Source organism: Calypte anna, chromosome 2 (genome assembly GCF_003957555.1).
Source record: "Calypte anna isolate BGI_N300 chromosome 2, bCalAnn1_v1.p, whole genome shotgun sequence".
Lineage (NCBI taxonomy): Eukaryota > Metazoa > Chordata > Aves > Apodiformes > Trochilidae > Calypte > Calypte anna.
Genome location: NC_044245.1, coordinates 131,239,452 through 131,357,888, shown reverse-complemented (window position 1 = coordinate 131,357,888; position 118,437 = coordinate 131,239,452). Strand labels below are relative to the sequence as shown.

Below are 118,437 nucleotides of genomic sequence, written 5' to 3'. Positions count from 1 at the left end.
CAACACAGGAGGTTCCTGGACGGCACTTTACCACTGACTGGAAAAGGATCCAACAAGAAAAGGTGCTGTGATGGACCTTGTTTTTACCACCAAAGATAGGCTTCTGGACAACCTGAAGCTTAAGGCCAGGGCCTTGGCTGCACTGAGCACAAAATGGTGGAATCTAGGAAACCTGGGGCAACAAGGAGGGTGCTCAGCAGGCTCACTATCCTGGACTTCAGGAGAGCAGACTTTGCCCTCTTCAGGGATCTACTTGTTAGGGTACCATGGGATAAAACCTTGGATGGGAGAGGAGCCCAAGAAAGTGTCAGTGTTCAGTGATCACCTCCTCCACACCCAGCACAAACATGTCTCAGCAAAGAAGAAGGCAGACTAGAATGCCAGGAGAGCTGCATGCATGAACAAGGAACTCCTGCACATATTTAAGTGTAAAATGGAAGTCTACAGCAGGTGGAAGAAAGGACAGACAGCTTGGGATGAATACAAAGAGGATGTCTGAGCCACCAGGGGTCCAAATAGGAAAGCTGAAGCCCAGATAGAATTAAGTCTGGCCTGACACATTAAAGGTAAGAAGGAAAGCTTCTGCAGTTAGTGATTAAAAAAAAAAAAAAAAAAAAAAAAAAAGACTAGGAAAAATGTGGGCCCTCTCCAGAAGGAAACAGGAGACCTGATCACACAGGCTACGGAGAAGGCTGATACTCAATAACTTTTTTGCATCAGTCTTCACTGGCAAGGGTTCTGATCACACCACCCAAAATACAGAAGGCAAAAATAGGGACTGAGAGAAGGAAGATCTGCCCACTGTAGGAGAATAGCTGATTCAAGACAACCTAAGGAAACTGTAAGTGCAAAAGTCCGTGGGACCTGATAAGACTCATCCACAGCTCCTGAGAGAACTGGCAGATGAAGTTGCAAAGCTGCTTTCCATCATATTTGAAAAGTCCTGGCAGTCTGGTGAAGTTCCCACTGAGGGGAAACATCACCCCCATTTTCAAAAAAGGAAAAAGGAGAGACCCAGGGAACTACAGGCCAGTCAGAATCACTTCTGTGCCCAGCAAGATCATGGAGCAGATCCTCCTGAAGGCCACCTGTGGAGGGGGCAACTAACATGACTTCACCAAGGGCAAATCATGCCTGACAAATCTGGGGGCCTTTTATGATGGGGGCCACCATATCAGTGGACAAGGGGAGAATAACTAAAATTATCTGCCTGGAGTTATGCAAAGTGTTCAACACTGCCCTATACAGCATCTTAGTCTCTACACTGAAAAGATATGCATTCAGAGGATGTACACTTCGTGGATAAGAAATTGGCTGGATGGTGCCACTCAAAGAGTTGTGGTCAATGGCTCAGTGTCCAAATGGAGATCAGTGACAAAAGGCATTCCTCAAGGGTCAGTCCTGGTAAGAGTACTATTTATTATCTTTGTCAGCAACACGGACAGTGGGATTGAGTGCCCCCTCATCAAGTTTACCAACAAGTTTTGTGGTGTGGTTGACACTGGAGGGTAGGGAGGCCATCCAGAGGGACTTCGACAGGCTTGAGGAGTGGGCTCATGCCAACCTCATGAAGTTCCACAAGGCCAAGTGCAAAGTCCTGCATCTGAGTCAGGGTAATCCCAAGAACAGTTATGGGTGGGACAGAGAACAGACTGAGAACAGCCTTGGTGAGAAGGACTTGGGGGTGCTGGTTGATGAGAAACTCAACATGAGCCTGCAATGTGTGCCTGCAGCCCAGAAAGACATATCCTGGGCTGCATGAAAAGAAGCATAGCCAGTAGATGAAGGGAGGTGATTCTCTCACTCTACTCCACCCTCATGAAACCCCACCTGTAGTACTGTGTCCAGTTCTGGTGCGCTGTGTCCAGTTCTGGAGCCCCCAACACAAGAAAGACATGGAGGTCTTGAAGCAGGTCCAGAGGGAGGCCACAAAGATGATCAGAGAGCTGGAGCACCTCTCCTTCACAGACAGATTGAGAGTTGGGGCTATTCAGTCTGGAGAGGAGAAGGCTCTGAGGAGACCTTATTGCAGCCTTCCAGTATCTGAAGGGACCTACAAGAAATCTGGTGATGGACTTCTTAGAATGTCAGTAGTGATAGGACTGGGGGGATGGATTCAAACTAGAGGAGGGGAGATTTAGATTGGAAGTTAGGAAGAAGTTCTTCACCATGAGGGTGGTGAGACACTGGAACAGGTTGTCCAGAGAGGAGCTGGAAGCCCCAACCCTGCAAAGATTTCAGGCCAGACTGGACAGGGCTGTGAGCAACCTGATCTAGTGGGAGATGTCCCTGCCCATGGCAGGGGTGTTGGAACTAGATGAAGCTTAAAGGTCCCTTCCAACCCTGAAAATTCTATGATTCTATGATTTTACCATGTCTGCCACCATAAATGCCCTCTTGGAATGACTACCCTACGAGTTTTGATGAAGTCCAAAATTCATTATGATGCTTCTACAATGGACAGAGCTCAGTCAAAATCTCTGTCTAGGGTAGTTCACATACAAGACTCTAAAATTCTTTAGCACAAGGTACTAAACTCACAATGGTATTAGGGTTTTGAAGAAAACTACTATCCACTATCCACATTTAAATAGTGTTCTTTGAGCCAGATCCCTGGTTTTATTCCTTTTATCCCTGGGGGAAAAAACCAAACCTCCTCTGATTAAACTTTAGTTTCAAATCACTATTACACACCCAATTACATATTAAGTTTATTCCCCTGTTTTACAACAATGTCATCATCCAGTTACCTGCTCCACTATGCTTTAACTTCTGATAATGAACATTTTCTGTTCAAGATACTGTACTGCAGCCACTGGACAGCCATAACTGACAGGATTATGTAAAAACAGTGGCTTATCATGAGTGCTCTAACATTTTCTGATATTAAACACTCACTTGAGAATGATGCAACTGCAAATACAGCCAGTGGTTTTGTTTGCCAAGGTTATATTTTGCCTTAAGTGATGCAGAAGAACACAGGCTCCATTCCTGAAATAGATGGGTCTATAAATATGATACCTTTAGATATCCAGCTAAACCAATGAATATTTTGCCTTATGAATTAAATGCTAGATTACCCCACTTGTGAAAAAACAAAAACAAAACACCACACCACAAAAAATGCAGACATTTTAAATATTTCATCTTATACACTTACGGCATAAAGAAATATTGATTTTTCCCAATCATCTTTACTCAAAACAAGTGAAAAAACAGTTGACATTCTCCTTCCTTTTCCATCTGTGCCTTGCAGTTCCCCTGACTCTTGCCATACCAAACATCACCCCTTTGGCCAATTAGCAAAACCTTGTTATGTTCTGGTAATAATCCTTCCCCTCTGGCTCTCTTATCCTCTAAGCATTTGTGGTATCAGGTTACCCTCCCCCTAGCATATCCCAGATACTATGCACACCATGCTTTGTAGGCTTTTGAAAATTAATAAAGCAACCACAGGTCTTCCAGAGCTTAATCCTAATTTCTGGAGGGATTCGGGGTAATGTTCCACCACATAATACTATATGTTAGAAATAAGAAAGATGTATTTCATTTTTCTGGTAAGCAAAAAATAAGTGATATAGCAAAGCCAACGATGACCACAGAAAAAGGAAGAATTTCTAAGGTGCCATTTAGGAAGATGCAGGGATGTGAAAAGAACATAGACAGACGAGAAAGAAAACCATGCTCTGGAAAATCTGTAATCTGCCAATCCAACCAATTTTACAAACATGAAGATGTTATTTTGCCCTCTGATACTCTACAATTTCTAACCTAGGTTTCAAAGTGCAGAAAGAGCAAGCTGCTGTTCTTGTAGAACAGAGTAAAAGCAAAGAGAAATGAATAAAGATGGAATGCTGCTGCCTAGCTACCCAGGGATACCTGCCCCAAATGGTAAAAGCAGGAGCACTCAGACTGATATTCCACAGCTGAAGACATTTGGCTCTGTTGTGAACCAGTGGACTTGCCTCATGCAGGTGTTTGATGCAATGGCCTCTGTTAACAGATATAAAATACCCTATATCCCTTGCTGCCTCCTGCCATTCACTTATACCTTATGACATGACAGCTTTTATGTGGTGTTTTATAAAATAGCAGTATTTTTCAGGTTGCCAAAATAAATTACCTTATTCTACAATAAGGCTTTTTTAAGAAAAAGAGTCACATCTTCAAATTAAGGCACTCTGCTTGAACACAAGTTGGAGGCTTGATGTCAGTCTTGTAATAAATGCCCGAGGGTAGCATGTCTACTAAATCTATATTAAATCTGTGGTTTTCTATCATACCGTGGTTTTCAATCACATTTTTACAATGACAGTCAAAATACCATCTCCATCCATTTATCTTCTTAATAATCAGCAATGCTCCTTTGTCTGCTTAAAGATCTTTGGCTTTGCCCACACAAGCCCTAAAAGTAGAAAACATGATGCAACATGTCATAAACTCCTGATCATATCCATCTACCCACTGAGAACACATCCTTTGCATCTGCTGAAACGGCTCCAGACTTGGACAAAATGAAATCACTAAATAGGCTAACATTTGTTAATACAAGAAAACCTTGAAAATTCAAGATTTTCTACTTTATATACTAAGATCTCACAGATCCCAGATCAAACTTTCAAGGCCCTGAAAAACAGCAGCTCTGCCTAAAGTCAGTGTAACAGTTATTACTCATCACCTTTATAAAACAGACTTAAAGACTTATTTTCAAAGAGCATGATATTTATCTCTGAGAAAGTGTGCAATTTTTTCACTTAATATAGCAAGGGATGACACTTTCTGCAGTTTTCAGTTGGCAGCATTTGAACTATGGTCTTAGATTTTGTCTCGTTCTTCACATACTTTCTGAAGCCCCAGAAGTCCTAGGGGGGCACACCACAGTCTTTTCTTCCTAATTTAAAAGTTCCTGTTCTTCAAATGCCTTTCCATCTTTGTCTAGCATAACACTGAACTCTTCAAGTTTCCCACAAACTGTTACCTGCAGAAATTTCTTTGTCCTCAGTTACAGAGCCTCACTCATGTCCCTTCAAATGCTTCCAGACTTCTGAAATGCCAAGTTGCAGAGAAGAACTTCCAGAAGGTGTTATAAAACACTTGTCATTAATTTTGCTCATCTTAAACCTAATCACCTATGTGTGTGATTCTGTCCAACACTCAAAAGTTAACTAGACACCTTTGGTATCACAATGTTAATTATAAAATGAAACAAAGTTTTAAATATAAATGTCTGAAATAATAGGAGAAACATCCCTTGACAGTATCTTTTTATCTCCACCAAATACAAAATGAGCACAGATACTCAAAGCTGTTCACCATACCTGTATTGTAGTCATCTACAGTTCAGCAAGATGAATTCTATTTCCACAGCCATATTCTTAGTCCAATAACGAGGATCCAAAGGCAATGCCAAAGGTATTTTCATGTAAGAGTGTGTTAGGTTATCTGTTTTAAACCTAAGCAAATTAAACACAAAGCCATGGCAAGGATCCAAAGAACAGTTACTGGAAACTGAGCACTGATGGTTCCAAAACCATCAGAGCAGAATAATTTAGAGCATTGCTCCTAGTGCAACACCCACTAAAATACGTGCAGGAAAAACTCCCCAGAAAGCCATGCAAACTAAAGGGGTGTAAGACCTCTTATATGATGAGAACTCTGGGACAGAGCAAATATTTATTATGGGATTTTTTTAAGGGGATTGCAGCAATGTGCAAAACTTACTACAAGATGTTTAAGGGAAACACCGAACATCTGGTAAGGGAGGAACTGAAGTACACTGGGGAGAACCAAGTGTGGGAAAACCAAACACAAAGAGGATAAAGAGGGCCAGTCACATGTAGACAGGTTCCACTTCAGTGCACGAGTCCTGCACATCACTGCAGTCCATCTGGCATTATTATTGCACCCTATTTTAAACAGGTCTTGTATGCATATAGGTGTCAATGCTGGCAAACCCAAAGTGGGACTAGCCCATGAGTGGGACAACAGGAGAAATGAAAAACCATTGGAGTGGGACCATATGTCTGAGGGACCTGAGAGTCTAGGGAGCAGCAAAGAGGAGAGACAGGGGCTGGATGCCAGTTGCTGCAGCCATTGTCTCACAGCAGTGTCCAGAGGCCCGTAGTGCAGGTGTATGCACACCCCACAGGTGAGCTTCAATCCTGGCCAGATGGAGAGAAGAGGATGGAGCTGTAATAGCTGAGTGCAGCCTGTGTTTACACAGGTGCCAGTACAGGTACTGCTTTCTCCCCATGTTGATTTGTGCTGGCCGTGTATTTGTGTTGTGGGTAGGTGCACACAACACTGCTGTTTTGTGTTGTTATGACCTTGCAGATACAGAATCACAGCAACCTTGGATCCTTCAAACAGGAAGGGGAAAAATAGTCTAGCTCCCAAAGGCCAAGAGATTCTTCTACCATAAACAAACTGAATCCCCATATGGACAGCAGTGAAAAAAACTTAAACCTCCTGCAGATTTTTTTTCAGTTGATTTAAAACTTTTATCTGTTTCCATAGACACCTTTGCTGTATATGGAAAACTTTGGAAAACAGTCTTCTTCCTGGAATGCCAAGAGGGTACATGTTGTCTTGATTACTAGTCCAACATCTATGTACAAGACCACATCCACTGAATTTGGAAAAAGGAATACATATGCAAATACACAAGCCTGACTACCCTCCTCTAGCTTTAAAACTCTTGTTTTGAGTATGCTGTTACAATCTCTCTAGTATTGTTCTTAGCCAACTCTGATCCTTGGAGTTGCTCCACTTGGGTCCTTGTCTGAAAGCCATAGAGCAAAAGTCTGTGAGCAGAGATCCTTTGGACATGGTGCTTGCAGCAGAGCTCCACACATCAATACCACAGCTGGTGATCAAACTAATTCAGAGCTGAAAGCTCTCTAGATACATTTGGAGTTCTGCAGCAAAGCTAAAAAATTCCAAGTACCAGGACTTGTTCACACCATGCTTATCATGAGGTTATCATGACTCAACAAATCAACAACCAACCACAGTAACTCAAGCTAAACTGAGTTATTATCAAGGCTGAAAATTTTTCATCACATTCCAGAAGATGAGTCTGGTTTTGCAAACTTTGTCACACACCATACTTTGGACTGCATATTTTCCCTCAATTTTCTCACTGTTTCAGGAGAAAATACACTACTTGTCACAGAGCACACTGTACTTGTACAACAGGCACACAGCCAGCATCAGTCTATTCCCTGATCTGTTCCACTGCTTCTCATCATCCTGTTTATAGCTCTTCAGATATGCTCCCCTTCCTCCATTACCCAGTAAGGTATCCAGACAATAGAAGATACATTATGGCCTCTTATCAAACAGCCATAATTTTCCCATGATGATCCAGGAATTTTGCCTAAATAGTGCTGGAAGAGACAATCAAAAGAATAAAAACTAGAAATACAAATGGATGTACGGGTCAGTAGGCACATTAAACAGAATGCTTTGTGTAGACAAGTTCTCAAGGTGCTCAATTTCCAGATTAAAAAAAAGTTCAACTATAGTTTATTCTGAGTTGATGAAATTTTGTGCATAAAATCAGGGAAGGAGAGGCATAGTTACAGACTGCATAGTAGTGCAAAGGCTTAAAAACAAAATTCTTTAGTATGAAAGATGTTAAGCAACACTTCTTTATGTCATAAATATCATATTTCTGCAAGAAAACCCTTCAGCCTAGAAGGCCAAGCTGAATTCCAGCACAGCTTTCTAATCACCTCAGTATCTTCAGAAAAAAGTCTATCCCACTGGAAGAGAAGCAGACAAATAGTAAAAAACAGTTGGGCTACAGGTACCTTGTGAAATGTGAAGCTTTTAATTATTTTTTATATATATATATATATATAAAAACTTAAAATAGAAACCCTACAGGAAGTGTCATCTAAAGAAGTCTGCATTTTATACAATTTATGCTTTGATCCAGATTTTTAAAGTTTTAAATAAGCTGAGAAAAGGTACTTACTCAACTATGCCATTATCAATATTAGCCATTTTGAAAGTCTGAAGCTTTGTAAATTCATGTAAAAATAGTTAAGAAGACAGAACAAACCTAGAAATAAGTTTACAGATGTCCAAGAACCCTGTTGAATTCTTCTGAATAAAAATACTATATCTTACTGTAGTAAGTATAATGCATAAATTGTCAGTCAGAATCATCAAGAATTAATTCACTGCCTTAAGGTCACTTGTTTAGTTTATTAGATTTGTTAAAAAAAAATTAATTCAGCAATAAGTGATTTTTTAACTGTGTGGAACAAACGTTTTTGGTCTCTGGCAAATGTAAACTGAGTTCAGTCTTCTTCTTTTGCAGTAATGGTACCACAGAACAGGAGTGTAACTAGATATCCTCCACCAAGTACCAAGTTATCTGATTACATCAAAAGAGCCAAACTCCAAGGCAATACACAGCACTGGGCCAGTGGCATCAAACACACAAATGTCAATAAAGGATTACAACCAGACGAAGTGGATGATGACTTGAGAAATCAGAGCATGTGTATACTTGGAAGAAAAGCCACATTTCTGGAACCTTCCACTTTCTTACCAATGTCCATCAAATGTCATACAGTGAATTCATTCTAGTGACATTTTCTTTTATTGTGATATTTTGTACATGTAAAAACAATTATTTTACTACTGCCACAATATGCTTCTTCCTCTCTGAAACAAATGGCACAGATCCTGGTTTGCTGTGCTTACGACGATTCAGCTCCCTGAAAAAAAAAGGAAAAAAAAGTAAGAATTGCTCTGCTTTTATTAATCAAAAGCTATGTACTCCTCGCTTAAGAATCAGGATTTTCCCTTTGAGAAGCAACTTGAGAATTAACTACTTTTTTAAAAGTTTCAAATTCAGCCTTTTCTTGGGAGCTAAACTTGTTTGCTTTTCCTGACAACAAGATTTGCTGCTCAGGTTTGCAGAGTCTTTCAGCAGAGATAGCAAAGTATGCCACCTGCTCCTAGAAATACCAATATGGCAATGGTCCAGGTGACTGAAAAAAACCTCATCCTGGAGTCTGGCATTAAAAAGAAAGAAAGCCCTTACAACAAAACCAAAAATCACCCTCTACATACACAAAAAAGGCCATTCTGTTTCCACTGCAAGTTGCGCCATGTCATGCTTAACAAAGCATCGTGACTCCTTCCAACATAGGATTTGCTCCCTTTTCTTCAGTGAACTGGGAAGCAGCCAGTCCTCACTGACACTGGCACTTGTCTGCATTTACCTTATAATCAAAAGTTAATCAATCCAGTAGTTCACGTTCACTTATTCAGATGTTAAAAGCAGCTCATCCTTGTTCCTCCCACACACTGTAGCTCTAACACTCCCATACATTGCTGCAGCAGCATTGCAGTGATGTATTTTATTAATATGAAGAGAAAAGAGAGCCAGAAGAGAAAGACATACTTCCTTCGACGAGCTTCTCTCATGATGCGTTGCTCCTTGATCTGACAGAATATACTCTTGGGCAAGTGACGGTGCTGAGCGATGCGTCTGATCTTGGGGTGATACTGGAACTTCTCCTTCAGCTTCTGATTGTAATTCATAGCTGCCTTCTCTCGTGGTGCAAGCTATGGAAAAAACACACAAATGTGTTACACAAGAATAGGTATTTAACTGTCTCTTGTAAAATGTCTCTTTTAGCATTTAGTTAATATGGCTTCCTTCCAGCAAATGACTGTGACCACAGAAACTTTAGCATTAGGGTAAGTAAATATTCAAAACATACAATTTCAACAATACCCCAATGCTCAAACAAGACAAGATCACAGGTTTTAAAATGAAATAACTAAATTTATTCCCTGAAAATTATCTTAATGTGATGTAGAGAGAGAGAATAGAAATAGTTGAGAGTAAAACCTCTTTGATCAGAGTCTGTCTGCTTTCCCAACTCTGATGATGATGAACTTGGGCTGCCAAACAAAGATCTGCGGCCATTTTAATCACCAGCCAGTGAAAGTACAAGTGTTCTGCCTTTTCTTTCTGAACAGCTTTATAGACAGGTCTTTAGGTGGCCTAATCTTACAGTGCCTTGATCCACTAGGAAGCAGAATATACAGATGAGGTTTCAAGCATGAGCTTGACTACATGACACACTGGGAGTTCCAAATTTTATCAGGCACCTGAAAGTGTCTCAGAATCACAAACATGAAATACAAGAGAACTAGTATTACCACGTAATACTTGAATTTTATCCATGTTCACATTATGTCTGAGCCACCATTGACAACACTGAAAGTGAGAAATGCCTTTTCCTGACAGCTAACCTACACAGCATTTATTTTTCAGCTAGGCATGTTTCCTTTGGTCCTAATGCCTCATTATCAAAAGAGAAAAAAATAATTATCTGTGTGCTGTGTTTAAAGCATGCACTGCATGCACAATATCAGTTTCTAGGTATTTTGGATGTGCTCAGATCTGAGAATTTCAACTGCATTTCAATCTAGTTCAAATAAACAAACGAAAAAATCTGTTAATATTGAATATTAACAGAAAATAATCTACCTCTTCCTTCCTGCCCTACCTGCAAAATACACTCTATAATACTTCAGACACCTAAAAACTCCTCATATTCTCAAACAAGCACTGGCACAAGTCTTTTGCTCTCCCGTATTTGTTTAATGCACTATTACCTGTACCTAAAGTACTAAAACAAATACAATAATTTAGCAGTTATGTATTCAGCTTTGCAACTGATTTAGTTTCAGCAATTTCTTACTTTCAAGGAAAAAACAGAATCTGAGTTTCAGAGCACCAATAACAACCAAAAAACCTAGTAGCAAAACCAACTTTATTTGGAAATTCTACTTAAATTATTATGAAAAATGCTTTTTTTCCCCTTTGAAATCAGCAACTGGCTTTCTCTGATCTCAAGGTCACTTTCAGAAGTGACCACTTCTAGAATATTTCATAAATTCAGAAAAAAAAATTACCATACTCAGATAATTTTGGTCTAAATAGCTGAAAGCATGTATTAATATAGCAAAGGAATTTGGAACAATAAAGAAACCAGGTACCAAATGCAGAGTTACTCATCACTCAGATAATTCTTAATTCTTATTCCGATATCGAAGACCAGTAACAGTCTCAACCTTTGTTTCTCCACACCCTCTGATTTGTAAAACCGAGTTTTTCCACTTACACTTACTATGATCTCTCAAAACTCCACACGAGTACATTTTACTATATTAACCCACTAAAACTAAGCACCCCTTCCCCCCTACCTTATGGAAATGCTTTCTAGTGAGCCAGCCTGAATAGCTGGTTCATTCTCAATAAATCCCAGGTGCTCCCACACTGCAGAAAACTGACAATATAATCCAAATTAACGAGTTCTAATTTTAATTAAATGCAATGATTTTTCTTTAATTTAAGACCAAATAGATGCTGATTTACTACTTTATGATTCTCCAGACAAAAGGTGAATCCGTATACTAAAGAGACATCCAGGATACCTTATTAAAAAAATTAATATAGATTAAGCAATGGTTATGTTTGAGTCTGATTACATTTTTAGGTATAATGTGGTACATAGAAAGCCATATACCTCATGACTTTCTATCCAACTAGTGAATGCCAACACTGCATATAGTGAGCTATGCTAAGTGCTCCCCTCATCTGCATGATGGGAATATTTTGCAGTAATGACAAGTTCCTGTCCATTTATGAAACTAGTGGAGAGCTACAAAAGCATGGCTGCAGTAACACACTTAGTTCCAATCTCTCCTTAAGTCATTTTACAAAGGTCAATGTAAACAGCTGAAGAGAAGAGCATTACTTCCTACTCTGCTCTGAGCTGGAGAAGATGCTGTAAACACAACACAATTTAGCAGGATTAGAGATTTTATTTATAGGGACTACAACAATCTCCAATACAAGAAATTAGGATTTATATGACATGATGAAGAAGATATGCTCCAAGATTATGTATGACCCTTTTTTCATACATTGAAAAACTGAATGTGAAACTTCCTTCTTATATGAGAGAAAGGCAATTTATATGGCAGATATACTTTGTGTCATTACTGCAGCAGTACTTCAGGGCAAATACCTGGCATGAAAAAAGGGGATAAAACTCTAAAAACACAACTAAGTTATCAGCAATCAGAAAATGGGTCTTCAAGTAAATTGCCTATGCCTCTTTCCTCCTTCCACATGATAGAGGCTGGTTACTTTTCCATCTAAGCAAAAGGAAAGTAAGCATTTTTCCAGAGCCCTGGCTGAAGACCTAAAATCAACTTTAACAAAATCTCCTTATAAAAAGGACTGTATTTGTACTGTGCAGTATTTAAAACTCCCCACTATTAGACTCCATAATTCAGTAGGAGAATATGAAGTGGCTGTTTATCTATCCTGCCCAGGCTGCCCTTCTACTTTAGGGCAGACAGAGCACAGATGCAATGTATTCTTAGAATACAAGCAAATCCCCCCAGTTTTCTACACCAAAGTTTGTCTTTATTTTTTCCATTCTGCTGAAAACACTTTCCTAAATCTATTTCTAAAAAGTTTACTGCTCATTGTTTCCTTGGATCTAAAACTTATGGCTTCTTCACATCTAAATGGATGACAAAAAAGAAAAACAGTGGCTATGTTTAGGAGCATAAAGGGATGAAACCACATGCACACTGAATCAGAAACACAAAACCACTATGAAAAGAATGTCATGTCACACAATACTTAGCACTGTTATCAGCTTTATCTCACAAATTGAAACAGTATACTAGAGGCAAACTGAAAAGATGTACAATTATTTAGTTTTGATAAGCTCCTGCTAATGCACGTTGTTATCAAAACCAGACTTGTAATAGCACTTCCATCTTTTTCAGTCCTGACTCAAAAGCTGATTTCTGCATCTCCCGAGAAAGCAGCAAACTTATGCTCCCTTACTGTTACACTCCTCACACTAGTTTTACACTTGCTAAAATAGAAACAATTTCCAAGCAGAAAATTTTCATTTTCTATTGTCCAGCACCCTGTCCTAATTAATTACTCACTCTGAAAATGTAAGAGTCAAATTTTGCAGCTGCTATTTACAGAAGTAATGTTACTTAGCATTTATACTCTAAGAACTGCAGGTATAAATTTCTTCTAATGTTAACAGATCAAAGAGCAATACAGGTGTCTGACATTTTATTGATGGTTCGTTGCTTTCACTACAACTCAAAAAAACCCATTTTATCACCTTCTTTGTACTAATTACATTATTTCTATATTATTAACTGGAACCTACCCTATTGCTACTGCTTTTCCAGCCTTTTCACTCAGACAAGGTTCTACTTTACTCTTTTCCTTTTTGATATGTCACATTTTATGTACAGTATTTGAGCAGTCTGGAGTATCTTAAGATTCTTGTTTAATTGGGTCTTTTGCTTCTGGACACACAAAGCTATATGTTTACAGCTTTAAAAATAAAATCAGTAAATTCCTACTTAATAATATTTACTATTTAATAAACTTCTATTAAAAAACCTAAACTCTGCGAATTACCTTAAAGCAACTTCTGCAGTAGCTCCAACAGGGTTTTGTTACCCCTGTGTAAAACCCATGTAGACTTAATAGTCATTGGAATGTAGACACAGCATGCCTCTGGATCCTCTAGAGGCTTTTATTCTTACTTTAATGTTTCACTGATTTTGAATAATAACTGTGATGACAAATACATTAAAAACTAAGAGAAACATGCATGTCAGAGCTGATGGCTGCTAAGGTAGCAATGGTTCAGAAAGCAACAACTTTTTAACAGGATAGATGTTCATCAGTCACAACATAAGTGCTACATATCCACTGTAACTACTGTGGAGTCCTAAAAACAAATAAGTCCAAGTACTCAATGAAAAAAAATGGTCCATTACTATTTTTCTTTCTCTTTCAGGATGCTAGTTTCTATTTATCCCCAACCCCAAAATATCCATCTCAAAATACAATGTAGTACAAGATGTTTGCATTACATCAGAAATACAGTGACCTCTGGATGAGTCATTCAATCAAACCTTCTCAGCAAAGAAAAATAGCAGACCAAGCAACTAAGCATTTAAGACATTTTAACACTTCTGACAGAATTACTGTATGTTCAGCTTTGAATATTCAAACAGTTCAAAAAATAGCCACAGACTGTGGAAGAAGTGGACATTTATAAAATGAGCAAGCATATGTCTATTAAGATAAGAACACAAATCCTCTAAAAGGGAAGGAGCAGGTACTAAAGAAAAGCAGCAAGAACTGATAAATAGCCATTGACAGTTGCAATGTTAAAAACCACAGGAATTACCAGGTTTAACTGAGTAAGGATTGGCACAGTTGCCTGAATCCAAGCAACATTTTCAAGTTATACCCAAGAACATCATCAGCCAGACAGATTCCACTCAAACTCTATTAGCAAGTATTACTATCTAAACACCTGAATGATAAAATTTCATAGTGCTTCTAAAAATTTTATAACTACAGAAGCTTCAGTCAGTTACTAATTTAATATCCAAATTTGTCTTGCTAAATTCAAGGCTTCAGCAGAATCATGCTTGAACACATTTCCACATAAGATGTGGAAAGAAGAGAAGACATGAGAGCAGTTTCTCTATATAATTCATTGTCCCTCATAAGTCCTTGCATTTCTAAGAAATTCTGATTCCTTAAGATGTCTTTTGATGTTGCAAGGTGCCTGATGTTTTTTAAGACACAATAACAAGTTTTGTATTCTAAACAATGGGATGACTGAATTCTGATAGTTCAAAAAAACCCAGCACACAAACAAGAAAACAAAAAAAAAAGCTCCATTCCACTTGACCTGTGTGTTACTAGACATCCTTTGACTTAGTTCTCTTGGGAGGTGATAGCCAAAAAGCATTCTCAGAAATGCTTACAAATCCTTACACAGACACATGCTATAAAAGGTGCATTTGTGTGATCCCATAACAACAGAACTGATTTGTACATGCAGTCTCCAAGGGGCACATCAAGCAGCAACTATGTACTTACAAACTGGAAAAAACTGACTGGCTATTTTATGTAGGATTCACTGTTGGGTGAGAGAACACAAGTCTATTGATGTGCAGACCACATCTAGTACATCTAGTACTCAAAAGTCATAACCATCAGTGCCTTTTTTAGGTCACTTTTCACTGGTGCAAGTACTACAGAAAACAACAAAATTCCATTTACCACTCTACATTTTGAATACTTAAACAACAGCCAAGCTGTCCTTTAGCATTTCTGTGATGGGTTTGTAGTTGGGTTTGCCTATTCCCAGAGTTAAGTAACCCATTACTTCCCAAGAGCCACAAGGATGATCAGAGCACCTCCCGTATCAGGAAAAACTGAGAAAACTGGGTTTGTTCAGCCTGGAGAAGAGAAAGCTTAGTGAAGATCTTATTACCATGTTCCAGTACTCTGAGGGGGAGCCACAAAGAAGATGGAGACACCTTATTTACAGGGAGTCACAGGGACAACACAAAGAACAATGGGCACAAGTTACTCCTGGCAAGAATCCATTTGAACACAAGTGGACAGTTTTTCACTATGAGGGCAGTCAGACATTGGAATAGTCTCTCACGGGAAGTGGTGGAACTGTTGTAAGTCTCAGCTTGACAGGGTGCTGAGACTAAATGATCTAAATAATATTATTACACAGACTGGACCAGGTGATCCTTGAGATCCCTTCGTACCTGACATTTATGATTCTATGATAACCTTACTTTTTCATAAGTGAAGGAGCCAATGCCATCTAGTAGACAGAGTGAATTTTCTGTTCACATCTGAAAATATTAGGAATCATTCTGTATGAAAATGGTATTTTTAACATTCTTTGTACCCACTTGTCCCTTACAAAAAGGGTACAGAATAGAGCTGCACATTGAAAACTGCCAGACAATTCTGCTGCAGAACACCATCCTAGAGGAAGACAGCATGCTCCTTTAATATTGAGGTCCTGGAGCAGGTCCAAAGGAGGGCAACCAGGCTGGTGAAGGGACTCGAGCACAGACCCTATGAGGAGAGGCTGAGAGAGCTGAGGTTGTTCAGCCTAAAGAGGAGGCAGCTCAGGGGAGACCTCATCGCTCTCTACAACTCCCTGAAAGGAGGTTGTAGCCAGGTGGGGGTTGGGCTCTTTTGCCAAACGACTTTCAACAAGACAAGAGGGCACAGTCTTAAGTTGTGCCAGGGGAAGTTTAGGTTAGATATTAGAAAGAATTTCTTTATGGAGAGAGTGATCCAGCATTGGAATGGGCTGCCCACTGAAGTGGTGGATTCTCCGTCCCTGGAGATATTTAAAAAGAGACTGGATGTGGCACTCTGTGCCATGGTCTAGCAACCGCAACGGTGGTTCAAGGGTTGGACTCGATGATCTCTGAGGTCCCTTCCAACCCAGCCAATTCTATGATTCTATGATTTACTAAGACCATAAAGAACATTTAATCTAATACTGTAAAACCAGGTGAAAACAGCATCACATGATCATAAGTGTACAACATCAGGAAAACAGGTAATATTTCTGCCCAATACAGCACTAAGCAAATTCAACATAAAAGTTAAATAAAAAAGTAAAGCCTATAATGGACATTGCATATTCCTTAGAATAAGCAAGCATGAGACTGATATTTAAATGTAAATTTCTGACTGAAGCACTACAAAGGAAAATAGCAAGAAACGAAAAGGGAAAATAAAAAAGATTCATATAACAGTTTGGGTTGGAAGAGACCTTTAGAGGTCATCTAGTTGCAAACCCCCTGCAGTAAGCAGGGACATCTTAACTAGGTCGGGTTGCTCACTTGAAGAAGCACAAGCAGCCCTAGAAATATCTGTGCAATAGACCCATCCCTTCAATAGTAAAATATTCTTCCCTGATAGTTTCCCTTTCCTCCCCACTCAATCTTTCACAAGTTCAAGTAGAAATACCCTCCAAAACATTATTTGACAGCTATGCTGATAGGCTCAGAAAAAGCAATGTAGGCACCTCCAAGATACCCTAACAATGTGATATTACATTAAAAGGATTACTCCCAGCAGACAAAGTGTCACATTAATTCTCCAAAGTGATTTAATACTTTAATACAACTGTGCAGAGTGGCAACCATAACAGAACATTTTAGCTTTGTCTACACACAAACATTTGAACAAGGGTAACTGCAAAGAATGTTATCTAGTTAGACACTTGTCAGTTCCTACTAGGAACAACTCACCCAAACTGACTGACACTGAATTAAATGGACTTCAGAAATCCACAATCATTTGCCAACTCTGTATCAGTGTTACATAGGTTAATTACCACATCACTTATGCACTGGTGCATAAATGTGTTTGTTCTACAACAGGTATGTTTACCACAGGATGAACTGTACATGAACCAGTTGCATGCCAATCAAAATTTTTAGAACTAATAAGTTATTCTACTGAAGATTTGGGTTATGTATAGCAAACCAGAATTTATTCACTGCAACCAGATGAATTCCCACCTGTAGAACCCAGGTAAAAAACTCGTAATCCAGTTTACTTAGATCTAATGATTGCTATTAACATTAAGCAAGACCCAAAAAATAGTCACCTTCCATAGAAACAACAGGGCATGTGATTTTACTATTAAGTTGCAGTAAAAGCAATGACCTATAATACACACGTCAGTTTTCAAATCAAATACAAATGTCAAACTACAATTTCATATTTTCTCTTTAGAAATAAGATTTCAGAAGCTGAATAGGCTAACCAGTTGTAATAACAACTAAAAACCAAAAACATCTTCTCTTGTGGTAACGAAAAATAAAATATAAAACTCTTACCACTCCCAGTTTTTCAGAAGCATTAGCTTTCCACAGACGAATGTTCATCTCATCAGAGCCACAAAGAATATATTTGCTATCTGAAGTCCATTTCACAGTGATGACGTGCTGCATTCGCTTTGTATGGTATACCTCCCTGAAAAAAGAAACATTTTAAAATGATTCATCATCACTTTTACCACCAATATTACCTTTCAAATAGCAGAAAGCATTCAGTTCAAGGCAAATTTTATTCACTTTTTTGGTTTTGGTTTTGTTTGTTGATGGTTTTTTAAATGTTTTTTTTAAACACTGCACTGATACTAAATCTGTATTTAGAGAGAGTCAAAAAATATACAAGGGTTCAACTGATAAAGGGCCACCTAGGATAAGATGTTTTTTAAATAAGTGTTTTCACATAAATTACAGTAAACAGATAAATAGTAATCTTTTTTGCAAAACTTGCCATGGGTATACACTATGATATCCATACAATTCCTGAAATAATTTTCATTAATATGCTGTTACACTGATCAAATATTACAGAACAGGTCTGAAGAAGAATGGTGCCAAAGGATGAGACAGTACCTCTAAGGACAAGAAAGAGAGTAGTAAATAAACACTTACAGCTGTTGACATATAACATGACATTGGACTGGTTACTCATTGAAATTTCCCTGCTTTCACCAAAAATAGACTTCCTTATTGCTGCCTAAAGTACTCCAAAGAAAAATTTTTAAACACTAAAAATTCAAAGAAAAGTCTCCAGTCCTGTAAACAATAACAAGAAATATCAGCTAGTAAGAAGGGATTCAGAACAGCTGTGTTCTGAATTGTGCTATTAAAGCATAAACTAAATTTAATTTCTGCCAGTCAGACTCCTGCTCAGTAAGTGCTGGCACCTGCTGAAAGATGTTTCTATGTGCTACATTTCAACCAGTCTTTCAGAGTTTCATTTAAGTATGTACCAAACAACCAGGACAATTTTGTTCATAAAGCTGTTTTTATTCCTGCTATAGAAACACAGGACTAAGTACACTTTTCTGATAATTTTAGTTATTTGTTAGCCTTCTAAAAGTGAAGAATAAGTAAGGCCTATTTATCATCCACCTGTACCTCACTCTGTTGGTGTGTCAGCCACATGCTGCAGCTAATAAGACTATTCTCTTTCTTCTGCCTAGTTATTTTTACAAGAAATCCAAGTAGTAACAGAAAGGAAATAAAGCCAGGAAATAAAAAACAGACTGAGGTTTAGCTGAAGAGGTTGTGAGAAGAACAAAACTAATCAAGATACCACACTAAATAACCAGCTCTTGTAATCCACACTTAAGTGACAGTCTACCAGAACAACCATGCGGAAGACTGGGCCTGAGCACCTTCAGAAAACACCAGTACTCACTTCAGCTTTTTACTCATGTGCTGTTTAATAACGTGTCTGCAGACACCCATTTTCAGTAGCATTCCCCTCTTTACTTTCATTTTACTATTTGGCTCAATAACAAAGCTTTTCTTCAGCCACCTTTGGAGAACTAAGTACTTTTCCTTTCCTTACTCTGAATTTTCAGCCTTTACCTCTCCTGTTGCTGTCATCAAAAGTTATTAGATACAATTCTCAAGGAAAGGAAAAACACAAAACATGGCAAAATAACCTGCATCTGTCATTTAAAGAACTCCCAGGCATCTGCTTCTGTTGACCAAGAATTTACTAAATCTAAACAAATTCATGTTAAATCTCATTTCTTATGGCTAACCAATTTCCTAATTTCAATTTTCATTTCAAATAAAAAGTAGAATGCAATGGAAGTCAGGAGTTTTTCAGATTGCAAGGAGATCAAAAAGTCAAAACTAGATTATCATCAGGATCCTTGTTTACAGATACTCCTGATTGCTCTCTCAGTTTTCCAAGTGGATTCAGATAATCCATTTGAAGACTTCTCTCCATTCCATGGGATTAACTTCAGCTACATCATTCTGAAAGTCAGGTGCCCCCATCAGTTTACAGGAGGCCAAGTTCTCAATTTGTAAGGCTCTTCCTCACCAGATTTATGACCACAACATGGAAGGTGAAAAGAGGGGAACAAAGAGAAAATTCCTTCCACAGGCCTTGGTAACAATCTGCTATAATATGGACTAAAATCTTTTATTATTGCATTATGGGATCTGCAAACTTCTCTCCTCAATGATATTTATAACTTTACATATCATTCCTTTTTTGAACATGACTGTTCCATAGAAAGGAAAACCTCAAGAAAACACAGGCTGCTTAGTAATACAAGAATTAAAAAAAAGCACAACAAGCAAAACCACAAAGGAATTGCATGTCCCAATTACACTTAAAATACTCTGCAAAATAGGATGAAAATTAAAACTATCTGTAGATTAGTTACAAAGGAAAATGTACACAACCCATCTCAATCTTTAATGCAGTACAGAAGCACACAAGAGTGACACTTAATAATGCATGCATAGCTACAATCAATCAATAATAAAAATACACTCCTTCCCAATCAATATTTCAACATTTCCACCCTGGAAGTCATCTAAAACATGACCTGGTAGCAACTTTGTGGTGCTAAGGAAGGCAACTAGAAGTAAAATAGGGTTAAGAAAAAAGATGAATTTACAACAGAAAGTAATGCAGGAAGGTTTATGAAGAACAAATGATACTAGACAGATCTGATAACTTGCTTCAATTTTTATCAAACTGAAAAAAAAAAAAAGTAATAATGGAGACACAATAGATCCAATCTGAACTTCAGCGAAGTACTTAATATACTGCTTTATGAAATCTTATATGAAAAACTAATTAAAAGTGAAATGCATTCAAAGCCCCATGAATTGCCCCATGAATCAAAACCTGGTTGACAAAATGTGAGTAGAAGGTAACAAGCATACTGAAATAAATTACAAAAGTGCCCCAAACTGATTCTTAGGAATTCACACAGCAATGCTTTTCATATTGCACCTTTGGCAATCATCTATATAGGATGAGGACAGTCTCTTATAAAAAGTATTAGTGTTGTAACTTCAGTCATGACAGATCCATTACAAAGTGACCTAAAACCATCAGACAGAGGGAAATGAGGCGGTATTCACCATGGTAAAATACAAATGAGTACATCCAAAACCAATAATCCACTGTAATTTTAATCCAAAACTGCATAAAGACTATCAGACATACTCCAGAATTACCTGTCTACATGATACGTCAATCTCAAGTTATGTAGAGACTAATATTTCAATATTCACAGAAAGCGAATGCCCCAATGAAGATGTTAATTCATTCATGAAGAATTTTGAGGACTCAGAAGTGAGGTCACTTGAATGTATGACAGAAAAAAAGGAGTAAAATCACTCACCTGCTGTGACCTTTGTCTACAGGAAATATGCGGACAGACTTATCAAAGCTGGCAGAGACAAATTCTTTTCCAGTAGGTGAATAATCCACATCAAGAACAGCAGACACGTGGTCCATGTGCACCATCATAGGTGAGTCAAGAAAGCGCATATCAAAAGTATACAAGCTTCAAAATAAATACAATAGTAGCTTAACATCTTAATAACTCCTAAGTAAATAGTACATTTTTGCTGGATTTCATTAATACACAGAACTTGCTTTAGGATAGATCCATATTGCAGAGGGTATCTATAAAATTGCACATAACACATGAAAAGGATTAAGTATTGTTAAGGGCTTGAAAAAAATGTATGAACCAGAGGCTCTAGTTATTACATCAGACCTAGGTTTCTTCCTCACTGTCAAAGAACAGATACTGCACTATTTCCTTCATCATTTATTCATGAGTCACTGACAGAACCTCTTATTCTTCCAACGACAACACTGTCCTTCACTCCATCTTCAGATCTCAGTATACAACCTGAACTTGGAGAAAGAATCCCTACAGCAAGTCTATCAACTCTACTACCTAGTTTTCCTTATGCCAGACAATATAGAGCCCAAGGAAAGCTTGATCCTTCAGTACATGGAGATACCAGTTCAACAGAGCACATTATCTATAGAAAAGCATTACATAAAAAATAAACACACAGCTTCTGGACCATAGCTAGTTTGCTTTTATGCACATCTCAGCTGAGGCCCAGCTGCACTCCCTTGAAGTCAAAAACCCCACTGATACAAAGCAAGGAATAAGAACCAACTAGATCATGAATTTGCCTAGTGCCAATAAGCAAAGGTGCTTTACAAACAAAGTATTAAATGAAACCTGCTAAAGATACACTATTTATTCTCTTTTTCAATAGCTCACTGGCACCTATAGCGTTTTCCAAGTTCCCCAAGAAAAAGGATGTCAATGTCATTTGTAACATCTACTCTATTAATTAGCTAACACCTGCATGAATGTTGTTGATATACGCATTTGCCATTGCACTTTAACACTGACTGCTTTGGTTCACAAGAGGACAGCTGCCCTGACAGTAACAGCCAACATTTTCAGTCTTGCTAGGGAGGGGAACAACACATATACAGAAACAGATGAGGTGACCTGGTAGTCTTTACCATACCATAATCAAAATATGTGAAAAGCAGTACATTAGATACAACACCCACTTTGAAGGTCTGGGACAGATTCCATTTCCTCAGAAAAATGCCTTAAGATAAGTGATAACATTCAAAGAAAACAGCAGCCTCCTGTCAGATCACTGACTTCCTGAGAGAAAGGATATGGAGCACATTTTGCAGTGGCTTAGTTTTGAAGTGACAGCTTTTTCAATATCAGATTAGCTGCTCACATGAATAATATTGTTCAAAAGTAAAAAAAATGCTCTTAGACACTGAAAGGATAAGAATTGCAATCTCTGTAACTGTTTCACAGTAGAAATTTTTTTTTGAAGGAACATTGCTATCAAAATATCTGGTCAGTACAAAATGTCACAACGTATCAAGTTTCACTAGAGGTGGAAAGAAAATAAGCACTTCTGTTGCCTCTGACCAATGGTGTTTATTTGCTGGGTCCCATTGCATGTTGCACTTGCACTGGTTCAGAGTTGTGGGGTTTAAAAAGTACACTGCTTTTTCCCTCTGGGCACTGAAATAGAAGACTTGCTAGTAGACTGCCTCTTTCTTTCTTTTTTTTTCCAGTGAGATTATGATTCTCTAGGCTGTTACTTCAGTGTTTCAAATTTAGAGTTTAAGTAGTTTTTTTTCAAAACCACACTGTAGCATGGTGATAAAACAAGATACAGGTTAGAAACACTATATGATCAGGATTATGAAAAAGCAAGGTCACACTTACTTGTAGTCTTCATTTGCTGCAGTAAAAACAAAAGCTTCCATGGGGTTCCAACACAGTGTATTTGTCCTCATGTTCAAGATAACCTGAAAGTTAATTACATATTGATGCCCTGTCATAGTCAGAAAAATACTTGTTATAGTTCAAAGCTTCTTATACTAATAAAGGTAAGCACTTTCTAGATACAGAATTATGACAAAGGAATAGTGACATGACAGAATGTTTCCTTAGCAGTGTTAAAGCTGCAACTCAAGACCTTTTGTACCACTTCATATGCTGACTGCTTTTTGCCAATTTTCCTCTTAAGTCATCTTAGAAGCAAATTGTTCTATGTGGTTATTTAACAGGTAAACAATGTAAACACATAGTGGTCAACATGTAAATCTGGTACATCTGAAAAATTTCACTTTTCCATCATATTTACAGGAAATTTTAGTTAGTAATCTATAAACATGCCTAATTAAAGGTTTATTTCAAAGGATACAGTCATTAATTGACGCTGTGAACCAGCATTTGTAAAGCAACATAAGACTTTTATGTTCTCCCATTTATTACTTTCCCTTTCATCTCTGAAATTGCAGTTCATGAATTCTTCAGGACAGTTGCCATTTCTTGTTGAAATCCCAAGCAATGTGTGCGGAAGTTCCCGTTTGTAATCTGCCCACCGCTCACTACATCAACAGTGAATCATTTGCTACCCATTCACCCGCTTGCTGCTAATACACAGATGGCTACAAAGATGCCAGTTTCACCAGAAGTGGGAGGCAGGCAGCATGTGGCAGCCTAGAAAGACACTTCTACTTTGCTACAAGTGGATTAGACAAGAGGTATTAAATAGATGAGATGCCCCCACCAGGGAGGACAGCTGTGGCAGGAACAGCTGGACCCCTCTGTGAGAAGGGGAAGCAGGGAGGATGTCTCATCTGACACCTGGTACAACACAACAGCTTCAGCTTCTGCAAGTCTTTAAAGAGCTTTTTACTATGGTATTTTAAAATTCCCATAGTTTGCCTGACACAAAGTAGACGTATAATTGCAGAGCAACTTACTAACAAACCTAAAGAGGGTTTTCCACAATGCTCCAGGTCAGCCATAATCATGCTTGAGAATCCTGAAATGTGGGTGTTCAGTGTTACAGTACTCCAAAATTATTTTTGTTCTCAGCTTTCTATACCAAACACCATAAATTTCCATACACAGAAGAGTTGTACAACTGTAACTTTTACAATAATGAACACAGTCTCAAAGCAAATTAATAACTATGACCTCTACTGAACACCCCCTCCTCAAAACAAGATTGTCATTTTATGTGTGTGCACATTCTCATGATTCTCATTCTCCTTTAAGTATTCATTTCCTATATGATATTAACTTGTTTACTATTAAATCTGTGTGCTAAATACTGCTCATTTTCAAAAAACAAATGCAGCAGGAACTTTTATATAATTTTATATGTTTAGCACATTCATGTACGTAAAATCCTGTTAGACTAAACTTATTTCACCAAGACTGAAACTATATCCTATCAGTTTGTAACTACAGATCTATAGCACTGGCTGTGCTCATTTTGACATTTGGGTCTCCATCTGGAATTGCTGACAATTTTTTATGTGCACTGTCTCAGTGGCCCAAATGCAGTTCAACTAAAACCTGTTTGGATACAGAAAGGGAAAGAAAATTGCTATGCCAACAACATTCCTATTTTATAATTAAGTTATGAACTACTGTAGTGTTCTTGTGTATATCAGACCAAGAATTTTTCATTGCAGAAAACACATAACATACCAGAAGGATATTGAGTTCACAAGTCAGAATGTTGTATTTCAAATAAATTCTTAAGATAGTTCTAGCACTCAAAACAACTGAGCCTGATCAAGATTAACACATAAGTATGAATTACTAGCTATTGGTTTAGATAAAAACATACATTTATCTCTTAAAGATAAATAAGAAATTTCATGTCATTGGTAAATTCCCCATACAAATATAATTCTAATTCCACCACAAAGGATTTCTGAATTTTTATATTGGGAGCATGGGGGAGGGGTTATCCCCATGCAAAAGAAGAGAACTTTTCAAAGGCAGAGCAAGACTCTCCAGTGGTAGAAAGGAAATGCCTTAACAGTTACCTTCTTTCCTCTTGGTAAGGAGAAGAAAAAAGAATAATTAAAAAAAATTAAAAAGTAAAAAAACACCAAACCACACAGACAGAATACAACACAGGAACATAAAGTAATTTCTGTCAGGTCAGGCACTTTATCAAGAATTAAACCAGAGTAGGCATGACAGCCCATTTGAATGCAGAAAAGATCCTTTCTACCTCTGCATGGTTTAAATCCCAACATTAATTCAAACTTACTTAAAAGACTCAAAATCAGATGATAAAAACTCAGTGAACCCACAGTTCAGAGCTTCCATTACTCTACAGTCATCAACAGGTACAGACTACTTACATATTTAGTATGATTATTAGTGCCATAAACTTCTATTAAAGAGAAAACTATTACCTTTTTTAATGGAGTTGATTTTCTCATGTCATAGAGTACAATATTTCTGTCAGAGGCACAGCTTCCCAAGAGGTATGTCTAAAATAAAAAACAGTGGGAATGGTTACTTCTAGAAACTTCCTTGAGTACAACCAACAGTTTACATTAGATACCCAAGCTATTTCACAAAGCTGGCAGTCAAATAGTTCCTTTTCAAGAAAATACATTAATGGTCCTCTCTGTGCAGATAATTATTCAGCACAAACATTCTATATAGCTTTTCCTATAAGATTCAGAATTATCTATGTCACGAATAATTCCTCATAAACAATTCCATCTACAAACACAGCCCACCCAAGAGGTGTATAGGGACTGTGCAAATCAAATGCAATTGTTTTGCCAAGGAGAGGGGGAGAAGTCTTGGTCACAGTAAGTACAGAACAAATGGGAGTTCCACTGCCATGTAACTGCTACTCTGTATGACTGAGGTATGGGATATGTATGGATGTGGGCAGGAGAGAGACCACCCTTCTTCTATTCCTCCTCTCCCCCACTAACAGAGACAAAACATAAAAGGATTAAAATTTATGGTAACATATTCCAAAGCAACGTAGTCATAAAAATATATGTATATACCCCTGTAAATATTATATTAAAACACATTAAAATCTAAATTTGGAAAAAGCCATTAAAGACAGTGCTAATAGCATTTAGATCATATACTTTTCAAGTAATATATTGATTTCCATTATACAAGAGAAACATTACCTCAATGGGATTAAATTTTACACTGCTTATGCTATCAAAACCCCACGTCAGAGAACACATGGGACTTGTTCTTTGCTCATCCCAAATGTCCACTTGATGGCCACAAGTGGCAAAAACAGCTTCCTTCCAGTGGTGATCAATTCCTGTATACACTGTCTTTAAAAGGAAAACAAAAAAAAGTTTACAAAATCAACTAATAAATAAATACACCAGGCTGTCAGTATGTTCTGTTGCACAAAATATCATTACAGGTCTGCCAAGTCACCACCACTAACAGAAACTAAATTTTAACAGATGTGCCCTTACACAATAGGTTGGCTTTCTGTGTCCCCAGTTCACATGCATGCAAGCATCTCTTATTAGTTTACAATGAAGTTAGCAATAGAAGTCCATTTACAAAGTCCTGGCTGACTTCAAAGCAAATGGGAATTTTAAGGGTACAACTGAAAATTTTCAATGGGCACCTGAACAGATTCCATTGAAATTCTTTTTAATTATTGTTCTAAGTATCTAAATACAAAAAGTATTTTATTCTTTGAATAAGCTTATAATAAATTGAATGTGCTGAAGTACATATTTTTTTATCTGCTTTTGTAAAGATACAAAATTAATTTTTTTATTAAATGGTTGAGATGTACTGGTATGAAAAGAAAGTTATTTAATGCAGAGTAAGAGTAAGCACTGACAACACATGTCTGAAGAGAAAGAGACTACAGAAATATCTGACCAGTTTGCAGGCAAGGGATTATTAGCACAGACAGAACTAAGTTGTCTCTGATAACATCTGAGATATTCCTTTCTGATTACATGTAAAATAAATAAAAACTTGACGATACTTTAGAAGTGCTGTTATCAAATTTGAAGCCACTGCATTACAACTCATGATAACATGTGATATCAAACTACTTCTCTCCTAAGAACTTGTTCAAACTTTATTTAAAAGAAGAGATGTGGGAAAATCAAAACTTAAGATTTACTACCTTTCCAAGAATTGTATGAATAGGCTCTTCTTCTTCTCCATATTCTGGACTCTGCATTTTCCATTGTTTCACAGTTTTGTCATCACCAACCTGAAAATATTGGAGAAATCCTGTACTGTTTTCTGTAAACACATTATGTTTATTTTACCAGATGTGCTTTGCAAGTAAGTACAGGTAGCCTTTCAAAAGAGAATCATCTATGTCGTAACACAGAAGTGCTCTTCTCTTGTCTATTCACTTTCATAACTCCAAGCTGAAGATTAGTTCTTGCCAAAATATTGTGCTGGAAACTGAGAAGGTACATGTACATCATCAGCCTGGAACAGAGTTTACATTCTTTATTGCAGCCCACATGGCAGGGTGTTCTGGATGTGAGGCTGAAACAGTGCTGAGGAGGCACTGGTGTTTTGGCAGCTGCTGAACAGTGCTTGCACAGTGTCAAGACATTTTCTGCCCCTCTGCTCTATCAGTCATCAGCCCTGCCACCCCCACCAGCAAGTGGACTTCGTGTGGGCAGGACACAGGCACAACAGATGACCTGAACAGGCTTAGGAGGTATGCCATACCACGTAACATCGTGCTCATAAAAATTGGAGTAATGGAAGAAAAAAGGAAAGGCAATGAGGATGGCTCCTCCGATACGACTGCTGTTCAGAGACTGTCTGGGAATGTGCCTGCTTGTGAAAGAAGGTGACTGATTTCCTGTCTTCCACTGTTTCACCACTGCCACCCTGCCTTCACCTATTCAGTTGTCTTTATCCTAATCCACAGAGCTTTTCCAGTTTCCAAAAGAGATACTTCCAGAGTCAAATAATAAAAAAGGTGAGCTGGAGTGATGACTATTTTTCTAGGATGCATTTTGTGATTCTTAATCAAATGGCACCTTGAACTGCAAATTATCTTCTGCAAGTCATTTTAATGAGCATGGGAGCAGTTAAAAGGCACTTTCCACCTCAGTTGCTCCAGGTCCCTGTTCCTAACTCCATGCTACTTCTTGCACTATGCCAGCACAAGATTTTGCATGGCTGTGCAGTCCCCTGGATATGTCCAGCTCAAAAGAAGCAAAACCTCAGGGCACTCCACTCTTCCAAACCAATTCTTAGACTTCTTTTAATACAAACAGGAAGACATACTATTTCCAGATGGTTTACATGCAACTGAATCAGTTGTGGTTGATATAAGTTAATAAAGCCTTAATATACCCTTAGAAAACATAATTAACTCAACCTGAACCATTGTTAATTAAGGTATGAAAATTGTTACTTTTTAAGTGTTTGCATGTCTTTATGAACTTTACCTATCTACTTTTTCATCAGTGATTTACCTACTTCTTTAATGAAAGCCAGTTACACAAGCACCCACTAGCAACTGTTTGGTATTTATCCTTTCCATGGCCTTGAAGCAATATCATCACACGAAAAAAAAATTTTCATCAGGAACAGTTTTCATGTTCACTGACACATTCATACAATATTTAAATCTTGTACACCAGAGGGTAAGTTGCTCAATGGCAAACAGATGGTGAACAGGCACTCTGTACTGCTACACTGTATTAAGGAGACACCTTATACTTACAGTAAAGAATGATGTACCACAGAAACGAGTGCACATGCCTCGAACAAAGCCTTCGTGGGCTTGTATGGTTCGAATGCACTGTCGCTTGGTCAAGTTCCAAATTTTAACCTGTTAAAAACAGAAAAAACTCTTTTTATTTAAACAACAAAACAAATTATTTTAAAGAGAAAATTCTGGGGGTTTTAAAGTTTTCGTGTACAAGAGATCACATGTTGTAACAAAATGGCATAGCTAGCTTGGACAATGTTAATGTTATAATGTTAAAAATAATTATTCCCTTCTCAAAAAAAAAAAAGTGTGCTGCTCTCTCCTTCTTACTGCTTTCCCACCCCCAAGCAGCACACTTACCATGTTTTTGCATTCTCTTACTTTTGAACTACAATTCCTGCTGAAAGAGATCAGCAGTGTTCCTTTTAGAAAAAAAACACCTCTCCAAAGAGAAAAAAGCACATGGAAATAGCCTTTGGAAAAGAACATTTCCAGTCCAGTTGTTGTATTATATTCTATACAGATGTACAACTCTCAGAGGTGTGAGTGACAAAGCATTTGGGCTTACTCAAAAAAAAAGTGGAGGTCAGTTTTTATATTTGTATGTATTGATAATACCTAGTGCTTTACTCACTCTACCAGTGGATAAAAAAATCTTGCCAATTTTCACGTAAGTTTATTCCTCTCCTCTTCAAAAAGGGTAATCTCCCTTACACTACACTTAAATGACACACATAGATCCTAGCAAAAGCAGAAAGCAATCAGCTACACTGAAGACATCTTTAAAACGTAGATACTATCAAATTAACAATGGGACAGAGAAAATAAAAAAGGCAATTTTTTTCTCCAACTGACTCCAATAAAAGTGCTCTTGCTTGCTACTTGTAATATTTAGATAAAATAATCTAACAAATACAGGCTTAGGATTTTTTAGGCAACATCTCATTTATTATTTTTAATAATAATTATTGTGGAATTATTATTCCACATAGTTTTTGTTGTGTGCCCCCCGGCCACTTGCCCAGAGATGCTCTTGATGCTCACTCCCTGGAAGTGTTTAGGGCCAGAACGGGTGGGGATTTGAGCAACCTGGTCTAGTGGGAGGTGTCCCTGCCCATGGCAGGGGAGTTGGAACTATATGATCTTTGAGCTCCCCTTCAGGCCAAACTGTTCTATGATTCTGTGATCTGACTTTAAGTAAACTCCTGAATCTGCAGCAGTTTAACTTCTTCAAGGTAAAGGGAAGCTGCCTGGGCAGCAAAAAGCAATCACTATGGACTGCAAACACATTCACTGCTTTGTCTGAAGGAACTGAAGGTAGCACCTGCTGCTCACAGCTGAACAGCTGAAAGCTGCTGCCTGAAGATTTTGAAACTATGTGCTCTGGGAGGTCATAACCTGCAGCCTGAGAAACACTGGCTTGAACCTGAGAAGTTGCACTTTCTAAAAGAAGGCAGGGTGTCAAAGCTAGCAAAGACACAAAAGATATAGGCAAGGAGCATTAAAAAAAAACCAAAACCAAACAAACAAAACAAGAGAAAAAGAAGAAAAGAAGGAAAAAAATTATCTTGTTTGCTGTGATTTGGAACTGCATTTTACCTCTCCATCACAAGCTCCAGACAGTACTGTAGACAAACTCTTAGGATGTTTGGCCATGCAATTAACTCCATCTCTGTGGCCATCAAGTGAGCCAAGAAAGGGTTTTGCAAACACACGTTCTAGCTTTGTTGCATTCAGAGCTCTTGTGTACTCTCGTGGAACCTCAAACGGGTGCAATATAGGGTCATAGTTCCTTGGAACTGCAATAGAAACAACAGACATTAGAAACTCATGGTGTGCAGTGCAGGTCAAGGTAAGGTGAACAAGGAATTCTTCCTGCCATAGGAGAATTCTTGCCATTCCTACTGTTTTGAAATTGGCCCCCAGCATCATTACCATTCTCATTTAAGAAGTTAATAGTCTGAGATAACTCAGAAATTATTATGTCCTTTACAAGGGTATAGTGCTAATGAAGATGTGAATTTACACAACTAAATGGAAATTACAGATATTGTGCAACTACTATGCAAAAACCCCAACCCAAATGAACAACCACAAGATTAAAAAAAATAAAAGCCACAATACTAACTTCCTAACACTAAGCTCTAGCACACAGAAAGGACACAGCTACAGGGATATGCACAAAGAAAGAAAATATTTTGCTCTCTTTATCTTGAGCCAGCTGCAATCCAGTCTCTGAAATGAGACTTTTTAGTTTGTTCCTCTGCTAGCACTGGCTCTAATTTGGTTTCCCAGGCCAAAGCATTTACACCTGACAAGCTTCAAGCAGGGGTCTCTCTGCATCCACCTGCACAGATACACCTTACACTAAAATGAGAAAGACAGCAGATACTGACAATGTGCTTCTGGCTTTTGTCTCTTCAAGGCTGTTTCGTGCAAAAAAATTGAAAAGCCAGGATGGTGACTGATAACAAACCATTCATAAAGAACCAATACTTAGTTCAGTCAGCTCATTTCCAAAGATTACTTGATGCATATCAACACCTTCAAGATCTCTAATGAAATTAAGTTGGATATCTCTCTAATATAACACAGAATTTGATTTAGCAACTTACACACAAATCACACTCATAAAATTAAGATGCATTAAGCTACAGTTCCAGTAGATAATTTCCATAATATCTTTCCACATTATGTTATTACATTTAAATAACTAGAGGACATTAGACAATGCCACTTCATGCAACATAGCCACCTACATCCAATTCAATCAAATAATGAAGAAAGTGCAAATTAAAAAACTACAGGTGTATCATCCTGCTCAAAACAGCTTGATTTAGTGCATCCATGACACTCTGAGTTTCAGGCCTGCTCTTTCTGATGAAGGGTGGCCATTTTACAAACCTTATTTTTAAACTAGGCAGAACCCAAACCTCATCACGTTACAGAGGTGAAACTGCACGCTGTGTATGGTCAGTTCTGTGGAGAACGAGCAGAACTGAACACACAAAGCCTTCACCTCGCCAACCAGGCGACACCAACCAGCTGCCACATCTAAAATTAATGTTTAAAACCTACGCGATTTTTGCCTGGTTTAATAAAGGATATACAAGAAGTGGGATGAGCTGTATCTGCAAAGAAAACGTGCTAAACGTACAAGATTACAATGAATAACCTAGTTAACACTAGGAGTACCAGAACAGGGGATAACCCCCGACCCCAACTCCGCACTCCATCTCTAACATTCTGGCAGCCCGACAGGTCTGGGCTCCTTCCGGGCCCCCAGACAGGACGGCCACCGCCCGCATATGGGGGACAGACCCCATGGGCCCCGGACCGGGCAGGACCGGGCAGGGCAGGGCGGCCCCGCGGCACCACACGGCGAGAGGAGCGGGCAGGGCCGCCCGGGCGCATGCGCACAGGGACGGTCACGGCCTCCTCTGCCGACCGCACGCTGCCGGGGGCCGTAAGGAAAAAGCACAGCCCGGCAGGGGCTCCTCACCCCTCGGCTGCCTGGGACCCTCCCCCGGGGCAGCTCCACAGCGGGGCAGTGCCGGCTGACACCCGGCCCGGGCCCTCCCCTCCCTGCCCTGGGCCCTCCCGGGCGGGCCGGGCCCCGCTCACCGCGCTGCAGGTCCAGCTTGGTCTCGCGGACGCAGTCGTCGGGGTTGTAGCTCAGCACCTTCACCCGCATCCCGCCCCGGCTCCGCGGCCACCGCCGCTTCCACACCACCGGCAGACGCGGCCCCGCCCTCCCCGCGCGCACGCGCCCCCACGTGACCGGATGCTCCGGGCCCGCCGTTCTCGCGCGACTCTGTTCGCCGCGGTGCCGGGACCGGGTCCGGCTGTCAGCGGGCGGCGGGCGGGAGCGGGAGGAAGGCGGAGGGAGGGAGGGGGGAGGGGAGGAGCGGGGAGGGCAGCGCCGCCTCGCCCCGCCCCCTGCCCGCGCGCTGCCGCCGTTGGCCGCCGGCGATGGGCGACCCGGGGTCCGCGTGCGCCGTGGAGGAGCCGGGGGCGCCGCCGCCCGCGCGGTCCCTGCTGCGGCACGTGCAGGTGGAGAGCCTGGCGGCGGGGCTGGGCGGCGGCCTCGTCTCCACCCTGGTGCTCCACCCGCTCGACCTCGTCAAGATCCGCTTCGCAGGTGAGGCCGCGCCCGCCGCACCCCCACCCGGGACGGCGAGGCTTCGGGCCCAGAGCCGCAAGGCGGGGGCTGCTCCCGCGGGGCCGGGGCGCCTGCTCGGGCGGTGGGTGCTCCGGGAGAGCTCCGGGCCCGGCGCCCCCCGGCTCACCGCTGTGGGCTGCAGGGGAGACCGAGCTTCGTCCTGAACGTGCGGCGGTCTGGCCGAGCTGGGTGCTCCCCAGCCAGGGAGCCGCCGGCTGTTTTACTGAGGGAAGGCAGGGCCGGATGGGCCCGCGCGGCTTCGCCCACGCCTGTCTGCGGCTGCCTGGTGGGGCAGCCCCACGGCTTGGAATAAGCAGGCCGTGGGCCGCAAGGGACGGTTTGGGGTTCTTTTCTCCCCCCTATCCCAAAGCTTGATCTGTCATTTCTAGGGACTGTACAATGTACCTCAGGCTGTTTCCAGGCGGATCAGGGAGCTGACCAGGCTTTTGCCTCTTTTTCAAGGCCACCGTGACCGTGGGGTGCAGTAAGCAGCATCTTCTGGTTTTAACAGGTGGATTGTCTCAAGGCGGTGTGCAGAGTTCACCTCCATGCCCAAGACTTTGAACACTCAAAGCATAACAGTGGTTTTGTTTTATAACAGTCTTAGTTGCTAACAGTAGGGGTATTGTTTTGCAGAGAGCTCGTAACTTGTTTGGTTTTCTGTAGGAAAATGTCCTTTCTTTGCTCTGCTGATTCTGCTGTTAATAAGAAAAACATATTGCCCTTTTATCATTTTTTCTTTTATGGAGTTTGAAATGTTTTGCTCCATCTTTGGATTGTATTTTTAAATGAAAACACAGGGGTGTTTAAGATCTCAGAACCAATTAGTGAACTCTCACTGAGAAGTTCTATAACATTAAAGCCTTACATTTCCAAGCAGACTTTTTTGCTTGGATTTAAACGCTTCACTTCATATCATAGTGTGGGCACGTCCTTTGCTTTATCATGAGCAGCGTGTCCAGCAGAAGTGCTCCTTTTTCTCTATTTTGCACTTATAAGACTACATCTGAGGTACTGTGCCTAGTTTGGGGTTCACCAGTGCAAGACAGAGATGGCCTTACTGGCATGATTCCAGTAGAGACCACCAGACTGGTGGAGGGGCGTGAACAGGTGACATAGGAGGACAGTTTGACCAAGCAGGATCTGTTCAGCCTCACAGAGGCCTAAAGGGAGATGTGACTATGGAGGACATAGCAAAGGTGGAACCAGCTTCTGCTTGAAAGTAAATACTTTTAAGGCAAGAGCAGGAACATGGAAAATTCCCTTATTTATTAGGTAAAACTATTTTTACCGTGAGAGTGGTTGGGTACTGGAAGAGGTTACCCAGAGAGGCTGTAATCTCTTCAGCTTTGGAAGCATGCAGGAACCAAATAAATGTGTCCCTGCATAACCTGATCTAATTAGATCTCTTTTGAGCAGGGGGCTGGATTAGATAACCTCTGGAGGTGACTGCCAGCCTAAACTACTCTATGATTCTATATGATGTTACTAGTTTTGTTCCTGATTTCCATCTGTCAGGTTTTAGTTGGACTCATCACCATTCATGGCTTTTTTACAAAAATTTGTTCCAGTCATTGAGAACTAATGTCTGTCTGTTAAGGAATAGCTTGTGTGTTGGCTCTTGATAGCTGGAGAATTCATCTATTGGCATGGGACAGAATAACATGCTGGTATGCTTTGAGTTCATATCAAGGGATGCAGGCTCTCCTTCCCTGGTGTGTATGTGTGGTTAACAGCCCTTTCATTCCATTGTTGGAGGCCCTGACATGTTTTTGAACTAGCACTCCAATGTTAAACTTACTCTGCATTGCTTCCAGTTAGCATTTTAGTCAGTGTACAGTGTGAAAGAAGGGTAACTGCACATCCTTGGGTTGAAAATAATGATTCCTGTATTTTGTCTTCATCCAGGAGATAAGTGTTGAGATCAGAAATCAGTGATGTGCAGCTTCGCAGTGGCATCCTTGACAGACAGACTCGCATTCATATATGATTTCCTGCCTTTTTTTAATATGCTTTTAAACCTGATTTAATGGCAGCATAGTAAAAAAATTCAGAAAAGTCTATGGGAGAGGCCTAGTAGTGCTCTAGCAGGGCATGAGAAAAGAGACAATTTGTGTTCAAGGTTTGAGTGATTGTTACGGTGCTGAGGCCTTGTTACAGTGTGCTCAGAAAAAGCGTTTTGTCTATATTCCTGAAGTTACAACATACAGTACTGTAACAAATTTCAAAGAAGCACAAATAATAAATGTAGCACTGAACAGAAGGATTAATCTTGATGGGTCCAGAAAAGCTATGCTGATTGTAAAACTTTGAGACTAATTTTCAGTAAAACTGCAATCAAGTCTGTATTGAGAATGAAAGCTGCTGCTATCTTGGCATCATAGAGTAATTTGGGGCAGACCTGTGGAGTTCAGCCCCAACCCAGATAAGTTCTGCTTAGATCAGATTGCTCAGGGTCTTGTCTGTCATAGTTCTGAGCACCTCCAAAGATGCCTCTTCTGGCAACTTTTTCCAGAATTCGGCCACTATGGTGAAGAAAATGTCCAGGTCAGAATTCCCTGGGTTGCAGCCTCTGTTATCTCTTGTCATTTCACCATTTGCTGTATCACACCTTATCAGTAGCCAACTTACCCTCTTGCTGTTATGGTAGGAGCAATAGTATGTTGCATAAGCATCTGTGTTCTAAATGAAATCTGTCAAGCAAAAACTTGCATATTTCTTATCCTTTTGACAGGGATGTGTTCTGAATATTTGGACAACCAGCTGTTTGATTATTGGGTTGGAGAAGTGCATGCATGTCGTATTTTCCTGAAAATCTCTTCAGTAGGAATAAAAGGAGAACATGGGAAGTTTTTATGGAAATAACCTTTGACTGTCTTGTTAACAACTGACTGTGGAATCAATAAGATATTACCTGTTAGAAATAGTCAGGGCTTTATAGAACATTTTAAAAGTGAAGATTGAATTTAGGAGTTGTTAATTGAGGCTTGTTGTCTAAACTCCTTACAGAAATGTTCAGTCATAGACCCCACACATACTGTTTGAAATATGATGCAAAGATTGTGAGGAGCTAAAAAGAAGAGAAAACCTTAAACACAAAGCTTCTGCTCACCAAAAACACACAGCAGTGCAGTCAGCCTTGTCAGATTAATGGGAACATTTCTCTTGCAGAGCTTAGAAGTATTTTTATTTTTTTTTAACTTTAGATTTATGAATCTATAAATCTCAGTTCTTGCATTCTTGTAAAACAGAGTTGATTGGTTAGGTTTTCCTTTTCTTTTGCATCTTGCTTTGGAGGCTGTGTACTTCTGTGGTAGCTTTTACACAGCTGAACTTGATGCTTCCTGAAATATTTTTCAGTATAATTTCTTTCTTCCATAGTAAATGATGGATTGGAGCTGAGGCCAAAATACAATGGGATTCTCCACTGTATGACCACTGTCTGGAAGCATGAAGGGCTGCGAGGCTTATATCAAGGAGTAACTCCAAACATGGTGGGAGCTGGGGCTTCTTGGGGACTTTACTTTTCTTGTAAGTAGAGCTGTAAAATATGTCATTCTGTGCAATGTAATTTTCAGATACACCCTGCATCTTCTTTGGGGGGGGTATAAAAATGTGCTAAGTGACTGATAAACTTGTGATTCTTTTAGTAAGTCAAAGTCTGTTGCCCTTCACTATGGTTTGCTATTTAGAATTTAAGCACTTTGAGTCAGTGACCTGTTAATTTGGCAAGTACAGTGCATTCCCTTGATACTGTGAAAATCGAAGGAACTTGTGAGATGGTGACATCATTCACAAAGAATCTTTCTAAAAGTGCCAATACACTGTGCTTAAAACCTCACAAAAAAAAAAAATCCTAAACTTGACATGTTAAGAATTATAGAACACAATAAAGTTCACTGCTAAAGCTAAATGTTTAAATTATTTTTAATAATATTAGTATCAGTTCTTTCATTATTTTTGTGAGTTGATGCTTAGGCTTTTCTAATAAAGCCTGTTTTTAAATACTTTTCTACCTTATTAGCTGTGTAACTATGAACTGCTTTACTGCTGATCCCTGCTGATCAAACTCTTTAAGAAATAATTAGTTGGTGTCCCTATTCAAACATCACTTGTCAGTTGTCTAGGCTCTGTTATTATATTTCAGTTCTCAAGCTCTCCTATAGGTTCCCGTTGTCAGTTCAGCTCCTTTCAACCCTTTCTCCATCCACAAAGACTGGAAACTGCATCAAGAGAAAGCTCAGTGTATTTCCAAGCTAAAAGATAGATAGCTGCCACTGTTGCTGTCAGTAAAAAGGAGACAATCAAATAATTTTCCAAGTTGATTTTTGAGATCAGATAGCTATTTCAAGGAACAGTTCTGTTGATACTGCCAGGAATACTTTATCACTTTAAATATGTATTAGCATGGTTCACTTTAAAATGCTAACTGCTCAGACATTAATTAATCAACTAAACAAACATATTTTGCTTAAATATCTGTTTTCAAAGTTTGTGTGACACCTAATGTTTTCTGTGATGTGAAGTGACTTGTTCGGGGTTTTGTTTGTTTATATGGTTGGGTTTTTTTAGTGTTCTGGTTTGTTCTCACTTTTACCAAAATATATTTTTCATTTTCCAGTTACAATGCTATCAAAGCTTACAAGAAGGAAGGGAAGTTGGAAAGTCTCGGTGCAACCGAACACCTCGTGTCAGCTGCAGAGGCTGGTGAGTTTAAATGCAAAGAAGATTAAAGTTTGCTTCTAGCCTTTCCATATGCTGCTCCCTGCCTTTGTCTGTCAGTGCTGTTTTTTCTTACAGGTGGCAAGTGTAAGTGTTCATGTCCAGATGCAGTCATTTGTTGTCTGAAATAAATTAATGATGTCATGATTAAAAATAGATCACTGTGGTATTTTCAGTTTTGCTCAGAAATAGCAGTTATCAAAATACCTTTTGACCTTGTTTTCATTGCATATAAGCATTTTCCTTTTTTAATACTATATTGAGTCCTAAAATATAACTAGATACAGGTGCTGTTACCAGCTAGTTAACTTGTCAAATGTTAAACACTTAGACCTGAAAAAGAGAAGGCCTATGGAAGTTAGCAGAATAAGTGAATTGGTCATTGATCTTTGAAAATCTTCATGGTCCAAGTTTTCCTAGAAACTAAAGTTCTGAAATAAAAATACGACTTCTATCAGCAAGGCTTAATATGTTTTCCCTGCCATATGTTTTTGCACTTGCTTCTGTGTTGTATGTATTCTAGACAGTTGAGAATAGTTTTTATTACCATGGTGGAGCATTCATTTAATGTTGAAATATAAGGCCTACTGTTTGATGAGAGAAATAGTAATGGGTTATTTTAAAACTGTATTTTCAGTAACCAATAAAGCTACTTACAGATTGCTTCTATTAATCTGTTAATATTATTAGGAAAGTTCTCATAACAGAGGTGTCCATTAAAGTCTGAACAATTTTATACCCAAGTAATAACTAGGATAATCCGGAATACATTAAGAAATTACTTATATTTCCTATCTACTGCAGTTAACACAACTGGCTGGGGAAAGGTGAGGCAAAAAAAAGGGATGTACTAGGATATGCAAAGAATTCATCTGCTCTACAGAAGTAATCTCAGCAGGAGGAGGTTGGGCTTGGCTGTGAGCTTTGAAGGCAGAGAGGGGCAACAATGGTAGGCATTAGCTTCACCTGTTTTAAGTAATATGAGTACTCTTGTAGGATAAGTAGTTTTGTCATTTTAGATGCCTGTGTTACACTGGACTGAACAAAGTGAGACAAACATCAGAGTTGGCATAACAACCAGTCTAACTTCCATCTGTTCTTAGGGGCCATGACTCTCTGTATTACAAACCCAATATGGGTCACGAAGACACGACTTGTGCTGCAGTATAATGCTGGTGTTGATCCATCAAAGCGGCAGTACAGAGGAATGTTTGATGCTCTTATAAAGATATACAAGTCAGAGGGCATACGTGGCTTATATAAGGTAATAAAATCCAAGAAAAATTCCAGGTTGTCTGGCACCACTCAGTAGCATGATGAGACTTGAAATACTCATCTCCAATAAATGTGCAAGTAATTTTTTGTATTAGTTCACTTGTTTTTATTCTGTGAGTCTTCTTTCTCACTGAAAAACTGCAGAGGAAAGGCTTAATCAGAAGAAGAGCTATTTGACTGTTGAAATGTAGGAAATCACTGAGCAATAGAGTGTAAGCTTTACAGCTAAGCCATCTGCTATTGAGTGATAATGCTGAAATGAGAGTAAACTACAAGCTGCTTATTAATTTTGTGGAGCCTTCCTCAATTAGAATTTGTGTAAGGAGGGAAACAGTAACACAGTCTGTCTTGATACTAGTTCTTTCTTCCTATATGTCCCTTATCTCTCTCTTTCTGACATCTGACTCACCTAACAGGTGAGTAAAGTAATTGCTAATTGTTTTATCCACAGTGGACAGTTTTAAAACTGCTCATTTGTCCTCTAGCTATTGAAGTCTGTAATCTGTCGTCTCTAGATCCATAAAATTTGCTGACTTCTAAATATGGTCTGCGTATGTGAGGGGTTTTTAATTTAGGGAAACAGATGGTAACTGGATTTGGACTTTTTGCATCCTCCTCCCTTCAGGCCATGGCATCAAGATGTGTTCATCAGTGCCTGGAAGGTGTGAAGAAACCTATTTTAGTTCAGTCTGTCTCTTCTCCTGCAAGTAATGCTCTAGAACAAGAACACTATTTCTAAGGAATTTTCCTGCTTACTGAACATTAACTTCTTTAATTTTCAGTGAAAAATATAATCCCTCCATGCTGAAAGACTAGTAATGCCCCATACCAATAGATGCCAGATTCTGACAACAGGAACATAGTGCCTTACTTATTCCTAAACTGAAACTGTCAGGATGTCAGTTTTGCCTGTGTGGATGTCTTTTCTGTTCCATGTAGATATGTTCTAATTTCTTGCATCTTTTAGTTTTTTAAGTTGTCCTTCCACTGAGTTAATTTTCAGATGGTTCATGCATGTTCCCTTTGGCACTAGACACATCTATGTCCTGTTAATCTGCAAGAAGGAACTAAGCCAGGTAATTTCTTTGAAAGAGCAAATTACCTCAGTTCTGCAAAGCTGGTGACCTAGATAGGTTCTGAGGGATCTATATAACTACAGACACATGAGCAACTTCCATTCAATGCCAAAATTCTCTCAACCTTCTCTATATTTGGTAAAGACACCTCTTCATACTTTATCTTTCCCCCATTTTCTGGTTTTGGAGTTTTCATATTTTCTCTTCCCTCCTTTATTTGAAATTTGATGGCTGAAGTTTTGTTGGTTGTCTTGAGTTGCAGGAGCTGTAGTGCATGAAATGTCTTCATTTTCCTTATAATCTTAATTTCAGATAGAGTTCCTTATAGCAAATAAAGGCATCTTGGAGAATAATACCACAAGTTGGAAAGAAAATCTGAAAGTATCTTCTTTCTGATTTGAGATGAGTCTTCTAAAGAATAGTATTTCTGTCCAAGCAATTCCATATCTATCTCTTTATTGCACAAAATGCTGTTAGAGATCCAAGCAATTCCTTCCAGTCCTTTGGAGCATAAAGGTACTGATATCAGGATGTATCAGTCTTTCTAGCAGGGATCACAGCCAGTTTTATTAGTTCTCCTGAGCATTGTTAGTTAATTAAATTAGTTGATGTGAAGCTGGGGTCCTTGATTACTTGTTCTTCTTCAACTTGACCTGGTTTTGAAAAGACAGGAGCCTTTCTTTCACTGATTATCCCAGTAAAGATCTAGTCAGTGATCTTCCCCATCGTCCATCCACTAGGCTTTGTCCATTTTGCCTCCATCCCCCAGATGACTGGGAACAAACCTGCTCTGTCTCACATTAGGCTGAGGGAAAAAAGCAGCTTGGGGTTATGTAATTGGAACAGGCATATAGATCTGTTGGGTATCTGAGCTCTAAAACAAATTAGTTTGCCTTGAAGTTGAATGTCATGCAACCATATTCATGTTAAAAAGTGCTGTACACTTCAAGAGCAAGGCAGAAGAGACCAAGCATTGTAAAATAATCATTGCAATAAGCATTGTAAGATTGTTGGATTTGGCACCTTCAGAAGAACATAAAATATCTCTGAGCTCCTGGAAAACTGTTAGATGTCTAATCTACAGTGACTGACTACTAAGACATCAGTCTAGAATGCAGCTAATGTTCTTCCTGCTCTTCATGCTTCTGGATTTGTGTTTTCCATTCTCTTTTTGTGGTGATGAAGAGGCAGCAAGTAGGAATAAATCGGTGCTTAGTGGACAGTGGTAATATAAACAGGGAGTGCAGAAAATTTAAGAAGATTAAAGAAGATGTAGAGTCATCAAGACTGAGAATAATAATGCAGTATGCTAACAGCAACTAATGTGTGCTTGTTACCATGTGAAATAGGTTTATTGGACACAATATATTGTCATTTCACCTTTGAAAGGGAAGATTTTAGAGCTGGGGGGATAAAATATTTTTTCCAGTCCATTGTTGTCCAAGGTACTTGGCACTCTTTATTTTGCTGTTCTTTTACTGATGCTATTTTCCTTCTGGCAAATGTTCAGTTTGTAAGCTAAGTGACTTTCTATGCCTTTGTGCTTGCATATAGTAAAATCAACTGAGATTTGGCCATCTTGACTGTAAGTAGCTAGAGAGAAGCATAAGTAACTCACTTAAAAGATGGTATCATCTTTCACCATGATGAATTGAGATGCACAGGGAGATAACAGAGTATTTCCACTCTTTTCCTGCACATGTTGTCAGAGCAGGGTACTCTTCTACAACTGGTCTTTGGCAGATGGAGAACCCAAACAAAGACAATGCTAAACAGATTACAAGGGAAATCTGCTGCATTCTTTCAAAACATACAGCAGGGGCTGCTGTGGTATGAGCTCTCTCAAGCAGTTCAGGCAGCAGTGTGAGTTCTGTATCACCAAACTAACCCTTGTTCCCATTTTTACTAAGAAGCCCAGGCTTTCCACTATACACATTTGCCTGTTCCTTTTCATTGTGATGGCCAACCTTTGAAATGCTAACCAACAGGACATTATGCTCTTGTCCTGGATCTCTAGCCAAGCTTAAATTACAACTTTTTCCCCATTTGCTACTGTTCAGAATTATATACTTTGCCATTTAGATTTCTAGTTATGTAATTATTTATGTGTATTGTCCCAGTATTCCAACAGAATTCAAACAAGACTTCTTTAAGCAACCACTGATCCTGTTAAGTCCTCATGACAAAAATATGCTTGAATATTAAAACTAAGAAAATAAAATTCATAAAAGTGTAATTATTATAAAATTGATCTTCAGTGTCATTTGTAGATGAAAGATAGATACCAAATGCTATTAGATATTGTGGCAAGAAAGATTTTTGTGTCAAAATGTAAGAATAAGACAACAGATTAGGAATATTTCAAAAACTTCCTCAGCCAAGAGGTTTCATTACTGTGAAAAAAAAACAGTTTTGCTTTGAAATATTTTTCCATAACATCACATTGTTTTGTGTGATCAATGGGAGCCTGGGTCAGGTCTTATTTTACTGAGGTGCATCATCCTCACTCCCTTCTTGCGTTTTTTAATATTGCCTAAACATTAAAAGTCCTTCAGCTTTTGGAAGTTTTTCTTATCAGCTCAAGACTTTGAACATGCTGGTACTCATTTAGCAGTAATCATCAGTAAATGCTTTAGGACTCTTGAGTGCTAGTTATCCAAATCCTCTGGCTTAAATTTAAGAGTTTAGTCCCTTTAAATGTTGTTTAACATTTTTCTTTTGGTGGTGGGGAAAAGATTGCCTCATTCTCCTTTGATATAAATACATCATTCTAATTTTTTCCAAGTAGAGAACAATTACTTCTTCTGACCTTTATTGGGTTTAATGTCTAATCGTAAGCAAATGTTTGAGAAGATATTCCTTGCTTTTCTTCCTTGAGAAGATATTTTCTCCTATTCCTTGTTTTGCTCAGATATTTTTTTCTTTTACATTTTCAGTAATTTTGTTCTTTTTCTCTTCTGTTTTTATATTACCAGTTAGTTTTCTGATCCAGGATTTGTGGAAACCAAAGTTGTCCTTTTCCCTCTGTTGTGGCCTTTTGGCTTCAAACTTTACAATATTATATGATTATTCTCGGAGTTGACAAAATCTAGCTGTTTGGTTTAATTCTACTTGCCCCCATTTGGGGAAGAGTTTTTTTCTGGGACTTTAGGTAGCTCTTAGTGCATTTTGTCAATTCCTGGTCACTGATGATTAGTTCATTCATTTTCTTCTTTGAGGATAAATTTACCCACATTTATCAGAGAGATCCTAAAAATCACTTTCTGAATGACTGTAATATCATAAACTTAAGAAATCTATAGCATTCAGAGGGCTAATCTCTGAAGTGGTAGAGGCTTGGTACAATTTTTATACCTGCTGTTTTGGTAATTTCTTTTTTCAAGTTAGGACTTTATGAAGTAATTTATCACTCTGTCTTCTTACACATAAGACATTCCAATGGACTCCTACCAGTGTCCCTTCTCTTTTTCTTCTCCTTCTCCAGGCTTAGTATTTAGTGTAATACAGAGTTTTTTGTCTGGATTCATCTTTCAATTCCTCTGTTTTACCTGAATGGATCTTGGGAAATAGATAAAACTATTCAGTATCTGAATATTTATTGAGATCATAGAATCATAGAATTGGCTGGGTTGGAAGGGACCTCAGAGATCATCGAGTCCAACTCTTGAACCACCGTTGCAGTTGCTAGACCATGGCACTGAGTGCCACATCCAGTCTCTTTTTAAATATCTCCAGGGATGGAGAATCCACTACTTCCCTGGGCAGCCCATTCCAATGCTTGAATATATTGCTTCTATTATTATTAGATTATTATTAGATTATTAGATTATTATTAGATTATTAGATTATTATTAGATTATTGCTTCTATTATTATTAGATATTTTGCTTCTTAGAGTCATTTGTCCCTTTGCAACAGTTTCTAGCTCTTTTGGCTGCTCTTAAGTTGTTTCTGGCCAAGATGATTAATTCTCCATTTATTTGTATTTTTCCAGTGTAAGTGACCAACTCTTCAAAAAGAAAACCAGTGCTTTTCAGACCCATGCAGCTACCAGCTCATTTCCAACTGAGCTAGTCCTGCTCAGTTGAACTGCTACCTTCTCTTTATTGTAGAGACACTTCAGAAAGTATCAGCTTTCCCCATTCACTTCAACCTTTTTGAAAGAAAAGACTTCTGTATATTTTTATATGTAGTCTTACTCTCCATTACTGCCTCTTACAAATGGGGAACATTTCCCCAAGTGCTGTGTTATGCCTTTGGTCATCTCTACTGGGCTGCCTTAGGATACACTCTGAGCTGGGTGAGGAATGCATTCAGACTGATCTGAATCTTAGATTTACTTCTTTAATGGAAATAATTTGTGGGTATGAGTTAATTTTTCATCTCTGCCCTTCAGCTTTCCACTGTGCACTTTTATATAGAAATGTATATGTATCATAGATACACATTCTATACACACACCTACATCCAGGACTTGATCACAAGAATTTTTTTGTACCTTTGCTTCTGATGTTCCTCACTGAAGTGATGCCAGCTTCTGTCATTCCCTTACTATTCTCAGGTGGGAACCAAACAGCTTAGAGCTGCTACCTAGACACTGAGGCTGCAGGTTGTTCAAGCTGATCCTTGTTACCAGCTTTCTGAGATCTGTTTGTGGTCTGTGAAGTCCCCAGGCCACTTGTTTTATCTTGCTCATTATGTGACTTTCATCTGCATGTCATTTGGAGAAAAGTAACATTTGTTACACTTTTGTGTGATGCTTACTAGTAGGAATACCAATCTAGAATGGTCTTTGAGTCATACCATGCAGTAAATGGGTGCCATTACAATTTGTAAGTAATGATACACACATGGATGTGTGTAAGATGAGCACTGTCTAGTTGTATATGGTCTTTGTGAGTTGCTGTTTAACCTTATTTTACTGCTGTTTTTTAGGGATTTGTGCCTGGTCTGTTTGGAACTTCACATGGAGCACTGCAGTTCATGGCATATGAGGATTTGAAACAGAGATACAACACTTACAGAAACAGAGTGTCAGATACAAAATTGGTAAGACTGTTGAGAAAAGAAATGTGTTGTGGCATGTGAACAAGTGGGATTTTATTCCATTTTGTATATGCCATAGAATAGCCAAATATACATCTTGATATATTAATTGGAATATATAATGTAATAGGAAATAATGCTTTTTCACTTTTTAGAAACAAGCAACTGGCTAGTGCTGTTTTTTTGTAGGGAAACCAATTTCTCATTTTAGGAAGTGTTTTTAGAGTTTTAGAGGGAGAATGTTTGTCTTTCTGGAACTATAGGTGGAAGTCGTAAGCACATATTTGCAAAACTCTGCAAACAGATGCAAGTTGGGAAAAGGTACTTTTTCACTTGATAGGAATGAGAGGGTCCTACACACATTTTACAATGAATTACAAAATTCATTGTAAACACTCTGGGAAATGAGTTGTCCAGGGAAGCTGTAGATGCCCCCTCCCTGGAAGAGTTCAAGGCCAGGTTGAATGGGGCTTTGAGCATCCTGGTCTGGTGGGAGGTGTCTCTGCCCATGCAGAGGGGTTTTGAACAAGGTGATCTTTGAGCTCCCTTCCAACCCAAACCATTCTGTGATAATTACCTATAGTACTGTATGTAGTAAGCACAGCCATTTTTTTAAAATGTGGGTATTATAAGAGGCAAATTATTTAGAATATTGTTTAGTTCAGTGTTTAAAAATCAAGTAAAATTTTTGGAAATTAGATAAATTAATGCATAATTACAGCAAGCCTGGTATTTTCTATTGTTTTTAGAACACTGTGGAATACATAATAATGGCAGCTCTGTCCAAAATATTTGCTGTATCAGCAACATATCCCTATCAAGTTGTGCGAACTCGTCTTCAAGATCAGCATAATACATATTCTGGTGTGTTTGATGTGATCCACAGGACGTGGAGGTAGGCATGCAGAGTTAAAAGCTTACATCTTGGAAAGTGAGTCTTACAGAATCAGAATTGCATTTTCTAGTTTCCATGCTGGTGACTTTCAGCACGGCTCAGAGCAAATAAAATGGTAGCTGTGCAAAGTCATTTTGTGCAAGATGCCACTAATAGCAATAGTCTAAGGAGAAAAGAGGCAATAGGAGTGACCCTGCAGACTTCTGTTACTTATTCTGTTTACTTTCCCTCAAATTTTACTTACACTTCAACAAATAACTTGGGGCTTTTTAACAGTGCAGTCTCACTTGAACTGCTTTAGGTTATCACCTATGACAGGAGGGTTGTGCTGCTGGGAGCTGTGGCTAATCCAGATTCATGGCAGGAGGAAGTGAGCTAGCCAGAGCCATTTATACTGGTGTCCCTGGGTTACCCTATGGTCTGGATGAATTTGTCATTTAGTCCCAGCTTCTTGCAGGGCTTTCAGAGAACTGTTATCTCACATCTACCCATATCTGCTCCGGTGTAGTACAGCCATTTTGACTGAAGGCAGTTCAAAGCAAAAATAGCTCTGATACCTCAGTGCTGTGCTGCAGTCTATAGAAAGACTTAATAAGTCTTATGATAAAGGGTGAATGTATGCAGCTGTCCTGGGGCCACTGCTGTACTCATTATGAAACAAATGCAACCTAGATCCCTAGGGAGGGTACTGAATGCCATACCCCAGTATTTTCTATGATCTATACTCATTGCTCCAGGTGTCCTAGGCCCCTATGAAGCTGGAAAATAGGGAGCTAAGATTAAAAGTCTTGGAAAGTTTTAACATGAATACTCTGATTCAAGTCTGGAGAATTTAGAATCTTGGCCAGTGGAATCAAAATTCTGGCAGAGGTACTTTAATTCTCTGGAAATAAATGCTGATTTTCCTTAGTTATGTTGACCCTCCGCTCACCTACTGGTACATTACTCAGAACCAAGAAGCCTTTCAGTCCTGTTGGCTTCAGTCAGAATAAATATGTAAATGGTTTTTTGAACATGCTACAGAAATTTGAATTTATTTTAACCAGTTATTGTGGCCTGAAGAAAAATAGTAAATTGCCTTCTGCTTAGTGAAAAAAAAAAACAAAAAAACCAAACCACTTGATACCACGTATATAACTGACCTAGAGAACACTATTGTATGTTCAGAAAATTATGGATTAAGATTTGATATTTTACGTCTCTTTAACACTGTAGTAAGAAATCATTCTGAAATTGTTACTCCTAAACTGAAGTACCTCTCTCAGTATGAAAAGAAAAAGGCCGGACATTGTTTTATATATGATCTCTATTAGAATATGTTAAGTAAAGCTAAATGTGTTTTCTCTGTCTTTAAAGGAAAGAAGGAATTAATGGATTTTACAAAGGAATTATCCCCAATGTGATCAGAGTGACTCCTGCCTGCTGCATTACCTTTGTCGTTTATGAAAACGTGTCTGGTTTTTTACTTGGTTTTAAAAAACAAAATAATTAAAGGTACAAGCTTGTGTTCATAAGGAATCTATTTTTTTATATTTATGATTTGGGACTCACAGAGTCTTTTTTGACACTGTGAATTGACCTAGGTTTTGAGGAAAGAACCTGGAGATGCTAAAGCCTTCCCAACATCTCTTTTGCTGAATGTTCCTGCATTGCTGCCTTCCTCTCAATCAGCTGTGTCTGCTTGAAAGAGCTGTTTCTGCAACTGTGTAATAATAGCACTGTGACTGGGTGAAGGCAGCTGTGCAGCAATCCAGTTCATCCTGGCCTGCCTGGGATAAAAGACTAATCAGTACTGACAAGTCTTGAGGTAACAGTTGGTCAGATTCTGCTCCTACAGAAGTCAAAAATTTCATATAAAAGAAACTCCTGGGGTAGGTCAAAACTTTCATAAATCTTGATCCGAGTCTCATGAAGAAAATATGTATGTAGGCATTTACAGGAATGTCTTCTGTATCCACCTCTGTGTTATTTGTCAGATTTTAGCATATGGAACGCTTTAAATTCCATTACTCATCCAACACAAAAATGCTGCTTTGGTGGGGTGCAGTTTGGAGACTCAAATTGTTTTGTAAAACAGCTCTTCAGTCTTGGGTTTGAATAATTTCCAATCTGATGAAACCCAGTTCTTGTTTCATACCAGGACAGACTTGCACTGTGGTTTTTGGCTTGCTTTTAGCACTAGATCAAAGTGTATGTTGTGTGCATTGCTGGCCACTGACTTAATTTATATTCTCTCTCTTCCTTTGCCTGCACCCCCACTGTCTCTGCAGGAGATTCTGTCTCCATTACTGATACATCTGACCAAGTATTACTAAGTAAATGCATATTTGAAAGTAGGCTTACATTTTTAAAAAGTGGGTTTTTTCCTCATAATCCCATAGTGATACACTTTTCAAACTAACAAATATGACCATGCTAATTTTCAATAGTATTCTCTCTAAAATAAATAATCCATAAGTAATCTAAAAAATATTGTGCATAGGAGTTTATTTTTAAAAAAACGAACCAACCCACTAATGTTTCCTGATTTGGTCTAAAGAAAGGACTGTAAAGAAAGGACAAATATCATTTGCTAACTTAGTAATAAACTAAAGTACAGTACATCTCAAATTTGAATAATAATGCTATTTATTTGCATGACACTTATTACTATAAAGGATATGTACTTTTGGAGATATGGGTTTGTTTTATATTTTAAGTTCTTCTTTAAGAAAATACATTAGTGGCCTTAACATCTGCTTTTTGCTGTTATAAGAAGGTATTAAGTATCTAGAAAGTTTAATTTAACTGAGGTGGAAATAAATTAGGAAAGATTATTCAACAGGTAATGGGGGTTTCATGACATAAACAGGTAATCAGTTTCATAAGGAGTGGAGAATACAATCCGGCCAAACACCTGAATAACCACGTCAAGAAGTTTTTTATATAACAAAAGACTAACCAAAAAGGTAAATATTTTTAATGAATTTTAAATAAAATCTTAACAGACTAGGGAATTGATTTCAATTTTAAGTTAAAATCTGGAAGACTACAGAAACTGTATTTTAAATTTTCACTGAGCAGTCCACTTCCTTGTTTCTGTTGATTCTGTTGCTACATACCATATTTTGTGTATACTTAAAATTTAACAATTTGAACTTTCTCCTCTACAGTCCCATCCTATGCACTGATACAGCTGACAGTCTCATCAGAAAAGGTCTTGTGGCTGTTACAGCTAGCTTTGGTTTTTTCATTGTAAAAGTTTCTATGTGTTGAAAATCAATTTTACTGAAAGTTGACCATGCAAATTTCTGTCCAGATCTCTAACAGCTACGAACTTCTTTTGCCTCTGGAGTGTGTTGACTTGGTTTTGTGTGTTTTCTAGTATGCAGAATGAAATTAGTGGAACAGGTTTAACTCTGCCACCCATGGTCCAAAAAATATTGTGAAGACACATGAATAAATCATGAGAATAAAAGTTGTGCACTAACTACCTTGGATTAGTGTGCTCTAGGCCCAGAACAGCTCACTTGTGCCCTGGGATAAATGCAAAGACAGGCTGCAAGCATGCACACAATCAGTTACTGTATGTTAACTGACATCCTGTAAATTCACACCATAGCTTAGTTCATAGTAACTTGTTTGTGTTCAGATAGATCCCTGAAAATCCATCATCCAAGCCAATGAAAGCAGTACAGTTCTTCAGAGACAACATGCCAGCTGTGTAATTTGCTGGCATGCAGCAATATCCCACATAAGCTTGCAGTTGGGGAAGCCTGAATGCTCTCTCCTAGCTGCAGGTGTGTTCCTATAACATTCTCAACAAAAGCTGTAGACAAGGGCTACCAATCAGAGATGCCTGGAGAAAATTCAATAACCTATTCAGAAAAAAAAAAAAGCTGAGATTTGATTCTAAGTAGCTGAAATAAATTCCTTATATTTAACGTTTTTTCCTTTTAGTTTCTGGGAAGAGCGTATGTTTCTGCATGTTGTACATGCTTTTTTGTCATTAATATAAAATTGATTTTGTAATAAATATGACTGTTTTTTCTTTTTAGAATCTGTACAATTTCAAAAATATTTCAGTATATCAGTTGTTGCATTTGGAATACACTGAAGCTAATGCTGTGCTGGCATGATCAGTATTGTCACTTCTCCAGGCTGTAGGCTGCAGTAAACTAGCTCTGACATCCTTCTTTCACTTTGCTAGTACACTTTTTGAAAAGCAAGGCAATGCAACTTTCTTCACTTCTCTATCTCCTAAATTATTTTATATATCCAGCTTCCAGTTAACACCAAAGTGATTGTATATATCTGAAAGTTTAAATCCAAAAGAATTTTTTTTTTATTGGAGCAATTAAATTTTGTAACTGTGAAATTTTTACTATCTGTGGTAACAGTGGAGATCAATAATGGATGATTGTGCTGAATCCAGTACCAGAAAGTGAAAGAGGGAAGAAGAGCTGAGTCTGGTTTTATTTAGTTATTCAGAATGAGGTATTTAACTCTATCTCAACATGTAGGTCACAGCTAATTCACCAGGAGTGTCTTGAGACTTAAGACTGTAACAGCAGAGCATCCCATTGTGCCATCAGGTTCACAGGAATAAATGTTACATATCTTTTCTGAAGGATAGAGGCAAGACCTGAGTTTGCTTTCTTAGACCTTTCTATGAAGTCTTCTAAAAAACCTGTAGCATAACACCATGTAAAATCCCTTCAGCAGTTTGATGATCAATAAAGTAGCTGGGATTTTTTTTGTAAAAAGTCTTATTTATTTGATATAAAAAAGTTACACTTATTTCTTAAGATGGTGATGGTATATTATAATATGACAAACAAGGAATTAAAAAAGGTAATGGTTTTAATTGGTTTGATACTTATATTCTAAAATGATTATTATAAAAACCTCTTCAATGTGCAAAGGCTAGACAAAGACTACAGATGCAAAAGTGTGGTAACTTTCAATCAAATACTTGCATCCAATGCTACAGAAATAAATTCTGCAGAAAATTGTACAAAATAAAAAATAGGGAGTGATTATAAAAATGGAGGGAAAGTTATTTTGGTAGTTCTTCAATGATGATTCGGGAGACTGAATTCCATCCAGTAGAAGCATCTCCCCGTGGATAATCTGAGCAAGTCCCGACCCAGATGGCAATGTCCACCAAGCCTGCACTGATCCCTTCACACAGACCTTCCACTGGTTGAAGACAAGAATTGGGTTACCAGGGCAGATGCAGTTCCCTTGTATTTTACCAACACAAGTACCTGAGACCAGCAGTTAATTGCAAAGTCATGCTGTTTAGTAAAACCTAAATAGCATTTTCAGAAAGAAAAACTGTCACTTAGAGATGTGTCAGAACAAGTTACAGTCATCCACTGCCTTTATATGACTGAAGTAGATCACAATCCACAGGACAGCTAAATGGGAGGCATACCTGCTTCTTTATGTGTCCAAATTTACAAACTCATAACACGGAAAGGCCTTCAATCCTATCCAACCATCTTTCTAGCAGTGTTGTGGAGGAGGGGCAGGGACAGATCCATACCTGCCTCCCACAGCTAGGCAAGCCCTAGAAGGGTGATTGCCACCCTGTAATCTTTTCCACTTCTAATTCACTTCTGTATAAAGCTCCACTTTTGTTGCTTTTTTTTTTCCACACCACTATTCAGACATGAGTCCTACTCCTTGAAAAAAACCATACAAAGCTCCAGACATTAGATTCCAAGCAATTGTGAAAGAGTACAGGAAGAAAAATGGCCTTTTGCAAAGAGCTGGGCTGCTGGTGTCAGAGTGCTTCAGCTCTGAAGCTGAGAACAAAATAAAGCTCAAAGCACTGATGTAATGTGGGGTTTATTCACAGCCAGAAGCATGTTAAAGTAATGCAACCCTTTTGGTTTTAGAAATACTCCTCAAAGTTTAAGCATTGACCACGAGTAAGAGAACTGAGTATGGACTTCACATTAGTCCCCTCCTCCTAGTCCTACTGCCACATCCTTTGATGATGAATGACCCCCCTGATTTGTCTTCTGACTGAATAATTATTCTCAGATACTTCACTTTGGAGGTAAAATTATGCCCCACCTGAAAAGATAGTAGAAAATACAGAAAGAACATCTCAATTTATGCACAGACAATGCACAAATACTGCTATTCTAAGCCAGGAAGATAGCATCTGGGCAGTGAGGAACCTTCCCCGTATGCTGATAGAGCAGAGAATGCCTCTGTATTCGTGCTGCAGCAGAGATCAGTAGAACTGTTTGGATAGAAATCTCTTCCATTTCTAAATTGCAGAAATGCAAGAAAGCACAGTGATAAAGTACCACCTCATAAATAATTCTAATACTGCTACTATTGATAGTCAACATGAAAGAAAGCAGAGTGTTAGCTGGCTCCTCATCAGCCTCTTTGTTCAGTCTTGGACTTCCTATGGCAGACTGCATTTTCTCTATATTTGGTAACTAGTTTTGCTACTGGCTTCTACTTCACCTCTTCACACAGTCTTTCCATACATACCTGAAGAAGTTCGGTGTATATTAATAGTAGAATTCAGCTCTGGGCTTCCTTGATCTAAATATATTATGGCTTCAATAGGAAGGGGCCCAGCACATTCTGCTCCATTAAAAGTGAAGTACCAGCGCTGACAACAAGCATTTTTGCATTTGAGCCGAAGTGACCCACTGAAGAGAACACGGAGAGCACTGTTGGAGCGCATCTTTGTAAATGTACATTCCTAAGAGGAGACAAAAATGTTTTGGAAAAGTTTTCAGAATGTTTTGGCTGTTGTCTTTAGACTCTTCCCTCTGGGAAAACAAAACAAAACAAAACAAAAAACCCAAAAACCTAGAAACAACCAACAACTACCCCAAAATAAACAAAAAACCCCAAACACAAGTAGAGCCTGGAAAATACCATAGGATGCACAGATGCAAATCAGAAACAGCACGTACCTCATAAATAGTGGTGGGGAAGAGGGATTATGGAAATTATTAATTTTATTCAGGCAACACTTGCTGTTAGGTAGGTAACCTAGTTGCCTTCTCCAGTTTATGAAAAGGGCTATATACTATCTGAAAGCTGTACTTAAGTCCTTGCATGACAGCATGTACAATTTCTGTCTCTGTAACCAGAAAACCTGTAACTAATAATTACCACAGGATTTGTGAGAGGCTTGAACCCTACTAAAAGGGTTCACAACTTAAATATTTTCATGGTTTAAGAGGTTGTTCTTCTGTCTTCAAAATCTAGACATCAAAGGAGGGGGGGGGGGGGGGGGGGAAAGCCAGGGAGAGTTCTGCAAGTAAAAGACATCGAGACATGCCTACTCAAAATTTGATTTTCTACTCTAGCCACAACAACAGCAGTTAAATTACCCCAGCTAATCTGGGCATTGCTTCACAACTAGGATTGTGCTGTGATTTCTTCCCATCTTCTGGGCTTGCACCATTGTGCTTGCAAGTTTTACACTCGAGGGCTGCAGGGAAGGACAAACTGTTTGGGTTAGTCTGGATAACACTTGTTAATTCTGCTCCTGAGCAATGCTGACCCTTTTTGCAGTAGCATCCTACAGCTGACTTCCAGTGAACAACAATTTTGAAGCAGGATTTATGAGGATAGGTAGAATTAACAGATTAAAGATGTTCTTTATCTGTTCTTTATGACTGAAATGGTAAAATCCTTGTCAGAGCTAGCAGGAGGTACTTTCTCAGTGGCGTGACTTCTTGCCTTACAGCTACAGGCCAGCCACATCTTCCTCTCTAAGCACTATTACAGAAATGAAATGGGCACTTAGCTATAAAACAGAGCTGAGATGAATGTGAAATAGAAAAATCTTTAAGAACATGGAAAAAGTCTCCAGCAGGAAACCCATATGATTGATGCTCCCCAGGTCATGGAGGCAGATCTAGAGCCTGCTGTTGGTGAGGTGCAGCAAAGCCAACTTACTGCTATCTTCCCGAGATCGATGCCGTAATTAAGGGCACTCCATGAGCACTGCTTGAAGTTAGGTGTCCAGGCCTCCTCAATGCTCTCACGCATGCACTCGCCCTTCTCCCCCTTCAGCCCATCCCGTCCTGGGATTCCAGGCGTGCCAGGGATCCCGTTGGTTCCCGGGTTTCCATCCCGTCCAGGAACACCACTGGGGCCTTGCAAGCACATGCCATTGTACTGAAAGACAGAACAGATCTTGCTGCTTCCTTCATTAAATATGAGGCTAAGCAACTTAAACACAAACACACAACAACATAGCTGTGATACAAACTAACGGGCTATTTCTAGACCATGAAGAAAATGCTTCCATCAAGGAAAAAGCAGGAAAAATAAAATTTAAGGGGAAAAAACAAACAAACAAACAATAAAAAAAACCCCAACAGCTAGTGCTGGCAGAATTTGCTCTCAATTAAGACACCAATTATTTTGTGAAAATATATATAAATCTTAGAATTAAAAATTATCATAGACCAAGGATTAAAACTTGATAGAAAAATGTCAGGAGATTCAAAACATTCCAACACAAAACCAAACAAAACTAATAGTTACTTTCTCCTAACCCACCACTGTTTGTATAACTGTCTTGTCTAATTTTTTTTCCTCTTTTTTTTAAGTAGAGGAACTTTTGCATTTCATAGAGAGCAGAAGTAAACACCAGTTTGCTGCTGCTGCTCCTGCAGAACAGGATCATATCGCAAAAGTCAAGCCATGAGAGTCAGTCTCCAGAGCACTCAGTGTCAGTGGTGATGTGGACATAGGAAGCTGCACCCAGCAATCCACCTGAACTCTGCATCCCCATCCATAGTGACCTAATCCCCACCTGTTTCAAAAAGAAACAATCACAAAACTCTTCCCCCCTCCTGCAAGCCATCATACTGTTAGCATTATGCTATTACTCTTGTTCTGAGGTTGTTCCTTTTTCTGTGCTTCAGTGCAAAAGCCAGCATGGGCTTCATAGGCGTGGCTGGAGCCACTCTACAAATAAAATCAGTAACCATGTAGTAGTACATGGGTATAGCTTATGGTTATAGTAGTATGCTAGTTATAGTTCTGTAAGAGGTAAGATGAAGACTGGATAACTGGATGTCAGGATTCCCTTACTACCTTCACCTCCCCCCCCCAAAAAAAAACCCAACTGTCAACAAATGGCAGTGGGAATAGCAAGATATTTTAATCAAGATCATAGAATCACAGAATGGTTTGGGTTGGAAGAATGGTTAATGACCATTTAGCTCCAACCACCCTGCTTGGGAAGCAACACTTTCCACTAGACCAGGTTGCTCAAAGCCCCAGGATGCTTTAAGCCCCATCCATGCTTAAAAGAAGTCAGCTGTAGAGAAGATTGCTTGGCAAAGCACACACTGACCTAAGGACCACAAGAATGATGCAAAACCATTTCTGTTTCACACAGCACTGGTTATCTGCTTTTGCTGCTATTCTCCCAGTGGACTGTATTTGTAACAGTGTCTGGCTCTGGCTTTTGCACATGGTTACTCACCACAGAAATCCTGAGGACGTGGAAATCAGTGAGTGCTGGGGCTGCTCATGACACCATGCCCTGGGCAGCAGCAGCAGCACCAGGAGGGTACAGGGCTGCCTTAGAGAGGAGCAGCCACCACTGCTGCTCAGAGCCAGGGAACTCCAGAGAGAGAAGCTGAAACACTGCTCAGCCAAAAAAACCTCAGAGTGAGCAAAAGAATTACCTGGGCTTCAGGCTCCACTGCAGCTAAATTCATCTATGCTTACCACATCAAGTATTTTTGCATACTTTCTTAAGCTGGGAAGGCATTAAGAAAATCTTCAGAAATGTCTGCTGAAGGCAAGATCCCCGTCAGACATGCCTTCAGGCTGTTCTGGAAGGTTTTTAGCTGAAGCAGTCTGTACAAGCTGGCTGTGCCTGATTCAGCAGCCATTGATTTATCTTCCTGTTGCTGCTCACTCTGCTGCTCCCAAGCATAAAGAGCAATACAAGAGAAATAAGGAACCCTAAGGTACCATTCCAACAGAAAAAGGAAGCTCCTCCGTGGGTTAAGGCTCCTTACTCTCAATTCAATTTCCACAGTAAAATAAAAGGGTAATAGGGTGGTGTGAAAGAGCTTTGCTACCTATGGTACTTTCAGAACATCACTCCGGAGAATCTCTCTGAAGATCATGGAAGAAACGCCTATGCCACCGACTTTCTATAGGAGAATGGCAGTCCAGCAGCTCACAGAAATAGCTTCACATCTGCTTTCTGCATTCCAAAGACTGGAAAAATCTCCCTCCTTTCTCCTATCCCTGAGATGGAATAGTCCCAGTGCATTCAGGTTTCCAGTTGCAATGGAACTGCCAGCAGCAGTACATAGTTCAGCTACCAAAGGGAATGCTGCATTTATGCAACTCCAAGAAAAGTGGGTTCAGTGAGAGTGTGAACAGCGTTTCCACAGTGTCTAATTGGCTGCTAAGAGCCTTTATTTCCCTTTTTGCAGTTAGGCAGTAAACAGCATTTACTGTAAGGCTCCTAAGAATTCAGCGTTGTCCCTGCATCCCGCGCAGGGCAGTGAAGGGCTCACAGCACACGAGTTTATTCCCGACGCGATTCCCACCCCTGTGCTCGGCCTCGCTGCGCCGTGCGGAGACTGCGCCGGTTCAGCCGCAACCCCCGGCCCCGATGGAGAAAACAAGACTCGCACATAGACACCCAAACCCAGTGGTTTCTGTCCAAACCCGTCCAACCTTTTCTCAGCATTTTCCTGAGTCAGCACAACCCAGGCTTAATAAAAACTTCACGAGAGAACTCAAGCGGCGCAGGCAACGGCGGGGGCGGGCCTGGAGTTGCCCAGCCCTCAGCGGCACCGAGCTTTTCTCAGACCGGTGGGTTTCCAGTTGGTTGGTGCTTTGTTTTATAGGCTTCCCCCCCCCCAAAGTTTGCAATCAGAAAGCAGCCGCGCGGCTCCTCCAGCCACCCCACCCCACCGCACCCTCCACTCTCACTCCGGCCAAGCGCCCACCCTCCCCGCTCCAGCCCCGCCGCTCTCACCACGTCCACCACCTCCCGCTGGCGAAGCGGCTTCTGCTTCCCCTTGGGGTTCTCGGAGGCGCCGGGCGGCGGGGCGGCCGCCAGCAGCAGCGCCAGCAGCAGCGCCAGCAGCGGCCGGAACGGTCCCGCGGTCGGGGTGCGGGGCACGGGGCGGGCCGGGGGCGCGGGGGGACGCCGGGGCATGGCCGGAGGCTGGGGGCGCTGGGGGGCGCCGGGGCCGGGGGAGGCTGGGGGTCAGGGGCCCGTGTCCGCCGCTCTAGGCGGCAGCGCGGGGATAAATGAGCCTTTCAGAGCGCGGAGCCCGAGCTCCCTCCCCGGGGAGGCCGGTAATTTCCATCCTGTAATGGAGCGGGAAGGTCCAGGCAGAGCCATCCCCCCGCAGCCATTGGCACGGGGGCGGGGGGGCTCCCGCCCCCTCGGGCCAAGCCCCGCCGAGCTCTCCCCGGGCCGTACAGCAGCCCCGGCAGAGCGGCGGGAGAGATGCGGGGGAAGGGCGGAGGGGCACTGACGGGTCGCACCTAACAGCCCCCTTCCAAGTCTTCAAGAATTTGCTCTGCAGATGATAACACCTTTCAGATGAAAGAGCTGTTTTGCCAAGGAATCGCGTAACGCCACAGCGGGAACCTGATGCACCGGGAACGGTAGAAGTGATTGAACAGCAGCGGGGAATAAATCACCGAATTCATTTTAACAGAAAAAAGTAAGGACACAAAATCTTCTGATCAGGAACGGAATTTGGACTTTCGTCAAGGAATTTGTTATTGCCCAGTGGAACACTGTCAATAACACAAGAAGTCCTCAACAACTAGGTGGAAAGTATCTCATTTTGCTTTCACTGAAAGTAGTAATTTATGTTTCATCATACTAGAGACTAAAGCACTATGAAAGAAATACTGCTGGGTGTCCTTAAACATTACAACTAGAAATAACAAATACTTGAAAGATAACTTCTGTTCATTGTGATCTCTGTGGGATTTGTAGAGACTGAGTTTCCAGAAGAGGGAGATAAGCTTCAATACGTTTGTTTGCTTGTTTGTTTTCTGAAGTATTTAACAAAAACGCACATAACTGCTGTGGGAGTGGATGTTACAAGATGTCAAGCCATTTATCCTAGACCAGGAAGAACCAGATTTTTGTTTGCACTAAAACCTCTTTATATTGGCCTGACTGCAGCTACCTCTTCACTTTAAGGCACTTCTTCCTTGCTCCCCTTTCCACAAGGTCACTGCTTAATAATAGTAGTAAAGAAAGATTTGTACCACAGGTCACACTGCTGTCACCAACCATGCCACACAGTGTCCTGAGAACTGGGACTGGTGTAAGCCACGTTGCTGAGGTGTGGGCTCCTGCCATTTGAAGGAGAGCAGTGATACAACCAGACAACTTCATAAAATAGCTGTAGTTCCCTAAGTAGGAAATAGAAATAGAAATAATGAATAGAAATAGAAATAGTAAATAGTAAATAGAAATAATTCTCTAAACCTACTGGGGGAAAATGTGGAATTATGTAAATCCTTAAATATAACAATTGCTTCCTTCACATTCTCAATGAACACACAAATGCAGAGTCTTCATTGTGTAACCTGTGCTCCCCTGCCAGCAAACCCTCCTGCTTCTGGTCTGGGTTGGTGATAATACTGTGAAGATGAACATTTGACTTCTCTATATTTTGCATGTTCACACAGGTGTTGTTACTAAGTGGCTGGGGTTTCCTGACATCAGTGCGAGCTGTTACTAGGGCACATCCCTTCCCAGACTGACAAAGCTCTGTGCTACAGAATTATTTTCTTCAGGAGATGTGTGAAAGCTGAAGCACACAGCACAGCATCATTGTACACCTTCCTCATGGAGGAGTATTTAAAATACTTGGTATTTTAAATAAATTTGCATATGCATTTCCCTACCTGGACTTGTTCACTGTTTGGGTCAGAGTTTGGGTCTGAGCTAGAACCTTGTAAATTCCAAATGGCTGGTTTTGCTAGGAGAAGCAAACTGAGGAGCACTTTAAAAGATGGTTTAAGTAAATAATTGTGGGACATCTGTTTTGAGCTCTGTGATGTGATGTGCTTCTTCTAGTGCTCATTTGACTTGCAATGTGCATTACCATCTGTAAAATGGAAATATCAACATCCTTCCTTAGCCTGCTTCATTCCGAGCAAGCCCTCACCATCTGCTAGGCTTATGTTCTGTGGGCTTTTGACATGTTTAAATGGTTCTGAAGGCAGCAACTGTTGTTGTACATTATTGAGACACTCAAACTGAATCAGAACTACTGATTTACTTTGCATTCAATATTTCCAGGATAAAAGGGTCTGTTTTAATAAACTTGCCGGAGCATCTTTAAAACTGGATCCATGTTGTATCAATCAGTTATTCCTTCATCTTACCCATACTGCCATATGATACAAATTGTGTCTTTTAAAAGTGACTTTACACCCATATCAGCAAAGATGTTGAGGTACATACATCCACCATTGAAATACCACTAAAATCTTCCACACAATCAGTCTGCTGCTGAACAACCCAGGCAAGCTCATGCAAGATCACCATGTTGCTGTCGTGCATTGCCATAGCAGATGCTCACACCACTGGGCTGGTGCCACAAGAGCAGTCTCTCTGCTGGGATATGAGCTGTTTTTCTGCTTAGCATAGCCTCTCAGCATCCCCAAAACCATCCACACAATCCTGAAGAGCACACTGTGCTCACATGCCCATGCGTTTCCATTCACCTGAGCTATAAAATGCTTAAATTCAAGCGTCTGCCCACTGCGTTTCTGGGTCTCTCGGCCTTCCTCTTTCAATTTATGAAGTCTATTTTGTCCTAGTTTGGGCCAGGATAGAATTAATTAATTATTTTACTTTCAGTTAAGTCTCTTGTAAATAGCTGTACTTGCTGAAATTAACAGCAAGTTTCACAGTCAGTGTCTGCTTCTAGAACTGGTAACGCTTGATGTTCACAGTTAGGGCTAGAGAATGGTGTGCAGAACCAAGGCCACTGCTCAGGTCTGAGAAACATTTATGCTCCAGAAAGAAAAATGGAGAAAAGGGGTCACACCTGCAACCCACCTTTAGGGAGGAACAGACAAGACAGGTGATCAAAACTGACCAAATGGAGTATTCCATCCCATCACAATATAAATTTGAGGGATCATGAGAGTCCTGCCTTCTTCCTGCTTTCTTCCTTCTTTAACATTCCAGGAGGATTCTGTCTGTTCACCTGTGGTCCTGGACCATGCTAACCTGAATCTGTGTGTTCCTGCCTCCAGGAGTCCAGCCTGGACTTTCCCAGAGCTGCCCTGCAGCCTCAGTGATGAGGTGAGTGTTACTGGAGGAAATGAAAGAGGGTCATGGTATTGTTTTTCTGTATATTTGTATACATTTAATAATTTTACCTTTTTTATCATTACTGTTTCATTAAAGCTGTGTAGTTTAGTTTCGAACCATAAATCTCTCCCTTGTTATCTTTCCTTTTGTTGTCAGGGAGGGGGACTAATAGAGAGCATCTCTCATTCTGTTAATTGCCAGCCTATTGTAAAACCCTGACTTTTATTACAGCATCAGTTTGAATATTGGTAAATATTTGCTACTCATCCTTCACTCTTCATAAAGCAAAACAATTGCAGTAGAAATGATAAGAGCATTTTATTATGGGAATCCATTGATTAATGCAGAGCCTAGGAAGGAAAAACCAGATCCATAATCCAAACCTGGTAGAAGAGACACATAGCTGGTAGAAGAGTTTCCTTATGCAGTGAAGAGAAGCTTTAACCACTCAGAAATAGATTCTTCTCATATGGGATCTATATTTCTTGTGGCTTTTCACAAGCAGGAAAACCAGACTTAGGTGTCTAAGTATTACAGAAGGTTCAAAGCTGAGGATCCTGAGCCAAAAGAGGCCCGGTAAGGTAAAAGCCAAGACCTGGATTTTTAATCTGCTTTTAACTCTTATTGCTTTACACATTTCTCTGGTGATGTCTGGGGATTTTGACTGTGATTGTCAGTCCTAGCTATGCATTGCTGGGGGGGGGCTGCATGTGTACCCCAAAGTGAGCAGCAGAGAGCTCAGGCTCAGCAATGCTGTGCTCAGCATCACAACATTCATGACCTTTGCTGATCTACCCTTGGTGCTTTTAATAATGGAGATCATTATTCAGCTCTTGTTCCCTTTATTACTGATCTTATAGGGTGAGGTTTAAGTCTTTGTAAAAAGCTGGGATCAGAGGAGACTGCTGAATTTCTCAAATAGCCTTTCTCAAATAGCCTGACTGATTGAGGAGACAAAGAGCCATCTGTACTGCTATAGAAGAAAACCAAAGTAAGAATTCTTCGGGAAATATATTTTAGGATTAAGAAAGAGATTTAATTTTCTTCCACACAAAACCCCCCTTCGGAACTGCATAAAAATCAATGGGATTCTGGAATTGATCTCTTTTAAAAACTTTTAGTTCAAATATACTATTTATATAGCATGTTTACTTTTTAAAATAATTCCAGACTTTCTCCCCCTATTTTTCTTGCTTTAGTAGCACAGATACACCTCTTACAAAAAAACTTCTAGTAGCTTCTACATAAGTATGGCATTGGAGTCACAGCAGTGCTTTGCAGGTATACATACTCATATTTGAATCTTAAAAAGTAAATTTAGAGGATTATAATACTCAGTGATGTCCTGCTCATGCCTTTGAGAAAAGGTAAAGTGTAAATTGTATCAGTTCTGTCCTTGCTGAGACTCTATACCTGCAGGTGACAGTCAAGTCATGCAAACATCTCACTAAGTAAGCCATGAAAACCAGAAATATTGGGAATGACCACAAGAAAGCACAGGCAGAGGTCAGAGCATAACAACAGAGTTTATCAAAGACAAGAGGGGCATAACTGTCAGGGGAGCTTATGCTGATCCTTCAGAGGTTTGACTGCAGAAGGGGATTCCAGTGCCCATATGCAGGGGGATGGCATTTCACAAAAAAAGGTAGAAATCCTGTAGTTAACTGTTAATTCCTTACCTCTGAATAAGCACATGGTAGCTCTTGATGTTAATATAAGAAATATTGTATTTTTGCATAATAGAAAGCACTAGAGAGAGGATTAACACTTTTTATTATTCAGATTCATTTTTTATTGAGATAAATCTTTAACACTTGACTTTAACAAGTCAAGAACATACGCCAGATACCAGAGAGTTCATTTTGTGGAAGCAGCTCCTTTCGTGGCCTGATGGAGCTTCTATACACATTTTTTTTCCCTTGTTCATCACTTGTTTTATATTTGCATGTCCCTATAGCTGTGGCTTTTACAGTGATAATGGAAGCATTGAGTATCTTAAACTAAACATCGCTTACAAGTTGTCAGACAGAATTAGATAAAATTTTATAAATCTATTTAGGAGAACTGTCTGCTTCACTGATAAAGGATAGCACAGGACAAGCAGACATTTCTATAATGTAAACTGTCTGACAAAAAGCCCTTCCTGAGACCTGTTTTGATTGATTCTGGTTGCTAATGTCTGACTGTGAAGGAGTCTGGTCTGTACCTCTGCAAGACTGACTCCCAAGTCAGCTGCTGTGATCCTGGCTGGAGTCATGGAAATGTTTGTGTTGGAAGGGATGTCTGGAGTGCATCTGGTCGAAGCAAGTCCAGTGAGATCAGGTTGCTCAAGGATTTGTGCACGTGGTAGAATGAGAAAATTAATTCAGTCTCATTTTAATTTAAATTCACTGTGCCTCCAGTAAATCATCACGTGCAAGGAGAGAGCAGAGGCTCAGGAGAAACAGTTGTTCATAAGAGTGGGTGTGAATTAGTCAATGGTTAAAAAATTACTTGGCCATCTCATGAATTCTCAATGAATAGAAATCCCTTTTACAGAACTGAAAATCTGATTTTCCTTGAGTCTTGTGCTAGTAAGTAGTTATCAAGATGTGAAATACAATGCTCCATTCAGACAGGAAGGCTTCTTTAATGAAGGGAACGATCTCGGATTTTCTACACTGCCACAGATCTGTCCACCCAGTTTTGGAAGATATTACCTCAAATTAATGACAATCCTAAAATTAAAGGAATGCACTTGAACTTGTATTTGTATCCAGGAAGCCCTTTGAAAAGGAGTTCCTCATGTGAAGCAAGACAGCAATGAGGCACGGGCTGCAGTCTGAGGAAAGGCTGCAGAGCACTTTGGGTTGGCTTGCAGAAACCAGAGGTCTACAGGCATCATAGCTGGCACATACAAAACCTGTGGATGCAAGAGGATTTGGTCACAGAAACTAATGAACTGTTCCAGGACACTCAACAGTTGCACAAAACTTCCTGTCTTGGAGGAGAGAGAGAGAGGGACAGAGTCACAGCTCAGTGATGACAGATCTGGATGTGCACGGCTGCCGTGGCTCTGCTTGTTGAATGTAGTGGTGAAGCCTGGAGACCACAGCATTCCCGAGACCCTGTTTCTCACATCCCCACTGGTGGCCTGATCTCAGTGGAGAAGCACAACAGCTCACTGCAAGCAGGGCTGGGGAGCTTCTGGACAGCACCCAACCTCCTCTGCTCACTGATGACCCATTGCCTCCAAAAGGCCCATGGACTTTTGGCCCAGGAGCTGCTGTGGAATCAGTGGGGTAATCCCATAGGTACCCTGAGGATACTTCAACAGATACTCTTGCATTCAAATCATTCTATGTGCTAAAATAAAAATCTTATTTAACTTGCATCAACAGCTGACCAATGGCAGTGGAAACGGTCTGAATCCCTGGTTCTTGTGGAGATGAGATCATGTTTAGTCAGAAAAAGCAAAGATGTACCAGACTCCTGAGAAGAAAAATGTCTTTTCAAGTCCTTCTTTGTATTCAATTTTTTAATGAGAGATGCTCATCTAACTACACTTTTGTGAGGCATGGTTTTGTTCCTAGTGTGGTTTCCTGACTTCTGTCCTTGTAATTTTGCTGTAATTACAGCACCTCTTAGTTGATTGAAAATCTCATTTATGAATTCCCAATTTCCCATTGCCAAGTAAAGAAACTTTCAGTATGTGTGATCTAAAATCTAATGCTGCTGAGGCTGAATTAGTTTAAAAGGTGAAGTCCTTCCTTGTTTTTTATTGTGTTCTCTTGGGTTTTCCTACTGGCTTGGTGACTTTCCATTTCTCTCCATAGGGAAATTTATCCTGACTATCAGCTTTTCTCCCAGTATTCATTCTTGGGATAATTTTGCCTATTAAAAATCACATTTTAAGAAAAATATCTCCAATTAATTTCCATGGTGAGTCCTGACTTCAGACAGCCCCACACATTTGCATCTGACCTGCTCAGTGGCATGTCACACCCCTGCCAGTGCCACATCACACCCCTGTCAGTGCCACCTCCTCACATTTCACTGAATGATGCGTGTCCAGATTGTTAAACCCTGCTGGGCATCCACTTGTTTTTCAGTCAGAAGTCTGGGTCGCAGCCCTGTCTGTAGAAATGTGAAAGGAAAGCAAGTCCCAGAGAGGGCTGTGCCCTGGAGGGAACCTCAGTGTCTCAAACTCTGTGCCAAGAAACACGTTCAGCAGTTTCAGCATCATCAAATCCTTCATCTCAGCTGGGTCATTCAAGACTTGCATGCACTCTTGGACAGTAGGTATGATACCACTATACCTGGCTCTGGAGGGAATGCAGCTCCCCAGGAAGCTTAAGTCATCAACTAATTAGCTAACTTACTAATAATTTTGTCCAGGACCTTATCTGGCACTGTCTTATTTCTATACCCATATAATATCATGGGATGCAGTTTCATGTGGTCAGGCAGAACATAGCAAAGATAAACCATGTTATACATTATCTTCATAAAACTATAGATACTTTGGAAGGATGCTTCACAGACAACCAACACAGAACATGCTTTCATCTGTCTAAGATCCCTTTGGTGGTCATGTTCAATGATCCCACTATCACCTCTAACTTACAAACCTCCTTCTTTCTCTTCACATTGTACATCAAATGTGTAATACATTTACCTTGTACGTAAAATCTGAGTGTATTCCTCTCCACTTAACACACCTGATCTTCTCTCGTGACTCTAAGGCCACACCTTAGAGTGTGCTCCCTGGGCTGGAAAGGAGGTGCCCAGCTAGCACTACCCTTCCATAAAACTTTCTTCCACATAGTTCTCCTTGCAGAAACAATTCTCCTCTCCAGCTTCTTTTTGCACTGAGAAACCCACTATGAGCTATTTAATGAAGGTAGTTCTTCATGTGTTTAAAGATATTGCTATGCTTGTCATTAGTTTAACTAGTAAAACCTCAAATAAAGCAGACTTTTTGGATTTAGTTTTGATGAACAAAGTTGAAATACAGGGAATAAGCATTAATGAAGAACTCAGATATAAATGTCCCCAGAAAAATTTTAATCCTCTAATTTAATGAGAAACTTCTTTACAGAAAGGGCTGTTAAGAACTGGAACTGGCTCCCCAGGGAGGTGGTTGAGTCTCCATCCTCGAATGTGTTTAAAAATCATCAGGATGTAGTGCCTGGGGACACAGTTTAGTGGTGGGTCATCAGGAACAGGATAACAGGGTTAGGATGAGGTCAGACTCAATGATCTTGAAGGTCTTTTCCAGTCTGAGCAATTCTATGATTCTAATTATACTTTGCATCTCAAGTGCTTTTTAATCTGAAGTAAAATCTAGTTAATATACAGAAGCATATTTCATAGATGTACACCAGAAAGATACTCCAAGTTCCTCTAGAAATAAAAAGCAGACAGCTCACAGAGGTGTGGTATAGACTGCACAACTTCTGTTTTTCTAATTACATTTAAACTCTAGTCTACTTAAAATGAAGCTAAATATGATTGGGACAAAATAAAATGACAAAAATACCAGACCAAAACAAAAAAAACAAGCAAGCAAGAAACCAATCAAAAACGAAATAACAAAACAAAACACCAAAAACAAAGAAAACAAAACTCCAAACAAAACAAGTGAAAGAATAAGTGCAAAAAAGGTAATGCACAGGAAATAACATTTATTCTTGTGAGATTTCAAAATACCTTTGGTGCCAGCCATCTGAATTACTCTGAATACCAGTGGTTAATACAGGCAGAGACCTTTACCAGTGTGAAGACAGGCAAACAGAGAGCAGTCAGATACCTTCAAAGACTGATCCAACAAGCAGGCAGTGTCAAGGGAGGGAGGGAACATTTCTCCTTTGATGCGGGGCCTTCTGAAATTGCACATTGAGACTGGGTGGTCAGACTTCAAAGAGAAACATAATTCCCCATCCTATTCAGCTGCTGCTTTTTCCACTGCTTTTGCAGAATGTTAAACCTTATTAAAATTAAGTTCAACTTTTTTTTTTACTTACCTCTGAAATTCAACTGGATTTGACCATCTTTAAAACAAGTATATCCTGCATCCAGTATAGGAAAAGAACCAGCACTTCTCTGTAAATCAGTTGAACATTTGGCAAAGAAAAAAGGAGTATGCTTCAGCTTGTTAGCATTCCATACCTAAACAGATTTTATATACATATATATATTTAAAATAGCAAAACGATTTAAAGATACTTTAAATCTTGCAGATATTTTCTTATTATCTGTTAATAGCACCTTTCAAGTATCCAAATAGAAACTAAATACCCTATTTGTCCATATCCTGGGTTAGTTTTGCAAACTTGGACCATTTTTTTCAACATATGTGCACAGTTTTTCTTTATACTCTAAGTTAACTATGTCCTGATTTTTACTTAAAAATTAACAATATAGGACAGTCAAGTAGAGCATACAAAAATGTATCATAACACTACTATAGCAGCAATCTCTGGTTCTGTTTATGTCACAAATCAAGTATGATTTAGAATGATAAATTTATCTTGCTCATTGAAAGGTTTTCTATGCCAATGCCACCTCAAAACTCAGCATAATGTGTATTTTGAAGTGATTTAGGAAGGAGATCCACTAAGAAAAAAAGAAGTAAAAGACCATTTATGACATGTAATACAGGGCTTAGTGAAGTTGTCCACACCCTTTATTGTAATTTTCTGCAAACAAAGGCAGAAAAAGACACTAAAGTATCTGCATCAGTCTAGTACAAATTGTTTGATATATAGTGCATCTTTCTGAAGACAGACAGTCCTAGATTACTAAAGCTGATGGAGCTTCTCTATAGTCCTTTGCTGCAAGGCATCCATGCCCTGATTTACCTCTGCACCTCTCTTCTTTCAGTTTCTTTTCCAGAATTTTTATGGGCATTCAAATACCTCTTAAACTTTCCAGTTATCACAAGGGTTTTTCAACATTAAAGCACCCAGGGAGAGTCTCTTTAGCTATAGGGGTTACCTTGGATAGTCACATTCCACGAATTATTTCTGGCACAGCAGCACTGGCTCACACATTTGTTACAGTCCCATTGTAGCACTGATGCATTTCACTTCCAATGAATGTTACGTTGGCTGCTTAGTTAGGATGACACAATTCTTTAAAAAATGTGTCTATTTTTAAGCCCAGAGTATTGCTTTAACTTCAGTATTGCTTTAACTTCAAGATTACTCTGTATTTACCCTTTTTAGAGCAGTTACTACAACAGCTTTACTTTTTCTGAACTACCTAAAAGAGGGAATAATAGTATTAAATAAATGTTAAATATCTATATTTTAAGAAGGTTGCAGCAAGAGCAATAGTGTGGAAATACATATTCTGTGTAATCTAAAGAAGAATCAATGAGAAGTCATAGAAAAAAGAAAGAAGAAACCTAGCAATGAGAGGATTAGTTGAGTTTCTCCCTCCTTCCTACTGCCCTGTGTTTCATGTGAACAATTCCCAGCGTTGTTCTGTCTCAGTTTCTCACACAGGAGACATAAAAACACTGCAATGCTAACTGCCTCACATAGCTCTAAGAAAAAACACATCAAAGTGACTTAGATTTTAAAATGCAACAGTAATAGAACATCAAGCACGCTTGTAAGAAATACCAACTCAGAAGCTCTTGCTATACAACAGTATATTTTATTACTAACAAAGATGGGAATAATGGAACTACTGAGCATGTGTGTAAAGTTACCCCTCTACAAACAAGAGTACAAGAATGAAGGGTTCTTAGTGTGCATTTCACAGGAGGTTTTTCAGATCTTTCTCACTGTCCTTCTCAGTAGCAAGAATTATGGGGAAATTATAAAGGAAATAGCATGTAATATGTAAGGCAATAAATTACAAATATTAGAAGACAGATGTTGCAGTGTAAAGGTAAATACATTCTATTTTTAATACATGGATAAAACAAGTCACTTTGGTTTATCAGTACTGTAGCTCCTGTTGATTCAGCATTTAAATGACCTTTGTACCATGCCATTTTGCTTGATTGTTCAAAGGATCACCATGAATGCTGCCCTAATTGGAATACAGTGGTTTCTCTGCATAATATTAAAATATTAATAATCAAATGCATGATGCTGAAGAGTCTTACAAAATGCATTGACATTTAGGTGTAGAAAACAGCAGTCCTTGCTCCAAATTATCTCAAGTAATAAACTACAATGACTTCATTGGAGACAGCTTTTCTTAAGAGCCAAAGAAATTGTTATTCACATCAGTAGTACTTGCTCCTGAGAAGCACCCTATTGTAAGAAAGGCTACATGTATTAAGGCATTTTTGATTTAAAGAAAATATATTGCAGTAGCATAAAGAAACTAAGCTTTGCAGAAAAAGTATCTTTTTTTCAGTAAATATATGGTTAACCCAGCCTGCATAGAAATAACTCAACGGTTTCTTTTCTGCAAGATATTTCTCTACAGAATTAAAAACATATTAAGTTACTTGCATAGAAACAAAATGAAACATACACTTTCAGTGCAGCTCAGTAAAAGAACCCAATGTGTAAGCTTTGGATTCTGTCCCCCGTGCTGCCAGGGATTGGAAGTGTTTTCTTCTTTGGCACGAGGCACTGGAGCACCACACCAGGAGGGACTCAAAGAAGCATTTTTCTTTTTAAGCAGTGCTGCATCTAACACATCCTCCCTGTAACAGGATGCAGAGATGTCTGACCAGTCTTGCTCCAAATGCACAGTGAATGGTACATGTTATACATAAAGGTAGAACCTACTTTACTCAGAACTAAGTAACATTGCCTGATCACCACAGTACTGCTGACTTCAGTAACAACTAAGAGAAGCATGTTAACTTTTACCAAATTTGTACAATACATACAAAACAATAAGTACTAAATATTGACCTTATTAACCAGTTATTTACAAAATTAACTTTTATGTACAAAATAAATCACAACAGTTCCAGATTCCCTTTCATATTCAGTGTAAAAGCTACCATAAAACAGTGCTATAACTGACACATCATGATACATAATTTAGAAAGTATTTCTAAAATTTGTGTATCCCTTATCAAAGTGATGGTGCTGTTTAATATGTATTAAAAGAGACACAAAATTGTCAAGGTTTAAAAAATTATCAAAGATGCAGATGGAACTTTTATGACTTTCTGAAAACTAATAGTGCTTTTTTAGCATTATTTTAATGCGATTCATTACAAAGTGTGCTTTATATTTGGAGCAATATTTGTTTCTCTCATCTTTTTCATAAATACTGCTAGTCAATCCAGCAGTGTCCCTACAGAACCTTCAATTTCCATTATTCCTGGATGGATTAAATATAGTACATTATTGCTAGGTGTCCCCACAACAGAACTTTCATTTAAGTGCAAAGCAAGATGTGTGTTTTTTAATAAGGCACAGAATATATGTTATTTCCAGTGTAACATAGAATCCATATTGGTTTTATATAATGAAAAATGTTCATATAAATTTCAGTCTTTCAAAGGGTTAGAACTGTTTCCTGAATCCAACTCTCTTCTGGTGTCTGAAGCTGAGTAGACAAGTAGTGATACAGACCCTGACTGTGAGATATCAGGTATTTGGGAACAGCTGCTTTGTAGTGGAGGAGATTCAATCAAATCATTTTTAGGAGTTATTCTGTAAAATAGTGAGAAATAAGACATTGAAAGTCAATTTAAGCACAGGGCATTACACTGGAAAAAAAAAATACATTTTCAGTGATGAAATTACAATATATCTTAGTCTACATTCTTTTCAAGAGAACACAATATATTCTGGCATACTTTTCCAAGCCAAGGGTCACCATTGTTCTTTTTTAGGCTTGTCACCTCTCAAAATAAGTGCACTGGAGCCACAGATTTCTGAGGGTCACTGCTCAACAGTAACAAAAATATTCTACAAGCTGAAGCGCCAACACCCAACACTTAAAAGGAAAAAAAACCCTCAAAATTATAAAAATAGTCCTTAATGGTAAAGACAGATGGCTGTATGAAAGAGTTTGTAAGAACTTGGCAGTACTCGGGACAGCCACTGGGGTTAACTATGTGCTGGCAGTACACTGATTCTTCCCACAGAAGAAACAGGCACTTACAAAATAGTGGTAATACACATAAACAAGCAAAAATTGAGGTTAAAGAGCCTTACCTTCCTTCACCTAGTCTCTTCATACTCTCAGCCACACTACTCATATCACAACATGCTATCTGCTTTGTTTCTTTTTTCCACCTGATCCACGGTCAGTTTAGAACTAGATAACATTTGATCTCCACTGTTTTCACCTTCCTCGACTCTCTGGGCTGTTGTTCCCATCTGCCTCGATCTCCTTCTCAGATGTCTCTGGGGAGGTTTTTAATTTCTGCAACATTTTCGTGGCTTAAGTAATCATGATTGGTGATTGCTACTGCAGAAGTTCCATGATTTGTTGTGCCACCCGTGCTCGTCCCCATTGACTTGGAAATGACTTTCAGTCTGTGGTGAAGTTGATTTGTAGTGCTTCTTTTTATGTTTAACTTTGGAATTGTGCTCAAGAAAAATTCACATGATTCTTGTAGCACTCTTCGACTCTCACTGATTGGACTGAAAGAAAATGCAAGCACTTCACTGAATGAAGAGAAAACCTTAGATACAATGTACTGTGGCTTTATACACAAAAAACACGAGAAGAACAAAGGATGATGCAATCTGAGCTGGATGTTAATGACTATGAGAAAAAAAAATTCTGTGAAAAGAGGAGAATTAAAAATCTGATTATAATGGCTTCCAAAATAATGATGTCTTATGGAACAATTAAATAATGCATATTTCTACAGTTTCTTACTTCTGCAAGTAAATCCAATGACTTCAGCAGATTAGTCATCTAAGAGAGAAAAGCAGGATTAGCTCATAAACAAGCTGTATTACCAAATTAACTTTATGAAAGTAAACCTTGTTAAAGTGGAAAAAAAAAAAAAAAGGTAAGCATTATAAAATTGACTTAATTAGTTTTAAATTCTTATAGCTGAAAGGCAGTTAACATGTGAAATACAAGAGAAATTAAACAGGAAATGGAAAAAGAGGAGAGAGGCAAAGGAAACTGTAAGCCCACCATCAAGGAATGCAAATGTAAAAATAAAAGGAGCTTAAGGACTGCTGCCTTGAGAAATCCAAAGAAATAAAAATATCTAAAAACACAGTATAATTTATGAGTAACACAGATAATTGTAAAAGAAAGAATCAAAGAATAAAAATGAATGGAAAAAACGACAGCTATAAGGAAATGGAAATGACATTTATAATCTGTTGAAATCTATAGAAATAAATATGCTAATATTAAGTAATAAACCTGAAGTATTCTGCTTCAGGAAAAAAATAAAAAAGAACAGTAGACCTTAATACAATAAAAGTGATACTAAGGAGGGTTTCAATAAAAATTAATTTTAAAAACATGACAAGACTGGCAGAGTAGAAAAGCAGAGGATGTTGCTTATTGCATAATAGCAAAACACAGCTAAGTACTGTGCCAATGCAGTAGTCAGAACACATGAAAGGATTTAAACTGATGGCTGAAATCATCTTCCCTCATTCGACTGAATGCTAAATGAAACAATGGCTTCTGCTCTATGAAAGAGAACAAATCAGCAGAGGAAAATATTTTTTTATCTTCTAAGAATTGTGTCAAAAATCATTGCACATGATTCCACAGATTCCAATGGAATTTTGCCTGATTGCCCATATGCAGCCATTAGAATGCAAAAAAGAAAGGTTAAGGACAACATTTTGGTTACTTGAGCTATAATTGAAGAAATATGTCTGAAATACTATTAATTCCAAGTATATACTTTAAAAAAAAAATAAAATTGTTCTTACTCTCTTTTACGATTCCTGTTTGAAGAAATTGGCCCATTCAGAACAAGTTTTTTTGCTTCCCCACCCAGAAGACTGGAGATATGCCAACAATTAATGTCAGCAAATATTTCATCAGAAACAAAAATATTTCTGGTCTTGCTAGTGCCTTTGCCTGGAAGATAATAAAGTTTAACAAATTTAAAGAATAAAATACACTTGTTGGTTCATTTTTTAAACTCAGAAAAGAAGCAAGTTATGTAAATGAGATACTTTCTCCTTTTATAATTGTTCTTTGTTGGAGACTTGTACTGTGCACAACATGAGACATGTACAGTCAAGTTGGACCTGGTAAATGTCTACAGCTGAATACATAGACAGATAGTCAGAGGGAAATACTATTCTTTTAAACTTAAAGGAAAGATAATTGGAGGTAACAGTATTAGTAACTATGTCCTTCAGATAAGATTTATCCCTTCATCTTAAAAGAAACAGTAAATAGATGCACTGGGAGTTAATCAGAGTAGACATCATGCTTCAAGAAGCTGCAGGCAATAACAGTAATTTCTGGTTATTGCCAAAATTGATCTACCTATTTGCAGAACATGATCATAGCAGCCGAGACATTTAACTCAGCAGGAGATTAACTTTTGCTCCTATGCTGCCTGTGACTCAGCACTGAGGGTATGAGAATGTTTAAGAATGCAAAAGGATCAAGCCTCATCATTCCATAATGCCTGTGTTTGTATTTCTCTTCTTAATGATGGTTTATTGCAGTGAAAACATAGATGGTAAGGGGCAAAGCAATGAAAGATGACACAAGACACTGCATTTGTCTTACTGATAGTGTCTTCTTTATATTTGTTCTTAAATGGAAAAAAGCAAACCACAAAATTACTTGTGATTGCAGGGAGTCTTTATGTACTTTCAAAAAATTTAGTCCATAGAGAATACCTGAGTGTGGGCAGATTTACTTAAAAGCCCTTCAACAAATGTGGTTTTAAGAGTCAATGTTTAATATGAACACCTCCAGAATTTAAAAGTGCTGTTGACTTGCCTTCTTTTTTTTTTTTTTTTTTTTTTAAATTTCTTCACATTACTGAAAATCAGCCTGCAAATGACAGCTATCATGGACAAATTTTCCTAGGTTCCAAGTTGTTTTACACTTCTACACTTTGAAGAAAAGAAGAGGAAAGTGTGATTTTATATCTATGGTTATAAGTAAAATTTTTAAATCCATATAGACTCAGTTTTTAAGAATCGTTATTCCAGCTTCAACTGAAATAGATGTGAATTAATCTTAGGTACTTTGATACTGAGCCAGGAAACAAATACTGAGCACCTAACTTTTCAGAATACAGATTGTGAGGAGTTACTTCTCTCAACACAATTTGTAACATGAAGCTGAACTATTTTAAAGATTATGTTATTCCCTTAGAACTGCCAATTGGAATTTAATGTGCTGACTAGTAACAGTTTGACTAGTGAAAGATTTCAAAGCAAAATATGAATACCACCAATTCTGACAAAAAGTATCTAAGTATTGCATTTCTTGAACTGATTGATATGAAAATAATTTAACTAACTGCACAGAAGATACAGTGATGCATAAGGCGTTTGCTTATTAACTTTCACTATTACTTATAAAGGAAACTGCTACTGCCTGGTAAGGACAAGGAATATGGTACTGGTCACAGTGGTCAAACACCCAAGTTGTTTCCCAGATTTTTCGGTTCACCAGCTCATAGACATAACATCCAAGAAGTGCTACAAGTGGTACCAAAGTATAAACCACTAAAAACTCCAATTTCGGATCATAAATTTCTTTAGCTTCTCCTGGTTTCTGCATCATGCTGTATGACTTGTCTCACGTGATTTAAAGAAATAATACCAGCTAAGAGAAGAGAGAGACCGAAAAAAACACAAAGGCACAAAGGCAAAAGCACAAAGTACAGAGAGGCATCCAGATCATAGAGACCACGAAACAAACTCCACTGATATTGTCCCCCTCAACTTTGTTCAATTGCAAGGAGCATAATGGTTAGAAAGCCAGGTATTCCCCATGCAACTGCATGGAACCCACATGGCCTTCTGAGCAATAGCTTCACAGCTCCATTTTTTCTCCTGCTGCAAGGAACCAAGTGATTGTAAGAATCACCCACCATATGGTCCCGGCCATAGTGAAAAAATACAAAACCATGAAAAGGAGAGTACAGGCTTTGTTCTGCGAGCCAAGAACAACTGTTTCACCAATTTCTAGCTTATCATCTGCCTCGTTACAGGCTGTTCTGTTCCCAAGTAAAAACCCAATGAAGTACATTAGAGAGACTATGCTGTAGCAGACAGAGTAATATATGATTGGCCTCTCTGGGTACCTGAACCTTTTAACATCGATCAGAAAAGTCAGGAACGTGAAAAGCGTAGCACAAAGGCAAAAGATTGAAACTATTCCAATGAAGCTTTTTGCAACATCTAGTTCATAATTTTTGAAGTACATGTTGGGACATGGGGGTGCACACTGGTCAATTCCTAGGAACTTGTAGCCTTGTCCGCCAGCGGTGTGTAGGTGTCGTGGACACCAGAAGCCATAATCCCTTCGGGTCTGGCTTGGAGTCTTCTGAGTTCCGTGTATGTTTGTGGTTACGGCAGCAGTAGCAGGAACAGTTTCATCACAGTTGACAAGTCTACATGAACAAACAGAAAACAGAATATCTTAATACCTTTCTTTCTAAACTACAGTTATTTCTCATAACGATGAAAAAAAATCTGATTCTAAGAACTGTTAATCATTGCAGACAATGCAAAATGTGCATTATATGAATAAAATCATGTGGCATTTTAAAAAACACTTCAAATACTTTCAGATTAGGCTATTGAAATACAGCTGCTTAGCTGTTGTTCTCTATCTATTGTTTTATTGCTTATAAAAGACTTACCAAATGGCAACTGTTCTTTTAGAATCTTAAATTCTACTAAATTTTTGCATACGTACATAAGAATATTTACAGTAATTGTTTCCTTAAAACCTACATAGACTGTGTGAGACAGCAAACCATCTTCCCAAAATGCAAGATTCAATCAAGGAACATAAAAAAGAAGCCTGACAGTACCTAGAGAAATAACTGTTGAATAGTATATTATTATTGTTAGGGTTTTTTTTTTGTTTTGTTCTTTTGTTCGTATCTTCAAACTAGATTATGTAAGTATAACTCAAAATGGGGTATATATTTACATGCATTCCAAGCTTAAGCATAGATTTTTAAAAGAACAAGTTTCGCATTCCAGCTTTTAAGGTAAGATTCTGTTACCAGAATGTTCTTTGTGCAACACTATCATATGAGTCCCTGAATGTCAGTCTGCAAGCTCAACTTGAGCTAAAAAACCCACAACCTTTTGTTCTTTGTTTTTCTTTATCATCATGGTGCCCAAAGAAAGCCAAACTAATCATTATGAAAACTGATTCTGTAGCAGATTCTTTCATTAACCATGGGCTGCACCAGACTGCATGGGAACAGCACAAACTTCATTCTCCCATGTCTTAATGGGTATTATGAATGTCTGTAAGAATACAAGAGTGTGAATCTCCAGATTCCAGTTACTGCCAATCCTCACACCAGCTCCTCTTCCACTGGCTAAAGCAATATCTCTGCTTTTTTAAAGAACATGGACTTTCCTGTATTGGCTATTGGGCAGATATAATTTTCAGTAAATAGAATAATTTAAAGCTGCAGTGACTCCTGAAAAACACTATTTGGTTTAAAATGTCATTTGTAAATAAGTCAAATAACTGGATTAATTTGTAATTTTCCTAGTATTTCAAAAGAATTCTTGAAGACTTGTGCTGCACTGAGTGGTACCACTGGTATAAAGCTCTTACTAGATGGGAAAAGTTGGTATCTTCTCATTTTATCCCCCCAGCTCTCATTTTCTCTGCAGAACTAAGGAAACTGCATTAATGTCATTAGTCATTCATTGTGATATTGATTTCTACCAAGGTTTGTGGCACAGGACTATTGTCCCAGCTCTCCCTTTGCCCTATCACAGATTAGCATCTGCAGGGGGGTTAGAAAAACTGATTTGAGGATCCACTCTCTGCTCCTTTCCTGCAATTCGTTCCCTAAAAATGTGTTAAAAACCAAACCCGTCTGGCCTTAGTAATTTATAAACATCTGCAGTTGAAGGTCAGAACCTCAAAAAGGTTACACTGGAGTGGTATCAGTGGTTTCCATTTAATATATATAGACTCATCTCTTGCCCATGTGTAGTATTTAACTGTCTTCTCTCTGGAACAGACACCTGAACAACTTTGAGAAAAGGTAAAAATTAAAAAAAGAAAGTTTTGCAGGCACTACAGAAAAAGCAACACAAAACTGAATTTGTACATTTAAGCAATCAGGAATGAGATAAGGCTGTTTAATGCTCTGTGTCCATTCAAATACAGAATATTTATTTCACTATTTTATAAGCAATTACTTACAAAAACCCCTGTGAATTAAGTCAGATAATCCCTAGTTTAGGGATCAGAAACCAAAGCAAAATCTATGCTGTAGCATTTATTAAAATTTTAAGAAACAAACAGAAGTAAAAAGCTTCCTTCTGCAGGGATCCAAATACTGAAAGGAACTGCCACAGAACCTTGTTGCAGAAAAGTCACATGCAGGAAATACAGGTGATCATTTGAATGACAAAATAGTTTTAATTAAAAAATAGTCACATGCTTAAGAACTGCAGAGTCACCAGTGAAGGGGAAGCTACAGCAAGCTGATATTTAACATTCTGCCCCAGATTTTCAAGTTGGTCTTGGTCAAATATGAAAATATGACCCCCACCACCTGTCAACATAGAAAATACCTGACCTGGTACATTCCAGCTCTTCAGGCCATGTGATTCCAAAAGTGTCTATCAACTGTTTACAGTCAGAATACACTTTCTCACAGAGGCTTCGACAAGGGTGAATCACATGAATTTGCTCCAGGCAGGCAGGGACAAAGGCTTTGCACAGAAATGTGTGGATATCTGGTGAACAGTGAAGATTCATAAGCGCAAAAAAGGGCTACAAGGAAGAAAAAGGTTTTGGTTAGCAACTTCAAAAAAATAAACAAAGGCATTAAAACTAACTTCCATCACTATGGCTCCCATTTGTTCATCTGTAGGTATGAAAAGACACAAAAAATCATGTTTGTTCAGTAGCTGTCAAAGAGAAAACCTGGCCTGAGTAACAAGACGCTCTACTAGTGCTTCCAGCCCAGCCCCTGCCCCGGGGATCTTGGCCAATCTGTCACTATTCAAACCTGGTATTTTTAAACACCCAAAAGGTATGACAAAACCACAAGAATTTTCAAAAATATAGCCAAACATAAAGTTCCTTCCTTTACCCATCAGCTTCTAAATAAGTGCCCTGCATTTTTTAAAGGTGCTGTTCCCCTTGCAGTTCTTGTTAAGTTACATTTTCAGTCCTAAATGGTATGTTGCACAAATCATCATCTTCTCTCATGCCAGAGAAGTTTGGGGTTTTTGATTAATGAGGTTCAAATGTTAATAATCCTCCTTTTTTTAAACATCATATTTTGAGATCTCAACATAACTGAGATTTTCTCTACCTGTATACTGAGCACTAGGTAGTCAATAGCTGATGACTGTTCACACTAGAGGATTCATAGACTGCAACTTCCCCCACCTTTCATTCAGTACATCATTTACAGAAAAGCCTTTAAGAAACAAACAAACAAAGCCCGCCCTCTCTTTACATTTTATCAACTTTATTATCAGGGTAAATTATTTTAGCTAAAATACTACTGTGCATGGAAACTTCAGCCAACCCAGAAGTGGTCAGTCATTTTTGCAGGGGCTGTGTGCTTACAAGGGCAGCTTATTGATGGAAGCAAGGAAGGACACACTCACAGCATCACCAGGAGTGCTCCTGGGCTTCTGAGTGAGCCACATGCCTGAAGCAGTGGGGCCAGCAGAAGGGAGCAGAGGTGCTGGGGCTGTGAAAGCAGACCCTCCTCCTTAACCAAGCACAGGCAGAACTACAACTGAAGAAGCCATCCAGGGGTTGGTGGCCTCCTGGTGACTCTGGACACGTGGACATTAGAGCGCAGATGGGCAAGGGCCACCACCTGCCAGGTAGGGGCAGTTCTTTTTTCGTAGGCTTTTTGATTAAATGCTTCTTGTATTTCAGGATAAAGCATCTTTGTATCACACAAACAGTCAAATTCATGCATCAGGAAAGCTGAAACAGTATTTCACAGAATCTTAGAATGGCAGAGGTTGGAAGGGAGCTCTGAAGATCATCTAGGCTACCCCTATGCTGGAACAGGATCACCTAGAGTAGCTCAGACAGGAACACATCCAGACTGGGTTTCAGTGTCTCCAGAAAAGGACTCCACAACCTCTCTGGACAGCCTGTTCATGTGCTGTTACCCTTGAAGTAAGGAAGTTTTTCCTTGTGTTTAGTTGAATTTCCTGGGTTGCAGTGTATGATCACTGTCCTGTCACTGAACACCACCAAGAAGAGTCTGGTCCATCCTCCTGATACTCACTTTAGATATTTATAGATACTGATGAGATCTCTCCCTCAATCTCCTCCAGACTGAACAGACCCAGCTCTCTCAGCCCTTCCTTGTATAATAAATGCTCCAGTCCACTACTCATCTTATTTAACACACTTTGAAATGTGCTGATAAACAGGGATGCTGCACAAAACTTCTGAAGAAGGCAGAACTTTACTAAAAGTAAGAAATTTATTTGATTCTTTGCCATTAAAAGCTATGTATCTCAAATAACCACTGGGTGGTAAAGGAAAGATTAACTCCTGAGCCCAGAACAGTATCTTTATTTTTGTCAGCTTTTAACTGCCCCAACTATATATGCACCCATAACTCAAGAGCAAGTTTTACCACTGGTCATGCCGTTCAAAAGGAAAGACGTTAATAAATACGTTTTCCCCTTCAAAAAGGAATGTCTACAAACCCACAAGGAATCTCAAAAACAAACACAGGAATGTGCGAGGAGCAATGAGGAAGGAGAATATAAGGTAGATTAATAACAGAAAAAATGCTTTATGAAAAAAAATAAATGTTGGCACCATCTCTCAGAGCACTCCAGCTGTGTGCCACATCTGCAGATGCCATTACAGCAGGTACACAGAAGTCTGATCTCCACACTGGATGTCTGCGCAGGAACCCACACCTGGAGTATTTTATGACAAGGAGAGAAGTATAGCTCTGGTCTAATGTGCTCCAGTTCCATGAGTTGCATTATTTCCTGAATGTTATGCAGCTTCAGATGAAAAAAATAGACAGGAGTTAAGACTGAATGGATTAAATTTCCTCTGTTTTCTTTCCAGTTAAGTTATAATTTTTCTGTTCTGTTCTGCCTGCCATTGAACAAAATAAAGATAATAGCCTGTGTAGTCATACAGAACTCCTATAGAAATTGATTTTACTTTTGAAATTAAGTATTATAGAAAAGGTCTTGATTGTTATGCCTTTTTTTTTTTCCTTAAACCACAGTTCATATCAGTTGATAAAAAATTAACTTTTTTTGGGGTGTTAGGAACTTCTACAGACTGAGGTAAAACAGCAATATATTGCCTAGAAACTAAGAATTTCTAGAAAATTATACAAGTAATTTATGAAACCAACTTAAACTAAAGACATATTTTACTACCTATTTTGATTATCAACTAACAATTTTCCAATATAGCTAGTAAGGCTACATCTCTTAAGTTGGCTCCCTTGATACAGAAAATTATTATAACCAAAGTGATGCCTAGTGAAGACACTCAGGACATAAACCAACCTTTACCATTCTAACAGAGCTTCTGTTATATGAAAATACTTAAAAAGCTATATTAACAAGAATCACAATGCAATACTGTATATTAGATGTAGATAATGATAAGTCAAAATTAAATGTTAGCATGAATGTTAGTACAGCACATTGTAATTGGCTAAATACTGTTGCTTAAAGAATATATTTTATTTAAATGGAAAATTACCTTAACTGTGAAAACCAAAAATGTGATATTTTAGGAAGAAAGCTATGCTCAGCCTGTAATCTATTCAGAATACAAATCCAAGGATTTGGCTGCCAGAGTAATTGTTTTTTCAGCTTACTGAAAATATTTCCCTTTGACACATGAAAGTATGAACACAAGTTAGGAGTAGGAAGTCTCATGCTCTGAAAACACAAGCAGACATTCTGAGTCAGACCAAATGTGCATTTAGCTGCCCATCCCACTCTCACTACAGCTGGTAACAAGGAAAGTGTAAAACAGACAAGCTGACATCCCTCCTGCTTTCCTACAGTGAACGTTTTAGGAAACCAGCTGCAGGTTATAACATCACCTTGTTTATGCAAGGCTTGACCAACCTGACCTTCTGTGACCAGGTGACCCCACCTAGTGGATGAGGGAAAGGCTGTGGATGTTGTGCAACTGGGGCTTCAGTAAAGGCTTTGACACAGTTTTTCTCCTGAGGTTTAGAGTGGAGATTAGGAAAAATTTATTACAGAAAGAGCGGTCAGGCATTGGAGCAGGCTGCCCAGAAAGTGGTGGAGCCACCATCCCTTGGAGGTGTTCAGAGAACACTTGGACAGAGCACTTAAGGACTTGAGTTTAGTTGGCTGGTGGTGCTGGGTCAATGGTTGGACTTGATGATTTTGGAGGTCTTTTCCAACCTTAAGGATTCTATAACTACTACTGTGTTGAAACACCAGATACAAACATAATTTCTTCATAGAACACATCTAATCCTTTTTCAACCATTTATGCTTACAGCCTTTGTAAACACTACAGCAGTAAGCTATATTGCATCATTTAATCAGGCACTGTCAAGAAGATACTGCATTTATTTACTGTAACTCCTGGTTTTGCAAACTCTTTCATGTTTTGACAGTTAACATATTACTTTCTACTTTACCACATCATTTTGCTGTCCTGCTATCTTTTTATTAGCATAATATTTTACATTTTGCTTTCTATTCCTTTCAAAACATACTTGGCCTCCTATTTGCTTTGACTACATTCAAACGCCGGCCCACAATGACAACAGACTCTTCTCTGAGTGAAATTAAAACACCACCATGCACATCTACTGGTATGAATAGTGGGGGGTTATTTTTCCTATATTCATTACTCTGCATTTACCCTCCCTAAAACTCACCTACAATTTGTTGTCCAATTTGCTGTCCAATTTAATCTATCACAAAACCTTTCTACAACTCTTTAGTCAGTTGCACTGGGGTTTTTTCTTAGCAAATTCAGTATCCACCCCTCTTCTGTGATTCTTCATTTAGGAGTTAGTTCTGTGTCAGAAGTTTTCAGTAGAGATGACTGGGGGTATAATTTAGTAATCTATTTGCTATAGGAAAAAACTATCAGCTAATGATTTCATACCCTACTTGGTGACAAAACATTTCTTTATTCCTACTTATCTCCCTGTTCTTTAGTTAGGCATTGGAAAGGCAAGTTCCCATTAGGTTTCTTTAAAAAACAGCTTATAACCATGACAAAGCCTTTTTGAAAACCAAAGTATAACAGACAGTATAACACCCCTTTCAATTAGGTTATTGAGTCCACATAAAAAAAACAAACCAAAAAACTCCAATAGATTTTACAGACAACTATTTCCTTCAACCAAAAAAACTCTAGAAAATGTAAATCTTTGCCTCAAGTACACAGAAACAGGATTTTTATTTTCAGAAACTGTCTGCTTTTATTGTTAAAGAACAGCGAAAAAGTTTGTTACTTGTGCCTGAAACTCTGCTAACAATTAGGTATCTTTAAATGTGGGCTTCACTTCCAGCTAGCCTGTTTGGAAGCATTTCATTCCAGAAGATAATAGGTCTGCAATTCCTGACATACCACAAAAGCAAAATCTCACTGAATTCAAACTTTTCACTACTCTTGTCGGTTAGTGTGTAAGCAAAAAGTGTAAAACCAGGATCACAAGCTCATGCAGAGTATGAACTGGTTACTTTAAGGCTGTGTCATCTGGATCATGGGTTTCTCAACCATCAATCATTTTTTACCCGAGTGGTTAGCCAGGTAACCTGCACAAATGGATGTGTTGATGCCTTGAGCATCCAAGTCCAAGATTAAACCCGTAGATTCACCAAGTGGGTGAATCTAGAAATTAGTACCATGGTCCTTTTCAGGAAGCTCAGGATATGCAGATGACACAACCAAATGAACAGGCACTTGACCTATCCAGCATTAGAAACCATTGCCCTGTCACATGAAGATGATGTGACACAGAGATGAAAACCCGCAGATTTGGTGATAGCAGTGCTAAAAATTGAGTAAAAAAGGCACTTTTAAAACTAAGAAAAGAGCCTCACAAAGCCAGTAAAATTCCTAAAATGTAAATTCTCATCTTCATGTCAATGGGAAGCAAAACCCAGTAAATAGGAGGCAGTCAAGAACACAGTCACAATCTGAAACAAAACAAAAAACTCCAGCAAACTAATTGCAACTCTGAAGCCAAAGATGATATAGTCTATCAACAGCAGAAGGGCTGCCTCAAACAACAGTGAAGAACTGAGGGTTGTGAAATGCAAACTTTCCACTGTGTTGTCAGTGCAGAATGTGAGAATGGCATGAGCACTGGGAAGCTTCTGCACAGGGCAAAAAGGTCTGAAATGAACCTCATGAAGCATACCCAACACCCACTGTGGACTGTGAATATGGTCAAAAGATCAACAGGAGTAGAACATTGTTAGCCAGTGAGAGGAATAACCTCTGCACTGAACAAAACACCAACACCTCACTTAGTAAATCCTAGATCCTTTACAAAGTATGCCCATGTTATATTTTATCCAGAAGCAAAAAGCCAGACTACTTCTCAAATCCAGTTAAGGTTTAAGCAATAACATAATTGATGCAGATGAAGATAAATGGTGCAGAGTGCAGACTAAATGGCTCTTAAACATTTTTGCAACAAATAACTTGCAACCTAGAACTGTGTGTGACTCTCTGTTTGTTTTGTGCTCAGGAGGCTTACAAGTTCAAGACACAAGAGCAACAAGCTCATTTTCTAAGCAGAGAGCAGATAGATGCTCTGTCCTACCTCATCTCAGTTTGGGAAAAGTATTACCAGAAATTATCAGAGGTTTGGGATATATGGTAACTACAAACGTGTCAACAAGCAAGTAAAAATGTTCACCTGTACTCTGTTAGTTAAAACTAAAGTTAACTAAGTTACAATGAAAGACACCAGCTGCCTCACTATTAAGCAATGGTACCTGTTTCATGGTATGATACTAATCTTGTGACCTAAAGCAACAACTTTACACAGTTAGGTATGTGACAAGGATGTATTTCAATCAGGGAAGTGAACACAGGCTTTAATCTCAATTTCTACAGTCATACAACTTTGTGTATCCCAGATTCCCATCTATACTAAACATTGTCATTCATAAAACTATGTACCTGCTTTACATGAAGAAACACCTCATCTTAATAATTAATAAATGATAATTAATAATTTACAGCACTAGATTCAAACACAACTTGTGCAGTTAAGTGTCATTATAAAGCACAAACTCAAAGACAAAACACAATATGTTTACAAAGACACTTTCATATGTGATAAGTGGGAAACATGGCACTGTCAACCACAGTGTATATAAATGGTCTCCAAAGAATAAGCTGTAATTACTCTTTATACTCTGAGCTCTCCTAACAATTAATCTTCATGGTATTTTTAGCCACTTTATAATGATAATCTGTTTAAAAAACAGTGAAACAAGTGTGGCATGGTTGATTTAATCCTACACTACTGTTTCAATAGAGCTATTCTTGACTGGATGTGAACGAGATTAGCATCATACCCAGAGAGATTAATGCCTTCGTACAATTCCCAGATGGGCTGGCAAGGGGGGTTTGCTCACGGCCACAGTGAACCAGCTGAACTCTGACTCCTAATTCATGCACAATCAATTAAGTCAGGATAAATGTCCTAACACACGAAAAAGCAACGTTGAGAAAAGACTAGGTTCTTCCAGTTGAATGCTATACTGGTAGATTTAGATCAAGCCAAGTTAAAGACACTTTAAAGTTGGTAAGGATTTAGCTACTTTGTTTAAAATTGTCCTTTTTTAGAAGCTGCTACTTCAACAGCAGAGCTGTGAAACAGAAACTTAGGAACATTAGTGCCATTGGTGCACTGTCAATCATCTTTTAAACTATTAATGAAACAGTATGAACCAATTTGCCATTGATTTAAACAGGGCCTACACCACTACCCGAGCTGCAGGTAAATAACTGACTATTGCTGCCAGCAGCAAATATCAGTCTTAATCTGTATTTTCCAACCTCAGTCAAAAATTACATGGGTAACTCCCCTAGAAGTTTTTCAGGGCTAAACAGGCACTGATAAAAATATTTTAGATATGAATATATACATTTAACATGCATCATCAGTGCATGCCGATTTGATAGAGGCAAAAGAAAACCACTGAAAGCATGTGAATATTTTTAAAAGCTGCTTTTAAACAAAGAACATTACTTTCTACAGTGTTCAAAATAGAAGGCAAACACAATCATGTTTAAGCTTATATTTTTAAATGTAATCAGTCTAGTGTTCACAGAGATAAGAACAACATCTTTTGTCAGAGTAGAAATCAAGTATAAGTTTGAAAGGCACAAATTTTTCCTACACAATCTGGAGTTCAAAGTAGCTGAGTGGGGGGAAAAAAAAAAAAGAAAAACGAGTAAACAAGCAAGTCAACCAAACAATGCTGTTCTGCAGTAAAATATGTTTGCAAAGATACGAGCTTTCATCTTTGGCCTTCAGCTGAACAACAGAAGCAATGCATGGGCTTTCAAAGGCAACAAGTTATTTAGGGCTCTGAACAAAAGAGACATCTTAACTTCCAAGAGTTGATAAACTGAACTGCTCCCAGCAGTCTTCTCCCATACAGGTGTGTGAGCTGATGACCAGGGAGCACCTGCAGCACCACAATTTAAAGTTAGATGGCAGATGATCTTAAAAACACTGTACTGTAACCCCCAGCAGCTCAGAGACTGATCAGACAGCAGTCAGATGCCAGTACTATCCTGTAAACATTCAATATATTTGCAACAAAACCGTGAGTATATTTGCAAAGTCTTCATTACCATTCACTCCCACAGCTACATATGCAATATACTTCAATACATCCTCAGCTGTGAACCTTCACACTAGCTCTCCAAAGTTGATAGAAGTATAATGAGAAATCCAACCAGGTAAAGGACAAGGAACAGAGCAGAAAATTTTCAGAGCTCAGTAGGGCAGCAAGACACTCACTTGGAAAAAAAAGGGCAAAACAAAACCCCCTTAACTAGGCCACTAACTTGCCATTGCCGTTGCCAATACACACAGAAAGAAAGCAGGATATTCTGCTGTGTTGCTTCTGTGAGCTCTGGACTGTTTTGCATTAACTATCAACTACAAAATTTCTTTCTGTGGTAAAAAAATTTAAGTCCATGTTTTTCTTTATGTATTCCTTAAGTACAAAATAAAAATACATATATTCCTATATTTCTTAGCTCTAACAAACATTAGAAACATTGAAATATGAACAAGAAAACTGCAAGTCCCCAAGAAGACACTCTGCAACAAACTAAAGTAAAAGTATTACAATACTTTCCAAAATAGCTTATTAGCAAAATTCACTGTATTTTGTGGTTATGACCTAAATTATAGTTTGACCTAATTATAGCTATTCTAGCCCCTGCAATTTAAAATCCAAAACAAACATGAGAGACTTTTTCCAAGCATTACAGAACTGAGCTATTTACACAAAGCTTTCAATTATATATGGTTTTATCTCCATGTATACTGTACAGAGAATAAAAGACAGATAAATATTAAGTTAACTGAAGGGAAAGCATTCTTACAGGCCTGGAAATCATCTGAAGTCTAGACAGAGCTTCATTACACCTGGACTGTGGCAGCAGAAAAATTTCAAAATAATCTTAAATTTTTCCTGTATTTACCACATATTAAAGGAGTAAATGGATTTATTACTTAATCTTTTATGGAGAATACAATTTCGAAGATTGCCAGTAAGACTGTTGATAGAATGCCTGATGCCTATTAAAAAGCTTCTCATTTGAAGGGAATGCCAGCAGAAGCTGTTACTGCTCTGGTTCCAAAGAAGTCACACCTGATATCTTTACCTACCTTATAGCAGCCTTCCAGTACCTGGAGGGGCCTACAGGGAAGCTGGGGAAGGACTCTGTGCATGGGATTGTAGGGAGAGGACAAGGGGTAATAGCTTCAAATTGGAATAGGGCAGATTTAGGTTAGACATCAGGATGAAATTCTTTAGTGTGGGGGTGGTTGAGACACTGGAACAGCAACACATTGCTCAGAGAGCCTTTGGATGCCTTATCCATGGAATTGTTCAAGGCCAGGTTGGATGGGGCTTGGAGCAACCAGGTCTGGTGAGAGATGTGCCTGCCCACGGGAGGTGGGGCTGGAACAAGATGATCTTTGAGGTCCCTTCCAGCTCAAACCATTCTGTGCTTCTGTTTTCTCAGGCATCTGACTTGCACATGCCCGAGTGATGTCTCTTACACCACTACAAAGTGAACGGATTAGTGAAAGTTTACAGAAATGAGTAATTATAAACAATTTCCATGCAGTACAGTAATAAATGCTTTACTGACCATCAAATAAACTGGCTTAGAAAGTGTGCATATATCACTTCCGTCATGCACACCAGCTGACAAGGAGGACAGGACCTTCTGAATGAATTCTCAGTAATACAGAAGCATAGACCAACACAAGTTAGACACAGAATTAGAAACGTATGACCCGAGAATGTGAGTCACAAACCACAGACAGTTCAGAACAATAGAAAACTGTACAGTAGCCTCATTTTGTTTGTGTTTGGGAAGCTTTCACCATGTAGCCAACTTTCTATATACTTAGCATCCAACATCTGCTGTAAATTTTGATCGACAGCAATTTTCTGTAAAATCACTGCTTCTGGGAAGCTAAGTGTGCACAAAATGGAAAAACAGGATTTCCACTTTAAATTCACTTCTAAAGCTACCATCTTCACTACAGCCTGAAATAATAAAATTAAAATAATTATTATTCAGAGTAGATACAAATTCTAATAGGGAAAGCAATACTTAAGCTTTTTAAGGATATCCATAAAATCTCTTTTTGGGAAAAAAAAAAAAAGTGATACTTCATTCCTAAGTATTTGTGGGAAGTAGTTCTTATATTCCACAGGGGTATATTTCTTTTGTGATAATTTTTGCTCTGTAGATATATGTATGCATCTTAAATAAATTAATTTTATTTATTAAATTTTCTTTACTGTTAATTTTTATTTATTGTGAGACACAGACCAACCGGAGAGGCAAGAAAGCAATAAAAACAACTTGCTTTTAAATAATATTTTTAAAAGTACTCGAATTCTAAAGGATCAAGTGAGATAGTGGTAAGGAGAGAAGCTAATTCCTTTATGCCATTGTTTTATTATCCCCTCTTCCTTCCTCCAAATGCAAGATATCCAAATATGAAGAAAGGGGTTTCTTAACAAAGCTAATAATGTTATTACAGGAGCCTCATGGCATGCACTGTCTCACAAATTCTCTCCTCCATTGTTCCAAAATCTCAACCCAAATCCTTGACACTTTAAATCCCGTCTCCTCTTGCTAGTGAGATTAAGAAGGCAATGGAGAGTTTCCCAATTTCTCACGACCTGATGGTGTAGCCTGGTGTAAGCTGACTCCCACCCTTCAACAGGAGACACTCTATATCCCCTGGCTATCATTATCCCCTGGATCTCCATCACATTGCAAAAATCTTCATCCATGAGAAGCTGGAGAACTCAAGCTGTGTTACTGTAATCTCACAGGCAGTCAAGCACTTACATTTGCCTTTCTTCTCCCTCACAGATGCCTCTGTGGGTGCATTCACCTCCTTATCAGAGGCATAGGCAATGGCACCTCTTCCTTCTTCCTCCAGCATCTCATTCCTACAGTGCTGCAGGCAAAAGGCAGCATATACCCTAGAGGTAATCACCTGAGGTGGCACTGGAGAAGGCAGAGAAACAACACTGTTGTTTGACACAGGAGCCACTGACAGGCCCACCAAGGGCATAAAAAAAAAAAGAGCAGCTCTTGGCCTACCCTGCTGCCCAACCAGTAAGGGACCAGGAGGCTTCAGACACATGACAGGGGTGACACTTCCTGCAGGAGACCTTCCACTTCTCCCCAGGGCTACCAAACCCTTACCTGTACCAGCAACCAGTGGAGCAGATACATGAAGACCTATGACAAGTCAGCTCAATCTCAGGGAGATGCCTCCACCCTTACCAATAACTCAGCCCCATCCACAGGCACCAAAGCACCCAAGGAAGGGTGGCAGGAAGCATGCCTGACACAGTGAAGTCATTTGCTGGAACCCTCCTGTTCTGCCCAGTTCTGAATGCTTCTATTAGCCACTGGTTCCTTACTGTTAGCCCACAGGACTCATTTTGTTGGCCCTGGTGCCTTTCCTTCCCCTTATCTTCCCTGTATCTTCTGTTACAAAAACTCAAGGCCACCTTCTCTTGTACCCTTCCATCTTATCATCTGTGAGCCATGTTAAGATTCAGCATACAACTTTTTGTTCATAGCTCCAGCCATACACCCCAGAGTTCCCCCACCCAGCTGGACTAAGCTTTGCTTAAAATGGTGCACCTTGTACCTTCCTAGCAAGAGCATTGGCTCACATGAAGCAGTCCAGAGCTGGGGTCACTGGGTAGTGCCAGGCCACCACGAGGCTGTATGGGTATGGTCCCACTCTGAAAAGCTGCTTTTAAATTTGTATCCAGGAAAAATGTGTGGAGAGTTTGGCCACTAAGTGCTTTGTGAACAGGAGAGAGGCAGCTGTAGTTGTTTCTGGGACTGAAGAAATCCAGTTATGCAGGCCCTCCAGGGAATACAGCATGTGCCAAGCTGGGAAGGATGTGGTTATCCTCTGAAAGAACTTGATCTACCAGAAGTTTAGGTACAGGAAAGTTGGATGTTTCTTTCCTCCAGGAAGTATTTGTCTGTCTCACTACAGGAATGTAAAGGAGCAGACATCTTTGGTAAATGGACACACTTTCTGTCCTGCAAAGACTGATTATCCAGGCCTGGCCTGGCCCGGCCCTTGTATGATAATAACTTTCTCTGGCACCATTTATAGCAGCTGCTTACACAGCTCTTGCACTTCCCTGCACACCTCTCCTTCTCACAGATATGCAGAAAGCAAGCAACTCTTCAAACACGTTCATCATGTAGTTCTGGAGATGAGGGCACCCACATGCTGCATCTTTTCCTCTGGCAAGCAAACTGCTGCCGTGGATGCAGCAATCACAGCTGCACACAATACACAGAAAAGGTCCAAAAAGGCAAGGGGAGCCAAAGCAACCATATTTGACACAAAGGGTTACTGAAGCAACAGCAAACAGAGAAAAAGCCAATGCCATGTGCTCCTCTCCTGGACCATTTGCTTTTTGTGATCTTTATCAATGAAGGCATAGATGGCATCCTGCAGCCAAGTTGTCATTGTGAATATCACATCCATCTTGCAAATGGAAAACTAAACTTGTGCTCCACCTCCATGCAACAAGGGCATGGGCTCTGCAGAGCCCTAAGACTCATGCAGATGTGGACAAACAGCAAGTCTCACAGTTGCCAGAAGGCACCTAAACACCACGAAGTCCTCTTCAGGAAGGAGGCATCAGAATCCTCTTTCATTCCTAGGTTAGACTTGTAGAAGACATAAGCATCATGAGCCTTGCAAAAGTGTCCACAAATGTACCTTGGTGGCTCCCTAAGGCCTGCAAGACATTCAAGCTGCTGTTGCCAGAGCTGCCGTGGGTTAATGTATGTGACCTGTGAACAAGATGCTTAATCCCACACAGTTTGACAATCATGGACAGCCAAGGGAAAACAGTTTGGGTCACTTGCACACAATGGTATACAATTTTGCCCACTTGTCTACTGTTCAAAGGAAGAAAACATAAAGAGTTTCACCTATGAAACTGTGGTCACCACAGAACCCTCAGAAGGCTTTTCCTCCCAAATCTGGTTTGCTATTGACCAGGTGAAGCTCATGAGGTTCCACATGGCAGCAGACACTTCTTAAAAACAAGGAGAGGATCTTGGAATTGCAGGTGTCAGTGATGAAGTAAAAGGGTAAATACCAGCTTCAAATACACTTTTCTGTGTCTGAAAGCTTTTTACCCAATGCTGGCTTTCCCCAGCTTGAAAGATGTGTTCCCACTAGAATGGGCTCACCTCTCAAGCCCTAACCACCACTTATCAATGAAGACAAAGCAGTTCCAAATTCCATCCGCATTTTCCTTCTCTGTACAAACTGCTTCAAGGAAGCTTGCAAGACTCCATTCATTCATTCATTCACAGATGTCCCTCTTGAGCAGTCTATAGTCACAGGACTAAGTCCATCACTCCATACCTATGGTGCATTAGTTTAGCCAGTGACCACACTTAGCATACAAGTATGGAGAAGGAAGGGTTCTAAATACAGGCTGCAAAGTGAGACTCAAAAACCACAAGGACTTGCAGCTGCACATGAACACTGGGCAGGGCACTGTGGGAGGATAGCAGTGTGCAGGGGACCAACCACAGGATACCATGGTATTTCCCAGAAAGGTCACTGAGAAAGGTCTGGGAGATCCTCTGTAGATCAACTTCAGACATCATGCACAGTAGGACTGGCCTAAATGTAGTCCAGAGTAGCACCTCGTATTCTCATGCAGTGGACAAGCAAGAAGTTTGCTAACAATTTTAGCTAGCAAATCACTCCTGTAGCACCAAATTATTTTCCAGTGTAGACAATCTCAAAACATGAATAAAGATGAGGCTCTGGGAATAACTCTGGGAATCTGGTTAGCACCATCTCAGTGAACCCAAATTAACTTAAGTTAAACACCCTCTATCCATGAAGGAGGCATTACTTAGGACCCCCATGCATTATAAGCAGTATCCTTCCAGAACAAGGACCAAGGCAGCACTGCATTGCAGCACACATTATCTTGTAGACAAGAAATGCCATTCAGACACAGCAACATTAAATTTTGCAGATGACCAATACACTTAAAGCCAGAACAGCAGGAATACACACATTTGCCTGACTGGTTTCAGGCAATCTGCACAAGCTAATTACACCTAATGAAGGAGGACCTCAGTACTACAAGTAAAAAAGACTTTTTAGTGGCTGTAATTTAGTGTAACTATAGGAATCAGCAAAAGTGGTTATGAATGTGTTGCTGTAACAATCAGTGATGACTTCCATTTCTTTGGAACACCTGAGTGCAAGACAGCACAGAAATGAAAATGCACTTCCCAGACTTTATGGTATAGTACAACAGGACACAGAAGCATATGGTTTTGATCCCTTAGCCAAAGCTTTTCTGCAAGTGACCTGATTATGCTCAAAACTGAATTATTCATGGCCAACTATTCTGCATTTTTAGAGACTCACCCAGTACAGAAGTCAGTCATACTGCTTTGATATTCCCTTGAATCCATGTGAAAAGTCTATAAAAAAACCTCTTTAGCGTTTGCCAAATTTCATTTAACAAGCAGCAATTTAACAGTTTAACCTCCAAAATCCTTTATGACCATCACCTTGTTCTGATCAGGTAGAAAAGTTACCTTAGTTTGTCTTAATTAGCATATGTTGCACAGCATGCTACTTTTACCACTTTCTTGACAAGTCTTCCTTGCCCCTTAGTGATGCCAGAGATACAAGGTAAAGAAACAGCAAAAAGGTTACAAGCCAAATATGATGTAATAAACTCCTGATGCTTGTTACACTGGGTCAATGTCTACAACTCTGCATCCTTTCCCCAGCTTAGGCTCTGGGGCAGCATCAGGGACAAAACATTAACTTCAGGCAGATAGAGAATATTGATTGCTTTCCCAATGGAACCTGAACTATGGAAAATTTAACAGCAGAGAGATTTAGGCTTCAAGTACTACCTGGTCATGTATTACACCAAGTGCTGCTCATACGGATGAGGAGAGACAGGATGCCTGCCTGTAGAGTTTTCAGTAAATTCACATTTGTGCTGTTCTGCAGAACATCACAATAACAACCTTGTACACCAAGTAGCACTTATTTCCCTCAAAACTCCCAATCTGCAGCAGGTGGACATCTTCCTCCTCCCTGTGTGTGTACACAAGCACACATCTGTGTACTGATTTGAACTTGCCAGACACTGGCTTTCCAGGTTTTTTTGAAGTATTTCCATGTTAATTTACTTCCATTAAATAAAAAATTAGAATTAATTCAAGTCATTGCACTAAAAAAAATTACTTCACAGAACATCAATATTAAGTTTTTGAAGGTACTAGTTAATCCACATCAAAATGATTTTGCTAGTTTATGCCAATCCTAGTGACACTTTTTCCCACTGCTGCAGGGAAACTGCACTGAACACTCCACAGACAAATACGTATTCTGGCACATGGTCATGAACTCAAACAAATGGAAATGTCACTACTGAACCATTTTTCCAGTCTCTCTTGAGGTACTTCATTGTTCTCTGTGGGCCATTTTCCAGTGGTTTGTATAGTCTGCTTTGAAAACTCTGGCAAGCCTTTTGCCTTTGTACTTCCACAGACCCACAGATCTTACCCAGGTCAGGAAGTCTTAAGGCCTTGTCTACAGTGGACACATTCCAGAACTGTGGCAGAACAGATAAAGAGATATGAACAAAAAGTTACAGCATAGTAATATTCTCTGCCTTGCTGGAAATAATGCCTTATGTTGACAACACATTCCAGGATAGTTAAAGTAGGAATTACTTTGGAATTAGAAGTGACTGGATTTTAAAGATGACCACGAGAGGGAGATACATCTGTTGCAGCATAGGTGAAATGAAGAAGCTATTCTGCTGTGTCCATTCATTTTCTCACTAGACAACCCTAGATCTTCAGATTCCCAATCTGAGCTAGTAGTAACATGAGCTGTGTTACTGTTAAACTGATCTGAGATACAGACACTGCAAGCCTCTGCAAAGAATTATATTTCACCCTCATGCAGCTGTTGAGCAAACATTCACAAAACTTCACACCACAATGCCATGTGGTTATACTTCCTTAAAATCACCACTTTTTGTATAAACAAAGCTAATCCAAATATGAAGCAAAACTCAAGTAGCTTAAACTCAAGTCTGCCAAATTGAAAACTCAGAATAAATAAAAAAATAAAAAAATAAAAATGAGGAAGCAATAAATAAAAAAAAATGGAGGGAGCAACTAGAAATTATTTATTTTCTTTTGCAGAAAAAATTATCCCAGAGAGACTATCATCACTAGCCAGAACACCTGTAACAGTGGCTGTAAGACTGAGTTACTTTTTTTTTTTTTTTTCCCTGCTCTAATCAGTTCACTATTCTGGTATTCTAGCACATTATTATGAACAGTTGATATATGAGGCAGAAACATAAGACCACAAATCAGCTGGTGATCCAGATGATTTCTTGGAGGACAGCCATCACCTGAGACAGTGGTTCCACACAACTCTCTCCTGGAGGATCATTATGAAGACACCATCCCAAAAATACCAACTTCACACCTTTCTGGTAAGTAGAGAAACTGTACAGAATCCTTTGCGCTCCAGCAGATGGCAAGCACAGCTCTTCTGGCCATACAAGACACCCTTCCCACACAAGAACACACCTGTGGAGTCTTGACAGTGGGACACAGGAGGGAGCTACCACTGTTTTGGAAAGTGAACTTCACCTTCAGGTAAGACTTGTTCCCTTGGCAACTCTTTGCTCTTTCTAGGAGTAAACACTCCAGATAAGTAATGGCAATATGTTTCCAGAGGGTACAGGAGCAGAAAAAAAGGACTAACATAAAGACTCTCTCTGCCAAAATACTTTGGTTTCTTGAAAAAAGTCTCTGCCATATACCCTGAGATTATATGATTACGCAGTTTCAAAGTTAAGATAAAGTGAGGAAAACATTACAAACCTCAATCTCAAACCCCAGTGTTTACATCCTAAGACCATGCCCAGTTTTGAGAACAGGCTGTGGGGTGGAATGGGAAAGAGAGAGAGAGAGATGGAATTAAAAACAAAGTCTTTAAACTTTCCTACAGAGGATCAAAAGAAAGAAGTTTTAACCAACATAATATTAAAATTGTTTCTCTGGTATGAACAAAGTTTGAACTACCAATTACAGAAAAATTTAAGCTCTTGAAAGAACAGAAGTCTCCTCCACCTCCCAACCTGCTGCCTCTTTATGCCTGCAAAATTACATTAAACAGTATCCCAGAAGTCAACAGCTCCTCCTCAACTGCAGCACCAACTCTCCTGAAAAACAACCATTTGACAACCCTGAGAAGGCTCTCTGTTGCAATCAACCATGGACTAGGTATACTGGTGCCATTACTGGCACCAGTAATGTAGAACCCAATTAAAATGTGTAAGTAAGTGACATTGCTATGCACTGGTGTCTCTCAAAAAAGGCCCATCAGTGACCAGCCCTAAGCTTCCCAGAGTTACTCAGATCAAACCACTAGCAACAGATCAAACACAAGCTACAAGCTGAATCAGGCAATGAGTTTAGATCTGCAAGAGCAGGAGAAAATTTCCTTACCCTTCCACCAGTAAAGCAGCTGTCTGAAAAGTTCAGTCTGACCAAGCAGTCAATCAGCACTGCTGAATCACAAATAAAGGCAGGTAGAAGTACCCACACATTAGGGAGCTGAGAAATGTCAGCACAGCGCTACAGCAGTGAGGTAGGTAGGCCAAATTAGAGGCCAGAGAGAAGCAATGACCGAACTCTAGGAAGGAAATGAACCAGGGTAGGGAAATCAAATCCTAATAGCCACTGTTGTTTTACGTAGCCACCCAGTCAGCTGTCTGAGTACTGATCAACCACTGCAGCAGTAGTCGGAGGTGGTTATAAGGAAGACAGGATTGAAAAAGAGAAAAAAACATTATTTCCCATTGCCATAGTTTTTATGAAGCAGCTATATGAATAACCCGTGAAGCCTTTCCAGAAGCAACTCCCTCCACCCAGAAAGCATGCACTAGGCACAAGTTACTGGCAGTTCAGAAAAGTCAGTCACAGCAAAACTAATAAAAATGTCTCTATGGTCTCTCTGCAGTAACAACATGACTGGAAGGCACAAATACTGACACAAGCTGGCTCAACAGTTACAGTTAAGACAGAGTAAGTATGAACCAGCAGCATACCTGAAGAGATAAAGCAGCATACGCTGTGGAAAGCATTCCTGACAAATGATGATTAGATAAGGCACTGCAGAGTTTACAACTGAAGCCTACAGCCTAACTTCCAATTTAAAAGCTCATAATTTATCTGAGATCTGCGAAATTCAATTGTTAGCATACAGGTGTCTTAACATTTGATACCAGAATTCCTCAATACAGCTACACTGGGTTGGCAAACTATGCAAGATGAGTGCCTGGGTCCTTCCAAGTTGGCAGCTAAAGGCCATACAGGTAATGCTGACTATCCCAAGTAGCGCTAAAAAAGTGTTTTGGCATCTGAACCAAGCTCCTCCTCCAAGCTCTGTAAAGAAGATGCAAGTAAGATTTTAGTAATGGTAGCCACCTCCAAAACCACCTAAAATATTTTTTTTAAACCAGAAACTTCCTAATTTTCAACTGCTGCTTCAGTCTCTGCACAACACAGGACAGTTTTTCAAGACCTGGGTTTAGATGTTCCCCCTCCTCTTACCACTGAGAAGTCATTATTAAAACAGGTTTAAAACTTGTTTTACAGGCCTCTCACCCAGAGAGGCTCTCTCCCTTCATAGCTATTGCTGTCGGCAAAGCCTTTCCACGAGGTGGCATATTCTCAAGAGAGCCATACATACAATCTGTTCAGGTATGAAAGTGTTTGTTTTCAGAAAAAAAAAACAAAAAAAGAAGAGGCAAAAAACAGAAGGTAGTTGCTCTTTCAGTCAGAAGTTTCAGCATACAGTCAGAAGACAAAAAAATGCAAAAGCCACTATGGAGAGCAGGACTACAAACAAGTTTAGGCACCTCTCCTTAGTAGATGTAAGCTAAGAGAGTAGCAAAGAGCAACTTCTAAGCATTATTTTTGCACTACCCAAGTTCTGGTGGGCCAGGATATCAAAAGCAATATCCCCAGAGAATTTCAAGACCTGCTCTGTGTATCAGTGTGGTGCCTGGGCTATATGTGACCAGCTCTGCCAAGGAGTTCTAAATAACCTCATTGCTGTGCTACACCCATTCCTCTTCCACTGTAACATGGGATCCAAGGAGACGTGGGGGGAGGGTGCCTATGGCTCCCTTACACAGTGCTGATACAATCAAGCAGCTTTAGTTCACTTCAAAAAGCTTTAAATATCTACTCATTAAACATTATCCATCTTGTCATTCCGTGCAACAGATATCACAATCCATTTCACAGTGGCAAAAAAAGTTTGTTTCACAAGTGCTACTATTTACATCCTACATTAGGGGTGCAAGAACTTACCTCCATTTGGAGAGCAGCCGCGTCCTGATCATAGTGTCCCATGATGTTTGGGAAAAAAGTCATATTGTAAGGCATTCCTGAACATCTGGAAATAGTAATTGGCTCACACGTGAATAAACTGTGCCCTCGCACCACTGTGAGAAGTAAAGTGCAAGTCGCAGAGAACACAAGTACTCTCATTTTGTTAGGATCTCAAAGTTCAGCACATAGCTCTGTTCAGTAGTCAGACAGATCGGCTTTGCACAAAAATAGGAAAAAACATCTTCCACTGCAGGTTCCAGCGCAAGGCAAGGACACGGGCAGCCAGGCAGACGATCAGACTCCCCACCGCTCTTTTAGGTGTTTCTCCATCTTGGCTGACCGGGATTTTACTAAATCCCTTCTTCCTCTGAGCGCTGCAGGAAAAGCCAGGAGAGACATTAAGAGCAGAAACAACCCGACCGAGACCACCCTTCCGAAGGCCGAGCTCGGCCTGCTCAGGAGACCGGGCAGCTCCCGCCGGGACCGCCCCGCACCCCCGTGCCCCCACGGCTGCCCCCGGCCCCCACACACCCAGCGGGGCCGCGGCCCCCCCTGCGCCCCGTCCCGGGGAGAGCCGCCTCGCCCACGGGGAGCGCTGTGCTCGGCCTTCGCTCCCGCCCGGGCCCCGCAGCCACCACTGCTCCCAACGCCCCGCTGTCGGCGCTCGGTTCCCAGCCCCGCCCTGGGAAGCGGCGCCCGCGGGGCCGGGCGGGGAGCCGGCAGAGAAGTCAGCCCAGGAGCCGGGGCTCGCCGGGCGCGGCCTCGGCGCCGCATCCCCGCCACGCCCGGGCCGCGCCCCCGCCGCCCCCTCACCGGGATCCGCCTCCCGATGGACGCTGCCCCTGCGGCGGTCGCCCCGAGGAGCCGCGCACAGCTCCGAGGAGGATCGTCCCCCGCCGCACTCACCGGAGCCGGCCGGCCAGCGGCCCCTCCCCTCCCCGCTGCGGCTCCGATGACCCCGGCCGCCCCGCACCACCGACAGGATGTGGCGTCTGCCGGCGGGAGAGGAGGGCGGTGCTCCCGCGATAGTTGGCGGGCGGGGGTGCGGCCGTCCCGCACCTTCCCGCCCCGCCCCGCCCCGTCCCGCCCCGTCCCGCCCCTCCGCGCCGCCGGGGGCTGCGGGGCTCCGCGGGGGACCGTGGCTCCAACTGCCCGCCGTCCCCTCCAGGTTTTTCCGCACCCCATCGCGCCTCAGGTGCGAGTTCAGCCTCAGCTGAGGAAGTCCCTGTGCCTGAACGCACGGATGCAAACGGCGTGACAAATCCTTCCGAGCAATACCTGGCACTTGGGTTTTCTTAAGAACACTTAAGTGTTAACTCCGCAGTACACTAACAGGACTATTCACTGGCTTTCAAGAACGCGTCCCGCCTGTGGAAGTGATACTGGGGCTTGTTTCCAAACCAGCGCCAGGGCTGCTGCCAGCCCGGCCGCTGCCGGGAGGTGGGAGGGCTCCGGTGAGGTGAGGGGTGCGGGTGTGTGTTGGGTGAGGCAAAGGCAGAGGAGGAAGGTTAGCATTAGAAGTCGATGTGGAACTACTGAATTTAGTAAAAGAACGGGAAGTGATTGCACGTATTTGCAAACAAAAGGGATGCTGAGCTTATAACTAGGGGAAATGAGTGTCCAGATGAAGGAAAAGCACTGCACCGCTGTCTTCCAGACCTGGCTCAAGGTTGTGTCCTTCACTGCACCCACGTCTGCTGCTGCTGAGGCCACACAAACCAGGCAGGTATGCGTCCAGTAGCACTCTGGTGTGTTCACAGACACAGGCCTGCACTAATGAGAAATGGAAATGCTGAGGGTTATTAGGCAGAGCTGACTGAATTTTTCCGTGCAGAGGCACCCAAGGTCTCATCAGGCTGCTGTTCAGCCATGCAGCTCACTCTGCGCTCCAGGACTGGAACAGGAAACACCAGATGCCGAGACATGCAAACCAGGTTTAGAAATGGTTTGGTGACGTTCAGTCAGCATTGCCCTTCCACTGGTGTTCCTCAAGGTAGTCTGTGCACATTCACCCAGGGAACCTCTCCATAGGTGGTGGAGAGCGTGAAGCTCCACATGCTTTTTCAGAGGACCACAATCTCTTCATGCAGATATTTTATTTGTTGTTTCCTGCGTCACCCCACAGAAACATGAAACCCCTCCAGATTCCCTTATGTGAAGCCATTTTGGCACCTGTATGAGTCATGAGGAGGATTATACCTACCTGACACAGATCCACACCGCCGTAATGGAATTAATTTCACTGTACGAACAGCCAACTGAATGGGAAGGTATCTAACATTTTCCCAGCAGGTTTCACAGGTGGCAGTAATGTAGTCTTGTTGTTTGTAGGTTGTGGATGTACTCAATTGTATGAACATTATCCTCTGTCATCCCTCTGGTTCTCATCTTCTGTCTGGTTTCTGTCCTAATCTCTCTCAGCTGGTCCTTCCTATCCAAGAAATACTGTGATTTTTCTTTTCTTGAGCTCTGAGTGGACACATACCATGCGGGGCTGGCAGTGAGAGCATCAGTAGCATGCAAAAGAGTGTCCTCACACCATGTCTGCAGAAGCCATTCATGGGAAGTTCTTGGTCAGCCCTTGGTAAAGTTGCTGAGTTGCTCTCTGCCCCGTGAGCACCATCAGTCCCTCAGATACACTGAAACCTTGCAGGGACACGACAGGATGTGTTCAGCACAGATTCATGCTCCAAGAGATTTCTATTGAATTCTCTTTATTTCCTAGTTTCATTGGCAAAGCCTATAGGCATTTTCATGGCAAAGGCAACAGAACTGTCTAGAACTGTCTATACCAAGTGGAAAGTCTCTGCTTCCCAGTATGTAGGACTGACATAAGGTACTGATTTAAGCTTCTATAGTAATTTTAATATGGGAAAACCAGTATGTCTTACATGATTTTAATGAAAGTTTAAAACAAACTTTGCTGAAACAGCCACACCAAAATCCAAGGTGTGAAAATTTTAGCCAAACCACAGAAGCTTGTCAGAGTAACAAGCACCTGAAAATAGGTTATTTTGAGGAATTTATCAGCCTGAGCCCTAAGTTTTGCTAGTATCATACTTCATAAATATAGCATTATATTGAGGTGATGGCTTAGTTCCCTCTGTCAGTGAGCATTTGCATACAAAAATTAAAAAGTCTAAAACCAAGATTTGGCTAAGTAGCACTGCTTTCCCTCCTTAAAGAAGTTAATGCTTTTGTTAGATGACGGAAAAGACCAAGAAAAGGAAAGATGGGACTTTTCTTCAGTCACATTATTAATATACATTCTTTGCTCACAACCTAGCTGCTAAGCAAGTTATTCCAGAGGTTGGTTCTCAGGGCCACGATCTAAATATATTTGTTTCTGGCTTTATAAACGCCTTGACTAACCAGAGTGAGGAATGTGACTATTCTCACTGGTATCTAGCAGAGCACTTTTAAGTGTCATTAAGTATTTTAAGCATGTGCTCAAATATATTGCTGATTAGGGGTATAGCTACTCAGATGTGTAAGTACTTTTCTTACCTGGCACTAGAGATATTGTTAACATTTCACTTAGTATAATATTAATTTGCTGACCTTCCCCTATCACAGTCTCAAATGATTATAGTTTCACAATTTCTACTACAAAGACTTTAAGCCTTGTTCAAATCCATGTTTGTCTTCAGATGCCTTTCGGCAAAAGCAGCTAAGAGGGTTTCAGCAGTGGCTGACAGCAACTCCCTTCCAAATTCTGCTGGCTTCTATCACCCTTGTTTGTGATGGATGTGGTGCAACAAATTGTGTGCCATCCCCTCCTTGTCTACTCTCCATCTGTCCAGCTTAAACCTGTTCTTGGCAGAAACGTTGACAGCTTGCCCGGGCTGTGAACACCTTCAAGTTTTTTGTGGGGACATCCCTCCAGGAAAGGCAAACAGCAACGTGACCATCTGCTGCATGGACATGTTAATGCCTGGCATGCTCATGCATTAGGGAGGAAGGATCTAAAATGGTTGGGAGTTGTCAGGAAGAAGCCTACCCCTGGGCACAAGGGGTGGGTGTGTGTGGCTTTGGTGCTTGGAGGCTGCACATGAGCAGTTCTATCCTGGCTTGAGCTGTCTTCTGTTGGTACACATAAAAAGTTCATAACTGAATTACACTGCTGGAACATTGTACTGAAGTTTGACTTAATGTAATTTAAATATTACAGATTTACCAGTTACATTGTTTGATGTTGGCTGATTCAGTTATAGTGTTAATAATCCTATTTTTCTGCATTTAAAACACATTATTCATAATATGGTGAAATTTAAAAGGACTAAATAGCCAGTAGATGGCACCAATAAATCCTATTGTGAGAGTTAAAATTGAGGTGTGATTCTTGTTATTTTCTGAAATGCCTTTTGGAAATGAAAAAACCTAGACAAAACAGCATTATTGATATAATTTATTCTTCTTATTTTACAGTAATATTCAGGGCAAACATTTCCATTTTAAACAGAATATATTTCCTAAGTGAAAACTCTATCATCTAATTGAACACGCAAACTCAAGAGAAAGGCTTATAAGAACACATGGAGGTGTTACAGACATTTCCTAGTCATTTAGAAAATCCAGTTTTTGATGAGTTAATGTCTTCTATGAACTCCAATCCATGCATCTGGGTGAACCCAAACCTTGCCTTGTAATACAGTTTTTTCCATAAAACCTTTCAGCTGTAACACCTCCCCCAACAGCAATGACAACTGGAGAAGGAAGCATATTGAGAAAGGCAGAAATATTTGCATTGCCATGTGCTAACCCCTTTACCATGAACTTGGAGCCTGTGTCATCTTCTTCCCTGAGTATAGCAGGACCTATTCAGAATATAGTCCTTCAAAATATTATGGCTGTGTGGGTTGTGGCACCCACACACAAGATGTTGATTCCCTTTATGCTGGAAGGATCTCATCTCTCATTTGAATGTGGATGGCAAGCTGTGCCTTTAAAGTGTTGCTTTAATAAAGCAGTGATTATGCTAATAGTATTCCTTTCCCAACAGGTTACCTCACCTAGCCTTGGATATTAAGCACGAAGTAAAATAAACAGGAAATACTGTAAAGAGTAAACTTTCATAAGAATGATCAAGACTAACTCATTCCTTGTGGACTTTTAGCAACCACCTTCACTCCTGGTAAATCTGCAACCTGTCTTATTGTGTGAGAGTAACCACAGCAGTGATGATGTTTTTTTTTTCCCTGATGAAGCCCCTCTTTATCTTGTTTTTGCAGCTGGGTCAGTACTTAGGAAAATGTTACAAAGACTGGGAGAAAGGAAATCTGTGCTAGAGGGCTTGAGTCATTTCCAATGGAAAAGACTGACACATACCAAACACTCTTAGAGTAGACAGGCAAAGTGATGCTGATAAAAAAACAGAAAATCCTTGACTTCATGGTTTTGTTGTTCGCTCTCTGCAAGACATTGGTGAGTTACCTTGAGTCCCTCTCAATATGATGTGCAATTAGCAAAGTGGGGCTGACTTCACACATACTTCAAATGCTGCTTTTCAAGTTGGTAGGTCAGAGTGTTTATTGAAATGTGAGTATGGCAGGGTTACAACAAAATAGTATTTGTGTCCCTCAGACACTACCTTCTGAGAGGTGATTCTGAGGGTACTGATCAACATGTGAAAGGCAGGCTAACCAGTGGTACAGCACTGTTCCTGCCACCTAATGCAGAACATCAGATTCTTCTCATCATAAAAATCATGCACTGTAGAGACTTCCCTGGTTCTGGGGAGCTATGTAACAGAGTACCTTGTAATAAAAACAGATCTGTCTGTAAGTACATCCTCCTGACTTCTTCTCCCTTTGGAGTTTCTGGAGCAGGAAATTTACCATTTGCTAAACTGTGAGCAAAGTTCAAATAGGAAATACATTTTTTTTTCCATTGCTTCACAGTTTCATATTTGTCTTTTATAGCATTTCCTTTAAATTCTATGGGGTAAAGTTATTGTTAACTTATAAGAATTAAGTAGAAAGTATCATGATCACTGTATTCATTGACTTTACCAATAGAGCTGCAAGTTGTTTTCTCTCAATTTTTTTTGTCACTGTTTTGATCTCTTTATGGTGACTGTAAATGTATTTGAATGTGATAGTTCTAAAACTCAGAAATAAGGACCTGCTTTTCCTAAGCTGTTTCACAGGTGCTCCTGAGCTATTGCAAAATGGAAACAGCATGTAAAACACTAAGTAAGTTTTCAGCTGAGATGTACAGTTCTGCCCAAGATCAATGCAGAACAGAAAAATGAGTCACACTTTAGATCTTAGGGTAACTGTGACCACACAACAGTGCATTTCTCAGGTTAATACAATCTGCTGCACTCCAGGACTTGTGTCAGCACAACTATTTTAAATTAGTATTTGCAAAATATTTTCATGGAACCAGTTATACCATATCCTGGGAGATAGTGCTGACCACTGCTAACACTTGCAAATTATATAAACCTCATTTTCTGAGTCTCCTTCCGTGTCTTTTCATCCTTGTTGTTAAGGATCAGCCATTACATCACTAGTCAATGTCTGGAAATGAAGCTTTTCCATCCAATAATTTGTAGTCAGAAAGATAATGGAGCCATCTGTGTGAATGTGAAAGCACCCCAAATAGAAATTATGGCAGAAAAAGGAAATGTGAAAATATTGTTAGAAAAGAAATAATTCTAGAGAAAGCCAGTAATGAATGAGAAAGGAAGGGCTCTAGGATGTGTCAGCAATAATCTCAGTAGGTCTTAAAAAGAAGAAAATTGCGTCATTAGCAAGGAATTGATTCTAAGCACAGAAGTACATTTTCTTTACTGTATCTATTTAACATTCAAATTTGGCTTTCCACCTTTCAGAGGAGAGTTTTGGTAATTCATAGATATCATCAGCTATGACTGACAGATGATTTGAGACAAGAGGAGTCAGAGGAGGGGCTATCACTACTCCATTATGTATTTTTACAGAATTTTTGTAACAAAGTATACTGGTTCCTTGTTTGTGCCTTCATTTTCTTTCTTGGACTTTTTACCACCTAACTGGGTATGTTCAACTTGAGGGGGAAAGCAGGGACCAAAAGATAAAGCTTCAAACAGAGAAGGAACTTCAGGAGGCAAGAGGGAAGGGACAGAGGGCCAGGCTTCTGTGAGGAAGTTGGATGAGAAGCAGAGGAGAAAGGCCAGGAGGCTTTTTGCTTCTCTTGAGCAGGGCAGACAGGAGGCTGGGCAAGAGTCTGCTTGCCAAGCGGGGATAGAACATATAAAGTTCAGCTCCTGGCAGAAAATCTCATGAAGTATCCAGAACGGCAAAGCAAAGCAAAAATGTAGCATAAAAACATTAAGAAAAGAGCACCCTGAGATGGAAGTTGGGATTTATGTGTGTCTGTGACACAGAAATACTAAACTACCTTTCTCAGAGCACTGGTTCATGAAGGCCTGTGGTCTTAGTTCCCAAACTGGGAACATGGCTGAGAAGTATCCATAAAGTATTCCCTCTTACAAAGGGAATGCAGAAGGCACTTCTGCTATCATCTCCTGGATCCTAGAAAGTTTCTGTGAAGCAAAGCAACTCTTAGGGCTCATGTAAGAATTCTCTGGTCTTCCTTGCCAACAGCAGCTGAATGGTCATCGTTGTCTTTGTCCCCAGAGGACCCAAACTGCCCTTGAATTACAGGGATGCCCATGGCACTGGAGCACTCTTGTACACTGGTGTGATGTCCCTGTCTCACAAAACAGTTCAGATCCTCAGAGAAGCAGAGGACAATGACTTAGGCTAAGTGCTTATTACTGGTTTTAACTTGCAAGTCTGACTCAGGGCCTTAATTTAGGCCTGCACTGCCATAAGTTGCATTTATACCTGTGCTGGGACACCTGGGCAAAAAATACCATGTTGAGTCACTCTGTGCCACCAGTGGTCACCTCATGCACTGATGTTCCTTCACTCACACTTTCAGGCAGTTTTAGAACCATCTGAGAGGCTCAGTTTGGGTCATGATATGCTAGAAATACACATTCTCCTGGAACATTAGGGGGTAAGTTTGGGATGAGGTTCTATGTCTGTACCAACTTTGGAGTGGTCCCATGCTGCAGGACTAATGACTTCCATGGTAAAAAGTGAAGATAAGCAGAACAACCCCAGCATACTAGTAGAAGCCATATGTCTACTGAGCCTCTCTGGATGGAGAGGCTGATCATGGCTGGTAGCTGATATAGACCTAGAGATACTGACATCACTTAAGGGACAAAGCCAACCAAGCAGTCCAAGTCTCCACAAAGAGGAGCAGGGACATACAGGGATTGCAACCCTGTTTACAGGAGTCAGAAAGATAAGGGTAATTCCATACCAAAAGTACCATAGCACAGCTCCTGGGACCTTTTTAAAATGTCAGCAGAGCAAAATGGATAGACAGGACCAAAATCAGTTTAACTCTCCCAACTCAATTTATTCTGGAAATGCAATTGGAGTAGTGTATCAGTCCTGCCATTGGATTCATAAATCTGATTTTTCTGTCTCTTCTTTGTGCAGTGAAGGTCATAACAGCTTCCACAGAGTAAGAACTGAAAATAAGTATCTAGGAACTTCATTCTTCACCACCCACGAGCAGTTATTTGCTCCTGTGCAAGGGGACTGAAAATAAATTCAAATCAGTAATAACAGACAAGATAGATGTTTGCTTCTGTTCTCAGTTGCATTATACTAGCCTGTACCTTGTTATGTGTTGCACCAAAATAATTCAACTTCCTTTGAGGTGTTTAAGCAAGTGTTGTGAAGGCGTTTATATCAAAACCCAGATACTAACAGTTTTAATAGAAGACAAAACCAAATTATTTTGTATCAAAAATTTTAATGTCTTCATTGGCTTACAGTGATATAGCTAGCACCAGGATTTAATCCAATGGCCTGACATTTTCATAATTCCATAATTCCTCTGTTTCCCTAGTTTCATTCTCTTCTCTGTGCCTGTTCTGGCAAGATATACATGTTTTTGCATCTCTGCTAATTATATTGCATCATTTCTTCAGCCACTAGCAAATCCAAGCTTTCTGTACTCCTGGGAGTAAAGAGAATAATTCAGCTAAGCTTTTGTGAATTGTATGAGTGAAGCTGTTGGATACCAGGAAAGAATTCTCAAATTGTTACCAATTTAGAAGAATCTAAAGCTACTTTATATTCAGGAACTCTAGCTGTGTCAGTTCAAGTGCTGATTTTAACCTGTTTCTGAGTTTGAAAGTAATAAAAAGGGAAGGGAAGGAAAGAAAATCAAACCTACATTATTGGAACTTTCTAGTTTCACACTAATTTTCAGTAAAGCAGCATGATTTCTTCTGGATTATAGACTATTGTGGGAGAACAGCAGCAATGTAATACATGTTGAACGAATAAAGGAAGAGGCTGTTTTCGCTTGTGAACATGCAGAAAAATAATTTGTTTTTATATTGTATAAGGTTATATTAACAAAAAACTTGGAAAAAAATACAAACCTACTGATATTTTTCCACAGCTAAATCACCTTATGCCCCATTGGTCATATAAAGGGATTCATGAGTATCTGCAATATACACTCATTTCAAAGCCTTTTTGTTTCTAAAGTAGAAAACATATTATGCAATGATCTTAATATAAATGAAAACTGGTGTCCCTTGTTTCAAAACTTACCTTTGGTAAGTGCAGTTAAAGTAGTCTGTCAGTGAAGGAAGATGTCATATAGGTCTCTCCCCACTGAGTTTTGAACTTATATTTTAGATACATGGAAGAAAATCATACAGTAGAAATTATTTATACTGAATTGCATTGATGAGGCTAAGCAAAGCTTCAACTTGTCTCTCATGTGAAGAAGGAATCACTATTTCTTTTTACCTCAGTGACACTACAAATATCCATCAGAAGTGGAAGGTGCTATTACTTTTCTGGCAGTCAAAGCAGTCTGACTGCTCATCTCAAAAAAGTGGTCACCTGGATTGGCTCACACAAATCTCCAACAGGCTTTTGAGAGGACAGAAATATATCTAATAATTCAGTAGCATTGAGTGCTCAAGTTAATGGGATAAACTCCATTTGAATTTCCAGAGAAGCAATTCAAAAATCTGTGCAGACATCAATCAGGACATCCTGAGTTAATAGGAAGATCATTAATTCACCATTGGAGAGATCCACAGAAGGATAATACTTGTGATCAATAAGAACCAGCAGAAACTTCTCTCAGAGAGCAGCCTTCCACCTGCCTCAAAAGCATCCAGAATAAAAGCCTTCAGTAATTAATACTTATGATAGTGGGCTTCCAGAACACAAAGTGCTCTAGAGTGTAGGAAAACCTTCTCTATTAATTTAAGTGGGTAACCTCAAGTAATAAAATACATTTGAGAATTTACCACTGCTTAGATCTGCATGACCAACTTTCCACCTGAGACAGTGTCTGACTCGCACTGAAGTAGCTTCTCATTGCTTTGAAACATAATTCATGTGCTTAAAACACTATTGAAAGGTTGTCCTGGTTTGGGCAAAAGGACAAAGGTTCACTGATGTATGAAAAAGGAAAAAATTTAATCACTGTGGGATCTTTCAATGAGGACATTGAGACTCTGAACATGAGTAACTTGCTTCTGTCATGATTTATGCTTAACTTGGAAGATACTGAGTCAGAGAAGAAGCACTGACATGCCTGAGAGAAAGAAGTGAGACAAAACTCAACAAATGTTGGTTAGAGAAGTTCTTGGAGACGTTAGAGAAGTTATCTCCCACTTCTTGCATTCTGGAGTGGCCAGGACAACCTGAATTTGTATGCTCTCTATAAATAAATGGGACAACATAAGACATATCTGAATCTGCCATCAAAATGTCAATGCTTGAAAAAATAATTTATTGATTTTTCCAAGGTATATAATTAAAAGTAACCCAGACTTCACACATTTGTAAGAGTGGAGATAAATGAAAAAATTTGTCTTTTATGTGAGAGTGTCTCATGCAAACTCTCCTTAGTTCAGATTCTGTCCAGATCTAAATTTGGATATGGGCAGCTGGCAGTTTTACCTCTGGAAGCATTCACACCCGTTGTAGCTGACCTTCAAAATGTTAAGGTTAGCTCCATCTAGAGTTGGCTAGTTGCATCCACACTGCATAGCCATGGAGCTTGGCTTGGTCTCTATCCAGCAGGTTTTCCAGCAGCTCACTCCTTGGCCTTTTCTGGTGTGTGATGTGTGGCACTTTCTTGTCTCATATGTGGTAAGTGACAGCTCCAGCAGTCTCCTTAAACATTGTGCACTCCCCACACTGACATCTTCTTACATGCTGCACGCTGCTGCTCTTGGACTTTCCACTGCAGCTGCTTTTTGTGCTTCTGCCACTGCAGTATTGACTGCTCATATTTATGTCAAATAAATTCTGGTGTTATCTATGGTCTGTCCAAAACCCAACTCCTACTCTTGAACAGTCTCCCCAGAGGAGCTGTAGACATCAATCCTGGCAAGCAGAGCAGCCACCCACACTAGGGAAGCCAGCTTAGGGACAGGCTGCTGCCAGAGATGTAAACTGCCAGGAGTCACCTGAACTATATTCTTGCTGTATTCTCAATACTTCAGAAAAGCTTTGTGAACCCTGATAGCTGTGTTCCTGATGGGACCAGGATATGCTAGGGTGATCAAGGCTGGATACCAAATTCTTGTAAGGGGGGGAGCATCTCCACAGTGGATGGCAACTGCTGGCAGAATTCCATGACAAAAGACAGTGTTCTGAAATCTCATCATCCTTAAGTCAGCTGATTTATGTCTGCAGAAGTATGATCATGGTGGAAGTTTGTGAAGCCATCATGCAGCTTGTTTATCCTAAAGTACACTGGGTGTGTTTATATACAGTTTATCAGTGATATTGCCATAACTAGTAGATATGGATCATTATGTCCATGCCTGTATGTGTCTGAATGTGTGGTTCTGGATGGCTGCTCTTCATAAAGTGAGTGTTGGCTCCAAAACAAGGATGTATGTGCAACTGGTTTGTGTTAATAGAGCATTCATTAGATTGTCAGAAAAACCGTGATTTGTGATTGAAGGAAAACAGGAGGTTATACCAGGAATCTCTGAAAGTACAAGAACAGGCTGACAGTAGAGGCTGTCAAGGTTCAAGCGCAGACTGATCCTAAAGGTGCCAGAATTGTAAGCACAGGTCATGTGTGGTCAGTTATGAGTCAACAGAGGAGAATAGCCCCATGGATCTGGTTAAACCTGTTTTAGGGACAATAAAGAGAACAACAATGGTCCAACATAAGTAAAATATGCTCTATATAGCAAATTCAGACAAAACATGGAATTGCAAACCAATGAGGAAAGAGCAAGTAAGAAGACTGTGTTAGAAAAAATAAAAATTACACCAAGCAGACCCAGAGTCAGAAGGAAGAAGGCCACCAGCATCAATGTCATGCTCCTCCTAGAGAAGACAAGGTGGAAAACTATGACCTATGAATATTAGCATCATATTCCCCCTTCCTTCTTGGAGCAGACTGATGCCATTGACCTTAGAATGCAGAGGGCCTGGGCAAGATGAAGACAGCCCCAGGGAATGGGGTGGGTGCTGAGGAGCTGATATCCTTCCAAAGAATGGGCTCTACTAGCTGGACAAATTTGGACTTTGAGTACTAGCATATTGTTTTATAACTGGACTGACAGTAATTATTTTATTGGACTATTAACATTTTAATTAGACTAATCAAAAATTCTTGTCTGTGCATATAAGCTGTGCTTCTTTAGCCCCTAGAAATCACACACTGACCATGCAGTCTGGTACCCAGGTCTGGAAGTCTGGCATTTAACATTCAGCATGGCCACAGACAGGGACATAGAGAGAAACCTTCTGAGAGCCCTGTGGCATTTTTGTGAACAGCCTCTTGTAGACACAAGAACTGGTGTTACCCAGACTGTAACTCCTGATGCAGTCAGGCAGTACTTGTTACTTGAGCCCATGTAGCTCAGAGGAGAAGATGAGTGTGCTGAGCATGTACCAGGTGGACAGGAATATGTGATGAGTTGAAGAGGATGTGTTGAAGTGAAACATCTGCATGCACAAACACAAGATCTCAGGAGGGCTGAGCTAGAGAAGAAACAAGGAGGGTGTTTGTGGGTTCATTCTGCCTGGAGGAGGATGGAGACTTAGAAGCTAAGGGCTGGCATTGCTGTTGGGCTGCCCAGGTGGTGTTCCCCGAGAAGCCCAAAAGGAGGAGCTGATGGGAACTGGCTTTCACCACGTGTGAAAAGACCTTTCCCAGAGTAATTAAAGGATTTCTGTGCAGCTCACAGGAGCTGTTTATTACATGCTGCTGATGCTCTTTCAGAGATGCCCCGTGGCATAACACAGGGGTGTCTGAGCCATTTCGGGAGGTCTGTGGGGTGGTAGAGGTCTCGTAGGGCAGCAGAAAAGAGACACAACTCATACTGCCTCTGAGGAGCATCTCCTGGGCCAAAGTCCAGTTTTAATGTGAGGGAACTGGTTGTTTTGGTTCCATGTTCACTGGGAGTGAACACTCACATGTGCAGTGGTCTGGGATTAGGATGTAGAAGCAAGTTGTGGAGCAAAGTGATTTAACAGGATAGATTCACCTTCTGATAAAAATACATTTGTAATATGAAATTCCGGTGAGGTGTTATTAGAGGGAACTGAAAAATATCTATATAGTGAAGGCTTAAGAAGCCACTTTCTTACCATGGATGCAAGTAAATAGTAAATTTTAAGAAAACACAGCATGCAGAGAGATAAGCAGCGATGACAGCTATTTCAGCTGCCTGCTGGAATATGTGGCCCTGTATATATCCTAGAAGTTAATCTGTTATGTTCCATTAATTATTCTCCCAAACTCTCAAAGACTCTCATGATATCAACAGCAGTCAATGGATAGAAAATCCTTTTTTGCTGGGTGTGAAATCCCAGCTAGAGCAACATGATATTATTGCATTCCAAGAGTGGGTGTCAAATACTTTCCTCAGCAATGATTTTGAATATGTTCATTCATCTAAAAGATTGCTTTGAATTGGAAACATGAATAAAGGTTCTCATTTGCATGGAGCACTATTCCTGCCCATTAAGCCTGAAATAATCCCTATATCCCAACTGTTCTCAGAGGTGATAATATTTGTGTGGTATTGTACCTGTACAGTGAATCAGTGAGAAGTAACTTTGCTCCTGTGCTTGGCAGTTTCAGTCATGAGCTTTAGCTTCCCCAAGTCTATATCTGAACTGGTAAGATTCTGCTCTCTATTATATAATAATGTTCTGCAAAAATTACATCATATTAATACTCTGAGTGAAGTGTGCAAAAATGTTGAGGGGGGAATTAATTTGAGGGTAAGGTAGATGCCACAGCACCACACAAGGGGTTTTTTAGGGACATGGTCAGAACCTAGCACCTCCCATTTTAGGATCAATTCAGCCCTTCAGTGCTTGAGTCAGGCAAACTGAACATTAAGCAGTTTACTAAGAATGAGCTGGAAAGTTCTATCTGCCTTGCATGAACAAACCCAATAATTCTATTACATTGTAAACTGTAAGAGCAGATACAAATGACCATAAATATTTCCATGCCTTTTGCATTTGACAGCTCCTCATAGCTGATAATAGGCTGCTAATTAGCTATGGTGCCTTTTCTTAAGCTGCTTTTTGACTGTGCATGAATTGTTCTTTCTATCCATGCAGTAATACCCCAGACATACTTCCCTGTATGTGGGTGTTTTGGAAAGGTTAACAAAAATTAAATTAAAGCTGAACAATACTGATTATAATGCAGGAATGTGCAAGCAAGGCTAATTTAATACATCTGGGTCAGTCTTCACTTGTGACAACACTCTCTCTCCCTCAACCCTATCTTTTTTTCTAATCAGGCACCCCCAGCAATCTAAAACTGCTTTTTTCAAATAGCCTAGCAAGGACAGATTTACAGAGGCATCCTGCTGTTCTCACTCAGGAGTTAGGATGTTTAATCCTCCAGAAAGAAAAGAAGAGCTATTATATTCTCTCTGCTTCCCTCTTGCTTATCAACATCCTAATTCTACCTTTACAATTTAGAATATTTCCAATATTTTAGTATTTGTTGAGTTTTTCTATTCCAGCAGGTATTCCAAATAAACTTGGATTTTATCTTGGTGAAGTAGCATGTGTTAACTAGTATTTTCCAGCTCTACTTTTCCCCCTACATTAGTGATCCAACTTTGTAATTAGTTTACCCCGGGGCAGGAGAAAGGCTTTGAATTCCAGATAATATCCATAGGCTATCTGGAATCATACAGGAGGGCTTGAAAACCTCAGGGTGGTAAAAGGAAAGAACTAAAGGTCTTGCACCTCTGCATCTTAGGCCACCACATACTATTTTTATTACTTCTTTCACATCATTCACCAAGAAAACCTGGAAAAGAGGTGCCTGGGATCACACTAGTGCAATGGGAAATGCTTGGCCTGAGGACACTGAGGGTTTAATTTTGAAACCTTATAGAGCACTGAGTTCTTCAAATATGAGGCCAAATTTGCCTTGCTGCAGAATAAAAAAGCACCATGGATGTGTGGTGTGCACAGTGCTGTAGATCATGTAACACCTCCTAAGCTTCCATTTTAGTAACCCCACCTCAACACTTACTCCCCTGAGGCATGAGAGGGACAGAGTCGATTAAACTCCAAGTACTTTAAGGGCTTCATTTGCAAGGAGCTCTCCCCCTTCAGCTCTCCTTGCAGCCGCAAGGGCTCTGCTTGCAAGGCCCAGTCTGACCCTGCATTCGAAGTCTCTTGTTCACAGGGTCCCCAGGGGCTCTTAAGACTCCTGACTGCTGAACTGAGGCTTTCTAGCATCCCCAGATCCTTTTGCTTTTTGGCACATATGAAAGCCATTCCTTTGTATTATTCTTCCGTTTCCTAAGGAAACAAACCAGTGGTTGTGTCAGCATCTTGGCTAGGGATCAGAGAGAACAAGCTACTTGTCAGACAATACCCAAAGCATAGGGAAGTAGGATGGGGATGACATTTCAGCAGGAGTAACCCTTTCTGGCACTAAGGAAAAACATATTAAACAATCAGTGTAACTTTGGGGGCAAAAAAGGGGCTATCTGTAAAAGTTATGAATTTACTTCAACAGCACAGGTTAAAAAATGCAGCAGCAGGAGCTTTCTGTGCTTTCTGCAGGAGCATTATGTTAGCTATGCATTCCAGTTGCCTCATACATTTACACCACCTGCATTGAATTAACAGAGAGAATGAACCATGTTCCTCTTAATTTCCCTACCTCACTGATTCTCCCCCTGGATGAGAATGAGGCTGCTGTCTGCTCATCCTTGGCTCCTCAAGTCCTGGAGACCACAGAATTTTTTCAACAGGCATTTAACAGCTTTGCTGCTAGCATGGACCAGGTGCTTCCTCCAGCAGTAGCTTTGTCCTGTTTTCTGCTGCATTGTGCTCGGCTTCTATTCTGTCCGTAGTACCAGATTGTATTTTCTTAAAATCTTAGCTCAAGTATTGACTAGAATTTGTAATTATTTCATGAATTCAATTTTTTTAGTGTCACAGAAAACTCTAAACAGCACAGATATATCAACCTTCATGGGGATTCATGCAGAGATGTCCCTAAGATTGTATCTATATTTTTATATCTTTGGGGTGCTTCTATAAAAGAGCTTTCTATACCTGCTGTGTAGTGGTGAAGCCCTCAGGGAAGATAGGGTTTTTGTTCTCTTTTGTGGTACATTTTAATACTCCTCTCACATTTCTCTGCCTTTGTAGCAGCCACTTATTGTACAGTCCCTTTGCCACATTCCAGAAGGTTCTCATACACAGCAGAAATTATTATCTTGTGCAAGGAGGATATGACTATATCAAACAACCCCATGGTCACAACAACCCCATGCAGCGCTACAGGCTGGGGACAGAGTGGCTGGAGAGCAGCCAGGCAGAAAAGGACCTGGGAGTCTGGATCGACAAGAAGCTGAACATGAGCCAGCAGTGTGCCCAGGTGGCCAAGAAAGCAAATGGCATCCTGGCCTGTATCAGGAACAGCGTGGCCAGCAGGTCCAAGGAAGTGATTCTGCCCCTGTACTCAGCCCTCGTGAGGCCACACCTTGAGTACTGTGTCCAGTTCTGGGCCCCCCAGTTCAGGAAGGATATCGAGGTCCTGGAGCGGGTCCAAAGGAGGGCAACCAGGATGGTGAAGGGACTCGAGCACAGACCCTACGAGGAGAGGCTGAGAGAACTGGGGTTGTTCAGCCTGGAGAAGAGGCGGCTCAGGGGAGACCTCATCGCTCTCTACAACTACCTGAGGGGAGGGTGTAGCCAGGTGGGGGTTGGGCTCTTTTACCAAGCGACTTTCAGCAAGACAAGAGGGCATGGACTTGGGTTGTGCCAGGGGAGGTTTGGGTTGGATATTAGAAAGAATTTCTTTACGGAGGGGGTGATCCGTCATTGGGGTGGGCTGCCCAGGGAAGTAGTGGATTCTCCATCCCTGGAGATATTTAAAAAAAGACTGGATGTGGCACTCAGTGCCATGGTCTAGCAACCGCAACGGTGGTTCAAGGGTTGGACTCGATGATCTCTGAGGTCCCTTCCAACCCAGCCAATTCTATGATTCTATGATTCTATGAAACATAGACAAAATGCTTAATTTCTTCTGCCTGAAGAAGGAGATACAGGTTGGAATATCCTGAAGAGGAATAGGATATCCTTAAGTCTAACTGGGACTCACTCTATACATTATCCTGCCTCTTTTTTGATAGCAGTATTTTTGATAATGCCTGTCTGCTGAGAATAGGATGTTGTGTAGCCATTCCTATCTGAGCACTGAAGTGCTTCCCATGATTCAGAAGTAAATGACATTTTTGAATGTTTGAATATACACCTTATTTGGCTATTGGTGTGCCATAAGGATTTTTTCTAAGATTTCAAACTATTCTTCACCAACAGAATACTCTTGATATATGGAACCATCCTTCTAATTAGCCAGCCCTTTTTTTTTTTTTTTTTTTTCCTGTTGGTCATACTTCCCATATGTTGTTGCTGAGAATGACACTGTCTTTTTTTGAGAAGGAACACCTCATCCTGTGTTCTTGCACAGTAATCTCAGAAATTAATCTTTTGGGTACAACTGTTAAAAATTACAAGAGAGGATGAAGAAAAAATAGCTAACATTACCACCCAGGGAGAAGTGGGCTTTTCATTACATGGGCATGTCATCCCTTTTCTCCACAGTCATATTTGGATGAGCTCTGAGTAGTACAAGACTAATATTGTAATGTCAAATGCCTTTTTTTAATTCACAGATTACTTAGGAAAGACCTCCTTAGAGCACAAGAAGGTCTAGAAAATTGAGTAGGATTGGGCTTTCTTTGGGTTGTGATGGAACAACACATGAAGTGAAGAACCAGTTGTCCTTATACCTCATCAGGAATGTGTCTAATGTAATTTTAATAAACTTTCTGAGACAAGCTGTCCAATGCTTTTTGGTCCTCAGTTTTTTATTTTCTAGCATTAATCTTTCCAACTTCCCTTTAGGTCCATTTCCTCTTGTCTTCTTCTCAGTCAATGTAAAGGACACCACCAGGATGCTTCTTTCCCGCACGGAGCGAGTGGGATTCCTCGTGCTCTCCCGGCAGACTCTGCCTCCGAGGCTGCTGGTGGCTTTTGCTGCTCTTGTCCCCACTCTCTGAAAGTGAGGTGTCAGAAATGGCTGAGTGCTTCAGCAGGGACCTTTCTGGGGTTTCATAAGGAGGAAGGATTACCTCAGGGCATTCCGAGTTTGATATTTATAGAGACAGTTCTGGGCTATAACTGAGCTCTTCTTCTTCCCTCTCTCCCCAGTAACATGACATCATACTGCAGAAAATGCCTTGATTTTCAGTCTCTTCCACTTTTACCATGACAGCAACCACAAACTCTCCCCTTTGTAATTATAGAGCTACAATTCCTCTCATTTTTTATGTCATAAGCCTCTTTTGGCATATACAGCAATTTCTCATGTAGAATATATTTATTTTAGTTCATTTGATGAGACCACACAGTCCAAAAGCCACAGCCTGAGGACATCAGATACAGAAGTACTCTAATTCCATGAAGAGAGGTGGTGGATACCATTTATCATAGCTTAACAGCTTCTGATCTTGGCTCTTAAAGATAAACCAACAACAAACACAGGAATGTAAAATACACAGAGTAATAAACAAGAGGCTTTAAAAATTTTCTTTATTTTCCAAGTTCAATCTTCAACAATTTGCAGATAAAATTAAGAGTATGAAAATGCTTCCTTTAGTCTAGTTTGAATTTAGATAGATTATCCATTATTTACAAATAAAACTAAGCCTGCTTCTTCAAACACCAGTTCCGTGGACAAATTACATAGCTCATTCTTTTTCATAAGGCAGGTAAATCAGATTTCAGCTCAAACATTAAAATATATTTGCGTGTCAGAAACAAAAACACAATGGGAAGGTTCACAAATCCCCATTCCTGAACTGCAGAAAAGAAGTACAGGCTAAAGACATTACAACATAAACACACACAGACATGCACATATGAATATATAGGTATATGAACATACTAGGAAGATAAAAAATATTTGTTGGGGGTTTTTTTGTTTGCTTTGTATGCCATCTTAGCCATTTAGTTAACAAGAATGCATGTTTAATCCAGTATTCATATATTGCATAAACAATAGTTTCCTATTTTTTCAGTAAAAGATTTCTGTCACTCAGTAAAATTGTGTGTCTCCCAGTCAGTGTCACACAGTCATGGTAAAATGATGAAATACATTAAGGAAGCATAGGGGACAAGATGAATGAACCCTGAAAGATTAAATTGCACTAAGCCTTTGAAAAGATTAATTTGCCTAATGATGTCTATTGGTAACGTAAATTTTCTCTCTTCTTTATCAAATGTTCCCTTTTGATTTTTTTCTTTTTTTTTTTTTTCTTTTTTTGAGTGATTCCATCTCTCACATATTGGCATAAAATTTATTTCATATGTATTACATACCAGAGGAAAATCCTATCTTGGTGTTGGACTTGTGGAAACATGGCAAAGTTTGTTTGCTTCTCTGTAAAACCTGAACTCAGATAAATCATAAAAGCTCACCTGATGTTGGTAAATCATTCCAGCACAAAGTGCATTGTTTCAGTATAACTTTAGAAATCCTCTGTGCAGCCAAAGGACATGGAACAAATTAAGTGGTATAACATCTTCTGGGGGAAAATTATATATAAAAAAATCCCATCATATAAGCCAATGAAGATGTTGCAAGTCCATTATCTAAAAGTTCCTGTCTTCTAATATGATTCATTTCCTACATTTAAGCCACGCATGTTTGAAAGATTCAGCTCAAAGAACTGACTTTGTAAATAAGACTCTTCATTCCTAGAAAGGCCACCTGGAATGAAGATGTTCAGGTGATTCTTTGAGCTTGTTTCTTCCATCAAAACCAGCACAGGAACCTGTTTTTAGGACTTTAAGCTGTTGTAAGCAATATAGACCAGATTCAGTCACTCTTAATTACAGAGACTGGTATATTATTTCATAAACAAATCAGTCCTTTCTACTGGTAGGAGGAAAGTAAAGAAAACATAAATACAATCCTATCTGTGTAAATAGACAGAGACCACATCTCCACAACATGCCCTTAATTGTATTAAGGTCATTGGAAGATTACATACCAAGAACTAAGATTCCATCTAAGACATAGTGTAATTAATTTTCAGTTAATGAGTTAGAACAGTAATGTGTCCCATCTGAGGAGTTTATGAAATTGCTTGTAACTAGACAGTTTGTTCCATAGAATTGGATCCAGTCTCTGAATGCTCTAAAGTTTCAGGATATAAACAGGTTTACAGGATCTTGAAGCAGCTCAAGAATTTATCATGAGCAGAGAGGAGGAGTGACCCAGGTCAGTCAGCTTCTACAACTCCACAGCTGCCACCCTGATGGGGGATGGGGTCAACATAAGCACTTTCTGTGGTATTGGCCAGATCATTATGCACCTTCAAAAATCTCTTTCCTTTCACACACGAGCATCATTAATTGCTTCCTGTAACTTTTCTGTACCCTGTATCATGCAGATTTATCCTGCACTCTCTCTGCCAGTAAATCCTTTGAAACAGAAGTGGGTTACAAGTCTGGTACAGATCTGAAATGGTTTATCTTCTGCTCAGCACAAATAATTCAGAATCCTGACCGTGTGGTTTCAATCAGGTGAGTACAAGGCCACCAGCAATGTCGATCCACTTCTAAAGTAATATTGAGGTGCTACAGCCACTGTTCATTGTTGACTTGAGTAAGTCAAGTCCTTTCCTGTCCTGTATTGCCAGCAAGTTGGCAAAGAGCCACAAGTTGGAAGGATGCATGCAGAATGCCATTGTCTTAACCATACAATGTTATTTTTAATATTTTTTAGTTTACTATGTAAAAAAGCAGCAAAAGATCACTTACCAGTTAACACATTGACCTGCATAAAGCATAGCACAAGTGCTTTGCCCCTTTTTAGGACACTTAAAAATAAATATTTCTCATGTGTATGCTATTGTATGCAAAAATCTTGCACTGGCTCTGTATTTCAGTTTGGTTTTGTGTCAGAATAATTAATAAATGATTCCCTGTTGCATAGACTTGTACTCCAAGGGAAGCGTTAAGTACTCACACACATAGCAGCAAGTCCTTAGAATGATCTTATATGGAATAAATTAGGATTCAGTCTCATGATTCTATTTATAATTATTTGCCTACATGTAAAAAGTATTTCTTGCAGTTCATACATGGATTTTTTTCCCTAATGTCATCTGTTATGAACAACTCTTGAATAGTTATTTTAAATGGTTCTCTAAGGCTACTCATAAATTATATGGCAACTAAATTTACCTCTTT

General features: G+C 39.8%; 4 protein-coding genes across 4 annotated transcripts; 1 reads left to right on the top strand and 3 right to left on the bottom strand.

Moving 5' to 3' along the window:
- Positions 1–7,514: 7,514 nt before the first annotated feature.
- DCAF13 (DDB1 and CUL4 associated factor 13) lies at positions 7,515–32,568 on the bottom strand. Its single transcript, XM_030445927.1, has 11 exons — positions 32,431–32,568; positions 30,406–30,605; positions 28,819–28,926; positions 27,244–27,333; positions 26,264–26,419; positions 25,517–25,594; positions 23,013–23,095; positions 21,120–21,284; positions 17,782–17,917; positions 9,425–9,588; positions 7,515–8,732 (listed from the first exon to the last, which is right to left on the bottom strand). Exons 1-11 carry the CDS (start codon positions 32,498–32,500, stop codon positions 8,645–8,647), a joined length of 1,338 nt encoding a protein of 445 aa, XP_030301787.1. The 5' UTR covers positions 32,501–32,568; the 3' UTR covers positions 7,515–8,644.
- Positions 32,569–32,778: 210 nt separating this feature from the next.
- SLC25A32 (solute carrier family 25 member 32) lies at positions 32,779–49,451 on the top strand. Its single transcript, XM_030444704.1, has 7 exons — positions 32,779–32,947; positions 36,350–36,503; positions 37,590–37,675; positions 38,794–38,954; positions 44,976–45,089; positions 45,836–45,981; positions 47,338–49,451. The coding sequence occupies exons 1-7, from the start codon at positions 32,779–32,781 to the stop codon at positions 47,471–47,473; spliced, it is 966 nt and encodes a 321-aa protein (XP_030300564.1). The 3' UTR covers positions 47,474–49,451.
- Positions 49,452–50,817: 1,366 nt separating this feature from the next.
- On the bottom strand, positions 50,818–59,362 carry CTHRC1 (collagen triple helix repeat containing 1). Its single transcript, XM_030444703.1, is given in 8 exon segments — positions 50,818–51,162; positions 52,480–52,696; positions 53,908–54,129; positions 56,972–57,144; positions 57,215–57,272; positions 57,274–57,417; positions 57,420–57,595; positions 59,359–59,362. Coding segments are annotated over 8 exon segments (1,137 nt in total). The 3' UTR covers positions 50,818–51,019.
- A 10,280-nt stretch (positions 59,363–69,642) lies between these two features.
- Positions 69,643–97,216, bottom strand: FZD6 (frizzled class receptor 6). The gene is given in 21 exon segments (XM_030446227.1): positions 69,643–69,915; positions 70,423–70,475; positions 70,477–70,584; positions 70,586–70,627; positions 70,629–70,751; positions 70,753–70,802; positions 70,805–70,854; positions 72,124–72,143; positions 72,145–72,183; positions 72,185–72,274; positions 73,763–73,882; positions 73,884–73,907; positions 73,909–73,946; positions 73,949–74,080; positions 74,083–74,122; positions 74,124–74,177; positions 74,179–74,220; positions 74,222–74,783; positions 76,956–77,152; positions 96,584–96,978; positions 97,136–97,216. Coding segments are annotated over 20 exon segments (2,130 nt in total). The 5' UTR covers positions 96,764–96,978; positions 97,136–97,216; the 3' UTR covers positions 69,643–69,749.
- Between the last annotated feature and the right edge of the window lie 21,221 nt (positions 97,217–118,437).

Bases quoted from the DNA above. Each gene is read 5' to 3' on its own strand.
- DCAF13 (XM_030445927.1), bottom strand. From the start codon at position 32,500: ATGCGGGTGAAGGTGCTGAGCTACAACCCCGACGACTGCGTCCGCGAG. The intron at 27,334-28,818 runs GTAAGTATAAGG...CAATATTTTCAG, and splicing joins GTGGTACATCATTCTTTACT to GTTGGTGATGACAAAACTGT. The intron at 21,285-23,012 runs GTAAGTGTGACC...TTTATTTTGAAG, and splicing joins GCAGCAAATGAAGACTACAA to CTTGTATACTTTTGATATGC.
- SLC25A32 (XM_030444704.1), top strand. From the start codon at position 32,779: ATGGGCGACCCGGGGTCCGCGTGCGCCGTGGAGGAGCCGGGGGCGCCG. The intron at 38,955-44,975 runs GTAATAAAATCC...GCTGTTTTTTAG, and splicing joins GCATACGTGGCTTATATAAG to GGATTTGTGCCTGGTCTGTT. The intron at 45,090-45,835 runs GTAAGACTGTTG...TATTGTTTTTAG, and splicing joins GAGTGTCAGATACAAAATTG to AACACTGTGGAATACATAAT.